At 40.7% G+C, this 144,179-nt stretch overlaps 1 protein-coding gene across 8 annotated transcripts; it reads right to left on the bottom strand.

Annotated features, from left to right (window-relative positions):
* Positions 1-22,527: 22,527 nt before the first annotated feature.
* ARHGEF7 (Rho guanine nucleotide exchange factor 7) lies at positions 22,528-138,957 on the bottom strand. Of its 8 annotated transcripts, none has more exons than XM_077173323.1 (23): positions 138,624-138,957; positions 123,640-123,726; positions 93,758-93,792; positions 92,640-92,724; positions 90,090-90,220; positions 87,474-87,675; positions 78,457-78,545; positions 72,291-72,385; positions 71,904-71,999; positions 65,746-65,868; positions 56,198-56,336; positions 55,251-55,310; positions 53,907-54,053; positions 51,971-52,057; positions 48,473-48,551; positions 46,979-47,118; positions 46,112-46,336; positions 44,995-45,088; positions 42,096-42,185; positions 38,749-38,925; positions 29,445-29,544; positions 28,764-28,818; positions 22,528-25,615 (listed from the first exon to the last, which is right to left on the bottom strand). In XM_077173323.1, the coding sequence occupies exons 6-23, from the start codon at positions 87,670-87,672 to the stop codon at positions 25,493-25,495; spliced, it is 2,118 nt and encodes a 705-aa protein (XP_077029438.1). In that variant the 5' UTR covers positions 87,673-87,675; positions 90,090-90,220; positions 92,640-92,724; positions 93,758-93,792; positions 123,640-123,726; positions 138,624-138,957; the 3' UTR covers positions 22,528-25,492. The 8 variants fall into 8 exon arrangements, 6 of the variants coding, with proteins under 6 accessions (XP_077029438.1, XP_077029442.1, XP_077029439.1 ...); XM_077173327.1 differs by lacking the exon at positions 138,624-138,957 and adding an exon at positions 123,817-123,981; XR_013180807.1 differs by lacking the exon at positions 22,528-25,615 and adding an exon at positions 30,878-31,043 and having other exon boundaries at positions 28,763-28,818; positions 37,817-38,925; positions 138,624-138,956.
* Positions 138,958-144,179: the final 5,222 nt, after the last annotated feature.

The raw sequence follows: 144,179 nt of genomic DNA, 5'->3' as shown, positions 1-144,179 counted from the left end.
TACTTCACACTAAGCATTTTCAACCATTTATCACAATGTTGATCTTTATTTTAAATATAAATCAGGCAATCATTTATGTCTTTTATGTTCTTTGTATTTATTCAAGAATATTTAACTGTAGACAAAAGGTGACTTATTCATTATTCATCCTGAACAAGGCAAGTATGGCAATTTGAAAAGCCTGACATTTGAGCTTTTTGCCAACACTAGCAAAATTATATCCTTCCCATTGTAAATCAATGAAGTAGAATCATTGTGCACAAAAGAATTAAATTGCCTTGTCACTTTAATAAGGCCACCTTATATACAACCTTCAGCCAATGCCATTGTGCAGAAAAAGGGTGCATCCTTTGCCTCAGCTGTCTCAGATCTCAGTAGGCTTTCCAATTAAATGAACATCCCCTTAGTCTTTCACTCCACTCCACTCTTTCTCTTTTTTGAGAGGCAATGTCAGAATGTCATAGGCATAACTTGCTATCAGTGGCATGCACACATCAATGTGAATTAACTTCCTCCAACTCCTGCTTTCTTTTGGCAGCCTTTTTAACTTGTTTGTCAATTCCAAAATGATGGAACTCCAAGAAAGGGGATTTTTTTTTTTGTTGATGTTTACTGAGCGTAGATAAAAGCTGCAAATAGCTATCTGCAAACCAAAAAAACCTATACAAATGTGAGGATCCTTTGCAGGCAATGTAGATAATGTAAAATGGCAAAGAAACAACATGTCCAATCAGGCAGAACACAAGTGGCATATGCCAGGAAGAGAACAACTTTGTATGTTCTCACTTCACAGACTAGGACTCTATTTTACAATCAGACCTGATTTTTCCCATCTAACACCCCTTGGACACATTTTGCCCTGAGAGTAGAAACCTTTAACCAGCCATTTCCAGGCTTTTGAACGACCACCCAGAACATCTATTTCATAAATCAACAACAGACAGCTGCCCATAATAGTCACATGCCTGCCTGCTCTTCCTTTCCATCATAGCACGCAGAGGTTGAAAGAGTAACTTCAGCCTGCATTTTTCTCAGAATCAGAGAACTGAAAACAATTGAACAAAGCCATGCACATCAACAGCATGGTGAGTGAATCTTGATATTTCAAACATACCTAAAAGTCTACAGTTTCACAATTGTTTTGGAGTCTCAATATTTTGTCCTGTTTTGATAGTTAACTGATAGGTGCATGGTAAAGAAAAAAACCATGTGAGTATAGAAACAGTGATAATATTCTTGATGTTGTTAACATTTTGGATTTAGTCAGAAAATGTTAATAACAAATGACCTTTTTCTGAAGGGTATTTTAAGGAGAACAAGCAATTTTCTGTAATGTGGTTACCATAGTGATTTGCCCTCTAAAAAGACCAGAAAAAAAAGATGTACATCTGTAATCAACCAGCTACTGCAACAACAAATGGTCTGACAAAGCAACACTTTAATTCAAGCTGGAAAGACACTTGGTTTGAAGTTAAGTATAAAAGAAATTATTTATGGATGCAAAATAGGTCCTCTAATAACTATTACAGAACATTTGTGATGATTCAGAAGGGATTTTCCTTGAAAACTACATTAGTGCACAATAGATAATTTTTTTCTTAGAAACTACTTCATCATCTGTACTGTATTGAGCCAGTCAGAAGAAAAGCTCAGCAAGCAACTGGGGATGGTAAATAGGGACCTCTGCCTCTTTCACTCTCTGTCTCTTCCTTTCCTGGAGCATACCTGGAAAATAATCAGTTTAAAGAAGTGCTACAGTTTTAAACATTTCTGCAACTAGACATACAAATTAACACCACAAACATTTTCAGCCTGCCTGTCCTGGTAATGTTGGTATATTTAAGGACAGGAACTTCAAATCACCCATTAAAGAACACATAACTTGACATTCTGAGTATTAAATTAGAGTACTAAAACTTCAACTGTCTTTCTAGTTTTCTTCACTGTTTCTTGACATTGGGCAAAAACCATGAATATGTCCCTTTCCGTGCTGAAATTCTCTGGAAGCCTTATGTGACAAGCTTGCCCTTCCTCAGAGAAGACCTAGCCATGGCAAGATGCTGCAGCCTGAAATCATGTAATGCCCAGAACAATCCCTCCTTTTGTAAACTTCAAGGCTTGGAACATGTCTTACAAACCTCAGCACCACAGTGCCAAATACCAAGTGATTTTTTTTCCTTTGTTTTAAGGCATTTTAAACTTATTGTTTAAGCTTATAATTTCCTGGGCTCTCCTTGCCCTTCTTGAAGATAGGAGGAACATTTGCTTTCCTCCAGTCCTCAAGGATCTCTCCCAGTCACCATTATCATTCAAAGATAATAGAGAGTGGTCTCTCAAAAACATCTGGCAGCTTCCCCAGCACTCATGGGTGCATCCTATCAGGCCCCATGGATTTATGCAGGTCTGGTTTGCTTAAGTATTCTCTAATCTGTTTTTTTCCTACCAAAGGAAAGTCTTTCTTGCTCCAAACTTTCCTCTGGGTTCCCACATTTCTGAAGGAGGATCTTACTATTAAAAAGTATGCACTTAGTAGTAGTGGATACTAAATAGTCAGAGACTATTCTTGAACTAGAAGGAAGCAATCCTCCAGTATCAACCAAATCTCCTGAACCCCTTTTATCTCCAGGGCCATCTCCCATAGGATTATTCTAAGCATATACCTGAAGAAGCCAAATTCTGTCCTTCTGAAGTCTGAGCTTACTGTCTGGCTTTTTGACTTGTTCCCTCTTCTGAGGATATCCCAAAGTCCACTTTTTTACTTCTTCCTGCTCAGGCAGTGTGCAGCAGATGCCCACTGCAACACCATCCACTAACCCTGATCCTGTGAGTGCCAGGCTGGCTCATCATTCTTTCCTAGGCAGGGCTCTATGCAGTCCTGCTGTCCTCTCTCACAAATGCTGTCCTCTCTCCTTGTCTTCCTAGCCTGCCCCTCTGCAGAGCCTGTATCCCTCCACTGCAGCACTCCAGGAGCATGAATTACCCCACCACATCTCTGTGCAAGTGCACACAGACCTCTAAACCTTATTTGCTCCTGAGCTGCATGCACGGTTGTACAGGCTCTTCAGAGAGGCACCCAAGTGCACTGACAGCCCAGAAAAGGTAAGAGCTTTGCCCACCATGCTGTCCTGTAGGTATTTCTTCATTTATGTGTATACACTCAGAGGTCCTTTCAAGTCCTCTTTTGCTGTTTGCAGGGTCTGTCTGTCTTGACAATATCACCCTGCACCTTTTACTTGCCAACCACCAACCACCTCACTTGAATGTGGTCATCAGCTCTCACTCCTGTTATTCCTTCATAAAGCTCTTCATACCAGGTTGGTCAGCTTGTTGGCTATGATGCATTTCCCCCCTTGGTCAGGTGAATCATCTCTCTTCTTAGACCTCAAATGGATCCCAATTTTATAAAAGCTTCTTTTGTAGGTACCAGCTACAGAACCAGAGTTTCAGAATGGCTGGGTCTGAGCTGGCCCCTGCCTTTAGGGAAACAAGGACAACCAGGTGACTCCTCATCTTTATTTCACACCTGTTGCTAGAAAAGGCCCTCTTTTATGGATTCTCTCTACACCAGGAAAGTTAAATACATGCTCTTTCTTTCCTTATTTCTGCTGATTTGATGGTTACAATCTTGAAGAGGTCTGCTTAGGCTCATTCATCGGGGTAACAAATTACATCATCCAGCTGTGATGTGACTCTACAGATAAGCATTCTGTGTAAATACTTGGCAACACCTAGTTTAGGAACATAAGAAATTGAAAACCCTCTCTGATTTCTAGTGATAATAAATATTTGTGCTTTTGGACCCACAACAAGAGTTTCTATGTTGATATCTCATCACGTCTTTAAAGCATGTGAGTTTTCTAAATATATTAAACAAAGAAAAACTGATATTCATCAGGCATGCAGGCAGTGGGAATGACACGGCCATTATCTCATTAATACAACAGCAATCACATTATTTTCTTTTCCAGCTATCATTTAATTGACTTTAAAAACAACAATTTATTTGGATAAATGTTTTAAGTCTCTATATATCATTTAATCAGCCATTATTGATCAGTTTATAATGAGAGTATATCATGCTGCCAATGGTTCCATATTAGTTTGACTTTTATCTGATACTGCTCTAAATTTCTTGGGATAATTTGATTATTTCAACATCAAAATATGTTTGATGAAAGTATATAATTGGAATGATTGCTAAAGCCTGCCTCTATTAAATGAATATTGGTTATGGATTTATGATAAACCACAAAACAAGTCCCTGGTGGTTTTTTTTTAAATTCCTGGACAAAGTATTTTAACCAAAATGATACATTTTTTATTTTTCATTGGACTTCTTCATATAAGATAGCAAACAACATGTTATAGGCATCTTCCTTTGAAAAGGAAGGTTTTAGTTTAAAAACTAAAACCTCTGTCAGGAAGGACAAAGTTAAAATCAATCAATCCAGATGAAGTAACTTCTTTAGACTCCTACTGGAGGGCCAAGAAACCCTCTCTAGAAATGCTGGGACTTAGAACATTTGCAAGATCTTACCTTGCAACCATCCCATAGTGACCCTCCATTTCTCCAGTCATTGTGAAGCAATTGTTACTACCCATGGAGCAGAGGGAGGCTGATATTAATGAGTGGAAGCCTAAGGCACAGGGGGAAAGCAGTGGTAAATATTGCCTGTGGACCTTAGTCACTGTACAATGCAGCAAAAATTATAGTGTGGAGAAGCCAAATATTGTTTCCATTGGTTTAACTTGTGTAACAAGAAGAAAGAAATACTTCAGCCACTGTTCAACCACAAGCAAACATCACAACACTCAGACTTTCCACAGCCCCACACCTCACAACCCCCAGTATTTCTAAGACCAGGAGAAGATAATATAAACAAATTCACAACCTCTTTCCCCGTTGTCCCATCCAGGAATTCTCAAAAACCTTTGCTAAAACAAATATCCATCTGGCTCCAAATTTTCATAAATAAAAACGTAAAAAATCTCTGCCTTTATGAGTACTAGAAGTCCATAAAGAAGTTATGTCTCACCACAGGGCCAAAATCACTAACACAATTCCCTCACAAATCCCAGAGAACACACTGAAATCTTTCAAAGGATCCCTTTGAAGTGGCGATCAGTACCTAATAGACAAATTACCTTTGTGAATGAATGAGGGAGACCAGAATCTTTTCAGTAGGTTTAACTGGTGTCAGGAATATTTCAGGACCTATGCAGATGGCAGTCAGTGTGACTACTGCCATTGAGATGAGCTGGGTTTTCTGAGTGGCTTCCAGCAGGGCAGAGATTTCATGCACATCCTCTAAGACATCTGCATGAGGCTGAAGATGTCTTACCTCCCTAGTACACCAGATTTGTCAAGACATGCTTATATTTTATTTAGGTAACTGGAAGAAGTTCCACTTTTCAGCAGAGTAATGGGCCCCAGAGCAAGGCTCAGCTCACATCCTAAAGCACGCATCAGATGAATGACTCTCCAGGCTCCACAGACTATAGTGGCTTGCTGTCAGGAGAGCTTAGACACCTAGCACACACACAAGGGTGCCCACATTTAGATGTCTTAATTGCAGCTGAACTGCACAGTCAGGGCAGCATCCAGCTGCCTGAGCAGCTCAGCACTGTCCAAGAGAGCACAAATCATTTTTCTCAAACCCTCCCTCAAGTGGGATAAAGTCATCATCCATCCATCATCCTTTTTCCATGGCTGAAGGGAGTGAGTTGCACTGAATCACCATCCAAGCTTATAGGACAGCATACTCAAAACAGCCTGGTTGTGCCTCAGCACACAGTTAATCCACATACCCTATCTTCATTCGGTATTCCCTGGGCCAGCAGCACAGACCTTTCTGGGGATAAAAAAAAAGCAAAAAAGAAAAAGAATTCAATATCTGTGAAAGCCCCTATAAGCTTGAAATCAAGTTATATATGGTACTAATTCAATTTTGGCAAAGTCAATAGAATTACATTTTCTTCATAGAGTAAAAGCACTCACCTGCTGTATACATAAATATGATGAAGATGCCCAGGACAAGTATTATCAAGTTGGCAAGCACTTTCACAAAGGCTGAAAAACAATTACACTCTGTCATCTACAACTCCTCAACATTATTTCTTCCTCCTCCTTTAAATAATGATGGCAGCAGCCTGCACATTACATACAGGAGTGGCATGGACAGCACACACTTAGGGGTGTGATTAATATTAGGTGTCACTGAAACAGTTTTTCTCATCCAACATGTGACACTTTTTCACAAGTTTGAGACACTTGTAGGGTACTATTGGAATAGTATGGGTGATTTAGACCCTTAACTGGGACTTCCTTCTCATTTTCCTTAAATGAAAAGTCTGGTCTCCACCTTTGACTTATAACAAGGGAATTATCTTGATTAGAAGATTAAGTGACTGATTCCTCAGATAGACCCAGAAAAAAACATATACAGAAAAATAATGATTTAGAATCTTACAAGATTTTTCCTGCAGTCCGGAAGATAATTCTACCTTTGGAACCCTCCACAAAATCATACTTTTTAGCCTTGCTCATTAAGGAAAAAAATAACAAGTTTATGCTGAAAGGTATGGTGCCTAATAAAGGAGCCCCCATATGTATCACTAGAGGTACCATTAATATTGTTACCATAACTGCCATGACATTTAAAAAAACCCAGTTTTAAAAGGCCAGAGTTGGACTGCTGAAACACTAGCAAAGTCACAAAGGCACCTTAAACATTTCCTTTACCATGAAGGAATCAAGTCCCTGAATATCTTTGTACTGGCATGTAAATAAACTTACATAAAATAGGAAGCATTTCAGTGTTCTATTTACCCAGCCAAGGCAAAGGGTCAAGGGATTTCTATCCCTGCTTTACAGACTCACTGGCATCAGGATAAGGAAGGTTTGAACCTGTGTCCCCACCACCCAGAAGATCCCTCCCAGGGTTACCACTCAGTAAGGGAGGAAAGCAGAACGGGATCCTCCCTGCACAGACCTGCACTGTGAACCCATCCTGAAGCACTGTGATTTTTTTTTATGGGTCATTTCAATCAAGCATTGCAAAATGTCATGTATTTTTCCTTCTTTTGGCCAAAACTATTCATGTGATTCAATCAGGATGTGAAACTCTGAGCAGCCACAATGAAGCAGCACTTTTTTGGCAAAGAGATTTGTATGAAAAACAATACCCTTTTTTGTGCACAACAGTTCTTTCAGCAAAGCCTCATACTGAGTCTGAGTTAAAGGTGCCCTATGCCACAAGAAACAATACCACACACCATCTTCCCTGCACTCAGCATGAACAGCTACTTCAACAGTGAGTAAATTAAAATAAATGGGGAAATGCAGAGAAGAAAATGTTGTAACACGTGAGATAAACCCGACCTCAGAAATGGGTGCTGAAGGACATGCATACACTTTTGTGTGTGTTTCACACTTGTTTCACAAAGAGAAAGGAATTATGAGGAGAAAAAAATAAAATGAGGGGCATGTTGGGTCTTGTAAGCTCATAATGCTGTGATCATAGAACAGCCTGAGTTGGAAGGGACCATAAAGATCATTTAGTTCCAATCCCACTGCTATGGGCAGGGACATTTTTTTGAAAATGAAGACATGCCTGTGCAGCTCATTTTGGTGTTCCTTGAATACCTTAAATTGTATGTCAGAAACCTTTTTCTTCAGTGGGAAATTAAAATCTGTTGAGCAAAGATGAGTTCCTCACTTGCAAGGCTCTCCAGGCTGAAGAGTTATAGGTCAGTAATTTTCCCCTTTTTGCGTTTCCCTTTATCCCATTACCCACTTTCACACAGATACTGTCTTCATTTTAATATAGTTTTTTAATAAAAATGCCTTTCCTATCTCTGGCTTTATACCTTTTGTATATTTATTCTTCATTATTATTTTTCCAAGCTTCTGACAGAATATGCTGAGTTGGACGAGACACATCAGGGTCATTGAGTCCAACTCCCAGTTCTGCACAGCACCATCCCTATGAGTCACACCCTGTGCCTGAAAGCATTGTCCAAACACTTCTCAGGCTTGGTGCTGTGACCATTCCCTGGCTCAGCCCTTTCTAGCACCCAACCACCCTCTGGGTGAAAAAGCTTTTCCTGATATCTAACCTGAACCTCCCCTGACATAATTTCAGGCCCTTCCCTAAGATCCTGTCACTGGTCACCACAGAGAAGAGATCAGTGCCTGCCCCTCTGCTTCCCTTCACAAGGAAGCTGTAGCTGCAATGAGGTCTCCCCTCAACCTCCTCCAGGCTGAACAGACCAAATGCCCTCAGCCTATACAGCTTCCCCTCAAGGCCCTTCACCATCTTTGTGGCCTACTTTGGACACTCTCCAGTAGTTCAATATCTTTTTCATATTGTAGCACCCAAAACTGCCCCCAGCACTTGAAGTGAGGCCACCCCAGCTCAGAGCAGAGCAGGACAATCCCCTCCCTTGCCCAGCTGGCCATGCTGTGCCTGATGCCCCCAGGACAGGGTTGGCCCCCCTGGCTGCCAGGGCACTGCTGACTCATGTTCAACTTGCCATGGACCAGGACCCCCAGGTCTCTCCATGGCACTGCTCTGCAGCCTCTCATTCCCCAGTCTGTACATCCAGGGTTGCCTCATCCCAAGTGCACAATCCAGCACTTTCCCTTGTTGAACTTCATACAATTGGTGATTGTCCAATCCTCTAATTTATTGAGGTCTCTCTGCAGGGCCTCCCTGCCTGCAAGGAAGGCAACAGTTCCTCTCAGTTTTTTGTCATCTGTGAACTTGCTCAGTACCCTGGAAGTCCTTGGAGGAATTCTTACACTGATCTAGTTAACTTTCTCCAGTCAGTCCAGGTAGAATTCTTATATGGAAACCAGATATTTTCAACAAGATTTTTAACAACACAGTATTTAAAGAATCATAGAATTGCATGAATACAGATTTAACTTAGATGTGCATAACCCATATAGGAAAAGGTAAGGGAAAATTGTCTATCCCACTTCTCTCTGAAGGTGCTCTTTTGCAGGTTTCTATCTCCTTCATGGAGAAAACATGCCTGCTCTACATTTTTGCAAACATCTTCAATAATTTTTCTGAGTAAACTTATTTCTGTCCCTTTACTCATAAAGATTTTGTTCTCTTCTCTAATATGTCTCCTTGTCCTGTGGCTCTGTGAGAGGAAGCTGAAACCAGCCCTCTGAAATGCAAGTACATGTCAATTTACGAACACCAGCTTACATTTTGGACAGAACTCATACACTAATCAGTTCTTAGCTGCCTCCACACAGACTGATTGCTCAATGATTAATATACATAACGTGTCCTGGACATTTTTATAATGAGCCTTTAAATATTTTTTAATTGGAATCTGGGTATTATTCCTGCAAATTTTCCTCCCACATTAGCCACACTGTTGATGAAGTTCTCTTGGTTATTTTAGTATGGACAATGTGATGGCAGTCATCAGAGGAGGATGCAGGGGCACAAGGGCATCGATAATTCGAAATAAGAGCAGAAAGACTGTGGTAGGCTTCATGGGCACAGGTCCATCTCCTTCTCCTTGAGACACGAGCACCACAAAGTTGGTCCATGAAAAGACATTAATCCCAAAATAAGAAGCAGTCTGACATCTGAACAATGTTAGTTGTGTGATAACCATCTCACCCACAAAAGGAGCAGGGTCTGTGGTTACATACACCTCTCCTGGGACTGTTTGGTGATGTATTTCATAAGCACGTTGTTCAAAAAGTACAAAATAGGAAACAAAAAAAGAAGAGAGGAAAAAAAGGCAGTGGATTTAACATTAACATTTCATTTAACTTCACTGCAAGTGGCTGCATTATCTTCATAATCACTGAAAGTGAAATCTGTAATGCATATGTAGAATAAATTAAAGTTTGAAGCAAACAAAATAAAGGTAGAATTGACTATTCATAACAACACAGTCTACAAGTCATAATACACTTCAGTGGAAGACTCTTGCTGATGCCAGTCTGAATAGTCCAGTAGAACACAAGACAGACTGAATACAATAGAAATGTTGAGATTCAATTTGTAATATATAATTATTCCACATTTTACTGTATTATATGTTTAAATTATCCACATCAGAGGTTTTAGTATTTCACGTCTGTGTTATAGAATAGAATTTTACTCCCATTCTGACAGAAAAGGAGGAAGATAATGAATGTGTACCACAGAAAAAGAATAAAGAAAAGTACAGCTCTGTGACTGACCAATTTCAATGTATTTACAAGTAGTTCAACATTTTAATCAAGAAATCTTTTTATAATATAAAGTGGAAATGGAATTGAAAAATCAGCACAACCAGGTAAAAGACTAAAACTGGGGGGAAAGCTATGTGCTGGCACATTGAAATGCTCATACAGGACACTGCCTGCAACAGGAAAGGACACACTGAACCCACATCAGAGGACACCTCCCAGATGCAGAGCTAATATTAATGGAACACAAACATTGATGGATCAAAATTTTAAAAGGGTTTTGTTACAACAGAAGCCCTTTAGAGCTGTGTTTTTGGAGGTGCCTGTGGTCCAGAACTGTAGGCACGACCTGCAACCCTGCCTCCTCATAACCACCAAGAAGAAAGGGAACGCCCATTCCCAATTAGCTCTGTCCCATTTTAAAACTTAAATTTATATTATGGAAGTAGAGGCATTGTAGTGCACCATCCCAGGGTATTTTATGCTGCAGTACACAGTGTGGCTGTGGTATAGGGGCACATACCCTGATGCTCAACATGAAGCAGCCAAGGGAGCACCACACCGTTGTTTGAGCTAGGACCAGCACCAGCTACACTGCAGCCTCACAGATGTGCCCAGCCTGTCTGTACTCCTGCTGTTTTGAATAATGTTCCTTCAGCAGCATGAGCAGTTCAAGCCCACTGGCTTCTCTGGTGAGTTTTTCATCCCTGAGGATTTTTGAGACCTAACTGGACAAAGCTTTGAGCAATCAGACCAGACCTCAGAGTTGTCCCTGCTCTGGGCAGGAGGCTGAACTAAAGACCTTTCAAGGTCTCTTCTTGCCGGTACATTCTTAATAATGTACCTAGCCCATAACAAAGCCTGTACTGCTTCAGCTGATCCTACCACCAGTGCTTAGGTGGAGATGAGGAAATTCAGGCTTGTTCCTCTCTGCTACAGTCAAATTTCTAATCCCAATATAGGTCTAGGAGCTCTGAAATGTAGTGACTATGGCAAATGTCAGCAAAGGCCCACCTCTTTTTTTTATTTTTCATAAAGCAAGCACCTGGGAACCCAACCTAACTCTGGAGCACATTTGGTATGGGTTTAATGCCTGTCTTCCTGGAGTCAAATCTTGACTAAACAGGAAAGCTAAGTTAAAAAAAAAGCATCAAAAGACCAGCTTGACTAGCTTGCTCTGTCTTTCTCTTGACCAATGGGGAAATTTTCTGAAGAACTAATAGGATTTAGATATTTAAATATCCTTGAGCTAAAACAGGAGACATAGTTTGGAAGGATGTTTTTCTTTTTCAATATGGGTTCAGGTTTTCTGCGCCTCACTACTAACACAAGATAGTGCTCCAAATCCCAGTTCCAACTAGGAATAAAACTTCCCAGTAATTCTCAATACCACTTGTTGGGCTGCAGCTATCCTTGATGATAGCTGCAGGAAAAAATTTGGATCATCATTTTTGGGAAAATGAGAGCTATGGTGATGGAAACTACCACACAATACCACAGATCTTCCAAGTCATGAGGACCAACAAAAGAATATTCTATTGAAAATGGACAGTGAACATGCAAAAGGTTGGATCCAGCCAGATGCAGTCTCTAGAAACCTGTGAAGTATCTGAAAGCTGTACTTGGTTTGATCAGAATCTAGTTATTTTTCCCTGTAGTAGTTTGTATGGTGGTGCTATGTTTAGATTTGTGATGAAAGCAGTGTTAACACAGCATTATTGCTGAGCAGGGCTTGCCCAATGTTAGGGCCTTTTCTGCCCTAACCCACCCCACCAGCAAAGGGGCTGGGGGTGCACAAGGAGCTGGGAGAGGACACAGCCAAAAGAGCTGACCCCAAGTGACCAGAGGGATATCCCACACCATACGGTGTCATGTCCAGCATGTAAAGCTGGGGTAAGAAGAAGGAAGGGGCAGGGGGACATTCGGAGAGATGGTCTGTGTCTTCTGAGGTCACCATTAGGGGTTGGGCAGCCCAGCTTTACCAGAGATGTCTGAACACCTGCCTGCTCACAGAAGTGGTGGATGAATTCCTTGTTCTGCCTTGCTGGTGTGTGCGGATTTTGCTTTGCCTGTTACACGGTCTTTATGTCAACCCACGAGTCGAGTTTTCTCAATTTTACCCCTCTGATTCTCTCCCCAGTCCCAGTGAGGAAGACGGAGTGAGCGGCTGCCTGGGGCTGGGCTGCCGGCTGGGGTTCCACCACAGGAAGGCAGACAGAGCAATGAAGAGAATGCCAGACCAACAGGAAGAGGTGCTGAGAGAAGGGATTATTTGGGAGGATTTGAAGCACGGTCCTGTTTAACCCCTCCTTTCCCTGACTGCCGCTGCGCTCCCTGGGCCCCGCGCCCGCCTGAGGGCGCGGCACGGCCGGCAGGGGGCGCCCCTCCCCCGCGCATGGACCCGCAGCGCCTTCCTGGGAAAGCCCGCCCGGAGCGCGGCCCTCCCTCAGCACGGGCAGGCTGGGCTCTGCTCTCGAGCAGGGGTAAAAATGTACATATAGGAAACACCTGTGACAAAACCAGGGCGCGTTGTTTCCTCAGCACGGGCAGGCTGGGCTCTGCTCTCCAGGACGGGTAAAAATGTACATAGAGAACAACCGTGACAAAAGCCCGCCTGGAGCCCGCCCTCAGCAGGGGCAGGCTGAGCTCTGCTCTCGGGCAGGGGTAAAAAATGTGCATATAGGAAACACCTGCGACAAAACCAGAGCGCGTTGTTTCCTCAGCCCAGCGTGCTAAGGAGACTCCGATGTAGCCCAGCAGGTGGGATTTTGCCAGACTTGCAGGAGGAAGATGTATGGGAAGGGGTCTCCTGGAGTTCAGAGTTTCTTAGGGCCTTCTGTATCTAATTTGAAGGAGGCGCTAGTACAGTCCAGCTCATGATGCTGCTTTGCTGCTCCTGACTGATGTGATTCCTCCAAGTCCCACTGCCCTCATGTCGAGCACAGAAAATCTTACATGCAGCAGCTTGTTCTCTGTTCTCTGGGGACCCAGTATGACTTCACAAAGATGTTTCTTTTTTCCACTTGTAGTCTGTGAGCTGTCCTTAATTTACATCTTCTTCATGGGATTCTTTTCCCACCACTGCTCCTATGTGCCACTGCTCCTGATCCTGGTGTAGTGAAACAAAGTAATTCCTACACTGGTGGTGAACAGCCACGCTTGGAGTCACCTCCTCACTGCAGGCATTCCCAGAGCCCCAGGTGAGCTGCCCTTCAGAGGATGCAGGTATCCAGGTAGCCAAGAGCATTATCCAGGAGCTCTAGGGAATTCATGCAGGCTCAGTGCGCCCAAGCATCAGAATAAAACACACATTTCATTGTCTACTTCAGACACAAATGGCACAACACTGAGATAAGTACAAATGAAAGAAGAGGGGCTAGCAGATCTCCAGTTTCCCCAGCTTGTATCCCTACATCATGGCTTTTGTTAGGATTGTGCTTGTTCCAAAGATAATGCAACATATATGACAAGCTTCTCTGGACCTGGTTTTCTTTTTCTACAAATCTGTCCACACTGAAAATGCATTCTATTCTATTCAAACCACACAATCTCCTCATGATGCAATGTCCCATACAGTGAACAAAGATAAATTAGACTTTGCTGAAATGTTCTGTGAACCTTAACTGTCTGTCATGTTTCAAAATCTTGTCAATTGCACCAGATTTCAGAAGCACTCAGCTTTTGCAAAAACTCTCCCTTTTTGTTTTTCTGATGAGTACAGGACTGAACTGCAACACTGCACTTCTGGATCCTGTTTAGTGCTTTACCACAGTTAAGAGCAGTGGCATGACTCATTTACAATATGTACCATTTTGTGGTGAAGTGCTATAATATTGACTGTTTAGCTTTCAGAATTATCTCTCATCCAGTGTGGTTTTTTCTGGCCCTGAAGACAGGTTGTGTATTCTTCTGGGGCCTCACATAATGGAAGTACAGCATTTGCTTTTGGCATGTTAGGCATGTAAACTCAAAGTAAATATTTTCATCCAAAGCAGTTTGCTTCCTAAGCCACAATTTATGAAGTAACAACTTGTCCCATCTATCACGATTTCAAAGCCAAATGCTCAGAGATAACTTTTTTTGAATCATTTCCAAAGCCTGGAAGGAAGGGAAACTCACAAGATTGTCAGTCATTGTATTCCAGGTATGTTTTAATACTCCAAATTTGGCAGAGGAGAGGGAAATACTAACCTGCACAATAGCATCAGCTACAGCAAATGGCTGGATTCAGTCCCTCAAATACTCAATTTCTGCAGTTTTCACCTGTACATGTATCACTTCCACAAAACAGGGGCTAAAGAAGACATCTGTCACACAGGAGGGGTTTTATTTTTTGTTTTACACAACTTTTCATTTACTTCTCAGCTTAATGTGGACAGTTATGTTGGTTTCATATCCATCTAATCAGATAAATTTAAAATATTTTTCTGTGAACAACTGTAGAACATATCCAAACAACACCCTACAATTAGTGCTTCAGGACAGCAACTAAGCAGCATCTAAGCAGCCAGTTATGAGTGTTTGGTTCATACCAGGGGCTTTCATGGAGAGATGAAAAAGAGGCAGGTTCAGAAAGAGATATGATTGGGGTTGCCTGGAGAGCAGCCCTTGCAGAGGCCTTGAGATGGATTAAAGGGTTTGTCCAGGACCACATCAGCCAGCACAAAATGCATGGACTCTGCAGTCAAGAGCCAGCAATCAAAGGGGGAGAGAGAGTTTGGTGGGAGGGACAGACCCTGAGCCATGAGCAGGAGGACAATGCACCAAAGACACAAGAGGTGCAAGTCTATGACAAGTTCATAGAGTGGGATTTATAAGTGTAGTTTTGCTCTAGTCAGTTTTGTTCGAATTGCAGATGCTTCGTCTAAGTCAGTGGATTTCCCTCAATCAATATGCCTCAACTTTTTATGTTTTTATTTCCTTTATATTTCCACAGCATTACTTCACTCTGAATAGGGGGACAGAAGCCCAGAAACAACATTCCAAATTTGTTGGGCAGCTGTTCTTAAAACAGAACTTGGCAACTAAACAAGCAAAGTGTTACTGGCTTTAGAAAGGGGATTTTAGCAGAACTGCAAACATCCACAGAACCCTATGGCTGTCCACAGGCACAGCCTCCAGCAGCTGGCAGGCTTCAGCTGTGCTGAGCAGCAGCCACTCCCACACAGGCACCCACATCCCAGCACCCCACAGAAACACAGAGAGGCCTAGCTTAGAAGGGATCCTAGGGTGTCTCAGTCTCTCCGCAAGCCTCTCAAGTCCCTGGGCCTTACCCGGGTCGGCAGAGAGTGGGGGGTGCAGCCCCACCACGGCCGACTGCGGGGAGACACTCTCTGTGCCCCGAGGGTGCTGAGGGCACTCAGGCTGGTTGCCTTCGCTGCAGCAGAGACGACCGAGACGTCGGTGGAAGAGGAAAGGGGCCGTCTCCCAGCAGGGGATATTCCAAGGTTTTATTAAGGAGTCCCGAGGGAGCTCCTATACCTCAGGGGGTTCCTGCCGAGAGCCCTGGGGGATGTTCGGAGCTCACATTTAAAGGGGGGAGGAAACTAACATAGATAAAATCCTACTGACCAATAGGTATCTCTGGGGGATGGGTGCTGGGGGGATAGACATACAAAACAGCGTATGGGGCAGGACTTGGGGGGTTGACCCTTGGCCCCTGGCTAATCACTCGACAACTTGGACCGAAACTTCTAGGTAAGGGGCTGGGATGCCAAGGTGACTGACAGAGAGCCAGGGTGGGGGTTTTGGAGATCTTATCCCGGGAAAGGGATAACACAAGTAGAGGGAAAAGGAGGGGGGGGGGGGGGGGGTACAGTCTGGGATAAACCATTTGGGAAAAATATGGGAATACAAAACAAACTACTTCAAAGTATTACAAAATATAAGAACGCACTACAACACTAGGGATCATCTACTTCCAAGCCCTTGCTATAGACAGGGACACTTTCTGCTAGACCAGGTTGCTGAGAGCCCCATCAAACCTGGCCTTGAGTATTTCCAGGGATGGGGTATCCACAGCTTCTCTGGGCAACCCATGCCAGTGTCTCATTGAGGTGTCTGACATAGCCCAGCTCCATTGTGTTATTTTCAGTTGTTTCAAGACTGACAAGTAATTACTTGGTTCATTACAAGTCTGTACACAGTAATGGTTCAGACAAACGCCACAAAATCTGGTGAAAATGGCCAGCTCCTCTGCTTTCCATACTCCCTCCAAATCTGAAGGATTTCTGAACCTCCTGATTGAGGATCAGACTTCAACCACGTTTGGCAAAGGGAATTAGTTCTTTTAATTTTCCATAAACCAACACTCATTAGACCAAAAAAACCCCGCAAATTATTCTCCCTAATTCGAAATTAAAGATTTTGCTTATTAAGGCTAATCATAGAGCACTTCCAAATGCTGCAAGCCACAGTCAAGGCAAGACTCAGAACAGTCTTAAAGCAGCATGTTTCTTCCTAGGAGCCATGTAATAGCTCACCGAGTAGTTTAATGCATTACCATGTGCACAGTAACTACCTGCACAATGCATGAATGCACAGAGTAAACTACATCTCTGCTTTCTAACCTTACTGGACAAGATTCCCAGTAGACAGAGATCCAGATCTCCCCTGTGGAGATCTTGCCTGAACACAGACAGTGAATTTACAGTCAATGATGACCTGTGACTTAGAGGCAACGGCCAAGCCTGGAAGCTGAAGGGAAGATGTGAGGAATCACACTAGCAAAAAGTGCTTCTTCATGGCAGTCTGCTGAGTTTGTTTGCAAAGCTATGAAGAGAACTTTCAGGAAAGCCATGGGTTCAGTTGGAAATAAAACAGAAAAAAAGGCACAAGGGATTCTAATGTGGTTGAGAAAAAATGAAGTGCTCAGTGCAGCCAAGATCAGTAGCTTAAAGGTTCAGGGCAGAAACTTTTCCAGCTGCTCAGGACTGCATCCCACTCTTTCCCCACAATGTGGGCTGATGCTCAGTGAGGTCACATGGTGTTTCACATAGCATCATAGTTGTCAGCACATGGACACGGGAGGCATAACATAGAAGAGAACACTAGCAGAAAAGAGCAGAATAAGGAGCTCATGTTCTGTTTGGAAATTTGGAGGGACAAAAACCCTCCAAAATTTCCACCTCCTCTGGGACAGTGCCTGTGGGTTGCACAGTGTTTTCAGTCCTGCTTCCCCATCAAAGAAAGCCTGTCACTCCAACCTCTTCCACTAGCCAGGGTTTTCAGTAATGCCAGGCAACAACTTGTCTGCCACTTCCCACTCAAGTTTTCACACTCCTGTTCTTCCCAGTGTGCACAGCACACAGAACATGCTGCCTTGCTGGAAGGGCATTTTCACTGTGGTTTTCTTGCATCACAAGTCAGCCCCATGTCACAGCTCCCTGTTTCCTTTGTCATGTGCCCCCCACAGTGCACCTTTGCACAAGGCTGCCTACTTTTCTGTGTGCAAATCCACTTTCCTGTGTGCAAACCCACTTCCATCATGCTTTTGGTTTGGAGTGCAGCTCAAAGCATGACTGTTGTTTCCACAGGGTGGTTGAACTAGCCTTCAAAAGTTTCTGCCAAGAAGAATCCTCCTGGCACACACCACATCAGGCTGTGCACATGATTCCAGCCTTACAGACACGTATCATGATTAAGGTCATGATTCCTCCTGCCATACACCAGTGCCTCTCAACTTACACAGATGCATCTGAGCTCTTTATATACAGACTTGCAGAACACAGAACTCTTCATATTAAGTATTTAATGGTGGATGTTGATAAAATCTGATGCTCTTACTGAGCAGGAAGTTATTCCAAATAGCCAGAGAATTACATGTTTTTTCTTTCAATCGAGTGCTTCCCTACTAGTGGGAAATACACTGAAATACATTGAAATGTTACATTATTTCTTGCATTGAAGAAATATTGAAGAAATTTCTTGCATTTCACTTCCTAATAGAACCCAGTTCATCTGAATTGTTTTAAAATCATGTCTAAACAGATTCCAAAATACCAGTACCCTAAATGGAAGAGGGAGATGGGGAGCAGAACGAAGCTCCTATAATTGAAGATCTGCTACATTTAGTCACACGAGCCTATGGGGCTGAATGGGACTCACCTGAACATACTGAGGGAACTGGTAGAAGTCCTCATTGAGACACTTTCCATCCTTTCACAGAGTCATAGATGGGTCAAGATTTAAAAGTACCACCAGTGGGCCATCTAGTCCAACATCCCTGCTGTTTACCTGTAAAGCCTTCAAAACTGTCTCTTGCAGCATTTTCCTGGAGAAACTGGCTGCTCATGCACAGATGGGTGCACTGCTCAAGGGGTGAGAAACTGTCTGGATGGCCAGACCCAGAGAATGGTGGTGAATGGAGTTGTGGAGCTGCTGGATGGTCACAAGTGTTCCCCAGGGCTAGCACTGGGCCGGTTGTGTTTAACATCTTCAGCAATCTGGATGAGAGGATCAAGTGCACTCTCAGTCAGTTAGCAGACAAGACCAGGTTGGGCAGGATATTGATCTGCTGGAGGGCAGAAAGGCTCCAGAGAGATCTGGACAGGTTGGTTTGATGGGTTGAGGCCAAGGGTAAGGGGTCCAACAAGGCCAAGTGTCAGGTCCTGCACTTGGGTCACAACAACCCCAGGCAGCTCTACAGAGCAGAGAGGCTGGAAAACTGCCTGGAAGAAAAGGACAGCAGGGGCTGGTCAACATCAGCTGAACATGAACCAGCAGTGCCCGGGTAGCCAAGAAGGCCAATGGCAGCCTGGCTTGCATGAGCAATAGTGTGGCCAGCAGGAGCAGGGCAGTGATTGTCCCCCTGTACTTGGTACTGGTGAAGCCACACCTCAAATTCTGTGTTCAGTTCTGGGCCCTCATTACAAGACATTGAGGCACTGGAATGTGTCCAGAGAAGGGCAATGGAGCTGGTGAAGGGTCTGGAGAATGAATCATAGGAGTGGCTGAGGAAGCTGGAACTGTTTAGCCTGTTAAAGAGGGCTCAGTGGAGACCTGAAAAGTAAAGATGGGACAGACAGTAGAACAAGCAGCCAGGTCTGGATGCAGTGGCAGAAATCCTGCTGAAAATCTGGTCATGGCAGGGCAAGAGCACTTTCTTGAAACTGTGTTTTCAAACACTTATCTTCAAGCATAGGGAAGTTACCAAGCTCCTTCAATGCACTGCTCTTTGCGCCTCCCAGCACTGTTAAAAAACCTATATCATAAATTCCCAGCAGTGATGAAACCAAGTGCAGTGGATGGAGCATGCATTGCATCATGCCAGTTTTCTCAATTCAATCTCAGAATGGAGATTTCACGTATTACATGTTGTAGCAGTAGATTTTTCTCAGTCCCTCTGAAATTCTGCCTATTGTAGACCAAGGCCAGAGATTTAAATGAGTTAGTGATCACAGAAAATTCCTTGCTTAGTTCTGCCTGACAATAAATCTGATCCTGTGTTACCTCCACACTGCATTATGCTGAAAGAGCCCTTGTGATGCTGAATGTACAGATGCTATAACAAGTCACGTGTGCCATCGGGAAGTGCTGAAAACCCCACACAAATCCCATGGGCACAGCTTGGTCAAATGCTACACGAACACTTTCAACTGTGACTGTCTACCTCTGTAGTACAGGACAAAAGGTATTTAATAGACTGTACCTACTGCAGCTTGAAATCTGCTCCAAAATATACAAAAAGCTAACTCCATTTGGTTATAAAGCATACAAAAGTAGAAATATTAACAAATTCAGAGAAAGTGAGTAGTTTCTGACATAGGAGAAGCTAACACAGTCCCCTGCTGGAAAAATATTGCAAAAACATGCTATTTCTGTATTGTTCATCTCTGTCTACTGCAAACACACAGCTATCACAGGCTGCTTGGCTAGCAATACAATAAGAATATCACTTGGCTAGCAATACAATAAGAAAAAAGTTGACTGTTTGGGGAATCGCACCAGGCCTGCATATGACAGTAGAATAGACATTAGGAAAAGGTTTGTCCTGGTTTCAACTGGGAGAGTTAATTTTTGTCTTACTAGCTGGTACAGTGCTGAGTTTTCGATTCAGCAAAATGTGCTTCCTTTCCCAGGCTGTTTAGCACTGCCATGTTATTGGAAAACCAGCAGATATGGCTGCAGGTGTGCACACCCACACAAATGGGGACAGATTCCAGACAGCGGATACCCCAAGTGGAAAAGAATACCAGAAGTGAGCTCTGCCATGCACAAAGGAGAGCCTTTGCACATTCAACAGAGAAACACAATGAGATCAGTGAGAATGTGCAGGAACTAATGGGAGCACCTGGGCAAATTTTGGACTGTGAAGACCTGCAATAAGTAATTGCTACCAAAGTTGTAACTACTCATAGTAACTTGCAGAACTGTAGCTCTCGTGTCTTCCTAAGGAGACAGTTAGGCCTGGACAGTGGCTTTAAGGCAGCCACACAAGGTAAAATATGACAAGCCTCTATCCCTTTTCTAGATGATGAAGCATGTCTTGCAGAGCAAATTCATCTCAAATTTCATATCAGCATTTCTCCAAAGTACAAACTCCCCTTTTCTGGGACCCTTCAGCATCAGCACTGTGGGACTTAGGGAGTATCTACAGATAAACACATACACATATTAACCCACACAAGCCCTGCCTATTGTAGTGAGGCCCCTCACTCCCACAATCAAGGATTACATGCTCCTTCTTTTCCCTTCTCATGACCTATCACAGTGAGTGAAGTTGTGACAGTGCGTAACAGCAAGTTCTGCACCTGAATTTCTGAGCTTGGTAGGTGTACCAGGTTCAACAGGATGTAACTGAGACATCCCTTGAACAAGCAGGACACAGCTAAACCTCAGACAAAACAGTAGTGCCTTGAGGAACACCCATTTTAGAGTGCAGCAGTGAGGGAGAAGTGCAACAAAAAGTCCTGTAAACACCCACGTTGGAGAACAAGGGGAACAAGGTGCCAGAGGTGCTGGAGAAGGCTCCCCTGCAGCCTGTGGAGAACACCACAGTGAAGCAGGTTTCCCCTGCAGCCCATGGAGGACTCCACACTGCAACAGATGCACTGAAGGAATATGCAGTCCATAGTGAGCCCTCAGTGGGGCAGGATCATTGGCAGGAACTGTAGCCAGGATGAACCCACCTTGGAGCATATCTATCCTTGAAGGACTGCCAGCTGTGGAGAAGACCAACACTGGGGCAGAGAAAAGCATGAAGGGGGAGCAGGAAAGAGGAATTGTTATAGACAGACCAAAACCCCCATTCCCACCCTCCTGCACTGCTTGGTGGGGGGAGAGGGGAAGACAGGGGCAACAGAAATGGAAGAGTCAAGCTCAGCCTAAGTGGGGTAAGGGAAAGGTGGCTTAGTTTTTTTGTTTGTGAACAATAGGAAATCAGTGGTTTTTATCTCAATGCAGAAGCTTTTCCATTTTATTCCTTCTCCCATCTCCTGCTGAGGGAGAGGTGTAAGAGTGGCTGTGTGAGGGTCTGGTAGCCGGCAATGGTCAACCCACCACAATAAAAAACATTCAAAAAGAAAAATCCCCAAAACACTTCAGGTAACAAGGAAGTGACCATTTCAAATTGTGTAAAATATTCATCTTAACAGGGATGAACCCAAAGAAAAGTTGCAATGTGAGACTTCTGAGAATAAACTGCTACAAATAAAGTCCTCTGTTCCAAGTGTATCTCCTTGCTGAACTAAGCTGGAATAAATCTATCATTTCGCACACCCAAGATGTTACTAATCCTGTCAAATGCTTTGTCCAAAGACTGAAACCATCTTTTGAAACAAATGGCTCTCTGCACTCTCCTCAACCCATCCCACCATCTGGCATAAAGCCACACTGATGATTCTGCTACCATAAAAATCACCCCACTCCTCCCATTTCAGGCACATCAACCACAAAATGTCTCTATGGCACACACATCACAAATTTCTGTCTATTCAGATAAATCATGCATGTAGACATTTTTTACTCAATTGATGCAGTTTCTAGTGTTTCCTGCTTTTTTTCCTTTCACTATTTTCTGTCTTTGATCTCCTCCATTTCTTACATTCCCTGAGCAGGTCAGGTTGCCAAACAAAGTGAACATTTCTCAATGTAAGACAGTTAAGATCCTCCTCCTCACCCCTCTAAACAACCCTTGCTTTGTTTTTATTTTTTCTCCAGGAATCAATTTACTATTATAATAGACCACAAAAAAACTCAAGATAGTATAGCAGTTACTAAATTGGAGAGGTGCTTATTTGTATGAATGGCAAAAAAAAAATAAAGCAATTTCCCTTTATCTCATAGCCCACATATTAGATGAAACATAACACTTCATAGGGTAGGGGAAAAAATTCATGGTTTAATTACAATGTAGCATAAAAGCTTTAGTAGTGGATACCAGGATATTATTGTGACATCTAAACTAGAGTTCTTCACAGACACTGTAAACAGATACTCTAAATTCCCTAAATGATTTGCATTAAAAAGGTTTATACAAAAGCAGTCAGTTATTCAATCTTTAGGATGTCATGACATGGTGAGACAAACACACATACATCAGTAAGTACAGAGAAATGTTATGCTACATTTTGGACAGTTCAGAACCGAAAGTGCTTCACATCTATAGGATAAGAAATGGCTTCATCTCCTCATCCCTAAATGATGAGAGCAAACAAACAACCCTTTAATAGGTTAAATAAACAGTGCCCCATTTATCCATGCTTATGTAAAGTTTCCAACAATTCAGAAGGTCCATGGTGACATTTACAATCTATATACACTGTAACAAATTGTCAATGAAAACAAGTTCAGGTACTTCTTGGTTCCCTAAAGTCGGAAGCTGCTCTCTGCACTACAGACAAAAGCTACCTACAATATTAGGTCAGTTTTCTGCCTCCTTTTTCTTGTGTGTGTGTGTTTGTGTAAAAATTAGTCCTCTCAATCCACCTTGAATAAAATCAGTCCCTAAGTCCTGGTCATATTTAACAACTGCTTCATCCCAGTGTTTAAGGCATGTTCATTAGATGTCAGTGTAGGGGTACTGTCAGAAATTATAATATCACAGGTACTAAGAGTCAGCAGATTTACATAGCAACACCACTCTTTACAATATAATGCAAAAGAAATTGTTATGATGGAAGTTGTTCCTGAGTTAAAATTTGCTAAATACTACTAAGCTTAATGTTTTCCTTTTATACTTCTTCCTCTGGAATGTCCTTTCACATCTGCTCAATTGAAAATTAAAAATCTCTCTGAAAATACCCTGGATGTCAAAGTGAAAATGTTAGCAAAATTCTAATTATATTGATTTTCCCACGTCTAAATTTGGCCATGATAGTATGCATTTTCAGGGGTTAGTATCACTTAGTCTTTAGCAAGGATATTTTCTAAACGTGAAGATAAATAAAATGTCAGTCCACAATTTTGTGCAAATATCAAGGGAAGATTTTGGTAACAATAAATTACAAATTTGAAGTTCTGTGAAGATATAAAACTGGTAATGTAGATATTTTTCATTTTCTCCTCCTTTCAAATTAAAGGAAAACATTTTTAAACTGCAGGAACACAAGACACCTACAAATATATTCACCTTCCTAAAAGAGACAATTTGTCTACTCAAGTTATGAAGCATCCATTCCCACAGAATTGTTTCTCAAGTATGTAATCATTGACAGAATTTCCTATTTTAAAAAAGCTGTTCTTGACTGAAAAAAGTGGGTAGCTTTAAAAGTAGATTTTTCATTAGATTCAAAATGTGCATTACAATTCTTATAACCCAAATCATCCTGGCTCCAACTCACTAAAGTTTGTACAAACATTTGCTGAAGTCTCAGCATTACATTTAGCAGGCGTTAAAAGAGCAGTAGAAAATCAGAATGACGAAAGGTGTGACTCAAGTCTGTGCTATACCTGCACTTCTGACTCAACTGAACACAAACCCCTCAGAAAGCTGCACTGTCTGGAGTGAAATCCAAAGTTTGATGAAATCCATGAAAACAATGAGCTTTAATGGGATTAGTATTTTAAGTGCTTCATCTGAAGCTCACCGTTTGCAGTGATGTATCATCCATCTCCTATCTTAAATACAAGAAGCTGCAGTGATTGCACCTATCAGACTAGGGAATTAATGTTCCTTTATGTATTTTAAAATCTGTCAGCAGTGCAAATTATGAGTTACAGTACGATTAAAAAAAATCTTCCACATTTCTTTCCATTTAAATCCCAGTAGGACAGAAATCAGCAACATGCAAAGAAAAAAGGGTGGGAAAGGAATGACTGCTTCCACAGTATGGGAACTCCAAAAATTATATAGTGGTATAGAAACAAAGCTCTGAATGAAGTTTGGCCTAGTCCATGTGTCTTTTGCACAAAGGTTAGCTAAAATTTAATTGCTGTGACCATAAAATATAAATAGCAACAATTTATTCACATAATTCTGGATTAGATTGATTTTTTCCTTTAACAAACGGTATGATCTGTTATCAGCCAGCTGTATGTTTAAGCACAACAATAGAAACTGTAGTACATAAACACCTAAAAATCACAGTCATAAAAAGCAGGCAAGTACATCAGTCTTTTGGTGGTCAAAGCACAATAGATTAGTCTGCCAAACAAGTGTATGTGAATGTCAATTGTGGGCATTAGATTTGTTAAAAATTGTTTCTACTGTCAATAAACAATTTCCTGTATTTTAATACTGTTCTTAAGGAACTGTAAACTGTTTAAAGTAACAGGTAACAGTAAAGGATTTAAATATAGTGGTAAATAGGAAAAATAGGGGTTTAAATTTGCATGTGTGGTGAGTGGGTAATTTGGAAGTAATTCATAATTATCCACAAAGAACTCTGACCTTTCTTAGGTAAGACAGTACTGCCATCATTTCTAACACTTGTGACCATTATAATAACACAAGAAAAAAACCCCAACATATCAGCCCTGATACATCAATCACATATGCATTCTAAATTACAGCTATTTACATGAAAAATATATATTTAATTAAAAAGCCACTGAAAAACATGGACTTTTAGTCACGTGCTGCACTTTCTGCAAAATGAGGTAATTTGGATGCAAACAAATTAAGTTTAGTAGAGTTCAGGATCCACAGTCTCCATGCTTAAAGTACAGATTGCTGCAGTAAATGGCTTGACTCTTTCTGTATGTTCAGAGCAAGAAATCACTAGATCCAGTTAAATCCTGTTTTATAGTGCTCTTGATGCAACACTGACTAATGTCAGAAGGCTTCCCAGCTCAGTTCTACAACTGGTCTTTCAATAGAAAGAAGAAGGGGAAAAGAAAAAGCGGTTATAAGTTGGTTTCATCCCAAGATGGATCATTCATATTCTTTAAAACTTTTCTAACAAGCTTCTCCAAGTCCTTGCGAGCTCTTTGTTCCTCTTCTAATGATTTCTTCATCTTTTTGTTATCCTGTGCAACAGAGACAGAGACATTACTGGTTGGCTCTGGGGGCTTTTAACAGATCTCACTACACATACACTGTCATTTACAAACTCTGAAGGCTTTTCCCAATAAAACTGATATTAGCTGTACAAAAGCAAAGCTTCTATTAACTTCACAACTTACACACAGTTATTTCACACAATGCAACAAAAGCTCCCAAATGGAAACTGAGCTACTTCCTATTTGTACTTAGGGGGCCTTTATACAGCAAGTGCTACTAACAGATGGCCACTAATCATGAATTCTTCTGCTCAAATCTGATCAATGAGGAGTAGAATATATTTGTTGCTAATGGAGAAGGGAAATGAGCAGTAAGCAGACTAAATATCCCCTGTAAGAACCTCCTGTGATTTTAACTGGTCTCAATCTCCAAAGAGCTTAAAACTTAATGCAAATCAACTTGCTTCATTAGGAATGTAAATAGTTGAAAGGAGTATCCTAAAACCAATACATTCTCTGAAAAGTGTTTTGTGACTAGATTTTAAACTAGACTGATGACTTCCAGCAGTCTAAGAGAAGTTTGAATTTCAAGGAACACCATCTCTCCACATGTATATTAACAAGTGAGTTCTCACTGTTTAGTGCCATCAGGCAATATTGAAATAAATGAACAACAGGACCATAAGGATGACAGGGATCAATCCATAGGAATGCTCACATTGTTTAATCCTGTACAGGTCAAGGTGATGCTGGGAATAGTAGGGAAGCAACCAGAAGGTAAAATAACATGGAAATAAGGCCCCAAGACAAGTCTAAAGGTTTAACAAACACAGGCCTTCAATCCAAGGGTCCAACTGGACTCCCTTTACGTGTCCTTTACATACATTTTAGAAAAAGAATGAGATCATAAAACCATAGAATGAGTTGAGTTGGGACTCATCAAGATCATTAAGTTCATCTCCTGACCTTGCACAGGACACCCCAACAATCACAGCATGTGCCTGAAAGCATTGTCCAAATGCTTCCTGAATTCAGACAGGCTTGGTGACCTGGGCCTGGGGAGCCTGTTCCAGTACCCAACTACCCCCTGGGTGAAAAACCTTTTCCTAATATCCAACCTGAACCTCCCCTAACTCATTTCATGCTGTTTCCTCAAGTCCTGACACTGGTCACCAGAGGAGATTGGTACCTGCTCCTCTTCTTCCCCTCAAAAGGAAGTTATAGATCACAATGAGGTCTCCCCTCAGCCTCCTCTTCTGCAGGCTGAACAGACCAAGTGACCTCAGCCCATAGGGCTTCCTGGCTTCCCCTCAAGGCCCTTCACCATCCTCATGGCCCACCTTTGGACATTCTAACAGTTCAATGTCTTTCTTTTATCATGGCACCCAAAACTGCCCCCAGCACTCGAAGTGAGGCTGCCCCAGCTCAAAGCAGAGCAGGACAATCCCCTCCCTTGCCCAGCTGGCCATGCTGTGCCTGATGCTCCCAGGACAGGGTTGGCCCCCCTGGCTGCCAGGGCACTGCTGACTCATGGTCAACTTGCCGTGGACCAGGACCCCCAGGTCTCTCCATGGCACTGCTCTGCAGCTTCTTGTTCTCTAGTCTGTACATACAATAATGGTCTGTCACCTCATTAACTGCATTCCCTCCTCAAGTCTGTTAAGAAACTTCATTATTTGGAAAGTTCATTATTTTATGTAGGAACAGATTTAAGTTAAGTCTGCCAATTCAGGACCAGCTCAAGTGTATTGCCTGTGGAACAACAGCTATGAAAAACTGATGGAAGCTGCCCTAGGAAGGATCCCACTTTGCAGTCTGGTTTCTACACCAGCCAGGACACCATGTACTCCCAGAGAGCCTTTATCCAAGCCCTTGCCAGCTCAGAGATTATTTCTGCCCCTTCTTTGGTTGGCAGCATCAGAGCAGTGGACCAACAAATGCTTTTAAGAAGAGATTCCTGAATTCCTGATATGTTAGAAAATGAAATCAGGCTTTAATATGTTTTAACTTGAAAGATGTAAGATTCTGAAGAACATCTATTTGGAAAGGCACCAGAAAAGAGAGCTGTTACATGAAGCTCAGGAGAAGGTGACTTTTTATTTAAGGTTCATGGAGCTGTGCAGAGCTTCAGTGAGGCTGCACATTTATTCTCTGTACAAAAGCAGGAGGCCAGCAGGACTATTAGTGGGCTATTATTGCTGCTTTTATTATATGAATTGTGTTTTTTTAAAGACTGCCAAATTCAGCTCTAACCTGGGATACTCATTCTTTATATGCTGAACCCAGCACAATTTAAGTATGCAACACATCAACTGTCCTATTTCAAGGAATATGCATGACATCCTTAGAAATACTAGGCACGGTTACAGATGGCAAAAAAAAAAAAAAAATCATATTTATAGCCCCAGACCTGAAGAAATTTGAACACAAATCCTATTTACATTAACACAAGAAATTTTATCCAACTTCTGGAGTCAGAGTGGTAAGCAAATTCACACCTTGCATAGTGAGGAAAATCCAATGCTTCTTCTCACCTATACATTAAGCCAAGTCTACATGCAGCACCATTAACATGGTTAAAACAAGCTATGCCCTGATAAAGTGATATTTTTATTTAATCATGGTGGATATTTAGAACAAGTGACAAAAAAGCACCCAGAGCTATTGTGAAGCCTTCATTAAAAAAAAAAAACAAACATGATAGGCACTGAAAAGGACCCTTGTCTCTAGAAATGAGCAGTTTTAAGAACTGATCCATAGAGGTGTTCAGGTTACTTTAAGACTGTATCATTTTAGAACTATAAATATCTGGTTCTATTTAGGCCTTTATTAGTGTTCTCGAGCAACTGTGATTTCTGAGTCTCTGTAATCTTACTTTGCTGGTGATACAGCACAACTGAATTTGCTTAACACTTCCACCATTTCAGAAACTGCAACATCCAAAACCAGCTTAGTAATTCACTTCAGAGAAGCAATCCTCAATGCTATTCTCAAAAGTCTGATAACAACAACAAGGAGTGCTTTTTTGCAAATGATATTTTACATTTAAAAGAAAATCTAGGCCAAAATTCAAGCTCATGACTGTCAAAGTGAACTTGCAAGCCATATTTAGTTTGATAACAAGTCTTCCATCTTTTTTTTCTCCATGTTGCTATAAATGTAGCAAGTTACCAACCTGTCTTAACTCCTGTACTTCATCCTTTAATGCATATACTGTGTCAACAAGGCTTCTAAAATGAAAAAAAGAAGATAATCTGTAACAACAGTTTTCAGAAATACACATCTAAATCTATTATTAGACAAAACTGTTTAATGAAATGCAATTAAATAAAAAACACCCCACACCTAATAGCTAATTTCAGACCTGTGTTAAAAAAAATACCTGTCTGTAATCCTTATTTATATTCAGTAAGGCAAGGACTTGTTACCAGCTTCTATGACAAGAAACACCTGTCAAGCATTTATGGACCTCTGCTGGTTTCTGTATTAAAGCTTTTTAGAACAGAACTGTAGTTTCACTTCCAACGTACACTTTACCAAGAAAGTTGAATGACATCACAGGCTAACTAGAAGGATGACACCAATTTAATACTGAAATCTGACAGCACTTGGAAAAACTATTTGTAAGTGAAGCACATCACTTCTTGGCATGGGTGGAATAGCTTGCACAGCATATACAAAGAACCAGACATTTAAATGAAGGCCAGCTGCACTGAGAGGACTGGCAGCATACTCCAAACAGCTCTATTCCAACTACAAACACACCACACACAGCCTGCTATAATGGGAGACAGGAGGAGGAGGAAGAGTGCAAAGTTTACTACTTTAATTCATCATTCATTAAACATTTTCTTACTTCTCTTCTATAACAGTCTGACCATTACTTTTAGTTTCTTCTACAATAATTTTTTCTTCTTCTGGAAGCAGGACTTGAGGAGCTGATTCTTTACGGGAACCTGTTGTAAAAATAAATTACAAAGTGAGCAACTCGCAAATATCCCTGGGGCATTTTAAAGATTATTCTTTCATTCACCACATGATACATCCCCATGACCAAGGTATACCACTTTCCATTTCTCCCTTCCCTCTACACATGAGTTACTGACACATTTTTTACTTTTGAAACCACAGCCTTACAACAACAAAAAGTTGTGTGACACCCCTACCCCACTGGTGACATAACTCCCGAGTCATGGACGGGGATGTTACACTGTTCAAGGAACAGTGCACTATTCAAGCACCAGTAAAAGCTGTGCAAATTCCCCACAGCAGAGTGAGAAAGACATAGCTGTGTTTAAATAACAGCAATTTAAGTGTAAAGGACAGATTCTGATCTCACACTGATACAAATCCAAGATATAATTCTAAACCCACTACTCTGTCAGTAAGGAGCAGAATAGTGGTATCAAATGACACAGCAACTAAAAAAAAAAGAAGTAAAAACCATTTTCCCCAACACACTGTAAGCATCCCACTTTGTGTGTGCACACATATACATGCAAATACTCTTACAGAGAACCTTTTAATCCTACAATACATTCCTACCAAATGACACACACTCTTTGTATTTAATAGGTGTTTTAAAAAGCACTTCATGGTTTGATGATAAAAACTCAAAACATTCCAACATCTTCAGAACTTTCCACATATTACAATTTATAACATCAAAATAAAACATATAGATTATAAAAATGTAGTTCTGACTAGAAAAACTACAACTCAGAAATGTGCATCCACCCATAATTCTATAAACATTATTCAATTCAGCTGCAACAGATTACAAAGGTTTGGGTTTTTTAAGAAGGTCTGTAAATAAATTGGTGTCTAAGCATTTGTTCAGAATTCAAACACTGCAGATAAAGCACTGAAGTTCTTACATTTTTTAACTAAGACATCAGTTTTAACAAACAAGGTACACCTGTCACAAACTCACTGTAGTGAACTTTCATTAACCAGGAATTTCTCAAGTCTCATACAGTTGAAACTGATAACTTGGTACTACAGAGCACTTGCCTGCCCAGAGAAATCAGTGGCTGAACAGTTGCTTTGTGCTAGCAGCACTTTTCTTTGAAGGTTCATGGTAAAATACAAAATATTAACAAATAAACAAAAATGTTGAATAAATCACAATAATTGCAAAATATTAACTTCCCAAACAGCTGCAGTCTTGAGTTCTGAACAGTGAGCTTGTAGGGATCCTATCTTAGCTGTACATGTTTAGCTATTTAAATTATTTTAGCAAACAATTACAAATGTCTTTAATGCAGAAAAAAGTTTCCTTAAGCTTACAGTAAAGATCTAATGTATCAGTATGTGATTGTCATAATTATATAGACTAAAGAGAACAGCAGATTTGAGAAAGAATCTTGTCCTCAAAAGCTGTAAGTTCTTCTTACGGAGCGAAGAAATCTTTTAAGGGTTAATACACTTCCACTTATTTTCCAGGAGGAACAACCTATAAAACAAACACATCCAAATTCTGTAGGGAGCTCAAGGACACTTCCCTGTTTGTGCTGTCAGTCTCTGTAAAAAGCTCTCTTACGTTTATTTCAGTTAATTGCTTACTGCTCTGCTTTATTAGCCTGGCAGCTACCACAGAACTGAATTAAATGTTGTATTAGGAATTAGTTGGCAGCAGCTGCTACCAGATCACTGCATTTTGGGTCTCTGTACTGATGTGGAGCACACCTTAGCACAGGCCAAGGAGACAGTGACCAAGGGGAGAGAACTGGCACAGGTTTCTCATCTGTGACTCCCATCACCCAAATGGAGCACACGTTTTTCCCTTTGTACAGAGCTGCATCCAGCTGCCAGCCTGGGCAGGGTAATGGGTCCTTGCAAAGCACAAATAGCATGGAGGAGACAGCTTGACAGCAAATGTCCCAGCTGTTCAGTTATACACACACATGCATGTGAAGCAGATGTTACAGCAGCACATCCTGATGGAAGTACAGCAGAGCACAGCACACAACACTGCACAGACACACAAAGCACTTCACCAACATTATTATACACACAAGGAGACCTCAGGCTACACAAACACACCCAATGGAACACTGCTGCTGCCAACACTGACCTTCCTGTGCCACAGGACAGTAACCACTGCGGAACACAAGTTCCACTCCTGCCTTCACCGTTCCAATACCCTTGGTCATACAAACCCTTATCTGTATGTCAGAACTCTTGCTGCTCTTATGGTTCATACTTATGCAAAAACCCCCACACTTTCTCTCCTTGATCACAGTTTGGGTTTTGTGAGCTTTGGACTGTTTTTCTTTATTGCAGATTTTTTTTCCTAAACCCCACAAGTACATGCTGAGTATCAAAGGTACAAACACACATCACATCTATCCTGCCACAAAGGATCTGGTCATCAAATGAGAACATGCACAGTAACATAGGACATGAGGTGTCAAGTTCTAAAGGCAAAAGAAAGCTATTTCTAAATCCTGCTTTTCTGCACCATTTATGCCAGCAGCTATCCTTTTTTTTAAAGGTTTTGGGTTTGGTTTTTTTTTTTTTTTTACTTTTTGCAATTACACATCTGGAAGTAACTTCAAGCAGAGTCATCACTGGCACTCAGCAATATCCCCTAAATTCCACCCTGTGCCATCATCAAGTTCTTTAGGCCTACACCCTGTGCAACCATTTCCCTCTGTAAAAGCTACAGCTTTAGGACATGAAGAGAGGGCTGTGTTACAGTACAGTGGGCACTTCTCACTGAATTAATACTGAAACAACAGTCTGGGAAGTTTGTACAGCTCAGATAATCCTGAACACCTTTGAGACACACTCCACATTTTCATGAAATAGGGTGGAAGAATCAAATTACTTTAACTTGCCATATCTGCTATTCCTCTATTCTAAGCACCCAAGTTTCACACTGTATTTTATTACACTGTATTCTATTCCAAGTCAAAAAGGCCAAATGACTATATTTAAATTGACCTCAACTGCCCAATTCACCTTGAGACAACATAACCACAAGTACTAGTCAGTTAGCTTGTAGGGGTTTTTCAAGTGGGGATTTGTTGTTGGTGTTTTTTTTGGATTAGTTTGGGTTTAGGGGTTGGTTTGTTTGATTTTTTGGTTTTTTTTAAGATGGGCACCCTGCACCCCAAGCTACACAAAACAGGGTTTTATTTGTTTTGCAGGGTTTTTTTGAAGGGGGTGGGTATTGAAGGAAGTAAGGTATATGGGAGGAGAAACTATGTTTGACAAACCCAAACAGTTATTTCAACATTAGCACGTATCAACAAATATCAAGGCAAAATAAGTTGCATAACTTCTCAATAGAGAATTCTTAAAACCAGGGTCTTGGAAGAATGTCCCCGCTGTTTAGAAGTCTGTTGAGTAATTAAAGCAAATAACTGACCACTACAATCATGAGTCAATTAAGTTTCCATAAATGAAATTCCATGATAAAAAATAAAGCTATCTATTCAATATCAATACCTCTCAGCACTAGAGTGGAGAATAAGAATTACAATGCTTTTTGACAAAACCATACTCTAAATTATAGGTTTAGCAAATTTAGCCTCCAGAGTAAAGCCAGGAACAACACAGCCCACTTGACATTCAGAGCAGGGCTACAGGCCTTAGCAATACCCCCTACATTATGTGGTAGAATACCTGAAATAGGCCCATGAGGAATGGCCCCCTGCTTTTGGTTTGCAGTGTCTGATGCCCTTTCCAGCTAAATCAATCTGTCTTAAACAAGCAAGCAGTTCTGAGCATTTCTATAAATAAGGAAAGCTGGAACCTGTTTGGGTATTTCCATGGTTGAAAGATTTCATAACAAAAGTCCAGTTTATACCTGCCTAAAACAGGTAGAGTGTCACTCCTTGCTCTGGAGTATGGTCTTAACACCAAACCAGGAAGAGACTGAATGTCACAGAGGCTCTCACTGATGTCTGTTTGCAACCATAACTCACAACCTCAGCCTTTCATTCACTCCCCTCCAAAAAGGAGCATGACATCTTACAAAATGGTTGACACAGAGCCAGCCCCCTGCCATGGGCAGAGACACCTTCTCCTAGACCAGGCTGCTCAAAGCCCCATCCAAACAGGCCTGGAGCACTCTCAGGGATGGGGCATTCACCATTTCTCTGGGCACCATGCTATTTTTATATGGCACCATCCTGGCTCCTGACAGAAGCCAGGCTTCAGAAATAGCTGTACTGGTAAACAGCCGGGTCCTTTGTTTTGAATCATTTAGCAAACAAGTACGAAGGGAGTTCAGAAGTTTTGTAGAAGGGAAGAAAGAAAAGGGGGATGAAATTCAGAAATCTTTCTGCTTTAACTGGATATTAAATCTCTGCCTATGTCCAAAGATTATGTCTGTCAGGAAACATTTAAGCAAAGAGAAAAATTGAGGTGGTTATTCACATTATCTGCTAAAGTAGCTAATTTCAGGGCATCAGTTAAAAGACAACTCTCCCCAATCAACCAAGAACGATTTCCTCCAGCTGGTGAAAGGGAGGAGAAGGCTCATAGAAGACTATGAGTGTCCTAATTTAAGGTATAGAAGTGAGAGGTGTGGGCATGGTGGTAATTTCAAGAAGTGCACAGTATTATCTGAGGCCATGAGCAAAGACTCTGTTGCATGGCTGTTAAGTATTGCTGTTTTCTTCACTTCTTCATACCTTTACTCTGATTAGGAGGGGTAAGGAAGGGAACAGGGCAGGGATAAAGGTCAAAAGTTTGAAACAGTACTTTATACAATTCTGTTTTTCACCAACTTCACAAGCTAAGAAGCTCTCAGAAATTAAATTTACTTGAGTTTCAATGACAGGAGTGTGACTTGCCACTGAAAAACAAGTGTGTGCATACACAAATGTTCAGATCCACCATTAACCACTGGCATGTACAGGCATGTACTTTTCTTAGTGAAGCAAATTTTAGACAAAAAAAATTACTTGTCATTTTAAATATTCAGTGTACCACTGCATTTGTTGTATTAAATATGTTAAAGCAGATGATCAGATGTGCCAAATTAATCTTCTCTTTCTTAATAAATTTTTCATGAGGTTCTAATACAAACAATTCTAAAAATGCTGCTCCTAGACTCTGCATGTGTTGAGATTTAAAAATTGGAAAAATCTGTGCTACAGATCTGCCAAAATCAAAAGGGTATCCTTTATTATCTTTGTAAAGAAAACACAAATCAGAAGCCAAATATCAGCTAAACTTTAGATCACTGTATAAGATACATCATTGTATCTTATATATATATTTGCAAATTCTTGGGAATATTAAAAACGATTTGGGCATGAAGTTGTTTTGTCTTTTTTTAACCAAGAGAATCACAAACAGGAATTAAACCCCACATGACTCAGATGACTGATTTAGGCAGTTTACAGCAATATGCTTAGATGAGTAAAATGGAAACAAAGTGGACCAAAATATAACTTCATATGTGTTAGTCATGTAAGAACAGAATGAATAGTTTGAGAAGACAGATACACCATCTGAAGACATGGAAGATCCCTAAGACAAGATTTGGAAAGAGCTACTCCACTAAATTGCCTGTATTTCACTAACCAATGCAAGAACTTCCAAGCCCATGGCTGCAGGACTAGAGCTGCTACAATCATAGCAAAACAAAGTTATGACCTTTTAATAGAGAGGGGTGGTTATTAAATTTATTCTGATGTAAACATTTTAGCACATATATTAGCTTACTGATTTGTTTAAATTCACTCATATGTAAGCAACTTTTAAGCAGAAACACTAAGTATAACTCTTGCTTTTAAAATAAAAATGTTGTCATATTAAATCATGAAAACACATTATATGCACCCTTAGTATATTAATAACACTTCTTTCTGGCAATAGGACCTGCAGAAGTAGATTTTAGATTGTTCCAATAATTCAGCTCATGCTTCTACTGAAAATATACCAACAAAAAAAGACCCCACAAAAAAAACCAACAACAAAAAAAACACATGCCAAAATAAAAAACAACCAACCAACCAACAAACAAACAAAACAAAACAAAAACCAAACAAAAAACCCCTAAAAGGACCAAAATAAAATCAATTTAACAGGAGAGGAAGGCAACAGAAAAACCATCTACAGATGGCAATGTCTCTGAAATTATTTTTACAAAAAAGAGGATATAGAAGAATACATACTTCCCATTACACTGAATTTCCTGTAGATGCGAACTACATTAAACAAAGATTACACACTTATGTCAAAAAAGGTCTTTCATGTCAGCATTTGATTCCTCTGGGAAGAAGGGAAGAAGAGAAAGCAGGCATAGGGAGAAGAGGATGTGTTAAGTTACAAGTTCTGATGTCCTTTCCCCCTGTGTAATAATTAAATATTAAAGTCACAGTCTAGCAAATGCAAAATTTATTTCAACTGTACATAACAGATGTCCTTTTCATATAAAACAAAACACTTAATTGATATATGCAACCACAAACAATATGCATTACTGTACAGTACAATGAAACATTCAGATATACATCCATTTTGCATTTTCCAAAGGCAGTCACCTACTAAAGATGGCTTCTCCCATTCACAAATGAAGTGCACAATATATATTACTCTTTCTATGTTTTACGTCACTATATACACATTACTGTGTTTTGGCAAGATTATGCAAAACACCCAATCAATACTGGCTGGCTTCAGCTTATGGTAAGTACTAATTTATATGGAAACACTGCATAAGCCATGAGAAGAGGGCCTGACAATGGCTTGAACCTACCTTCCAATTCAGGTTCTCCATCCTTCCAGTGTATTTGTAACTGTACACATACAATTTACAGAATTGCATAAACATAAGGTACTGTTATTACCATGACTAAAGTTCCACAAAAATAGAAACACTGAACCTTTGGACTGAATACCATCATTTCCACATTTGTCCTTTTTTTTTTGTTTGTTTCAAGCATTTTGCATTAATACTCCTGATCAGTTCACAATAGTTTACAGCCTGTAACATTGAAGATGTAGAATGGTTTTAAATGTGCTGTGATGTTAATATGAGAATACACAATATGAGAGATCCTAATTATGATAGTACCTAATGACATAAATGCTACAATAATTAATGGTGGTAAACTGTCAAAGCTTTGGTGCATAAAAAGTCAAAATCTTCGGATCTGGATAACAAAACTTTCTGTGTGATAAGGAAAGTTCAAGTGCAACAACTGTATTACAAACTCATATTTACACTATATAACATGAAACAGACATAAAAGAATTATCATTTATCCAGTGCAGAAAACATTATTCAACTAGAACACCACATCATAAGAAACAGGGCAAAAAACAATCCGTACTTGCCATATATGTTAAAAAAAAAAACAAAAAAACTGACTGAAAAGAAGAAGGGAGTGAAGTGGGTTACAAATGTGCTGTGAAATGATATGGAGCACATCTACTTATCTCATTTCTCTAAGCAAGACTCCTCCATTTGCAAAAGGTTCAACATACACAAGTTCCCGGTCATTACATTAATATATGACCAACAGGAAAATGCACCCCTGAAAACCCTCCTTGGTAAGCACTACTGCTTTTGTTAGTAACATTATAGAATGCCAACAACAGTGAAAGAGGATAAAGCAGGGGATCAAACAAGACTGAGCATAAATTGAAGACATGAAATGCCTTGAAGCATCTTCTCCACACTGACCACCTTCTGGAATCATGCACTCCTAGCAATTGCAACTTTCTGATCATGTGACCTGCAGAGAGGTACTGATTACCTTTTAAACAGTGTGATCAAGTTGCCAGGCTGCAGTTAAATTCCATCACAATTACTCTGAACTTGTTCAGAGAGTAGTATCTGAACACTGGATAGCATGATAAGGGTGTTGGCACTTGGGAACCCTGTCGAAACTGAGAACTGTTTCTGTCCTTTCATCATTTTCACCACACTTTTCCCTAATGCTTACCAAGATTTGGAAAACATGCCATTTTTGTTTTGATGCCAATTACTTTAACAACAAGTCAGAGCACACACACACAGTTCACCCCAGCAGTGCCCCAGGTGCAGGTTTGAGACCTTCAGCTGTGCACAGCATGTCACAGTTCTCTGAAAAAGCCAACATGACTGTAAGTGAAGAGCTGCTGCTGAAAACAAACCTGCTTATGAGAGAAGTTACAAGACACAATAAAATTTGTCACAGACATGCTCCAAACAGTACAACCCAAAAGCCAAGCATTCTATTATTCAGAACTTCAAGCAAGCCAATTTGATCACAGTTGTACCTAGAGTTTCAGATGTTGAACACTGGAGCCTCCATCAGGGGAATCATTTTCCTCTCGTCTTTTCAAGAAGAATGGTCAATTGAGAGTTGACAGTTGTGTATTTTAACAGGCAAGCAAACATCTAAACCCTGCTTTCTGCCACACTACTGCACACAGTAAAGTGACAGTATGACCACAGGTAACATGAGAGTACCAAAACACTGCATGTAATGAGCATGGACTGCCAGGTTTTCATGACAATTGCTGGACTGGGGTGGGGAAAGAGCAGCAAGGTCCTTCATATAAACGTTTTAAGCAATGAGCAAAAGACAGCAGTATAAAACCAGAAATTTTTATGGATTAGCAAATGCTCTTCCAAACAAACAGGCCAGATATGTGAATATCTGAATGATTTTACAGCTCTGGTACTGCTAATTTTTAAGCTGCATTTCACTTACTCTACCAGCTATGTATTTTGTTAATAATATGTAGAAAATCCAACCACTACCACTAAGGTATTTCCATATAGCTGGCACTCAGCTCTCAAACCAGTATGGCTTCAGTACAAAATATAAAAATGTGCTTATCCAAAATAAAAAGAAAATAAAGGACCTGTTACTACACTGACCAAGTTAAAAGAAAAAAAGACCATTCAGAGCTACAAATTAACATCTGTCAGTTAAAAAACCCTCAAGAAGTATCATCCTTAACAGGATATACACTTTTTAGAATGACTTATTTGTATGTGTACTGAATTGACAATAGAGCCTTCCACCAGGTATAACTGAAGTTTCAGGAGCTCCCTCAGAAGTTGTTAAAATATCACATTAAAGAGACAAGGAACAGCAAGAAAACATCTAAGAAAAGCAGGCTGTGATACAACAAGCATTTGTTAAGAAAAAGCTCAGAAGTGCATTAGTTCTGGTGAGAGATATATGAGCAACAGCTCTTACGAGATGTAGACCCCATTCTGTAACTATGGGCTGTCCATATACTGTCATAGTCAGAGTCTTCTGAGAGGTCTGAAGGCTCCAAACGAGAAAGGCTACTGCGACGACCCAAGGAGTCTAGACTTGATTGGTCATCATCAGCCAAGACGTGATTATGCATCAGGTCAGTGCCTTGCCATGCTAAGGATGTATAGGTGAAATGAAATGGTGGATGTGGATAGGCAGAGGTGGGATGAGGAGGAGAACGTAAGGAATAGCCACAACCAAACACATGAAATAAAAGCAAAAAGGTGATGGGAAGAGAAGGAAAAGAGAAAATATTGTTAAAAAGGCACCAAAGTTGGGTTTTTTCTTTTTTTTTTTTGCAAATTTGTTTGGGGTTTAGGTATAAATTACACTCAGCATATAATGTTTGAATGGTTACAATACAATTTTGAAGTGGTTTTTAAGTTTCTAGGCAGTCTCAGTTGAGAATTTTGAGTAACAAAATATTGTTTGAAGGTAGAATTTTTTGAAGAGGAAGTCAGGTTCTTTTGAAATACAGAGTCAGTTCTGGTCTGGGGAGGATTTGACTGGGCACAGAGCAGTAAACAAACACAGTAAGCCAGCATGATCCAGCACCAATGTGAAAAGCAACAGCCCCTTCCCCATCACGTATCTGTACCTCATCCTTTCCCTCCCTTGCAATGACACAGTCTTTTGTACAGCTGCTTCATGAGCCAGGTCAGGAAACAGCTTCAGATGAAAAATCTTTTGTAGGGTTAGTTTTTTCAAGCAGGTAATTTTCCCACCAGCTCACAACACAGCCAACAGAAGTGCTTGTGTCACCACTGTGAAGAGGAAAATGAAGGGGGAAAAAGAAAAGCAAAAGTTCTCATGCAGAGCAGGGCTGCTGATTACTAAATCAGCAGCAACATCTTGCACCCAAAAAATGTCAAAGCACATTTTTTTCTGTGCCCATACCCCTTGTTATTTGTTAAACCATGTGGCAAATTAACTCAGAAAAACATGGCCAAGAGCCTAACAATGACACAGCCTAGCCCATTCTGACACCTCACACACCTCTTCCTACATGCCTGAGTCCATCTCCCCAGTTCAATATTTTTAGATCTCTAGGGTCGTTGGTCAAACATAGTAAGGACAGGTTTTTTAATTTTTCAAGGCCTGGCAATATCCAAGGATTGAAGCCATCTAAGTGGCCATGTTATGAGCCACCATACACATGATATTGCAGAGGATTTTAAGTCTTCATTTGAAGCAGAAATGCAAAATAAGCTCAGTGTACAAAAAGTGCGAGAAAATCAGACTCTGCTCTTTCATTTCCATCTACCTACCCAAATTAAATCCCACTTTTTCCCACCCAAAAAACTGATAAAAAGCTGCTTTGCTACCTCTAATACCACACCTTACCAGTTTGCACTGGTGCCATAGCTCTGCTGTACTGACACTGCCAAAAGCAGCAGATTAAGGTGCAGTAGGGGAATTGCCCAGTGAATGCTGTCAGGAACAGGCAGAATATGAACTGGGAGGTAAGAATGGAGTATGTAAAAACCAGCATACTTCACAGATGACAGGCAACTCTCTCATTCTATTATTCTACACTGACTACTGCTCCAACAGAAGCAATTTCAGCTTTATCGGTTCTTCCCCCATTTCCAATTCCAGTTTACAAATGGACCTTCTGAAACCTAGTCTTAGGTGACAACACTATGCTTTCCAAACAAAGCAGCTGTGTGCCTAATCAATAAAAAATTGTTTCTTGCTGCAAATAAGAGCAAATAAAAGAGCTGACTTCTGATGTATGCAATGATACCCACAGCACTATGTATATTTCTTAAATATACATAGGAAAAATAGGCAAGCAAAAAAAATCGTATCCACTTCATATCTGCACACACACACACTACTGTGCAAGTGCAAATGTTTTCCCAACCATTTCTTGTCACATTATCCTTGGAAATAACAGAACACAGTTGAGGTGTTTAAACAGCAATCATCTCATTTGATTTTGTTTGGAACAACAGCATATCTTCAGAACTTTGAACTCATTCATTCCTTTTATCCAATTAAACAACTACTGTAATGACTGTAGGACTGTAAAAAGATTAGTATTAAAAAATAGTAGTAGTAGCTGACTTCATGATCTTGGAGATCTACAGTTCATTAAGACCCAAAAATTAAAATTAAGGCTTTTGTTGTTACTTGAGAAGTTTTTACAGTCTAATACAATTACCATATTCCCATAGTAAGTTACATAGGAATACAAAGTAGCTGTGTTTTTTTCAAGGTGGCAATAGCAAATAAACGTGTATTAGGAAAATTCAAGAACTAATTATGCAATTATGCTTTAAGACTTCAATTGTCAGCACAAAGTGCTTTTGCTGGGAAGCAAAGCAGGCCTAGAGCACTGTAGGCAGCAGTAAGAGTGATTAATGTTGCAAAATTTAAACATCTTTAGTGGACAAGAAGTTATGATGTCCAGCCTTCTAGTTCCAGCAAAACCAGCCAAGTACCTCAAATTCATTATACTGTGTTCCAAGGATCTCCAAATTAAATTTGTATTCAACAGTGCAAAAAGGAACAAAGGCAACAGCATTTTCTCCTTCCTTGTGTAAATGGAACACATGCTGGTGGACTCCCCTGCTTTGAGCAATGTTTTACTTACAATACAGAGGAACTCCACATGGCAACCTTGATTTGGATTAAATGAAGTAGGACCCCAGAGGCACGTTACAGGTTTTCAATATGCTAGGTATTGATCTGAGAAACTAAAAATGGCTTTAAGCAACACACATCTGAGAACAATTTCTCCTGAAATTATGAGACGGGATTAAAATTTGTAATTAATGCTAAAAACAACTAGTGGCAATAAAATTAAAGAAATTTTTATAGGTCTAGGTTACTTTTCCATGGACGAAGTCTTTGTTGAACAGAACACATCAAAAATACAGTCCTCCAAAATTACAATGACTTCTTCATTTCTCCTACTTACCAGCTTCTTGAAATTTATCCAAAAGCATACTGATTAGCTGTTATATTCAGTTCAGACATCTCTTATTCATTGGTAAAGCTTTAGTAAAATTTTAAACCATGACAAGTAGCTACATTTAGGTTTTTGTTGGTTTTGATTGTTTCAGAACACTGAAAAAATGATAGCCTCTAACCACGGTCCTTGGCATCCAATACATAAACACCTGACATTGATGTTAAACCAGAAACAGGTTATTATTATTTGCAGGTCCAACTTACTATTTGCAAAGGCCTGAGAATATATAGAACTCTCTTTTGAAAACTATCTTATTGATGTTTTAGCTAGAAAGTATTGAAATAGGTAGAAATGGCTAACTTACTTGAATTTAATGTCTGACGTGTTTTGGCACTTGTGCAATATGCTTCAATGACTTTAAGAATTTGAGCATCTTCTTCTAAAGCAGCTGTACCTAGAATCAATGGGAAAAACAGAATCTTAAACATGGGCATGTTTCTTAATATAGAAAGGCCTTCGTAAATCAGTACAGTTCAGCTGAGTCCAAAGTTCAGCCTAATCAACCATTTAAAATTGTTTTAATCATACCATTTTAAAAATGAAACTTCAATGAACAAAAGTAATGGTCTAAAAAGACAAATACTATTTTGAAATGCTTAGAAATAATTCAGTTCAGAGTAACCACCCACACATTCAAGAAATTTTCTGAGTATCTGATATTGTACAGAATGTGTTTTGAAGTGTGAGGACTCATTCTAATCCAGTCATTTTACTGAAAAAACCCTATATATTGAAGTCATTATATAAACACGCAATTCAATATGCATACTATTCCATTAATTTAATCAACAAAATCAAGGAACAGAATACTAATTCGCAGAAAACATCTTGAAAACTTTTTGCATTTGTGTGTGTATATGTATGTGTGTTTGTATATGTGTGTGTATATATATATATATTTAAAAAACAGATTTACCCCCCAAATAGCACGCAACTGAAAACAGAACTCAGAATTAACAGCATAACTTCAGTGCAGCATGGAGAAGGGAACATGCTGCTATCATGTATATATATATATATCTGTGAAAAGTGACTACTCTAAACTATTCAGACTTCAACAGAAATAGCACTAGTGAACAAATTTAACTATTCAAGCTTAACATGGCAACATTTTCCAAAAGGTAAAGCTCCACAGCAAATCTCATTGGGTGACTCAGTAAAAATAGTGTCAAATTGTTCACTCGCAATAGAGTGAACCTCTACCTCTACCATTATTACTTTATATTAAAGCAGAAGTCTATGTGCAATAAAAGACAATCTGTTGTTTTAAAAGCATTTTTCCTCTTTTCCCTGTGAAATAACTAGGTTTGAAGATTTCCTGCTACATGAATCTGAGGAGCCTTCAACATCAAAATGCAGTTGTATTCTCTGCCAGCCAATGCATCCTGTTGGGTTTTGTGATTTATTATCACCAGAACAAAGCCAACTTTCCAAACATTTGTTGGGACAAGCTAGCTACTGCAGAAATTATCTTGACCCAATATAATTTTCCTACAGCTTAAGAGATGCAGGAACTCTAAAGTATGGGTTATCCCTCTTTCAAGGCAGGAAAAATAATTGGATTTTGTAGTTACAATGCAGCACCATATAATTACAGTGGCAGGGCAAATAGTAGACTTCTGAAATAGCATCTTGAGGGCAGTCAGTTGAAACATCTCAGTTCTTTTGTCTGTTGAAATGCTAATTTGACACAGCAGTTCTCAAAACATAGCCCATAAATCCTTTGGATCCCTGAGAAGGGAAGTAACAAAACCCAGACCTCTCTATCAATGCTTTAAGTTTGACAGAAATAGGAAACTTTTATAGCTCCATAAAAAAAAGTTGAGAATGTTGAAGAAACACTAACAGAAGCTTCTAATTACTGATTAGGGAAGATGAATACCAAGAATATGTAAGAAACACACCAAAAAATATCTTTCAATAAAAGTTACCAAATCAGGAGTAGAACAGTGTATTTGCAAGCTACAGACTCCTTCCTTCCCCCAAGTAAAAATCCTTAACTTCTCCCATTGTGTTCTTTAACAATTGCTAAACCTGCAAGTTGACAGCTTCATCATCATCATTACAACTACTGAATCTCCATTCTCCAACATCTGAAATGATACTGTACTATAGTACTTTCATTTTTCCTAAACAAATACCTTGCTGTAAGGATAAAACATCCTGAACTACAACATCCACTTGCTCATCCATGAACAGAAAATCATTCTACTCATTACCTTACCCTTTTCCACATGAAATTCACAGAACATTCAAAAGGACTAACACCTCAAGACAAAACAAGAGCACCCTGAGGAAAAGCTTTTTCTCTCCAACTCTATATAAGCCTGTGAGAGACAACTGCCACAATAACACTCTTCCTGCACTGAACACTCATGGCACAGACTCTTAAAAAGCCCATGAGCAAGAGACAGACACAGAGAAGCAAAAGCTACAGCAAAAATCTGTCCAATAAAACACCCTGTCTTTTATTGATACAAGTAATCAGATTATTCATTCACACACATTTATCTAGGGAAGAATTACAGCAACACTGACAAGTGAAGACTGTACTTGCTTGATAACATTAACACTCCCTCCACTTCAAATTATCCCAACATCCAGATTTTGACCTCTCTCTGTACACTACTAAGTCTCTCTCGGATCAGTGTTTTTCTTCATACTTCAGGCAACCTAAATATCTGCAATTTATTTAGATACAGACATTATTTACAGGAGATAAGAGAAGACTGTTGGATCCTAGGAGTGATTGTGGAAGCAACCTCAAATCAGCAGCAATAACCAGCTTTCCAACACCCAGGACAACAGAAGCTCCTACCAAGACCAACTTAAGAACACAGCTACAAAGTATTCTGCATGAGTGGTTCAGTATGTTCACCTTGTTGCTTACAATACTAAAAGACAGGTTTACCTCACTGAACTTCACCTGGCTCTCTAGTGAACCTCCCCTTCTCCTGTAACAAACAGAAATAGGCACTTCACAAGCAGACATCCACTGCAGCAATCAGTAAAGCTCTGCAAATGCCATCACAGCAGAAGATGACTATAACAAACCATCCTCTGGACATACCTACCCCTGTCCCCTGACATGAGAGAAGAAATCAGGTGACTTGCTTACACTGTACACCTAACTCTCACAGAAATTAAACTGATGTTAATTCCAGTCTTTGTGTTATGCAGATATTTGCTCAAGTCTCTCTTACTTTTTCTCAGTGCAAACTCTTCATCCGATGGCTTCCGCTCTGGCTTGCGTTTGGGAAGCAGCTTTTTCATGGTTTTAGGGCTTTTACTGAGATCCTGTACAGGAAAAATAAAAAGTAGAGCTTCTAGACAGTATTTCAAAAATTTAACTTCTAAGATGCATGCAGGAATTATTAACAAAAACCCTTTTAACAGCACCAAAATTCAGTTTACTAATGTTTTTTGCCATGTTCAATTCGCTTGAATTGGCTGATTTCCTCTCTACCCTTCCTCCAACGATACAGAACACCAAGTATTTTATCTGTTCTATTAAGAGAAATATACCTAAAACCTGCTGCAAAGGCACTCAGCCTGTTTGGGAGCTAGAGTGAAGAGAAGAGGCAGGAATACATTGACAGGTCTTTTTCCTGAACAGTTGAAGAGATAACCCATTTCACTTGTCTGCTGGGAAGCAAGTAAAAGAGGGACCTAGCAAGGAAGCTTGGCAAGTACTACACTCTTCAAAGCCAAAATTTGTAAAAGTCTAGGTCTGTTTTTACAGAGGTCTACAGGAAAAAAAAAACCCGAAACCAACACAAAAAACAAACAAAACCCACAAACAGCAAACCCAGCAGCATTTCTGCTCAAAATGTGGTCATGGTAACTTATAGGAACAATACTAAGTTTCAGAAACAAAAGGAAGATGCTGGTCTACCCTTTACCTTAAGGATACAGTACATGTTCTGTGAAAACACAGAACAAGAAAGTAAAAAGGTGACTGAGCAGGACCTACCAAAGTTGATCAAGACAGGTTTTGGATGTTATGGTAGGCTAAACACTATAAAGATTATTGAAATTTTTATGCATTGTAGAATTTAGTGGCCTACACATGAAAGCATAAAAGAATTTCAAGTTAAATTACAAAATAAGCATATAGTACAACCAAACTGATACAGCCAAACAGAAGAATCTCTTACAGCAGCGAAGCTTCAATAGAAATCTTGCACTGCAGATCAACTCTCACTTTTTCCCTGTTGTTTACGAGATTCACAGAATTAAAGGAAAGTCACATACAAATTTACAACTTCCCACTGCAGGCCTGCCACACTGTGTTGCTCCTTGGCTGCTGCCCTCACTCACCTCTTTGTAGCAGAGAGCTGCAGAAGGGCGCAGAGGAGGGGCGGGCCGCAGGCAGCTCAGGCTCCACGGCTTGGGTGTTTTGGGAGGTTCCAGTGGCCCCCAGTTGATTGTGGTGTGTGGAGTCCCATGATGGGAGGGATGAGGGAGAGTGTGGTAGGCAGGAGTCAGTGGTATTGGCTTGCTGTCTGAATGCTTGCTGGAGGGAGTCACTGGGTGGGAAGGAAGCTGTCAAACATGATGGGAAAGGAAAGGAGGCATATTATCATAATGGAGACATAGTGTCATCAAGGACTGGTGAAATAATCCCACTTGCTATAGAATTCTTGTTTATTACAGCTGGCCTTCAAAAAATTTTACACTAAATTATTTTTTGGAAAAAAGAAGCTTAATTTTTTTTTTTATTGTCTACCACAGACGGAGCACAAACTAAAGATAGAACAGCTACAAGCAGCCCTGCTCCCACTTCTCTCACCACTAAGGGTGGAGCTAAATTTAGAATCATTCATATCCAACAATTCAAATGCAGAACCCAAAAGAAATTACTGTTTCTCCACAGCCTGTCAAGTACATCACCAATTACAACCTACTGTTCTAAGTATACTTAAAAGATGGTGATGTAGGCACTTGGTCAAAACAGAAAAAGTAATGATAATGAACTTTCTTTCACCCCAGTTAACTGTTACACTGAGTTTTAAGCATTTTATTCTTTGTTCACACAATTAAAAACAGAATTATCTTTTTACCTATTAAACTACAGTGACAAAATTCAGTTCTTGTTACTAATGGCTAAAAAAATAAAGGTTTTCCATGGTGTTATATTTGCCAGACAACCTAATTATAACTTATTTCTGCTCATTCATTTCTTACCGTGTGAGATGGCACAGAATGAGGTTTAATGGTGGGATTCCCAACAGTTGTGACTTTGGTTTGCTTCTGCAGGTGATCCACCCATTCATGCAAATCTTGTTGGTTGTTACAAGATACTAATATCCTTTCAATCATATTTCCTAGGTGATAGACACCAGAAAGACATAGGAAATGAAAAAATAACAGTTTAGTCAATCTGACATGATTAAAAAAGATACTTATTTCTTAAAACATAATGTCCTCTCAATACTAAGCAAAAATTTAAACCATATTTTCAGTACAACAGCATCCCACTTTTCCAGGTTGTAACACACACCGCCTCCATGTATTTATTCTTAGCCTAGCACAGGAGTTCTACTTTTTTCCCCTAACTCTAGTAATTAAGCACAACCTTAAATGACAAGAGTAGGAGACAGGCTCATCTACTAGCCTTATGCTTCTCCATCCTCCCCAGCAAAGCCAGCACATTGCCTAAAATGTTATTCATGAGTCTGTACACTACAACACAGGAGAAGTTATAAAATAAGAGTTCACCAATCTTCTCTGAGAAGAAGGCATAAAATTAAAGCTAAGGCAAAAGTCACTTGGGAATGTAATGTCAACCAAAGATAACTTTCAACTTCTGCACTTAACACCATTTAACCCGTTGCATTCCCCTTGAGGTCAGCTGCATAGTTATTATCACAAAAAAACATTTTTTCTCAATATAAACAATTTTTCCCCTGTGACTCATGGCATTGATATCATACTTGAGATAGTCAAAATCAGTTTCTTTAAATGCAACCTGCTTGGATGTAGAACTGATCCAGGAATTTAAGGAAGATACAAAACTCCACCATGGGGACCCTGCACTGTTCTTTAAATTGTCTCAGGACACACATGCTGAAATAAATGACTCAACAGATAGAAATTACCTATAAGCACAATGGCAACAATCATTAACATCAGAGATGCTAAAGAAGCATCTTGTTTTCTCAGAAAAAGGTGGAAAATTTCTAGAAGAAAACTCTTGCTCAAAGCTCTTCCAGAGCCTCTTGAATTCCTATTCTTTCAGTAAAGAGCGTACCTGGAACCGCTTAATCACAAAACATCTTCTCCAAGGCTACACCTCCATTTATTAAGATACAGAAATTCTAGGACGAATCCCATGCAAAGAGCTCCTTAACTGCTTAAGAGAAGCAGTAAAAAGCAGCCTTCAGGTGAGGCTCTGGGTAGCTGTGTTACAAAGTCTGAATAACCACAGGATGGCTGAGGCTGTAAGGGACCTCTGTAGTCTCCACTGCTCAAGCACAGGCACCTGGAGCTGGGTGCCTGAGATCATGGCCAGGGAACTTTCCAGTACCTCCAGGAACAGCCATCTCCCCAGGCACCCTGTGCCAGTGCTTGGTCACCCCCACAATAAAAATGTTTTTTCCTCTGTTCAGAGTGAGCATTTGATGTTTGAAACAGTATATGCTTGAATAACTAGTAAATAAAAATACTAATGGGCAATACCTGATATTTCAAATGCATTTTTATGGTTTTCACTGTCTTCTAGCTTTGTAATAGTCATTCCTGTCATAGGCAGTTTTCCCTTAAAAAGAAAAAGGATGAGAACATCGACATTAAATACAAAATACATAAAAACATTACCGATTAAAGAAAATATAAACTTTAAGCTCTGACAAAAGACATTCACAGTAAATTGACACATACACCCCCCAATGGGTTTAAAAACATTCAAAAATCCATACAAACATCTCACAATGGGAATTTTTCATATCTCCAGCTTCTGCAAATGACATCTGTGATGTCACCAAGTCTAGCTGATACCTATTCAGGCTACAAAATCCATACAAACACAATAGTGATCATTCCTCAGTCTCGGGTTCTTGAAACTGAGACCTTCAGGATCATGTTACATGACAACAGTGAGATGCAACAGTGACTCTTCTTTAGGCACATTTGTTTGCAAACTGTCTTATTAGTCCCCAGAATAAGGTCTGTAGAACAAGTAAATTTATAAAGGAGTATTTCACTAAATAAATGCATCAATTATTTACTGAAGACTTATTTCTCTAATAAAGCCACTACCAAATCCCCTCATGGAAACACTTTGAGGGGAAAAAAAAGCAGTGAACACCTTCAAATTTGTAAGTTTTCTTCAGAAGAACATACTAATTTTTCAGGAGATCCCATTTTAAACCCAGTCAAGCAGGGAAAAATAAGTCAGTTTAGGATAACTTTTTGACCCTTTAGAAACACAGATGAATAAATTGAGTATTTTTGGGAAGAAAGGCTTTACTGAAACTTCAAGAGTAGTTCTTTAAGACATCCTGTATTCTCCTGCACAGAAACACTATTCAGCAAATACTGGCAAGAGCACAAATACTATGTACTGTGGAATTTTGGCTCCAACACAGCAGAAAGAATAAAAACCAACTTTATGTTTTCCTTTTTCCTAAAGACAGCAGAATGGACAAAGGTTTCTTACAAGCTTGAAAACGAAAAAGCATTTGGTATTCTGTAGGCACAGAGCATGCTCAGGCCCAAGATAGCAAAGAGAAAGGAGGAGTTCTCTTGTGGCAACTTCCCCACTGAAGGAAACATGGTGGCCATGTGCACTATTAAATGCAGCTAAAATTTGCTCTTTTGCCTTTTTTCCCATGTTTGCTGGTTCATAAATAACACAGCGTAAAACCACAACAAGAGAGATGTGCAAGAACTGCTGACACAGGTGGGGAGGCAATATAGGGGTACACTGGAGACAGACATCCCCTGAACCACAGGGCAAGAAAAAGTACAAAGTCAGCAAAATAGAAAATGTAAGTGAACTTGTGAATCATTTGTATTTCCCTTCTCTTAACAAACAATTGTGCAGCCCTCCTAAGAAGTATGGTCCTTGCTCCTTGTGACTTCAGCTTAGCACTGCTAAAAGTTCTTCCCCTTAGCTCCTGTGGTAGATATCAGCACTATCAACCAGAAAATCTGAAGCCTGACAACAACTGGCCTATTCAGAAATGCAACAAAGTTGTCATGTAGGATGAGGCCTCCAGTGGCATAATTTCCTTGAGAAAGACTGGGAGAACTGTATCATCTTCTGCCCATATCCATTCCAGTTCTGAGATGTGAACCTCAGAAAAAAGGTCCAGGAGGCCCACATTATGCTCTCCAGACATGGGCTCTGATCAACTCTCTCAGACACAAACAGTGATGAAATAATTTCACCTTGCTGTGAACGTGCAGTCATTAAAATCTGAGACATTCTCAGTGCTGGGACTATCACACATAAGGTTGTGAGGAAATTAAGAGTTTTGCTTTCAAGAGATGGTTGGATAGTGAACACCAAGAAAGGACTGTGGCTATTCTGAGTAGAAGCTAAAGACAAATCACAGAAAATGGCTTATTTATTTATTCAACATGCTGTACATCTAGGGGATAAAGTGAGTGGGAAGAAGAAGAAATGGAAGTGATAGGAGAGGAAAAATAAAGCTTGACAGACTCTTTAATTTCATGTTGCTTGTTAACATACTAAATTTCCAGTCAGCTGCTTTGTCATCAGTACAGAAGAATCTATCCTCACCAGAAATTCTGTCTGTGCCACTTGGAACACAGAACTAACCTGCCTTTTCTACCATCTTTTTCCATCAACATTGGGATAATGAGCAGTGCCACAAACATAAACTGGACTGTCCTCTTGAACCACCTAATGTAGCAGCATTTCAGACAAATCCATCTACAATTGTGGCAGGTAAGGTACGAATCCAAACACAAATTTTGGAATTTAATTGCTCTTAATTAAAAAAAAAAAAAGCCACATTTTTGTGACTGACTGTGGCTGATCATGCAGGAACGCCCAATGACCAACCTTCAGCATTCCTTTGAAGCAGGCAAATCACTGCTCAGGAGAAAGGAATGAACTGTTCAAGTGTCTGTTTTATAGAAGCATTTCTACTAGGTGAAATCTCTGTCTCCTTTTAGAACTTGGTTGCAGTTTTTCCCTCTTATGGTATTTTACTGTGATGCCCCAAACCTGCATGGCATTACTTGAACATTTACAAGGCTTGGGAAGTCATGGATTGCATATTTGCCTCTCTCAGGAGTCTTTGCAACTATACACCCAAGATGCAAGTGTTTTTGTGAAACACAGCCTAGAACTACAGGGAGCCCAGATAAATGGCACCCCTGCACTACAGCACTTGCTCCACCTCTGGAACAGGCCTGTGGGACAACAGCCACAAGTGCTCAGCGAGGAAACTTGGGAGAAAGCTCAAAGACTCTGTCCACCAGCTGTGAGCAGAGGATTGGTGAAGTGAAACACCTGGTGCTAAGGCCCCTAGGGCCACCTTGTAGCATTTCAGGTGCTGTTACACTGGGGAGCCTGAGGCTGGGGCCAGGGACTGAAGGTCAGTCCATGTACTTGATCTTTTCCCATAGTTAGAGCATCTCAAGCATACATTTGGAACATGACTTCAACTTCATCCAGATGGAATCTAGTCTGTGAGCCCCAAAACAACTCCCACTCTGTGACTCAGTGCTCATTAAACAGAAAAGATGAATTTTGAAAGTGTGCCACCAATTCCAAGATAAAACACGAATGTGGATGCATCTGAACAAACTGATGGTAACAGCCCAATTCACACTGATGAAAGGTTAAGGGGGCTGTGCCATTTTGTCAAGTCTCAAGCAGCAGTCAAAGAGCACTAACAAACCTATGCAGCAACACTGGTTTCCCAACAGATCTAAAAAGCTACCAATACTTCCTCTCATCAGCTACTACTAACAGAGTAAAAAAAACTATGTCTCCTTGGAGATAGTCACAGCTACAAAGAAAATAAAACCCTGGGCTTCTAGGCCAGAATTTCATAAGACAGATGACCACTTATTGAAGATATTACCTTCCATCTTTATAAATGAAAAAGTTTAATAATACTTCCAAGTTTCTTATGAAATACCATTTGGAAAGAACACAACCCCCAACACACTTTTACACATGTAAATGTATTACTTTACCTGATAGATAAAGCCACTCATTCTTGGGCTGGCAGACAACATTAGCAAAATGTTAGGGAAGAGAAGAAGATACCTTTCATTCTTTTCCTTGTTAAAAGAAGAAAATGAAAAAGTAAATACACCATCACAAGTCCCCTCTTCCACATTTCTATTACTAAAAGCTATCAGCATTATAACTGGATGATTACTCCACAAATATTTGCTCAGTGCAAAGCTATTTCTCCATTGTATTTAGAAAAATTAAAAAAAAGGAAGAAAAAAGGACAGAAGTAGACAGAATTACTTATTTTCCATTTGAAAAGTGCTACTAATACATGCCTATACTTTTTCCAGCAGATTACAGCCCTGTATTTTAAAACAGGAATTTTACATTCTGGGTGAAATACTGACCTTGCTTAATATGATAACAACTGTGTGGCCAATTTCAGTAAAACCAAAATTACATACTGGATCTATTTCAGCCTATAATTTAGATGGATACTGTTACAGTCATTTCAAGACTGTGGTCTCTCAAATTAGAGATCAGATTTTTAAACAGTGGATTATTCTCAGAAGCAGAAAAAGCAAAGGAATAATTAGTATAGTCACAACAAAAGCACTCATTACTTTGTTCTGGTTTTAATTTTCTGGTTTCATGTACAAAGTTATCCATTGTGGTTTTGTTTTAGGGTATTTTTATGGAAGGAGGAATAAGTTTACTCTGAATCTACTGCTATAGACAACAAAAGGGAGAAGCATTAAAGTGTAATATTGTAATGACAACATAAGTATATCAACTGACAAAGCCACCATCCTAATTTCAAGCATCTTTGCAAAATTACAAGTCCTTAGCAGGTTTTAATGGTTTTAAGTAAATATTTGCAAATGGCTATATCATTTTTAGAAAGACAAAACCGAATCCAGTTGCTGTTGCACAAATGAAGCTGTTCTGTATCTTGCCAAAAAGCTGTGATGCTAAACAGAAACTTCTAGAAGTCCATTACATTTGACATTTTACCTCATGATGAGAGTGGGGGATGGTGATTTGTTTTGCTGGCTTCAAAAAGAGGCATGACTGCAGAAGATGCACTATCAGCTCTATTGAAATCTTATTTATTTACTGTAACACCTAACAAAATATCTGAGAGAAAAATATCAAGTGACTAACTTCTAAATATTCAGTTGCATAAACACTTTACTTTTCCTTCATATTTATGGACCTCTTTGTTCTAAGGGAGAAAATGGACTGAATGAGGTTGCAATTCAAAAGCCCTCATCAGATTCAAAGCCTCATGGATTTTTCAGGAGAACAACAAGCAATAAAAACATGTCAGTAACCTGTATAACATTGCCTTTCTCTTAGCACTTGCTTTTAAGAGTTTTTAACATTAGTTCTGGTAGGACAAGTTTTTCTTAACATTTTATTTGCTGTTTTGGTTAGGAAAAAAAAAATCACCGGACTTTGTCACTTTTAACTTTCTAATGTATCTTCTTATTCTATTTCTCAAAGAGCATTTGGTTCTCAAGCTTGTATTTCAAGATTTACTACTTGAGCAATGTGCCCATAACAGCCAAAAAAGAGTTTGTCTCAGACACCTCACAACATAAAACTTTAAAACTTTTGCTATTTAAAACACACCGTATGCACCACGATCCTGTAACATAACACATGGAAAATCTATTGTACAATTACGCCCTCTGAAAAAAGCCCTGCAAAAACCTTACAATATTTATAACTGTTGTATTTAGTCACTTTTCAGTAAATTTTACAGAAGAGACCATCCATCTTCGAGGAATCTTATTTCAGGTTTTGTAAAAACATGCCTTAAATCAACACAGAAAGATTTTAGCTTAGATTACCATCTCTGAATCACTCTTTTTATTTCCGCTGAGTAATGATTATAATGAATTTCATTCAAAATTGGAAGAGTGAGAGTAAAGATGAGAAGGACATTACCTCACTTCCAGCACACTGGATCATGACTTGGGACATGTAAATCACATTGCCAAGTGTTTTGATGTCCTCTCCCTCCCAACAACGAATAGCTTCTGTCAGGATTTGCAGTTCAAGTTCTTTCCGTTTCCGTACTTCTTGACATTGTGCCTAACAAACACAGAGAAAACAATCTCTATAAACTCTGCCAGTTTGGAATGGGTTAAGGGTAGAAATACCACTACAGTTGTATTTACTGCTGCTGTGCTTGTAATGCACAGAAGACAGCAGCTTACTTGAAGCGCTTTCATTTAGATGACTGCTACCAATATTTTTTATAAACTAGTTTTACTAAATTAAATATTACAGCTTTTCAATACATTGATTTCAATTACCATTCCAAATTCAGTAATAGCTCTGTTACTCAATTTTCTCCTTCCTTTATACTTCAAATTTTGGTATGACTAACCAAAAATGGACATGCTCAGCAGCAAAGAGTAACACAGCTATCAGAAATACACATCTACAAAACAAAGCATCTTTCAGTAAGAAGAGACATGCCACCTGTGCAAACCTGAGTGTTTATAACCTTGTGTTCCTATTTTTATTAAGAAACTCCAACCTGCTCACATTATTTGAATTTTTCTCAACAGAAAATTCTGTTGAGAAATTTTCTCAATTGTTTTCTCTTGTTTTTACAGCACTCCACAGGATGTAATTCATAAACCTGTTCTAAACACTGATAACACTAAATTTCTAATTTAAAAAATAAAAATTTTCAGGTTATCATCAGCATACATTCCTAAGAGGAAGCACAACACATTAAGTTTCTTGTAACTGAGACTGCATTAATCATTGCTTGTTGCAGTTGGGGCATAGTTTTTCATTTTTTGTAAAGACAGTAGCAGACTGCTTATCTGTTGAAATTAGGCTTCCTGTCCCAATTATTACTAGAAGTTTGGCATCTTCTGAACTTCACTAGCACTTTTCTCTTCAACCTCTCTCAAATCCAATGCCATTCCCTGAGAAGGAATGCACATAGAAAAAAAAAAAATCAAAACATGCACTCATTTATTGTAAAGAAGCCCTTCTTCAGGACACTAGTCATGCAAGCACTAGTAAAAAGGGAGATGAAGTATGATGAGAGGCAGACAAAGAGGTGCAGAATACTTTGCACAACTCTTATACCAATAGGCTACTTACTACAACTCTCCACTAAATTACCATCCTTAGCTCTGCCTACACACAGCATTGATTTCCAGGCTTTAAAAATTTATGAAAAAGCTTCACTCTTTTAAGTAATAAAGGAAGAGGTAATTAGAAAACATTCTACTTAAAATATATAATCTATTCTTTTATCACTCTTACAGAAAGATTTTTGAAGGCAGTCATGGATTTTTGAATATCTGGACGATCCGGATGATAATCCTAAAAAAAAAAGGAGAAAACATATATAAAAGGTTCAGTTCTAGCAAAAATAGTTTTAAAAACTGTTAGAGGCTTAACTAAAACCAAATAAACAATTCTGCAAAATTGAAGTTGTAGACTGATCTAGTCTCTTCATGGCCTTCCTATATTAAACACTGGTGGGTCTGGCTTGTAGTAAAACTGCAGTTACTTAGCACAATGCTAGTTATATTTAAAATAGAACCAAAGAAGTTTTACAAGACCTAGTGGATAAGAGATTTTGAAATCTCAAGAGGAAAGCATTAACAGAGTTTTGTCTAGCAGGTTAGCTTTGTCACAAAGGTGATTTCCTACAGACTACCTAGCACATTCTGCTGTCGCTGGCTGGCAAAACAATCTGTGTGACAAGACCCCCATACTTGCTATTTCTCTTTTTTTCCCATTCCAAACATATAATTTGTAAAATGCAAAGGTGAAAAGAGTAGGTCCTCAAAGCCCTTCTTGTCCTGTAAAGATCACTTTTGGACAGTGCTCACTAGAAGTCAGAGGGACTATTTTGCCAATGTGTTCAGCACACTGAGGTGAAAAGCAGCACTCCCTCTGAAAGATAAAGGGGCCTCGAGTAGAGTGCAGTGGACACATTCAATGTCAAGTCAACTGAAGATCCTGGTAAGACTATTCTAAGAATGATGATTAGCTTTTCTGGATAGTTTTACTTTAAATGTTTATCTTCTAGAGGAAGTTTTACTTCACTGACTTTTACATAAACCACTGCAGCCTGCAGTTTAGAAGGCTGACTGAAGAGCAAGCAAATGCAATTTTGGGTCCCATCATGTTTGACATGTACCTTTAAAATAATTGTTGTCAAATCATCATTAAGCTGGAACATAAATGCTGATAAGATATACCTCCATGTGCCTTTCAAGTTCTTTGAGTAACGTGGGGTATTTATCCAGACGCATAAAAGGTTTGCTGAGGCCCGTGGTCAGTACAAGGATCCCAGGGCTGTTTGCACCTTTCATCTCCATGAATTCTCCTAGTTCCTCACTGTGTACACAAGATATTTAAGCAAATTAAGATTAAATTATCAAAACAAATAAATTACATAGGATTCACAATTTAATCTTTCACCTACAATGAAGTATACCAATAAAACAGGAGGCCAAATAAAAAATTAATTCAAGTATAACTTAAGTGCTGTGACCAGTTTGTGTATTAAACAAAATACAGGAACAAAGCCATGTGCAGATTTGGGACCTAACCAGGGAAAAACACACATAGGAACAAATCTACTGTTCTAGATAACCAGTGCTCAAAGACAGTTCCTAAATGCTGCATCATTCAAGCAACAATTACAGAATAAAGCTGTATTTTATTACTCAGCTCTTTATTCTAGTAAAATGATATATGACCTTAGAGGTAGTTTACACAAGTAACACACAAGCAAGAGTCAAATGCTTCATATACAATTAAAAAATAGGTATTTTCATGGCGTCAGGCACTAATAAGAAGACAGAAATTTTCAGTAGTTTTTTTCTCTCACACTTATATGTTTAGTACTCATCTCACATCCAAAGTGTTAATGCAAAAAAAATACCAGCATTGATAAAAATGGTAGAAATAATCAGTGTAGTCTATTCTCTAATGAGCTAGGGTTTCATTAAGTGTGGACTTATACAACACACATCTTTTCACAGCAAAGCCACTGTAAGAAATCCATTCTCTCTGTGTATCATGAATTGCTACTTCCCCTCTCCAGATATTTTTTGGTTATTTGAATAATTCAGAACAGGCCCAGCCCCTCAACTTTTACAGCAACTCAGTTGAAACACCAGATCTGAGAATTTCAGCTCCCTTTGCTATCAAGGAAACAAAATAGCTACATCTTCTGCTTACAATGTAAAGATTTTAAAGGACTGTGGTGGAGGAGGACTAGCTTTTCAAGAGTTTAAATCACCAAGAACAAAATGAGCCCTCTCCATTCAGAATGGAAGATATGGCAGCATCTGGGCTGATTGCCAGGCTTCATAAAATACAAGTTGTAAAAGAACACAATTCTAAAGGCAAAAATCTATGTAAAAACTCAGAAAGTCATTTATTAAAAATGTAAAATCTTACTGCATTCAAGACACACACACTCCTTCCCATTGCAGAACAAGTGACACTGATTATTCATGTCATTTGTCCAAGTAGATGAAGACAACAGAACAAGAACACAAACATGGTGCTTAGGGGTGTGGTTTAGTGGTGGATTTGGAAGTGCTTGGTTAACATTTGGACTCTATCTTAAAAGTCTTTTTCAATCTAAATGATTCCACAGTTCTATGAGCTGTGAGCTTCCCACCCCATCCCAATGTAAGTGCTCTACCCACCATCCCACCTGAATCCTTCACCTCTCAGACACCTAAGTTCCCCCCAGTTCACAGAAAGGAATGTACTCTTCCACACAGTTTACTCCAAGTTTATTTGTCTTTGGATTAGTTAATTAGAATTTACTTACACTACACCTTACTTATGTATAGGCAGCATTGTTTCTGAATTGTCAGGTCCATCATCATTTCACACCACACTTTCAAGAGCTTTCTGTCCCCATTCTAAGGAGGCCCAGGCTCTCCTCATTGTATGCATTTGTGCCATTTCAGCTGCATTTAACTACAGAGTGCAGAAAGAGGGTGAGGGGATTTTTCAACATCTGCTGTGCATTTTAAAGATGCAAAGAGAAGAGCTGGGCACACTTGGGAAAGACCTTGCATCCCTCTTAAACAGGATATATCAGCAACTCCAGGCCTTCTAAATCAGCTTGTGACATAAACAGATTTTAGCCAAAATTAAAACACCTCAAAAAACTTCCTACAATACCTTGCATGAAGGGTTATTGTAATGCAACACAGATGAACACGAGTACTTTTTCAGCTTAAATTTAAATTTAAGTAAAGCTGGACAGCTCTGAATACCTAGAGGCTGAAGACCTACTTTGCCTAACTTTTCCTTAATCACAGCCCTTGCGTAGCATAAAATCACACCACTTCAGAACTTGACAGCTGACTGCAGTGGCACCCTAAACAAATGTTTACAGAGTTTGACTTGCACTGAGTCTTGGGTTTACCACTTCATGGTCAAGTATTCAGGGTAATTCCCTGAAACACCAGGCTTCCTGGCTACAGTGTGGTGTCAGCTCCTCTCCTCCTGACTCAGTTAAAAGAAAAGAAACTGCTTCCAGCAAGTAATAAAGGTATGACACCCAGTTTACACAGGAAGCTTTACCAAAGTTCACCAGGAAAGCCCTTTTGCCAGACAGCACTCACTGGTTTTAAATTTCAATTCCCTATGTGTATGACACTCATCATGTGCAAGTCATTACTTTTCTGTTATATTCATTCATTGCACCTGTAATCAGCCCTACCCATTTCAGCATCATAAAGTCAGGTTACACACAGTACTCGATACTTCATCTTAAAGACACTTCATACAAGGACAAAGAGGAAGTAGCTGTTTAAACTCATTCTTTGCATTTTGTTTGCTTCAGTCAGACACAGCCCCTGCTGCCACATTCTTCCAACTCTGCCCTTTTACAGTATCTACTACTCTTCCCCATTTCAGGCAGCACAATCCATAAGTGTGTTACACAGATTCTCTCACCCCTACAAAGCTGCATTTCCACAGGATGTGCCAATCTCAAATACCACAGGCTACTCAATTTAACAGTGCTCTGAACAGTCCTCATTTTTGCCCTTAGACTGCTAAGGGGCAAAACCCCCCATTCCTAGTTACTTCAGCCATCTCCATACTGTTGAGTGCATACAAATGCTTTATGGAAATAGTATTTGCTAAGCTATTCACTCAGACAATGTACGCACTTCCCCCTCCCCCCTTTTTTTAATGCTTTTACTGTAGGAGAAACTTTGGTTACTTTTTCACCCACATTCACATTTCTAATTTTCATTATCATTGTTCCATTTCTTCAACTTCACCATTATGAAAGATATGTGAAAAAACAGAGGAAAAATTACTGTAGCTTGAATTAAGAATGATTTCTTGGAAACCTGGAATAAAAAGCTGGTATTATCTTGTTTTCACTGTCTACTCTGCAATCCCTTTAAACGCACTCAGTGGTTATGCCATTCTCCGCTCAAGTGACACTTGGTGTTGATCATCACCTGTTTTACTTAATCACAATATAGAAATCTATGAAGCAAGTTTAAACTTCAGCTCACCTGAAACATACACAGTCCTGAAAAACAGGCTTAGCAATGGCATCAACAGGGAGCAGTGTTAATAGGTGTAATTAAAATTGAATGACGAAGTTTTCCTCCCAACATTCCCAAGAGGACAATGTTTTCTTTCATACACTTCTACGCTTCCCTCTGACAAGTTTTGACATGCCTGCTTGTTCAAGCTCTAGTCTGAGCACAGGCACACACTCCTTTAATACAATAGTACCCAAAATTTTGTCTGAGCAGTTCCTTCATGCAGACCACTGTAGCATTCTACTCATCTGGCATCTCTGCAGCTTTGTGGACATAAAATATCCATCAAAATGTGGATGTTATTTCAGCTCAAAGCTTAAAGTGAGTGTCTTTCATTCAGTCACAAAAGACAAATAGCATACCAGACACAATGGAAGGGTTTACTTTTACTTTCAGAAACATAGGGGGTTACAATGCTGTTGGAACATGACAACAGCTCACAACTGTTTTGTAATTAATTGCAACATGAAAAAAGCCTGTGTCAGCTGCTTTGCCAAAGACAATGGCTCTTTCATGTCACAATTTCAATTGATGCCTGCAAGTACCACAGTCTCCTAGGCAGTATGTGCTAAATTAAACTCCAGCCCACAGCTAAGAGTATGTTTTAATAAAAAGTTATCATTTAGCTGAACAGGAAAATCTTTTGAACAGTGAAATCATCAACTCAGTCACAACTGCCTAAGCAAGTAGCTTTTCAGAAAGAGGCAGATGAGACTTTAATTCACTACTCACGTCACTTTACACAATAAAATGCAGAGAAGCATACAAAAGTCCTGTGCTTCATTTATTCTGAAATCACAAGCTGAAGAGTTCTCCCCACTCCAGACTGGAGTTGGTTCACAGCTTGAGATATTTTAAAGGTCACCATGAAAACTGTCTTTAAGCCCTACTAATATATTCAAATCCTTCTCGGAACAGCTGCCTCAAAAGCTGCAAATTACACTGGAAGAGGGAAGAAAACAAAGTTCAGATGTGCCTACAAGTAACAGAAGGAAAACAAAAAAAAAGGCCATTGAACCTTGAGGAAAGCAGATCCAGGAACTAAAAATGCAAACATTTAAAATCACAACTTACACTTCTGAAGGAGGTCTCTGTTTGTAATAGATGGAGCATGAGCTATCACTGCTGAGGGGTCTGAGGACTGCACACAGGCACCGCATTTTGAGAGCGTTGTGACACAGCTCAGCTCAGCAACCCCTCTGCTGCAGCTTTTAGTTTCCTAGGGCTACACTTCCCAGCCCAGCTCCTCTCCCAGAGACTGCTGCTCAGCCTATGACATCAGCCTGCACACTTGCAGGCTCAGGGATCCACCAAAGTGGGGGAAGCACAAAGAGTTTTCTGACTCAAGCTGATCTGTATTCCACGCTCCAGTTACTCAGGGTAATTGTCATGTTCCAGCTCCACAAATTTTATCCAGACTGCTAGGTCTGTGATGCAAGTGTAGAATATGTTTGGGACATGTTATCTCAGAAAACAGAAGAATCTAGCAAAATTAATGTTTCAACAAGTAAAGATTTGTGCATAGCTTTCTTGCTGCTGAGAACTGGCTTGATATGTGCCACTTTGCAAAATAAAAAAAAAAAGGCAGGTGTGTGTTAGTCATTTTCAACTGCCTTTTCATCAAATCAAATTTTCTTCTGGTAAGATTTTTCTTCTATTTTAAAATCAATATACTGCTGTTTAAACAAAGTAAAAAAGTTGAACACCCCACTCTACCCCTCCAAAATTACATACCTGATGCTGGTTATTGGGTCTGTACTGTCCATATTTCCTCAAAAGAATTTTTTGTCCACTGATCAGTAGAGCCTGTTACACTTGTTTTTTTAAATTATGTTATCAAAACTCCAGTAAATCCCCTACTCAAGTATCATTTTTGGATATAGTCCATAGGAAGTCCCAGTCCTAGCTTCTGCCTGCTCTCTTTTTCCTTTTCGCTAGACTTTCTTGTTGCACTGAACTTTGTGGCTTGTGATCTTTTCCAGCTAGGTAGCATTTCATGTTCCTGGCACTCCTTATCCTGCTCCAATTACCCATTTCTGTACTTTGTATCCAATTGTGCATTTTAATCTGCAGGACATTCACTCTTTCACACCTTCAGTTGCTTGTTCTGTTATTTCTCTTACTGGAAGGCAAGCACATGTTTATGATCAGAGGCACACACAGGAACAGTGCTACTTTGACTGAACTCTACACCCTCAAGGCAGTACTGGTCTCACCAGCAAGCAAAATTATCTCCTAAAATAATACCAACTAGTGGAATACCTATCCTTGGATGTGAACTGGGATCTTCAAGCAAAACTAAACCTGATACAATGGAGCCAAAAAGCTGTGACTGTTGTGGAATAAAGTAAATAAAACAGGGATGGTGTACAGTGGCACTACAGCCACTCTGAGAAGGGAACATGGAAAACTCTGAGCTCTGTCAGAGCACCACCCAACTGTACCTGGCAAACTCCACCTCTTCAGCTCTAGCCAGTGGCTTAAGAGTCAATTACAAGATACAATGACAAATCTGAGGAAAAATTACTTAATCCTTCAAAGACCTTGATTCATTAAGCAGAAGGAATTTAAACGCTGGGAAAAAAGTATGCAATAGCTCCAAAATAATTCCTGAGACAAAAAGGTATCTACCAAATTTGAAGGGAGTATAAAATAGGAGAAATTATTTTGTACACAAACTTTAACACCTGGATAAAACTTATAAAGCCACAACTGGAACCAAGAAAAGAATCTGTTCCCAAACTTAAGAGAAAGATTTTGTTGTTGCTGTGATCATCAGAGGCAAATACATCTTCAGAAACACATAGCTCTGGAACCTGAACTCACATATGGGCTGCATTTGGTTTTATTCCCCTTTCTTCATGTTCGCATACACTCAGGTCTCCAGTGACTTTAATAGTCTGACTATTAATAATTTAACTTAATGAAATGAAAGGTGTTTGTGGCTTTAAAGATTTGAACATGATAAATATCTTATTCTTGAAATAACAGAATTGATCCCCTTCAGCCCAGACTGTGTATTTCCATAAACATGCACATACATGAACATATATGCACACACAAACCCTTCTTCTGCATTAACTGAATGAAAGCCCCCATGCTGCTGCTGCATATGATCAAGAAACAAATGACAAAAGATAAAGTGGAAACAGATTTGCATTCATAGTGGATGGCATTTAAAAGAAAGGGAAAAATAAGACAGTCAGATTCCAATTGAATGCCCTTTTTTTACATCTCCAACCCCACCCCAGGACTGCTACTTAGAACAGACTTCACAAGAATGCTATTCAAAGAAAGTTTTTCTCTACAAGTGTACAGTACTACTGAGCACATTAATATCATGTTTTACCTACACATAAACACAGAGACTTTACAAGGTGCCAACAACATTTTAACAGATCTCACAACACTGCTTGAAGAGCACCATTGATAGCTCAGAAAATGACATGTAAAATCCCCATTACCAAACCAGACAACTGCTTACAATTTTAATGTAAGTGATCCAATCACTCTGAAGAAAGAAAACAGTTAATGCTTTAGCCAATTTCTTTAAAGCTTTTTTAGCCAGTGACAGTAAAAAAAAAATAGTAAAAGTCATATATTTAAAAAAAAAAGTTTAAATCCGCATTTAGAGCAATTATCTTGGAGATTTTTTTTGTTGTTGGTATGGGTTCCCAGAAAAACAAGCACCCTAATAAACTGAGAAGAAAATACTAATTTTGTGATATAAGAATTTGACATTTGCTAAGGGGTTTTTGTAAAAAGGCTTTCAGAGGTACAGTAATAGTATATGTGTTCAGTTTATGAATTGCACACAGCTCATGGCAAGAAATAACCTTCTGTAGACAGTAAGGATTTATGTTCCAAATCAAACTGTTCCAGACAGTTCCCTTTTCTTCTCGAAAATGCTACTGAACAGCACAGATGCTACCAACACGATAATAAAGTCCAAGTATTCCACATACACTTATTTCTTTGCCCTATTTTTGCTAGTATTAAAACACATGGGTTTGGACCCTCTTCTAAAATTGTACTGACAAACAGCCAACTTACATTGCCTTTCCTTAAGAACCTTAAACCTTGGTATTTTACCCAGTATAAACTGCAGTGTAATTGTTTCACCATTACTACAATCATGGCTGTCCTCAAACCTCACAGCAACTTTAAAATTTAGGTTTATAGGGGACTTTTTACACATTAAAATCATTTCAGCTAAACAGACAAAGAGACAGTTCTGAGTATTTTACATTTCTTCATGCCTCCAAGCAGTTTGTTATTTCTCTCTTTTCCTCTGCTCTGAAACAATGTAATTCAGAAGTTTTCCAGCATTCTGAGAGGCAGAGATGCAGAACTGCTTAAAGCCACCTTCTGATTTCTTCATGGCAGCTGTCTCAAGCAGAATATTTAGACAGGCCACTTGCTACCTCCAGCAACGTTGAACAACAAAAATTAAGGTAATAGAATAATAAAAGGTGGGTAATCAGAAATAATAGGATGCAATTCTGTTGGCTCATGCCTAGTAACACAATAGATTTAACAGAAAACTGTCCATCTCAACTTGTCTTCCCTTGAGCTATCTCATACAAACAAACTTCCAGAACCAAATTATCCTTTATCATACTTATATTCTCTCCACCAGGATTTGATGTCAAGCTGACTTTAGAGACCTGAAGCTGAATTTTTCTTAGGACATCTTACACAAAAAGAAACATGAAAGAGAAGAAATGTTTCTCTTCTCCGTTTGCAGAAGAAATAGCTTTCCTCCCTCACATTTCTATCACCGTTTCTCCAAGTTCTGAGATAATCCTTTACAGATATCCCCAAATCTAAAGAAATGTAGATGACCATTTTGCTGTCACATGTCATCTTCCATCTATAGGTTAAATCACAGACATCTGGGAAAGAGCACAGAGACTCAAACAAACAAAATTCTAATCCCAAGAGTATTAAAAACCATTTACAGAAAATGGTACTAAGAGGGTAAATTGAAAGAAAGTAAACACACAGGGATTTCATCAGGGAGGTTTAAAAATATTTTTGTCTTGCTGAATTTTAATGACAAAAACTTACCTTCTTTCTGCCTATACTGTAATGTGAATTTGCAGCTTGGGGTTTTTCCAGCTGGGGTTGGAATATATAGTTACATGTATTATTAACAGACATGAGAGTTCAGAGTATTTGGTCACTAGAAGGTTTTTTTTCTTCATAACATTATGAGTAAAGCTCACAAACATACCACAACATGGCTGTTAAAACAAAATTTGAGTTCCTGAAAGAAGCTAGCACCACAGGAAAAAATCTATTGTGATCCTCTTGGTATTCTAAGTGTTAAGAGTAGTCAAAATATCTTTACTTTAGTCCAACACAACAAGACAAAGAGGAGAGGGGTGTGTGAAGCAAGAAGAACATATATCCTGTGAGAATTTGTACTATAGCTGACCTCCAAGAAGAAGTCAGGGCTCTGTCCTGCACCAGAAGCAAGCATAAATAGCCCCAAACTGACAGCTGCTTCAGCACAAGGTTACTTCAGAACACAAGTATATAGCAAAAGCTTGTGAAAGCTGACTATTTTAATCAAATTCTGGCCTCAGTACTTTTCCCTCAAGATGATACAGGGCATCTTCCATGCAAATTTAAGGTCTGTCCAAAAGCTGAGCAATCTACATCACGTTAACTAAGCATCCTACTTCTTACAGAAAATAGTGATTTTGTAAACCTCACACTTCTCTCTCTCATACCACTCAAAAGCAAAGCAAGGGGTATTATAAATTCTGACATATATACAGGCATCTACAGGGCTAAGTTACAATGCACCAACTGTCTAAGAAGCCTAAGTCATGTCAGTTTTGCCATAATTGCACAAACTCGTTTTTATCTCAACATTTTTAAAACAAATACAACAATCAGTAAAGATTGTTTTACACATTCAGAGTGCAGCATGCATTTCTTCAATGAAAAAATTCTCTCAAATAGTTGATAAAACACTGCCAAAAGTGACAAGCTGTCCTGACCACATGAAACAGCTTTGTTTTATGGGGCATTTAGTCTTTTATTTACAAGTATAAGGTTTTTTCCTCAAACAAGTTCTACCACAACAAACATGCCAAAAGAGATATCACAGCTTTACAATTCAAGTGTATATTTGTATTTTCTCAAGTGTGTATTTTGCATTTTTGTGTCAGACTCAGAAGACCACAAAGTTAACATACCTGTGTTCTGTGAGGACATTTACTGCTGATGGGTGGTTGGCACAGTATGTAAGGTATAAGCTTTTCATTTGTGGCATCAAATTTAGAAAGCATCCTCCAACCCTCTGCTGAGCTTCAGGCAATCTAAAACAGAGTAATAAACATAAAAATACTGTAATACCAACCAGACAGAGAAATAAATTAAAGCCAAAAAAAGCAGTGTATATTTGGTTTGGCTGGGGTAGAGTTAATTTTCTTCACAGTGGCTGGGAGGGGACCATGTTTTGGATTTGAGCAATAACATAAGGGTGACAGAAGGGATGAAACTCTTCTTTTGAAAGAGCAGCTCCCACTAGAAGGACAAAGCCTCTTCAGCAGAAGGCTGTGTGGCCAATTGTATAACCCACACTGAACTTAACCAGAAGATGGGCCACCAGCTTTCATCAGTCCTAGATTACAAACTTATTCCTGACATCTTGTCTAAACCACTGTACATGTGCAAGATGAAATGTTTCAATTTCTCCATGCACTTGCTCTCCTTCCACAAAGGCTGCATAAAATAAATATGCTGAATTTTTGCTTCTTTGCAAGACATGGCACTGGATTTTACTGTTGTTGTTAAGCTTTTTAACTACTCTCAAAACCAGTACTTTACTCTTCACATGAGCCCTCATTGAGTACTTGATGCAAATACTGCTAATAGTCAAAGAGCTTCATTCTAAGATTAGCTCCAACAATTCTTTCTGGAATAATATCTTTTTTTCCTGGAAAAAAAATTTTACACAAGTCAGTATTTTCTGTTGTTGTCCCAGACATGTACATAAAGTTCCTAAACATCAATATTAAGCATTTCCCCTTTAGAAAAAAGTGAGAGATGTTCCAGTGAACTTCAATAGGAAATAAACCATTCAGCTTTCCAGGACAACCACTCCTGCAGGCAGGGGATGTTCCCATTCTGCTCAAACACAGTCATCTTGTCCCAGTCCTTAGGTTTGCTCACAGCAGTCAAAATTCAAAGTTCCCAAGCAATTCTCCCCCGAATTCCAAAACAGTAAGTCTGTCTCCTAATCAGCTGTTCAGTCCCTCTGCACAGTGTGGGAAGACCACCCAAAATGAAGTAAAAATTGACTGTAGAGGTGTTCCAAATGTGAGTCAGAGGAAACATACTCTCTTATTTGAGAGCAACATTCATTACAGACACCCAGAAAAGGACAGCTGAATGCCCAGCTAACACATCACACCAGACACACTCAGGTCACAGTATCAACACTCCCTATATCAAAGGCTAGGACTCATATTTTAAGTCTGCATCTTTTATTTTCAAAAAGTTTGGATTCTGCAGTCAATAGAGTGGCTGCTTTTGCAGGTGTTTAGGGGAAAACCAAGCATACTGAGGGAATGCTATTCTTACAGCCTTGCCAAGCAGCATTTCCTGCCAAGCAGCTGGCCCCCTTTAATAAATCTAGCATGAGCTAATAATACATTCTTCGAGTAATAGATGCAGCCAAAGTCTCAAACTCTGAAGACATACTCAAGGCATATAACTCAGTATTAAATAGCAAGAGGCTCCAATAAACAGTTGCTAAAAATGGTTAAATTCCCATTTCATACTACAGTGATGGGGGTGGAGGGTGAATTATGGCTGTTTGCACCAAGCAGACATCTGTGTCTTCTCAGTCTGCTGTTCTTTTAGCAGAATCAAAGACTGACATTATTCTCTTTCACATGTTGCACATGCATTGCCACTTTATACAGCACATTCTTTGTTGAATTAAAATAATTAATAGACTTTGTAAGGGGGTGGTAACTCATCCCCTTAACTTTTCTAATCCATGCATTTTAGTTGCAAGTGCTCTACTATTTTCAGGGGATAAACTATCTATGTGTCTTTTACCTGCTGAAAAAATCAACAATTTAATGCCTATCACCACATCATATAAACCTTTTAGTAATTAATGTGCTCCATAAAGACCATAGTTATTTTACAGTTTACTCTGAAGTTATCATCCCAACATTATTCTCATATTTAACAATTCCATTAAAAAGGAATCACATATAAATATTTACAGATATATTTAAGTTATACCAACTTCTGTTAAAAGAAGGCCAGATACATGTTTTAATTCTATTTACAAATGTAAATGAACCATAACAAAGCCTCTGCTGTTGTACACTTGCTAGAGGAATCACCATGTGACTACATCTCACCTACCCAACATTGTCTGCTTGCTGGAGTTGCATCCAACAGCTATCAGTTCTGTTCCTGCAGACTTACAACAGGCACACAGTGCTTGGCAATTTGAAGAAAGAAATAAAAAGTAAGTGTAATTGAGCCCCAAAGGATGCAGTTTGTGAAGAAACTAAATGTTACTTCCTGAGGCTTCACAGTTAACAAAGTTATGAAATAAGGGGCCACTGCAAATTTCTGAGAGACTCCTTGCACCAACTAGGCACTACTCAACTTATTCACAATCCTTCAGTCTAATTTTCACCCTCTTCACTACCACACCTTTCACTAATTGTCTAATTGTTTTATCTCTCAGACATCAGGTACTATGCAAGTTTGTCTCAGAATATCTAAAGACACTGCAATCAAATTCCTTTAATATCAATAGCCTTATTTCTGTTGATACTCATGATAACCAAAAGTAAAAGATGATACTGGGACTTGGACTTAATTTGTATCTGCACTCCAAAACAAAACCTGAAATACTAGTGAGATTTGGATAGATTTAAATAGTCTCTCCCTCACACTCTGGCCTCTCCTCTCTGTTTTTGTTGCTTGAAGTTTTTTTAAATTCCATTCCACTTCAGAATCATCCCCAAACATGAAGTATCTGCTTGCACTTCAACACAGAACAACAGTTCCTGTGGCTGCAAGAGCAGGGACATGAGGGAAAGAGAGGACAAAGCCCAGCTATGGCTGTCACAGGGCAAGGAGGTAAGCCTGTGATACTACATAAAGGACTTCCATTTGCTACAGAGCTCATACCTAGATCATATCTATCTATCTGTGATCTATCTATGTATCTAGATCATGTCTATCCATCATATCATGTCATGTAGGCTGCTGTCACCAGCCAGGCTGTGTGTCACGTGTCCCTCCTTACTGAGAATTACAGCCATGGACTGACAACTTCTACTACCAGGTGAATGAAAGAATCTTTTTTGGAGCAGGAGATCAAATCAGGTCCACTCTCCTGCTACAAAAATACCCAAAGAGCAACACTTCCAATCGAGATCATTTGTATCAGGCCAGAGATCACCTGATGGACACTGACTTTGTTCACAGAGACTCTTCTGCTGTGTGAACTACTGCAGAACTGATCTTTGGCACAGGACCACAGACCTGGAATGAGACCTAGAGCACTGGACCCCTTTTTGTCTTCAAGAGACCAGAGCAAAGAACACTCTTGCTATGTTTCACTGTCAGAAATCTGCTCTTTCACAGCTGAAGGCTCCAACAGTATCTCTCTGCCTTGTCTGTTACAGTTCTTTTCCATCCTGAACCAAGTGCACTGGAAGCTGATCAGCCAAAAAAAACCACCTTTGAAGCCTGTCAGCTAGAAGATTCTCACTCAATGCTATTTGGATTTACTCCATACACTACTTTTGTTTGGTAAATTCAGAAGAGAAGTTACAAAGGTGGAAATAACACCAACCTGGAAAAGTCCAAAGAGGACGAACCTTTAACAATGAACCAGAAGACCTTCAAGGCTGTGGGCAGGGTGGGAGGGTGGCACAGAACTAAACCCAAACCATACCCAAACAACATTTCCCCCAAAACACACAAAGAACCCACTACAGCATCATATGCACAACCCAATGTTTAACACCAGGAGGATAAACAAGCCAAAGTGGTGCAGGCAAAAAAGAGGAAAGCACAGGAAAGTTTCTGCCACTGAAGTACATGCCAGGATTTGTTAAAGAGAAAACTCAAATGACAAACTGTCTCAAGGTGGGTGTGGAATTCAAAAAAAACATTTAACTCTCATGCCCAAGAAAAGGAATTTGTCAAGCAAGGTAGGCTGGCAGCATTACAATTGGCAGGATGACAGCACTTGGTCATTGTGACATGGCAAGTTAGAATAAAACACCACACCGGATGTTGCAATATGAAGTGCCTCAATGATGGAACTATAAGCTCTCTGCCAAAAATAAAATAAAATGATAAATCCATTTTCAGCCTGGGAGCTAGTCTTGAGTTTACAGAACAGGTTCACCAGCCAAAAAAACATGGCAAAATGACAAGGGAAAAAAAAAGAAGGCAGCAGAGCAAGCATTCTTCTACATGATGGGAATCATGATGGATTAGTGGATTAGATTCCAAACAGGAGGATGCTGTATGCTCAAGCTAATGTGCTATGATGAAAATTAAACTGAAAATACAACTCAGCATGATGAGCATATTTATGAAATGAAAATAAGACAAAATGTTTGCAATAATGCTTCAGTAACTCCAGGGCATCGCTTTCGCTGCCCACCTACCAGTACCCAGTATGTTCCTCTAGTTTATTATATAGCAACATTTCACTTAGCAGAAAGAAGAAATAAAGGACATTATGAAAAGGTGCTTTAAAGCAGTTTAAGCCAAGCAGAGTTATTAATGAAGATTTCTGAGCTTGAAGCTCCATTATGATATCACTTTAACTTACATTGCAGGTCAAAATGAAGTTTGTATTAATATTTGTTTAAAGGTATAGTACAAAGGTATATATAAAGGTATATATATACTCTTTTCCTCTCATTTTTAAGATCACCTTAAAAAAGTTTTAAAAGATTACAGCCTGTTCCACGCAAAGTATTTCATTTCCCTAACTTGTGATACAAAGAAACAAAATCATGGTAACAAGCAAAGGAGACACCAAAGAGCAGTGACAAAACACAAAAAGAAACATTTGACTATGTCGACAGATGGACACTTTCAGAGACTTAGACATTTAACTGATCAAGTCCAACTTTCCAGAATGACTATCCTTCTTTCTCACAGCATCAGACAGACCATTTCAAGAATGGTTTATTTCAAGAATACACACCATCCTCCCTTCCCCTCTCTCTGGTCTAAGTTATCTAGAGGCAGGAGATAGGGACAGAAGACAAGTGCTGGGAGGATGTGGGACCTCAAGTCAGCAACAGTAGCAGGAATATGTCACTGCCTAGGGGAAATGCAGCCTCTCCTTTGTCATGACAAGGCTGCTGCTTCACACAGAGCAGCTCAGGGAGAGGAGGGAGAGGTCAAAACAACACATACTGAAGTGATCCAAAGCTCAAAGAGGTATTTTCTTCTCCATCCAAGATATTAACTTGTTCTCACAGCTAACTGAAACTTGTTAAGCCCTCAGTAGCACTTCAAATTACTAACTTGGCAGAAACCAAGAAAACTTCTATTAGGAAGTTGTCTTAGCTCCCCATGTGGTCAGACAAAACTAGAATATAGGCAAAGAAAATGACACAACTGAGGTAATGAATGTAAATTACACTTTCAGTGGAGTTTTAGAAAATTGTCAGGACAATCCAAAGGCAGTATGGTCACCTTCTTTCTTACATGTCCAAGTTCTGAGGTAACAAACTGAAAAATACCAAGTTACCACTTCAGCCCAAATTATGGAAGGAGGACTAGTGTCTTCATGCCCTTCTTTCTGTGCTCCATGCTTCCTATATGGTGCAGGACAAGCACTGAGGGGTTTAATTTAATTCAGATTGCTCTTTCTGCCTATCCTGCACACCTCTCCCAGCACACTTGGATGACCACTTTTGCTCAGGCCAGAAGCATACCAAGTACAAGCATTCTCACACAGTGTCCTGCATCCAAGTCACTTACCTCCTTCTCCACTGTTGCACCATTACATAAGGTTCCTCCATTCTTTCTTTCTCTTACTTTTAAGAAAATATTTAAAATTCATGTCCCCAAAACCAAAACCACCACTTTCTTACTGGTATGCACTTGCATCATGAAAATCCAAAACTTCTTTTAAACTACATCAAAATTTCTACCTTTTAAATTGCAACATGTATCTGTACAAACAATCAATACATTCTCCAAACATCTATTACTGTGCTGCTCTGGCAACAACTCTTGAAGGAAAAAAAATCTATACCCAACAAAATAAGTAACAAGTACAATAATAGAAGATATTTGCATGTTAGCATTTACTCTGTCCAGTATGCATGATACTTACTTGGTGCATTCTTCTAAAGACTGTACAAGCATTTGCTGGAAAGAACTTATTTCTTCCAGGTTTCCCATTAAGTAAGAAGTATTTGTCAAGGTTAACCTGGAGCCAAAGCAAATAAAACATATTTAGGTTTGCAGCTATTGACTAACTGTGCATTAATACTAACTGTGCATTAATACTATCTATTGCATTAAAAGAAAATGCTTACTGGTTCTTAGATCAAGGACCAGACTGTTTCACTCAGCAAGCAAGCTGAATAAAAGCAATCCCTGCCTCAAGAATCACACAGTTCACAGAGGTAAATTCACACTGACATCCACATTTTGACCATGTTAACCCTCCCCAATACATGAGAGATCTCAATTTAAAACACAGGACAAACTCACATACTTTTCACTGGCTTGTAATGGTCGCAGGTAGTTTGAAAGCATTGTTTGTAGCTCCTTAGCATATTCATTTTCTGTTTCTAATATATTTTGTAGCACCTACAATAAATGACAATTGCTAATTGGTACTTTTTAAGATATATCAATACCAGTTTTAAAGCATACTAAAAACTTATCATGATAAAAACTTAAATGAGAGTTCCTACTTTAAAAATGCAAATATCAGCAAATATTGAATACTATGCATCTATGAAATTCACAGGGGAAAACCCCACACTACACCAGATGAGCCATCCTTTAGCTGTATACAAAAAAAAAGGTAAGCCTACAGGATTATCACTACAATTTTGCAAAATTTGAGTTACACAGAGCTTTCCTCCAAAACCAGGGGTAATTATTCCCCCTATGTACTTCAGAACAGTCACAGACCATCAGAGGATGGTAAAGCACAATAGAACTTGCAAGAGAAATTAACAGCATCAGTTTCTTAGTCTCAATTACAACACATTGCAACTAATATTGCTAGTGGAGTGTTCAGATCCACTAAATAACCTGCTAGAACACCTGAATATTAACAGATTTACAAAGATCAAGTAATTCCCATCTACACTTACCAATACAATTAGCACTATTACATTATTTTTAAATAGTGCTGCCTAACCTTACATTTGGGAGTACACTGCCATAAGAAAATTACAATAGACTGATGCAAAACCAGGTATTTATAAAATACAGCACACACACTTGGGGTTTGGCTGAATATAAATCAAACAAGAAGAATAACCCCAAGTATGTACAGGAAAACATTTTACTGGGCCATTTCTTGGGGGCCTGCTTTAGGACATCCTCCAATATAATCAAATCAGGTTCTACAGTGCTTTTAGAAGGCAACTTATTTTTTGCCTCCAAAAGTTATTTAGCAAGAGAATCATCAGAATTAAATGCAGTTTAGTGAACAGAGCTGAACTTCAAAAACTTACTGCTAGTCAGTGGTCACAAGCTGCAGCACAAACCTCATTTTGTTACATGCCATATTTGCCAAGCCTATAGTAATATCTCATTTCAGCATTTATAGGAACAACTGTAATTGAGTGCATTATTCACTGTTGTAGTCAATACTCTTTCTTAGGAAATAAAAAAAGCCATTCATTCCTAAATGCAAACCTGATGAAATAACTTTAAATAGTTCAGTATGTCAATGAAGAATTCACTGTTCCTTTCATTGGTGTCACTGATTCTGCTTATTCCTTGAATGCTTCTATTCATTTGGGGAGAGAGAGAGAGAAACCATTTTTGAGTCCATTCTTTTGTTGCAAGTCTGAATCTTGAACTGAAGATTAAAATGTCTCCATTCTCTGCTAAACACTATGACAGAAAAATGTCACAGGGAAAGTTATGGCTACTTGGAACTTACAGCATAAAGTACAATATGGGCACACAAATTTTTAAGAAGCTAAGAGGGTTTTTTGACCCTTTAGACCAGGGAAATAAAATATCTCTGCCAATCATAGCACTAACTAATTCCATTTCTCTTTTATATACATAAAACAAAGAAAGCAAAGAGTTCAAATGCAAATATAAAAGTACTTGGCATCCATGAGGTTCAAAACTAAGTGCAAAACCAATATTTTTCAATATGGTTTTCCCCACAAAAATCTCCCAGCCCAAAGTCATTACACTGGCAGGAAAAATTAGTAGGGAAAAGGAGACTGAAAGCCAGGGACAAAACCACAGTGTCCTGATGAAGATCCAAACAGTATTAAAAGACTCTGAAAGATAAAAATCAACAAATTTGCTAAAGATCTTGAAAGACTGCAGCACTATTCCATTTTCTCAAAGATAACTTCCATTCTGTGCTATAAACAGCTGTCTGAAAAGCTTGAAATAAAACTAGTTTCACGTTGGACACACTTCATTATTTTCCTTGTGCTAGTTTGGATTTTTCTTTGAGGATATTCTTTGCCATATGGAGAACATGGGATTAGAGGAAAAAGACTTAAGGGCAGGGGAAAGTAATAACAAGAAAGCTTAAAAACTAGAATTAGTAACCTGACAATGAGTGGAAAAAGGAAAATGAATGCCACTGTAAATAAAACTATGCTACAAAACCTGTGCAGAGTACCAGATGCACTCACACATCTTTTTATTCTAGTAACTCACAATGTTACACAATACCTGAGATATACAGTTTCAACAGTCCCCAGAACATATTAAATCTATTACCCTTTCTTTTAAACAAGTACAGTTTTCACTGCATACAAGTTTGGTTTTTTTTTTACTTTGAATACATTTTTTAAAGAATAACCTTGCTTACATAGCTCTAAAACATAATTTCTGTGATATCTTGCATTCTTCCAGCTTGACTTACCTACCTCACTGAGAAGCTGTGAGGATTATTGGACTGTGCTTTGAAGTGACAAGTAGTCATTACTGCAACTCAGTATTTTGGCACCAGAAATCCCTTACATTCCTCACATCCACATCTCTTCCACATGATCTAATAATCACCTTTCTTCCCTTTCCTGCTCTCTGAGCACTCTGGCTGCTGCAGGACCCCATGAGAGCTCCCAGACCTCGTTTCCACAGCTCCACCACAACATTTGCAGGATCCTCCCGGGTATGACAGAGCAGCATTGCAGCCTTTGCAGCCCGTCACTGATGAATGGCAGGCACACACAGCTGAGCTCAGAAAGCACCAGCTCTCCCAAGCACATGGCACACAAAATTCAACATGGTTAACAGTCTGACACACAAAACCTCAGCCTTCTCCCTACCACCCAAAAATGGATTTACCATTACCTACACGAAGATGATTGCCTTCCAAATCGGTGGGAGAAAAGGCAGAGTTCAGAGATACACTTGGGCGTGATCCTGTAGCACACTGACATTTTATCACAGTAGTATGGCACTTCACCAAAATATCACAAAGTTGAGCAAAATTGTGATCAGTATGTCATTTTCCTGGTTCACAAGAATTTGCTGAACTCCTTAAAACAGGCCCTTGAGAGGGGCATTGTAAAGCACTGCACAAGTATACCATACGAGGGCCCTCAAAAACTTACATGAACTTCAGTAGACAACTTGATCCGACTTTAAAAGTGTGACCTCAAAAGGAGTGTTTATTTTCTACTACTTCTCAAACACTTAAAAGGAAATAAGGTTATCCAAATACTCATAACTGAAGAAATTTGCCCATTTCTTCACCTGCTTTTAGAATAGCTACCTAATCTCAAAGCAACTGTAAATGGAGAGAACCTGATTTTATTCTGGATACAGAGTTACAAACTCTCAAGGGATCTGAAGCAAAAATAAAACTCAGAGTAATGCCTGCTCTGTCTTCAGGGAATAACATGCAACAATACACCCACTTCTTCAGTAATAGGCTACCAAATTACTTCTACATGGAAAATGCTTCATCACAAGTCTGGTTCATATTACATACTACTACTATAGACTTGTACCATTTCATGGAGGACAGAACCTCAGCATTCTCTACTAACCCGAATTCCTGAGCCAGGCCAAATGTACATACATAACAAATGTGTCTGCTCAGCAACACGTAGTGCAAGGAGCAACAATTAAACACACTGAGACTAGAAGCATGTGATTTGTGTCTCACGAACTCCAGACAGAGCTGTGAATCCACAGAAGTAAAGAACGTGTTTACAAGGGGGCAAAGAGAAGAGGAAAGTGGGGAAAGCAGTCTCCTCTTTACATTAAGTATTTTCCCTTAGCCTATCCCAGTCCTCCTCCCAGAAAGGGAGCCTCTCCTGTCACTTTCTGAATGGCCTTTTGATTTTGTCCTCAGTCTAAAAAATGTATCTTCAAGTGCTGCCTGCACAAAACCTTCCCCAGGGTAAACAGCAATAAATAACTGGGGTGACTATAGAGTCTCAGCACATCCACATGTGGGGACAACCAACAACCCAAAAATAGTACATAGTCCCAGAGTACCAGTCTCAACTCCATCTTAGTAGCCAAGAAAACCTTAAACACAGATTTTAACATTTACTCCTTCACTCCAGCTACATCCTTTCAGCTACCAGTTGCCAAAAGTTTTTTTAGAGATCTTCTGCTTTTTCCTCAACTTTATTATCAGTACAGACTGATGACATATAGCATAGGGAAGTCCCATGTCTGCAGCTTAGATATTAGGACAGAACAAAAACTCAACTCAGAATTTCACTTCAGTGAATGGCTTTGCTGTTTGTCTTATCTACATGCAAAACATGCAAAAATCTTACATATTTAATAGAAATTGAAAATATTCTATAGGTATTTTGCCATCAGAAGCACAAAATGTATCTCAAGAAAATCTAAATGCCAACACGTCTAATTTAGGTTTCAGACACAGCAGTACACTCTTACTTCTCTGAAACAATGGGCAAGGTACAGCACAGCCTCTCATTTTCTAAACCAGAAGAATAAAATGGTGACTTAAAAAAAAAAAAGTAGGGTCATTTGCCACACTATGGAAAAATGTGAAAATGACAATTATCCAATTCGTTGCAGACAGACTTAAGGCCACCACTCCAGCATCAGTGCTGTGATTTACAACATATTTGTATATTATTGTGAACTGGTCCTTTTCACTCCCTACAATGTCATCAACAGTTATTAAGTAATTAGCAGTCAAAACAGTTGACATCTCATTACATCAGGTTAATTGTACCAAGAAAGTTGCACCTGAGCAAGACATAAAGTAAACTAATCCTAAGAGTAGGTATATGATGGTCACTAGGGTTTGGGACCCTAGTGGCCATCATATAATTTTTTTGGGTTTTTGTTTTTTAATTAAACTACTTAAAAAGCCAGCCACAGATGTATTTCCCAAAGTATAGTACCTTGAGCCTCCACAATTAGAAAGGGTTATCCAGGGAACCATTATAAAAATCACACAAACCAAAGGTGATATTTCAAAATTGTATGGTATAACTTAGGTGCCTGAACAAATTCAACATTTACTTTCTCTTCTTTTCACTTAAGAACGCTTTCATCTCTCAAATTTGCATCGACACACTACAACAACTTAAAAAGAAAAAAAACACTATAAAGAGATACAGTGAAAACAAAAATAAATTCAATCGATCCACTATTTTGTCACTGGATATAGCACAGCAAGATCTTTACTTCCTGCAGTTTGAGGGAAGGGTGTGCCTGCATGGATACTTTCCATTGTGACCAGCAGTTATGGGATGCAGTAGCCAAAGAACTGTAGCCCTCCCTTCACCACAGAATTGCAGCTACTGACAGAGGCAGGAGCAGAGGCTGCTTCACAGCTTTCAATTAGGGACTACAGACAAAATCCCTCTGCTCTTCCAGGTGCTATTCAAGCCACAACCACACAAGACAAAACCAGAAAATGATGCTTTATGATCTTTCTTAAAAACTGACATAGAAATGAAAACCCATGACAGCTGCTGGAAGAAAAGGGAAGGAAAGGTTGTGGTTTGGTTTTACACCAGCAGGGAGCAGTGCTTAACAAAAACAGTAAGATGCTGTTTAGCTTCCCAATGTATCTCCTCGATAAATAAATGATTCTCAACATGGTTACAACACACTTAAAGACAGAGTTGGGTATGTTTCTTACATGCAACCTAGTACCTGAGTACTAGGTTAAGAATTCCTGGGGGTATGCTAAAGGCTCACTCTGCCTGTACTGCCTTGCTGTGAAATCTATGCACAGTATAAGGGAGAGGTTCCTTAGGTTAACAACAGAGTTGATTTACAAACATCAATACAAAGGAAGCAAACTGAACATTTTGAAACAGTCTCTTATTCAACAAAAAGGACAAAAGTATACTTAATTAGTTTAACACAGCAGAATTTCAGTAATTCAAGGAGATTGGGGAACATTGTCACATGTGGGGGATGGGAGAAAAAAAGGAAATTAGGAACTAGCAAAACATGAGCATAATATTACACTAATGAATATCATTCACTTACTTTAGACTGTAATTTTTGCACCGTGTTTAAGAATCTACATATGTGATATTCTATTAAACAAATAATGATCTTATTGATATGAAAATCCACCAATACCCTTATTTAGTTTTGGTATTTCCTGGCAAGACTGCCTTGTTCGCTTTTTTTTTCCAGATAAGAGCATTTAGTTAAATGACATTCTACGGTATATAACAGCTCACATGGAAGAAAAAATGATCACTCACCACATTGTAGTAACTTTTGTTAATTGCAGATGTATCAAAGCCTTTAGGTGGACTCTTCAATGTACCTGATTTGGGGGAGACTGGTTTTTCTGAAATAAAAGATATTTTGGGGTCAGTGGGGTGCAATTTCACAGCTCAACACTAGAGGTCAAACAAACTGCTTTAAAATATTTATCAAGATACAGTGAAAAGGGTGTTTCACTGAGAAACATTCATAATTGTACTTGAAATTACTGGCAAAGAATCAGTATGTTCACAATGAATGAAACTCTAGCTCATTGAAGGCAAGCAGAAAAACTGCCATTCTTTTTCCTGGAACCAGAAAGGCAGTTAATAAAATTTGCACTTCCAAATGTATTTTTTAAAAACAAGATGTTGTTATAAACTGCAATTAAAAAAAAAGGCAAAAAAAAAAATCAGTAACAGCCATTTCCAAACCATATACACACTTTCAGACAAAAGCATTATTAAGTTTCAATATTGATTTAATGAACTCTGTGAAAGCAAGTGACCAATCAAAGGCTGAACACTCCAGAAGTGAGACATTACACTCAGTCTCAAAATAAGAATCAAAACACTGTACTAGTGAAGTGACTTACCTTATGCCCAGAAAATCATCTTTTAAAACAAATTATCTCTTAAAACAAATTATCTTTTGCTATTAATGAAGGATAGAATAAAAATATTTATGCACTTGAGAACAGGGTTCTTCATAAAAATAAATCCTTCCTATAACCCATAGGGAATCTATCCCTCAGTAGTGCATGCTCTTCCTAGAAGGACAACATAAATCTGCAAATTAGATCAAAACAACAGTCCTGAGAGTTACCCAAGTGCTGGCCCAGATCAGAGAGACAGAGAAAACACACTCCCCTAAAGCCTTCCCTCCCACCACTGCCACTCCTCTAAGTCAATTACAGAGGAACAAACATGAAGTGAGAGAAAATCTAAAGCAACATGCTGCAGAAATAGCAACTAAGATTTGCAGCATCTCTTCTTGATCTCTCACACTTGACTGTGCACTCAACCAACTGAAAATGCTTGTGAGACTCTGTTTATCAGGACATTTTGGTGTTTTGGTTTGTCTATTTCTGTATGTTTTTTAAATAATCAGGCTTCTCTAATATGCAAATCTCAAATAAGCATTTGAGTAATTTGCATCCAAGCTATAAAACAGCAAATTGTCAACTGAACTGCTCCATACAAAACCACAGAAGCATCACCAAAACATACCTACTGAAGGCTCTACCTTTATTTTAAAAGCAAGTTCCTGTTTCAAACACATTTTAATAAAGATATATGAATAATTTAAGTCTAGTTTACCTGATACCTCAGGCTAAGAATAAATTATGCAAGTCTCAAACACCTCTCCAGGAGAAGCCCAGTCAGCCAAGCCAAGGACCAGCTATGGAAAATTCCCATGGACAGCAGAGCTGACCAGGGAAGCAGCATCATAAGCAGAACACTCCCTGTGGTACCTCTCCTGAGCAATTTAGGGCTTCTTCAGGCTCCCAGCTGCAGCCCATGGATGATGCCAGCTTAAGCAAGCTGACTCCAGGTGCAGATCACCCTTTCATCTCCAGTACCAGGACAGCCTGGCAGCCCAGAGGCTTTAGCTAACAGCCCACAAAGAGCAGCTCAGTCCCCATAAGCACACAAATGCAAGTATCTTTAAAGGGATTTGCTCTGTATTGCAGTGGAACTCCCCTCAAAGAAGCTAATCTAAAAATAAAATAAAGTCTTAAAACTGCCAAACATGTGCAAAGAAAAAAAAAACACATTCTCCTTAGCACATTCAGGGATGACAGTAAAACCCTTTGGGTTAATATCCCCTGCCTAGCCAGGCCACATCAGATCTAAGCTGACACACAGCACAAAAACTGTTAGAGCCAGCAGTTCTCCAGCTGGGAACACTGGTGCTCTCAGCCACCAGCCCTGCAATGCATATGTGCTCTGCTATACAGCCAAGTAATTCCAAATGACAGGACTCCCCCCACCCCTTCAGAACCAAGCTGGAAACTCAAGCAGATTTGCCATCAAACACTCAGTGTGAAAGGACCTAAAATCACCTCATATGTATGGCTACTCATTTATGTATTCATCTATAATGCTTCTCTGTATGGGACAATTAAAACTCTTTTCTTTGTACTGAATGATGAAAATGATGTCATTCCCACAAACTTGGTAATTTGCTTTTACACTCTGTGGAAGCTCTTGAACTTATCCTACAATTTATAGTGACTTTCACGTTCACTAAATACCTCAAGGTTTATTATCATGTGCCAAAAAACATGAAAGGAGAAACCAGAGTTATTTAAGGATAAAAGTAAATACTTGTCACAGAATTTATCATAATACAGATGTCTTGAAAGAAGGAACAAGAGTTATTTAAGGATAAAGGTAAATACTTGTCATTGAATTTATCATAATACAGATGGCTGATCATTGTTAAGCTGGCTGATCATGGAATTCTGGTTCTTTGTTATTTAAAGGGTGCAAAAATACCTCTCCACTTAAGCTGCTGAAGAAAGTGGGAGGTTTTTTTGCTGAAACATATAGAGTCATTTATATTGCCAGCTGTTCAGCTGATTCAGTTATCCATCAGAGGCACTCACATGTCCAAATTCAGATTTAAAGACAGGACAGAAAAAAAGAATCACACATTCATATAATTTTGCCTGAACAGTTATAATCAACATTTAGTTTTTAAAATGTAAAGGCCATTTCTATTGCAGAAACACAGAATCAGACACAGCAAATTAGTCCATCTGTCTATCATGTCTGGTATTCTGCCTCCAAGCAGTGCCTTGCTTCATAATGAGGAATAAGAAACAGTCTTGCTGCAATTAGCTTATTGCACAATGCATTACAGAGAAGAAAATCCTCATCTTGAACATAAGAAATCACTTTCTTTGTTTATGCTAAGTTAAGTGTCGTTTATTATCCTTGGTAATAGAACATTAGAGTATTTTGCAAACAGAGCATATTTCATTAAACATTTCAAGGAGGAACCACCCCTATTCAGCACACTACATCTTTATGAAGGCCATGGGTTTTTGAAACATCAGCAAAAGCCTGGCACCTTGCCCACTCCACAGAGGCTCTATTTCTCAAAACTCTGGAAGAGAGTGACCTGAGCCAGACACCAGCTTTTCCCACACAGATTTTTGCATCTCCCTACTTTTCTCCAGGCACAATGTGCATCCCTTATATTAACACTGAAAGCACAGTGAAAATGGCTCAGCATATGATCAAATCCAAAGCTGGCAGGCATCTGCTCAAGTATAGGAAGAGATGGTATCCTGCTGGTGACTGAAACCAAGAGCTAAGTTCCCACTGTCCATCTCTCTTGTGATCAAAGCATCACATTCAAATGCCCTCAGCCACACTTGATAATGCATTGTCTAGTGGCAAACCAGATGGACTTCACTGAACAGATCATCCATGGGTGAGAGAATGAGGGTAGCACAGGCTTTTAACATTACTTTTCCAGGAAATAATTATCCTCAGTGGAACCAACTGCTTTTATAACCTTCCCCTAAGTGGTATAAGATGCCACAAACTCCCTAAAATGAAGTTATTTTATTCTTTACAAATGTCTATTTATTTGCTGTAAAAAGGAAATTTACCCAATCCTTCCCAATACTCTGTTTCTTTCTATTTTAACTTCTATGCCTTCACATTACCTGACATTCCCACATTCTCTCTCTTCTGTCATGTCTTCAGTTTATGCCATATTCATTTTCATGCAACACTCTACTTTGTGCTACTCCACAGAGACTTTATTCCCTTCAGAACTTACTTTACTAAAGCACTTTGACCCTACTGCTACAGAACACCCCTGAGTGTTTCTGCGATCCCTGCGCCATGGGGCGTGATCTAGATAAAAAGATCCAGTTTGGGATATTTCATCCCACATTAGGGGAGGAAAGGTGTGTCAACAAGAACACCAAAAGCTGTGTGGTCCCTATCAGCGAAGTGCTACAAGCAAGCTCCATCTTCCTAGACTGATCAGTTCAAGTCCAGCATCAGGAGGGCAGACCTAAACCCATTCCCAGTTCTCAGGAGGGCTCAGGCACTGCTGCAGGGCTCCACTCTGCAATACAGACAACACCAACACCTCTGCCCCAACAGCATTCACTGGTGCCAACCTCTATGTTATTGATGTCTGTAGAGTTACACTTGACAAGAGAATACAATACTCCTCTGAATGTACATGGTTGGGGAGAGAAAAACCAATATTCGTTGTGGGGTTTTAGCTATTTTTCCCTTTGCTTTTTTTTCTCCCAAGCCAAAAGTGTAATTTCTCCTTCCCTCACACACCACAGGATGGAAGCAGCTGGCACTCTACTCCTCCACTATATTCTGACCTTTTCCCCACACTGATTTTGTTTTTTTTAACATCCAACTAAAAGAAACACTATCACTGTAATTTGCACCGGGCCTGATACCAATAACTGTCAAGAAAGCGTAACAGAGGCTAGAGCAGTAATGATACATTAATTTCTGCAAAGAATTAGAATAAACTTTGTGACATATCAAATGTAGTTTGTCCAAAGCTGTATTCCCTTCTGAGTAATCTCATGCCATTTAAAGGGATTGTGCTTGGACACAACTCAGTAATGGACCATGTGTTTTGTTGTTTTTTTTTAAATCTGATTAATATCTGACAGTAGCTAAGCAAGTGCATCCCATTCTGGCTAACCACCCTTCTTTTCATTGCAAGGGAGCCCTCAAAACTAGGTCTCCAAATCTCTAAGTACCATGTGAGACAGAAGCAGCACTGTCAGAGACAGGGCTCCACCTACACCTTCACCTCTTCCTGTTCCATTTTACGTAAGCAAAAACAACCTCAATAAGGCCACACTGTCAAATATCTTAAGAAGTTTACACATTATTTTCTACCCTCTGTCACATGTAATAGTAGAGCAGGATAAAACCAAAATCCTTTCATTTCAAAGTACTTCCTGACTAGAGATCAAAGAACATTTAAAAACATAAGATGTTAGAGGGTTTGAAAATGGAAATGAAAACACAGGGAGGAGGGAGAGAGAAATGAACCTTTTTTTCTCAAGTTCACAGTGAAGGCATGTACCTGAATAGAAAACAGTTTTTGCTTTTTTTACATATTTGATCATAACTATCTAAACTTTAAACAAATCCTCTTTTTCTCCCTAGGTCAGGGAGGGGGACAGAATAAATACACACTCAAAAGCAAAACAAAAACAGTTTTCTATCTCAACCACATTTATTTTCCCCCAAAATACTCATTGTCTAGCCTAAGAAAATGAAATGCTGTGCTTTGTTCAACAACCTCAGTATGTGTCCCACAACCATTTGTAGCTCACCTCATTAGCATTGTGTGCTAGCTCTAATCACCCAGGCACAGCTAAACAAACAAGTTACAGCCATGGCACAACCACTGTGAGATACCTAATCATGTGATATTCTCTGCTGGTGTCATTTATGTAATGCAGATTACTTTTCTTCTAAACACTTGAAGAAATCAATGTGGGTAAAGGCAGTTCCATTGCCACACATCTATTTCTTCCCTTCCTTGAATATATAACTTCAGAGCCACTGTAAAAGCTAAGATTACATATCTACAGGTTTTTTACACTAGAGGATTTTAATTTAGAACAAAAATCCATTTATCTAAACATCTACTGCCTATGAAGTTTGTGAGAATTAAAACATAAACACACATGCATAAAAAACTTCACTAATTTCTTCTTTTACTCAATTTGCAGAAGTCAGGTTATATCAGATTGAGGGGATTTAATTTAGTGAAACCCAGGAACTTATTTAGTTATGTCCTGGGAGCTCTCCATAGAATGCATCATCCTATACAGAATTTCTAAGTATTTGCAGTATTTTCAGCTACATTTCAGAGAAGAAAGAAGCCTAGAGTTATACTACCAATGCCAGACCATTTTACAGAGTATGTTGAAAACAAATGAGATGTCCAGGATGAACATTTTTTTCAGAGAGACCTTAATCAAGTGCATGTATTTCAAAAACCCTATCTGGATCTTTTTTAAAAATCAATCTATTGTAACACTGATAGAAAACACATTTTGAATTTGAGCTAGCAAGGCTGCAAGTTCTAACCACTTTTAAAATACATAAGGCAAAAAAAGAGTACTTCTGTATTTCAACCTCATGCTTGAGGCATAAAGGCACTTAAAATACTCCTGAACTGGGGAAATCCTGAAGTGAGGTGTATATAGAGTTGCTAGGAAATAAAGAAAAGTGGCCAGTGTAAGATTATCAACTCAAGAAATGCCAACTCTCCTAATGAAGACAAACTAAGAAGAGCAGGGACACAGCAAGGCACGAGAAATTACATTTAACTTAGATGAAGCTTCTCATGAACACCTACCTATTCAAACAACTTCAGAGCTTTGTAACAAACAGCATTACATCCTTGTTTCCACAAGGACAGCAGAACAAAAAAAGTCCAGCAGCAGGACAGTGACAATGCATTTGGATACAGAAGGGAGAACTCCAGAAAAGCCCTCTCTCTAGGATCTTCAACAATATCCATAAAGCAAAACTTAGTTGAGAATAAAAATGCTCATAACACGTTTTATGGAAACAAGCAATAAAAGAAAAAGTGCAGCAAAATTACAATGGACTTGAAGTAAGAAGAAATCAGTAAACTTAAAAGTATGGATTAAAAAAGAAGTCCCACTAGTAACAACATAAGCAGAATAGGCTCTCGAGAATGATAATTCCTTTAAAAGTTAGTGGCATGTCAAAAAAAAAACAGAAAAAGTGGATGCAAACTGAAATGGAGCAAATATCACAAATATATACACTGACCACAATCACACAAAAAGAAGCAAAAGTAAGCAGGAGAAGTCAGGTCACCATTTAAAATACAACTAACATGATCATGAGGGTAGTAGCAACAACACATTTCCCAGCATGCATACATACATGAAAGGGTAAAGCTAATCTGCAACTCCACAGTTACTAACACACTAAAGCTCCTGGTATGTCATGCTTCCTTCCACCACCCCCCATCCTCCTCATAAAAAAAAAAACAACTCCAGACAACTCAAACATATACCTACAAATGCATTAAAGCAGGTTAAAATTACTATTTTGATAAATTACACAGTACCTCTTGTGCTGAACTGATAGTAAGAGAACTAGCTATATCCACATCTGAAACCAGAAAGGACAAGTGAAGTTCCATAAAGTACTGGAAAGAGCCAAACACAGTAATTTTAAAATGGAGGAGGAAAACAGAGAAAGCTAGTGAGCTACAGCTCAGTCATTTCAACTTTGTAATACTCAATGAACTAAGCTTCCTGAGCAGAGAAAAGCTTGGGCACTAATAGAAGAAACTTCCATAGAAGAAATTTAACATATGAGACAGCAGTCCAAGAATGCAAAAAGTCTTGCAGAAGCCACAAGGGATAAACTTTTGTGGCAGAGAGAATACACCTATAAAGTGGAAGGAAAAAGACTTGGGAGAATTTTCTTCTGAGGGCAAGAAGTGAAAGTAAAAACCATGCCAGCCCCAAGGATCACACAGGGCTGCAAGGAGTCACAAGCATCAGACTGCACTTGGCATTACAGCTTGTCCCTCCCTACTTACTTCACCCAAGTGCAGCATTCTTAAAACAAGAACCACTTAATTCTGGTTACTGGCAACTTCTGGTTCTTGCATGTTCACTGTTAAAGCATTTCTATTCTAGAGCTTAATTGCTTACCTAGGTTCCAGGAGTTGGAAGAGGTCAAAACTGATGAAATTCAAACAAAATCTCTGCAGAAATGATTTAAATTAATAACAATGAGACAAGAGGGTCATCATGGCTGATGCAAAAACACTACAAACCAAAAACAGGCTTCAAGAATTGCTTCTCAGCATAAGTTGCATCTGAGGGATCTCTAAAGAACGTTAAAGCCAAGTCTTACATTGTGACTATGTCTGGGAGAAGCTGGTTGAGAAGGCCAATGAAGCTGCAGATCTAAGACTAGCATTTTGCAGCAACAGACTGGAGATATTAAATCAAGGAAGAAAACCAGAGGATACAACCAAAGGAGAAAAGGTAAGTTTTAAAATGGACTTTTGCTCCCAGAACCTCACTGCAATCAGGCATCTGAATAGCTGCCTCATAATGGCGGGGGGGAATTAAAAAAAAGCCATGCCCAAGACTTTAGCACAGCCCCAGAAGATGAGTGTTTTCACTGGAGCTGTAACAAAGGAAACAGTGGTAAAGCCTCCCAGAGACCCTGGGTAATTTTATCCTACCAGGCTTATCCCTAATCTCTGAAAATAAGCCAAGACATGGGGTAAAAAAAGGAAATAAAGGAGACAGAGAAATTATGTCACCCACAGCAATATCCTAGCGGATTAAAAAGGAATGTTACTTCTGATATTCAGATGACATTTACAGAAGGTACTTTGATTGTATAAAATAAAACTTCAGTGGAAAGATGAAGCCTGTATGAAGAAGAGCTAAAGGCACATGAACAAGAAAGAAAAAGAAAAATCACAAATACATTAGCTTTCAAAAGAAGATTTTGATAGAATTGGGTTTCCCTCCTGCAGTTGTTTACTTCTAAGTAATGGGATGTGCTGAGTAAATTTTTGTTAGGTTTGGAGGTTTTTCTTGTTCTTTTTTTTTTTTTGGTTTTTTGTAGGAAATCTCTCACTATTTAAACCAAAAGCACCAATTCAAAGTCTGTCAGCATCTGAGTCAAAATCCCATATTCTAGGAATTTAGACCAAGGAAGTGAGAGCAGCCCAAACATGACAGACAAGCAAACAGAATGGGGACCTTTCTGCACACTTACTGCTGATTCAGAAGCCACTCTATACAGTGAGCTGGAGTGGGGAAGTGCAAGTTCCCAAGCATTAATCATTGCTGCAAATGACCTTCAGTAAATAAAATCAAGCTTAAACAAAAAGCATTAGAAGTTTTAATGAATCAACCAACCAACCATCAACCTCTACCCAAAGCAAGAATTTCTGCAAATATGCTCTCCCCTTCAAAACTCACCATTTGATTTAATTTCTCGTACGTAGTTACTTGGAAACCATCCTGTTTTTCCATTCAAAGTTCCTTCCCACCAGCCTCCTTCTTCCACTCTTGTTACATGAATAATATCACCTTTTGAAAAAGAAAGTTCATCTTCATTTGTCTGTTGAAAATTAAATTTGGCTCTCACCACCAACTGATGGTTGCCGTTATCTGTCATGTCCTAGGAAGAGAAAACAAAGAATAAAATGATCATTAGAGACTTAAACAATATTTCCATGTGCAAAACAGAAATGTCTATAAAACGGAAGTAGCCTTTGCTCCACACACAACAGTCCCCACACATTTTTACTCAAAAGCCTTTATAAGGTGCAATCTAGCATTTCCAGTATTTCTGTAATTTTTAATCTACATATTTTTATCAGTCATGGGAGTATACATTTTACTTATTACAGCCCCTCCAAATCAGAAAGGGTTAACAGCTAAAATGAGAGTAATTATTGCTCTCACAAAGAAAAAAGAAACCATACATTTTTCTATAACTAGCATAAATTGAAACTCCTTTGACAACTACAAAGAAACAAAGGTCTTACATTAGAGAGCATTTTCCTAAAATTCTCTCTGCTGCAAGGAGGGAGAAACTGAGTTGGGTTTAATTTAATTTTAGATATATCAAGAGTTTGCAGCACAAAACCTTTTCCTTTTCTTTTTTCCTGTAACAGATCAAGTTAGTGGATTCCACAGCTGAAGGTACAAGTCTCCACAGCCTGCCAAAGAAGGAGTGTTCTTTCACAAAACCTATGAAAGAGTTACACAACTTACCTTGACTAAGTACTCCCAAATAATTTTTCTGAAGGCTAGCAAAGCTGGAAGCCTGCAGCAGTCAGACTTGCAGCTGTCCATATACACTATGTATGTGTGTATGCTCATCCCCTACCATGGGTGCAAAGGCAGATTATCACTCTGTCCTAACATCTCAATGTTCTTTGAACTAACTAATTAGTCTTTCAGATTAATGATTTTCAAATTTAGCATTTTGTCCATGGATGTCAATTTTGGGTATCTGCACCATTCAAGCATTTCATGAGAGTTTGGGCAAACCTTTATGCTGAAAAAGTGCGATACTTGGACAACTTTAAAAACATTGCACTGGAACTGAGAGAACTACAAATCATGTTTGCCTCTATGATAACCAAGAATCAATACCTGTAGAGCTAAAAACACAGCTTAGTGAGAAAATGACTGTGTAAGCAGTCCTAGTCAGCTATCCAGGTACAAGAATTTCCCCTACATGTTGCCTATATAGCTGAGGTGATGAAAAGACTGCATGTTGCCACTAGGATCTTACATGTCAGCTTAATTCATAACCCCAGCAATCATGTTATTGTATCACAACTCAAGATGACTTTCATCAGAGTTAGCAGCTGAGAAACTACAGGAAAATGAGGGCAAACACAACTTTGAAAATGTGCAGAAAGTCCCAAGACAGTGCAGGTCCCAGTGTTTGACAATTAGATTGGCACATTTTCAAGTGCCTCTGCCTTAGTCCTCTGCTGGTACATTTTGTGCTTTCATTCTCTCGGCTCAACAAGAGAGAATGTTTTGGTTTAGTAAATGGTAAAAAGCCACTAAATAAGCAGAAACACGGCACAGTGAGGTCAACTACAAATCCTATGCTCTGCCAGGATGGCTTTCCAGCAGAGGAAATGAGTACAAACTTGGTGGGAACAGTTCCAAACAGATTATCTACACCAACAAAACCAAACTAGGAATTTCCTGGGTTTGGCCACTAGCTTTTTTTCCCTCCTTCTTGCACCTCTCTCCTCTAACTTTGCACAGAGCAACTCAGATCACCCAAGTGATAGAAACACTGAAAACTCTGATCACTTCAGTGATCCAGCTAACAGCCAGTCCCACCAACTGCTACATCTGCAAACTGAGTGGGCTGTGAACAGCAGAACAGGAGCTTGAATTAGTGGCCTTGGGCAAAAAACTTCCACAGGCTCCGCTACCTGATAAAATACATTACACACCTAATAAAGCCACAGATAACGCAGCTTTCATTAGGGACCTGAACCCTCCTTGCAAACCTTCAGTGACTAAAAGTACATTTTATCACAATTTCCATGAGGTATGCAACCCTGAATTCAGCTGGACTATAAAACAATGGCCCACACAACTCAGTTACCCAAAGGCAAGTTGAAGGATCAACCTTGAAATATAACAGAAAACAGGAACAACTACCATTACTGCCAAAACTAGAAGTATCACCTTCACAGAGGTTTGAAAAACATTCAATCATCACTTCTAAACTCTGAGAGAAAATGAGATTTTTGCCTTTGGAAAAGCAAGTCCTTACACTGAGAAGAAAAACACAAATCCACAAAGATACTGTCTATGCAGACAACATGGAGCACTAAAGGAGGAAAAAATAGTTTGAAGTTCACAAAAAGCTGCATGTATTTTGAAACATCATAGCCTGCAAAACAAACTCACAGGCTAAAAATACAGAACTGAAAGAAACAGTTACTTTGCTACACTATAATTTACTTAAAAAGCTCATTAAAGAAGAAATGGGGAAAAGAAAGGGGGAAAAAAATACCACACCACAGCATATTACATTCACACAGAACTTACCAAACTCCGATACTGTCCCTGAAAGAGTTTTGAAGTTCTACTGTGTGAAGACTGGGATCCCAAAGAATCAAAGGATTTTATCCGATGAGATGAGGGACGTGCACATACAGAGTCACTGCCCAGCCCTATGTCTGTAGGAGGGTGGGGAAAAAAATTAAATTTTAGAATTTTAACAATCTGCATCTAGAACTTCTGCTTATCTCTGTAAAATTCACATGCTTAAAGCAGATTTGATGTATCTGCAGTTACTCAGTAATTCAAGATTCAAAAAATGATAGCAATAAATAACCTAAAATCCTGAGACATCAACAATTTCTTCCCCACACAGACAAGAAAACAACTTGGCCTGTTTAGAGAGAGGAGGGTTAGGGTTGTATTTCTCTATTCCTACTCACTACCAGTCTATTTAAAGGTAATTAGCCAGCATCATTTTAGCTAGTAGCCAAGAATTTTGACTGCATAAAACTTGCTTGAAGTCAAGCCAGCCACATCTGTTTCTTAGCTCTTCTCACAGCCCCCCATCTCCTTCTCAATTAAAACATTCCTTCCACCGTCTTTTTTCCTACATTCCTTTGCCTCATCCCATTTTTTTTTTTTATTTTTTTTGCCAACTAAGCTATGTTTTCTTCTTTGGAGGGAGGACTAGGAATAGAAAAAAGGAAAATGCTGCTTCTCAAGTAAACAACACCCTCCCAAAACATTTCCCCTCTTCCATTTGTCTCCCCTCTGAGAAGCACACCCATGTGATAAGTTCACCTAAAAGGGTTGTGTGCCATCAGGGGCTGCTGGGGTCCCTTGTGGGCTGGGAGGCACTGAAGGAGCAGCAGAACAGGGCTCATCACACCATCCCAGCCAGGAGTGGGGCAGCTGGGGGCACCAGGGCAGCCCCAGCCCTGGACACTGGGCTAACACATCCCTGGGATGAGATGCTACCGGCCAACAAGGGTGGCACAGCCAGCCAGGGGCTGCATCAAAAGCAGCTCCCAAGAGCCAGGTTCAGGGCTGGCTGCAGCCTCCTTCCTTGATGCCCCCACTCCAGAGACTGATACTTCAGTGGAGTGAAAACCCACACAAGTCCTTCATCTGCAATCATGCCCCTTCCTCACATTCCTCATATTGTACGAAGGCCTATCTCTGAAGAATCTGTGTATGCCTGAAATTCTTGCAGATCCACATGGGAATCTGAAATCCATCTTCCAATACCAGAGCAGAGAGAAACAGTCTAAAATGCCTGCTACACAATTACCCAGTTAATGAAAATGTTTAGAAGAACAAGAAGGTTTATGCTTGCTCCTAGGAACACCACATGTGATTTGATTTTTGGTTTCCATACCCCCACCCCATGCCCCCACCGTGAAAGGGACTAGCCCAGGTCCCTTCTAACCAGCTGCAGTTGTGGCTCTGACATAGGCCTTAATCCACAGACATCTGGACAAAAGAGCCACACTTTTTCTTCACTTTTACAGCAAAGGCAGCAATGGCCAGTTACAGCAGATTTAAAGATGCACTGCACTGCTTTGCATTTGCACTTACACTTGAGATGAGAGGCAGTATCTCCAACTGGTGTAAACAGCCTCAAAGAAGTCAAGGGTATTACTCCAAACCTATTCATTAAAACTAAGACCTGTTTGCAAAACTTAATTTTAAGGGGTGCTTTCTAATGAAAGGAAAAAAAATAACCCACCAAACCACAAAGTCTCCCATGAAACAGATGAGAGATTATAAATGTGACAAGATACTTATCTCATTAGTATTAAATCAAGCAACATTATGCATCACTGACTTTTCTATCACCTTTTCTTCCTTGCACAAAAACTGACACATATCTGATTTTAGACTCAATTTTGGACTGTCTCTCATACTCTGACCTGATGACCAGTACTGAAACTTGCTGCTGATGGTGGAACAGGAAGAAACCAAAAGGGCCAATGTCAACATTTCCTGACTGTCCCAGGGTCCAGCTGGCATAATTTAGCACAGCCTCACCCTACAATGATAGATGGACACCTCTCACCTGTCTGTTACTTCTACAGCTCTCTCTCTTCCCACCAAAGAACTTAAGGTGGGTGGTTCATTACTTCTAGCTGCTAAATGAATGAAATATGTGACTTAGGGGATCAAAGACATTGGATATCCTTTTGTTATTGGCAAGAAAGGATAGCACTGGGAAGTGTAGGCTGGGGAGGGCAAAAATGTTGCCAAGCTGTTCAACTAGGAGAATGACAGAACGGAGCAAAAGTCAACTTTAGTAGTTCAAACTTGGGAGGGAAAAAAAACCTAAAAAACAGGCCTTTCTGAAAAATACAATTTTTCTAAATTGCTTTCCAGCTTAAAGGCTTAGCCTTAGCTCTACCACAAAGCTTCCTTCTGCAGAAGACATGACTAGAGAACCCAGAGACACTGCAAATTTTTAAAAGCATGAAGTTCAACAAAAGCTTGTTTAAAATGCTGCATATGTTCACTTTATCATGGGTACAACACAGATACAAATATACACTGATGCAAGTGAAAGTAGCAGTAAGCCAGCACAAGACAGAACAGTCTACTTACCTGCAGTCACCTTATTTAAAGCCACAAGAGAGCTAAGAACTTTGCTGAAATTCTGTCCCTGATACAGGTCATTTGCATCAAAAGTCTGAAAAAGAACCAAAAACCAAGTAGTTAAGTAGTTAAGAAACAAGCCTTTAAGCTTGTACATACAAACCACAACTGTAGAAGCTATTGCATGATGAAAGTATTGAAAGTATCAGTCTTTTAGTGGTTGTTATGAACCAGTAAAACTGGGGGGGGGGGGGTGTTCTCCTTAAGAAAAATTTAACCCCCAACAAACTATGACACTTTTAAATGGAAAGATAATATAGCAACAGCTGCATTTCAATAAAAACTGAAGAACTGACAAAGTAAATATATCAAGTATCATTTAAGTTACAAGAATGCTGAATAAAACAAGTATCAGAAGTAGTTTTCCTAAGATATTTTGGCCAAAAAAGTTACTACGTACTATTACTCTTGGCATACTCTTCTTTTTCTGTGGCAGTGCACAGGCATTGTACCTGATTTTTCATAATGTACTTTGAAAATAATTACTACAACCTACATGCCATCTCTTTACAAGACACAGAGGAAAACAGCATTCCTGAACATTAATGAATTTTAAAAGAATTAAATTGCTGGACAGGTTAGATCAAGGATGAGGTTTGGGAAGAGGACAGATGAAAGGAGAGGTTCATTTTATTTTTATTTTTTAACTGCAGTAAGGCAATCCAAACCTTGAATTATCTTGCAGAAAACACTCCAGCAACTTTCAAGCACTGGGTGATGACATGAAACATCTGGATTTTTTTGGGGAAAAGAGGACATTTTTTCAAAAAAGGCAAAAACCCCACAAACCCATATTTGCCTGAGGTAATGGAAACACTCATCCAAAGTCTCATGAAAATAGCTCTTGCAATAGATTCTGCATAGGTTGAAAGAACTCACAGTACTCCTTTGTACAAGACTAGAAAGCTGACAATAAAAGACAGCTGCTGCAGTTCTTCCAACTGATTTAGGAAACAAAGATATTTAGTTTTCTGCAATGAAGCAGTTTTTATCTAAAAAGTCAACAAAAACCAGTTCACTTTTCTGACAACAGACCCATCCCACAGACACTATCAGAAAGTCCTTACCCAGAAAACAGCCTTCACAGACAGGAGAGGAAAAACTCATAATCCCAGGGGAGAAGCGAGAAAGGAACAAAGAAAGGCCAGTTTAACCCAAGAGAAGCAAAAGTGTTAACAAAAGCTATGAAAGTAACCACAGAAGGGGCTGCCAGACCAGTTCTGACTGGTGATGCAACATCACAGAAAAGGTAGAACAGATTTAGGAAACATTTAATGACTGTGTTAGTCAGTTAAAAAAGAAAAAAAAAACAACACAACTCCCAGTGCATCCACATTATTTGAGGTATCTACCATGCTCATTTCTCCCCCCTCAGACTGAGGATCATCTCTGGTCCCAGAAAGCAGCAGTTCTAGCTGGGCTGTACAGGTGCCAACATCCCTCAAGCTTGAGTAGCACTTACACAGCTCAGAAAAGCAATGCCACACAACACACACAGCATCAAGCAGTCAGAGCCACACAACAGTATACTCTGAGCAGTTATTGCTCACATAAATAAAGTCAAATAACTACTTCAACAAGTTTCACTGGACTACAGATAATTTTAAAATACTTCTCTTAGTTATTTGAAGCTGTAAGGAGTAAGGAGAGGCACCAGGGAATTGCCTAGAAGTGAATTTTGTAAGGCTTTTCCTCAAACACAAGGAATATTAAAAGACTATGTACACAAAAAAGGCATTAAGGAGAAAAAATAATCTGGTTTAACAAACAGACATGATAGGTTTTATTAATAGCAGAATTTATAAAGTCAGGCTGGAGATCAGCTTAACCACTGCTCAATTTGGGGAAAAAATTAAGCTGCTATGGAACAAGAAAGTATTAAGAGTGTGAAATTTCCATCATTGCTACACACTTATTGTAGTAGTTTTTAAACAAACTTGAAGTGTGAACAGAATCACAAAAGCCTAGCCCTGATCCTAAAAAAATTAAATACACAAGACAGGTGCTCATGCAGAAACCAGAACTGGATCAGAAAGGACAACAAGGGAGAAAGAGAATGACTAAGAAAGGGAACATTTCAAAAAAGGTTACAAATTATAGCTTAAACTCACAAAACCTTAAAACAATCCATTTTAATCTCACCTTCATTCTGGATTCTGGTAGAGCCAAGAGCTCTCCACAGTCAGGCTAAGTTGAGAACAAAAGGTTGAGAGGAAGCCCCGTTTCCTGCTACACTCAGACTATAGGGGGTACCAAGAACAATTTGATTGGATCATCCCCACATGTAGAGTGCCATAAAAAACCTGTATCCAGGACATGCATCCAGCCTGCTCACAGGAAGCAGCACAATGGGAGGATGCAAGAAACATTTGCTTCCTTGTGATTTTACATGAAGCAGTTCTGACAGGAAGCCACCCTCAGCAGATCATGGCCAGTACGTTCAGCAGCAGCCTACAATAAAGGGGGAGGAGGACATGACACCCTCCAGAGGGGTCTTCTCCTAACACAGCAAATGTTCAAGAAATAACTAACCTAGAGAGGTAAAAGGAGAGGGAAATAACATAAGTGTTCTAAAATTTTAAGGCTAATTCTTGATTATAAACCCCTTATCTCAAAAAAAAAAAAAACCAACCTAAAAAAAAAACCAAACCAAAACCCAAGGAAATACACAGCCCATAACAAAACAAAACTAAAAAATCCACCAAAATCCACAAAAAACCCCCAAAACAATCCAAAAGACCCCACCAAAATAAAACACCAAACAAAAAAAAAAGAGAAAACCCTGCTAACCACTTACACCCATCTCCCATCTTACTGGAGGTTTGCTCATTTGACAATATATCTGAAAATTTTGACAGAGCAAGAAAATCAAGTAGTCAGAGAAAACATTGTACTCCAGGTTTTCAAGGGAAGTCTGATTTGCATGTGGCCTGTAATCTTTATTCTGGTAATTATGGACAAATCAGCTGTAGAACTGACTCTTACAACTTATCTTGATGTTAAAAAGAATAACTTCTCATTCAGTGACACTGGATAGCAAACTCCCCTCCATCATACAGCATTCCCAATTCTTCAATTGCAAAAATCAAAGCTGGATTTTGAGATCCAAATATCAAGCCAAATTATTTTTATAACACAATATATTACCAAATAATAAGGTCTGCATACTAAATTACTTCTATAATACTGGCATAACCCACTTTTCTAATCACAGCAGAAGCACAACATGAATTCAAAGCTGCACATCCCTACAGCTCTGTAAACCTAAAACTACAAACACTTAGAAAGGTATTACTTTGCAAATATTAAGATTTGTCTTTTGAATAGTATGCAACAGCTATATATAGACATTAAACAAAGGTTTATGGAAAAAAATATTTCCAATATGTCCTCAACTTCCAGGCAAACAAAATTTATAACTCTGTAGACTCTACCTGTGACGAAATTCACCCTCTTGTTCATTCAATCCTTACTTTCCACCAAGAGTCAGATTAAACATTAGGAAGGAATACCAAAATAAAACCATCATAAATCAGATCAGATGAGGACCAAGCTAAGCCAAATCTTTTGAACAAAGTATTTAACTACACCTTTGTTATTAAATACCACAGAACTGCCCACATGCACATAAGCATTAGGATGAGAGGAGGAGAATGGGGTGATGCTCAGAGCGATGGTGTTTGCCTTCCCAAGTCACCACTAGGAGTGATGCAGCCTGGCTTTCCTGGAGCTGGCTGAACATCCATCTGCCTGCTCATGGGAAGGAATGGATTCACTCCTTGCTCTGCTTTGCTGGCATACACAGCTTCAGCTGTACCCATGACACTGCCTTCACCTCACCTGGGGAGTTTCCTCTCACCTGTACCCTTCTCTGCCCCACCCCACCAGGGCAGAGTGAGAGTGTGGCTGCACCACAACACGCTCCCAGTGGATACCATGTTCTGAAGGCAGAGCAGATCAGGCCAGCAGTGACCTACAAACAGCACTATCAATAACACCCTAGAGCACTCTGGCACGTCTGGTCACTGACTGGCAGGGCCTGCTACTTGCCTACCCCCACCCACAGATCCTGGCTTCCCTTTCCACACACCACACTAATTCCAAACACACAAGCCTGGCTTCCCACAACTATACAAGCATTTTCTGCCCCCAGATTCCAACTGGCTCCATACTTTATTGATAACAATTCTGTGACCTCTTCCAGGTCATTAATGAAATGTTACATAATGTGGTTAAGTGGCAACAGCAGCAAAACCCCTACAGCAAGATATACACTGGATGGTCATTCTCAATTTGGAATTTTAATGAAGTTTATTAATAAAGTCAGATTTCAAACTCTTCATCACAGCCATTTTCACTTTTCCATCACTGACATTTCTTCAACACCAAACAAAATGCCTTAGAGATTCATTCCATCCACATACTGGCTGTTCAACTACCACATTTACCCTCTGATTTTAAACAAGATTAAACTCTGCATGGATATACTTGAACTCCATAACATTAAAAATTACCTGAATGTATTATTAGGATCATTTTAAGTCATCTAAACCACTAACCCCCAGTGGATGGAGACTTCTGTTCAATGTTTCTGTCTAATAGCAATAAGGAAATAAAACTAACATAACAATGCTTATCCCTCATGTCCCTGCAACAACCAGTACCTACTGAAAGAAAAAAACACTACAAGAGAGCTTGATGAAAGAAAAAGGAAATGAGAAAATAAAGTTGAAAATATATCTGAGAGCAGACTACAGCAAGCAGTAAGCCTGCAGCAAGATCCTTTTCTTCAAATCAGTCAGTATTAAGGCCTCATGTAACCTTCTTACTATTTTATTTCACCCTTCTAGAACTTAAAGTCAGAACCCAGTTAGGAGGCACCTCCAGTTAGGAGGAAGTATTTTTAAAATAAAAGGTACTTCACCTGATTAAGCAAAGTCGATAACTGGAGACAGAAAAAAAAAATTGGGGGTGGTTCAGCCAAGCTTTCTTCTGACACACACTTTCTTCAAATATGTCTTCTACAAACCTTAACTTGCTTGTATCCTTTAACCAGCAGAGCATCAGTAAAGTTGCATCTAACAGTCATAGCAAGAAAAGTTCATATTCTGGTTAAGAGTAAAATAGAGTAAAATAGAAAGGTTTTTCTTTGCTAGACTACTGCCTTGAATATACCCAGGTACAGTATTCCCAGTGAGCATTAACACTTAAATGACCTGACAAAAACAGGTGACAGCTTTCTTTACAGTCCTGCATCACCAGCTGCAGCAGCTGAGGAGCAGCCCAGGCATGTGGAGCACAGACAGGGCAGCTGCTGCTCACCTCCCCAGCCAGCCCCAAAAGAAGCTGGAAGCCCTGGGCTGTGTGTACTAAAGCAGCAGGACACTTTCCAGCTCAGTTTTGCAGCCTCAGGCCCCCAAAAGCTGAGGAAAGAGAACGTTGGCTCACTCAGCCGGAGGAAATGAGAGGAAATGAGCAGAGTGGCCTGACAAAGCGCAGTGTGACACCACAACGTGTCACTGCACCTGCTCCTGCTGCACTCACTGCAGTGCTCTTGGCCAGGGCAGCATGAATAAAGAAGTGGTAGGGAAAAAAAGCAAGTCATGTTAAGAAACAGGTAATTGCAAAAAGCACTGGGAATCCCAACACCTTTCTTTGTTGGGCCACAATCCTTGGAGCAGCTGAAAAGAGGATGCCACGGAGGCCATCCACAGTTCACCTTCCAGTGATGACCTCTAATAAACCCAAGCTGAATAAAAGATCCTGTAGGTAAGCCCAGAAGCAAATCACAGATTTGTTCATTTATTCTCACATTAGGTCAGCGCTAAGCAGTGCTGCAGCTATTATGCAGCAGCTGCTGCTCGAGCTGTGCATTATCATCTGAAAGCTGCAGCAGTAAAAGGAGAGATAAGAAAAGCAGGGAACTATGACAACTGAGAGGAAAGGAAGGGGTGAGGGGAGAAGAGATGATTACAAATGTTCTGGAAATCTCTATGAAGCATACTGTTGCCCAAATGTAGCACTGTACAGCACAAAAGAAAGCTAACAAAAAAATAAGTTCTCTTTCAAAAATTAAGAGTAAGCTAAAAGGAAAGGTTTGAAAATAACTGGAAGAACAGACCTGCAGTACATGATTTCTGTGCCATTTGGTAGCATTTCACAAGAGAAACATCAGTGGTAAAGAATAAATAAAACTTAAGAAATGGTCTGGAATAAGTTTTGCTGCTCATACAAACCTGTTCCTCAAAAGTAAAAACCTAACTGTATTAAAACACCACATCAACTAGAAAGCTTTAATTCCTGCACCTAGTAATGCTTTAATTCCTGCAGCTAGTAATGCTTTTAAGACATATCCACAAAAACAAGCAAAACCAGCTGTAAAAATGTATGTGGAAGTTTGTAGTGTCTGTGTGCACATCTCTGTGTGCATGCATCCAGATACACACTTAAAACACAAATCCAAAGAGGACAAAGGTTAAAAAACCTGTTTTAGAATTCTAAAGCTTTCCAGCTCCAAGAATTTTTGCCCAAACCCAGACACATCAAAGCACTAAGGATTCTACAGAGCATTAATTTCAAATACTAAACAACATTTTACCTAAGAAAGTGCTTCAAAGTCAACGTCTCACATACACAACCTATTTTTCATCAACACAAGCAAAAATATCATTTCAAAAAAAGAAACACAAAGAAATGCTGTTTCCTTTTGGAGATGAACTGTACACTTTCTTAAGCTTTCAAAATCTGTTTTTAGAATGTAACACTGCAAGTTAGTATCCTCAAATGAATTCTTTTGTAAGATGTCATAGAATTTTGTATTTTTGAGCATAAACACCAACTACTTTGCTAGTAGTAGCAAAACAAGATGTAATTTAAAAAGCATAAATAGAAAGCTTAGCACTGCCTACACTTCTGTAAGTAAGAAAACATAAAAACAAGCCTATTCCAAATTTCTACCTGTACAGCAAAACAAAAACTACATTTATTACATCTTCATCCTAAAACACTTTCAAATTGCTTTGTAGGTTTTGGTTTATAGATGATATCACCAAGTGATAATCTCAGCTGACAGAGAAAGACATTCAGTAGCACACAGTATTAATACACAATTGAGTAACATGGCTTAAGGAAGCTCACACTTCTAGAACTACAGGCAAAACTAAAAGTTCTTGGAATTAAATTACCAAAGAAAATTTGATCGGGACACTGAAGCTGAGACATCTCAGTTCTTGCCAATGTAACAGGTTACACCTACATGCTTGGCTGAAACAGCAATTGCATAAGCACCTTCTAGTGCCAATGAAGAGAGGCACCTCAACAGGAAAATTGGCCAGAAACATACCCTGAGAAATTCAGGTTATTCAGCCAGCAAAACCCATCTCTTGGTATTCACAGACAACCATGTACGCTAGTCTCCTAAAAAATCAGGAAACACAGATGTGGAAATGCAGGCCAAAATGCAAAGGGAATACTGTGTCCCAGTAAGAAGACACACAGCATTGAGAAAAAAAAAAAAAAACAAGTATACATTTGGAAATACAGACAGCTCTGCTATCAAGCAAAGTAAGCAGTCAGTGATAAAAATGGTGAAACTTAATTTTCACTAGTAACTGCACAAGGCAGACACTGCCAGTACAACTTATAAACATAAGATATTAAATAGATATTTTCTTGAGAAAATCACATGAGCAAGGTAAAGGATTTTCCCAAATGAAATAGACTGTAGAGAAGGAAAGCAGCTTCTAGGTCTTACTACTCTTCCTCCAACCCTATCCATCACAAAGAACAAAGCTAACAGCTACTCCAGGACTGTGATGCTGATTCTGAGAGCAGACACATCTATTTCATGAAACCAGTGCCTTCTTGTATGAATAATCCATTAAAGATCAATGTCACATAAGAAAGCCTATGAAGTCAGGTTTTAGGGCTGCCTGCAAGCCAGATGCTGGTACTCTATTTCAGTACATTTGTAAATAATTTGAAATTGCAAAAAACCAGAAGATCTGGCAGATTTTGGTCTTCCAAGTCCATGTGATGTCTGTAACACTATAAACTGATCACCTTCCCAAGACTACAATCCCTCTTGGACATGAACAACTGCAAGTAAGGGGAGTAGCTGATCCCTTGAGTGGCTGCACTGCTTTTTAAATCATAGTATTAGGTTATGATTTTGGGAAGCTACTCCTCGATTCCACAGCTCCTGCAACTTCAGACTCTGTTGGGCAATCATCCTTTCACCACCCTCATTCAACATTATCATGCCCTGTAGTACTAGTGCTAGCTCACAGATCAGTGTCCCACCTTCTCCTCCATAATACATGAATGTCCAACTTTCAAGTAAAGTTACTGCAACAGAATCTGTAAACTGTTCCCATTTGAGAGGAGAAACATACATTATGGCATCATCATTTTTATACATCTGCAATTTCTTCCTGACTTTTCTTTTATTTTCCTCAATAATAAGTTAAAAAGAAACAAGCTATGAAAAAGTCTTAATGAAAGAACAATCTAAAAATGGTCTCTGGCACAAACTCCTGACCAAGGCTTCATGCTAACTAAAAGTATCAGAAGCACTGAAAAGGAAAACTGACCTGAAATAGATCAGTCAGTCACAGTGGAAATCAAAATCACACAAGAGCAACAAGGACAGTGATTAAGACGACCAAAACAGGATGCCCAAAGGGCCTGGCCAGGGTCTGGAAGTAGTTAATGAACATAAGCACTCAGAATGAAATCATCTCCTTCCCAATGGCTGAACTGAGTAGTGACACAATAAATATTTTAAGGCTCAGATTAAAGCAGTTCCTAGGAAAGAGGAAGTTGATATATTCAGGAAATTTTCAACTAGGTTTCAAATGTTACGAAGGGAGAGTCTACTTCTGGCATACTTGAATTGTAGATTTATTTTCTAAAATAAAAAAAGTACACATCAGCTAAACTGTGAACATCTCCATACTCTTACCTAAAAACACAGGAAGGATGGCTTGCCATAACTGATTTCAGATGCCTTCTGTCTAGATGCATGTTCTGCCAACATTTCTCAACTAATTTCTGAAGTATCAGCTTAGTTTCAAATGTATGGAGAGATGAAGAGAGGCCTATACAATGAAGCAAAAAAGCTTAATTTATATAATGAAAAATTTTGAGAGGAAAAAAAAACCCTAGGAAAGCCTATTATTTCCAAAATAGGGATTGTTACCTGCAATCCAAATCTCCATTTGCAAGTCCAAGTACCACAGGCACACAGTAGGATTGCTGAGGCAGACTTGACTCAGAACAGCAGTGTTCAGAGACAGGGTTTTTACAGGCATGCCCAGAGCAAGAGCTGGAGGTGGGTGAAAGGAGGCATCTTATTGCAAAAGATTTTCTACTACATGAGGTTATCATCTCCCTCCTAAAATAGTCTGCTGGCTGTTTTACTACACTACCACGTGCTTCAACCACAATTTAAATGCCATCACATGCTCACATTTCATCTGGAACAAATGTGTGCAGCCAAGTGATCAGATGATGCAGGGATTCAGCATCAATGGAGAATGAACTACGGACGGAGCACGAGCCAGAAGCACAGACCCACTGACCTCAAGTGTGCTTATTTCCCCCACTGCTTATCAGCTGGGGAGTCTTTTTGCTGTCTGCACACATACTTTTTTAAAATAAACATATTAACAAAAGAAACAGGAAAATCCTTAACATTAAGTATGTACTAGTAGCCAAAGAAAAAAGACTGAGGGGGAATTGATATTCTGATAACAGTCAGAATTTGACTAAGTGTGATTAAACACAGGTAAAAAAAAAGTGGGAGAGGGGAATAAAGATAACAAAGAAATGCAAGAATTAAAGGAAAAAAAAAGAAAAAAACATGTTACACCCTTCTGGTAAGAAGGGATTTAATCAAAAATCTCAATTGCTTCGTTAATACACTGTGGAAAGTGCCAAAAATTAAGAAAAAAGGCTTACTCAATTTTCATATAGCTTGTTGAAACTTTCATTTAATTTAGAATCACAAAATGGAAAAGAAGTAATTCTCAAGCAGTTAGCAGAAATGAACAAGCCCCAAAACCAACACTTCAGGTTTCAACTACAGTAAATTAATTTCAATACTTCCCTTTTAAAAACTGATTGAAGAACACAGAGCTGTAGGCAAATCCCTGAACTACAGCTCCTCCCCAGCATATCCTTTTCCCTCCCTAGGTTACCATTATGACTCCAGCCAGAACAAATTATCTTTAAAAAGGGGCCGAGGGCTGGATCTCTCCCTCTCTCACAGGTACCTGCAACAATGTGATCCAGCATCCTTCACCATTTACTAACACCCATTTTGAAGGAGCAGGCACAGGACTTTATCCAGGGAGCAGAGACAAGCCTCACCACCATCTGCTGCAGTGACCAGCCCCTCCTGCTGTGGCAGGGCTGGTGGAGCTGCCTGGGCACCCCTGGGGCCCAGTGTCTTTGGCCAAGGAAGAGAGGAAACTGAAACTGAAGCCAATTTATGCAACAGCCTGTAAGGTGAGGGCATCCAGCAGCTGCCAGGCCAGCAGACAAGTCATCTCTGAAGGACCTGGCAGACACCTCAGGGAGAGACATGCAGCACATGTCTAGGTAAAACCATTCCTGCTCTGGATCTGCAAGCCCACAGATCAGTGCAAGATTTCAGGAGCAAAATCTCCCAGACCTTCTCTCACACCACTTCAGATGCTTTTCACTCAGGGGGGGGCATTAAAGTGAACTCACAGAAAACTAATCCAGCAAGTAGAAAGCTTGCTGCAAATGTCATGAGATAAACCAGTCCAGCATCAGACAAGACCAGCACCTGAGCAAATGCATGGGAGAGAAATATCCCATATATCCCATCTGCCAGGGAAAAAAAAAAAACCAAAAAAAAAACCCACAAAAAAAACCAAAAAAAAAAAAAAAACCACCACAACCAAACCCAAACACTTAGCTACAGTCCAGCCACAGCAAATCATCCAGCATCATTCAGTAGTAAGTTTCTGTAAGAAATTCAAAAAGAAATTCAAACTTCATATTTATGGGAATATTTATAAGAATTTCCATATTCCAAACTAATAAAAGTTGCCCTCTAGCAGGTTACAAGCAACCACAAAAATTCAATCCACACCAATTCTACTTATTCATAGTAATGTCAGGGAATTCAATTGGAAAGAAATAAAGATAACTTCCTTTAAGAAATTAGCTATTGCAAGAATTTGATAGCTCTGATTCATCAGGTGATACACTATATGATGGGCTTGGGTAGCCAAGCTGACAAGGGCAGCTAGAGGTGACACTGTGAGCAGTCAGGCCCAACAGTTTATCCTAATTCCTTCTTAACAGCCTCATCTCCACAGTCCAGGGTTCTCCCAGCCTCGTCACCTCCCCCACTGCAGATGCCTTAACTTCAATGCCCTTTCCAAAACACAACCACTCCCACTCCAACCTTCATAGAACAGAGTCCCCACTCCAGCCTCTCACTGGCAACACACACTGCCTCACCAGTGCTGCCTGGGCCCTGACCCAGAAAGCACATCCTGGGTTTCCCATAGCCATCCACTGAACACAGCAAGCCTCAGCCACCATCAGATCAATGGCAACCATGCAGAGACATCCTCATGCTATCACCTGAATGACCACCTGAATGCAGGCACTCAATGCTGAGGAGTCCAGGCCCATGGTGGTTGATGCCCTGCATGGTCAGGAATGTGTCTGTCCACAGGCACTAGAGCTTGGAATCTGTTGCAATACTCAGGTATGCTACCTTGTCCTTTTCCAAGTTCCACCAGTTCAGGGACTGGCAAAGATGACTTTGGTGTGAGCCCTTTTGGTAATTTAAGTGCTGCTCCTCGACAGCAAGGATTTCCAGCAGAGGGCATGCACTCCTCCAAACAGCAGCTAGCGATGCCATCTGTGGAACCAGGACAAGCACTGAAGAAAAATCAGTGACAGCCTATTCAGGCCCAAAAGCTGCATCTCAGATTTGCCAATAAGGAAGAACAGAGAAAGGCAAATATGATATGGTAATACTTCATCGAGGTTTTTTCCAACCATCTGTCTCAGGGACTATCTGCATCTAAAGGTCTTAAATGGATTTTTTAGATTTCTATAGTCACTTCATAAATGATGCAATTTCAACATCTACAAAAACCACAGAAATCATTTGCACAACTTAGTTACAAGGTGAAGAATCACTTCCTTTCATTTGTTATGACCTTGCCAATTGCTTGGGTTTTTTTGAGTAACCCTTAGCTCCTCTGCAAAGAGAAATAGAAAATAACCTTTCCACTTTCTCCATGCTGCCTGTTACTGAGAACCTATTGATCTCACATATTCATCTCTTCTGTTGACAGAAGACTCAATTTATCTGCACCTCACATGGACTCTATTCCTTCATTTTCTTGTAACAAGTTCTGTTAAGTCTTGAAATGGCAGACTATTCCATTTCCTTTAAATACAGCATTTCTCCCAGGCACTGCTGTAAATATAATTCATCTTGATGCTAGAATTCACAGAACAGTGAGTGACCAAGCACAGCATCTTTGTGATTTGCCAGGACTCCATGACACCTGTCAGTAAAAGAACTCAGACACTAAATTGAAATTTTAACTACAGGGAGCAACATAATACTTGGCACAGCCTCAGCAGCAGAGGAATGGAAGGCAGAAAACATGAACCAAGCATTTAAGGATCAAGGAAGGAAAGAAGGGAAGAGGTCCAGAGATCTATAGACCAGTAAAGCAAATGCCTAAGCTTGGTAAATTATTAAAAGATGTAACAGAAAAAAGAAAACAGAATTGGTGAGGTTGGCATAAATAGGGAAATAGAAAAGAATTAACATTGCCTTGGTAGAGGGAAGGAGCCTTTCCAAAATGCTTCTATGCATCTTAAAGCAATTAGCCAAACATAGGGCAATTCAGATAATACATCATATCTGAATATCCTTTGAAAAGATAACACAACAAGGACTGGTTTTATTTTAAACAAGGTCATTTGAGCTAGGAAACTCCTCTTGAAGATTCAGAAACTCAACAGAAGAAACAAGTAACAGTATACCATCAACTGGGTTTCACCATGAAGGGAGTACCAAAAGTGACCAATAGTGATCTAACTTGGGAGCCACATTACTCAACACAATGTACCTGCAATTTCACACAAGGCAAGGAGAGAGAACTTTAATGAGCATATGAAATTATTTGAATAAATCAAAACTTGAACTCACAGAACAGCCACCATACAAAGTCATAAACAGCCAAACATTAAAGTGAGGGACAAAATCCAGTGCCAACAAATGCAAAATCTACCCCAAGGCAAAATAATAGGGAAAAAAAACCCCCAAGCTCCATCATTATACCTGTACAGAAATGAGTTCTCAATTAGCTATTCACACTGACAGGTAAAAGATGACACTAAGGCAGCAACCTCAGGTCATTAATTAGCCAAATCATGGAGTCCAAGAAAAACAATACTGGAAAGTTAGAGGCAACAAACTGACTTTTTTACTATTTCTGTAGCCTAAATGCAGCTGTGGTCCACTGTGATACTACAAAACAAAAAAGGGTACAGAGATGCAAACTGTTTAAACCAATTAAATTAATATAATGGTATCCACATGAGGAAAAAGTGAACAAAATGTGTTCATCTTGGAAAGAGATAGGATGTAGTGCAGTGCCCTAATGCCATATGAACTCACATATAGCACGGAGAACATCTCCAACACAAAAACAAAGGCGCCCACTGCCACCAGCTGAAGAAACAAAAGGAAATTATTATAAAATAATAACAGACATAGGATTTACTGCCATAGGATGCTGTGAAGGTAAAGAGAGCTCAAAGTAGCATTAGAAAGCTATTTAAATAAGCTACAGAAGGAGTTCCACTGAGCTGTTAAATATATAGAGATACATCCATGCCTCCACAAGAAGCTCCTCAGCTATGGACTGTCAGAAGCTGGAAAGATTTAACAGCAGGCATCATGCTCTATTTTTACCAGCTTGTCTGGGATTTTTACCATTTCTTCCAGGCAACTACTACAGACTTGCATCTCACAAGATAAGGTAAGCTAGCCTTTGATGTGAACTTGCATAGTTATCTTTAGGTCATTAAGGGCAGTAAGACTATTTCTACATTTTTAATGTCCAAAACCAAGCTAGGTAAAAAGTTTTTTATGCTAGTGTAGTTATGACAAAAAATCTTCTGTAAAACAGTGCTTGAGTAACAGTAATTAGCATTTATTTCCCAAATTCTCAAAACCATGCATCAAATTTTGTTTCACAATTATTACAGGATTTAAAAGTTGAGCCAAGCAATTAAATTGTCTAATTAATATTAGAAGACATAGAAATATTCTGAAAGCAGTTACCCCTGAGAAGACTGAGAGAACACTGTAGCTAGCTCAGCCTAACTGCACCCTGTTACTCCAATGGCCAGTGCTGCCTCCACAGGTGTGCCCCCCACACCTCTCCAGTGTGGGATCTGGTCACAGATCACAGAATCATGGGGTGAGTCACAGAAAGTGGCAGGGCTGTGTCTAAGACTGTGGACTATTGGGATTACCTGATTTCACACTAGCAGTCCATAGCCACAGCAAAAGAGGTGCAGCAAACCTTGCTCACCCCCAAGAGGGGCAAACACTGTAATGCTAATACCACTAAATGCACCCCCTAAACACCAACATAAGTTTGTACCACTTCAAAATTAGCTAGCAATCATGTCTAACCTTAAATAACAGCAAGGAGATTAGCAAGAAGAAACAGCTCCAAATATCACTACAGCAATATGTTAAAGTTATGGCACAGAAGTAGCATTTTGTTAAAAAATTTCATGTGATACATTAACACATGAGAGTTTTATCCCCACTTAATCTTTGCTATTTAAATACCACAAAAAAGTTAGCCTTAGTCTAGAAGAAATAAGTCATGGATTATTATACTGACCCATCTTCACACTTGATACTGTGCAGTTGAAGTTTATACTAATGGGACTTCTGTGGGAGGCTCACAATTTTCAAATATGCAAAGTCAAGTTTGCTGAGTTAACAATGAGGCTTCAAGTACAACTGAAACCCTTACAGGGAAGCATTTAAAACTGAAACTATAATTTACATAATACTTTCAGATCAAAGAATACCAACCAAAGCTCATGGATCTACACCATCCTCAGAAACACAATTCATCACTGTAAAGCCATAAACAGCTGTAACACTGGCATTTAGCACAAGTCTCAGAAAAAGCCAAACTACATAAACCATTTTTAGATCATTATTTCCATTACACTCCCCAAAAAGCCCATGTACAATTCCTAGTGAGATCACTAATGTGACTAATATCAGTCTCAAGATGTCAGCCTCTTAGCTGTGACACCAAAGCAGAGATCCAGTTATTTCCAGAGTCATGCAGCACTGGAAATCTAACTTCTACAAGACATGCAGACTGCAAAATATTCTGATTTATTAACACAGAATATGCCAATGCAATGAAGTAGAAAAACAAAAAGTTGCTTATTAAAAGCAGTAACTAGGGTTGTGATGACAAAGATCCAGTCTCAGAGGAGCACCCTCAAAGGTGCTGTGTGTGGCAAAAGGAAGCATCACATCCTGTGTGATAACAGAGTACAATGTGCCATTCTAGAAACAGGTTAAAAGGTAAACAAATCTTTCCAATTGGATGCTCCAGAAGCATTAAGAAATGCAAAGACATGATTCCAACAAAGTGGAACTGCTTAAAAATCTTCAGCAGTTATCTCAAAATGGTACTGCCAGCAACTTATCTTTATGGATGACATCCTCAAGAAAGTGACTTGTGTTCCAAAAAACAAAACAAACACCAAAAAAAATCTTCTTATGTGGGTGAGAAACTCTTTCAAATACACTGCAAGAAACAATGCAAAGCAAACAAAGCACAAGTTAGGACAAAATTGAAGTTTTCCAAGAGATCACAACTCCTAGTGATCAGTAGCAAGAGAACACTCTTTTTAACCTCTAATTAGTAACAGTAGCTCTGGAAATAAACATACACTTTTAAAAAATCTGACACAAAGTATCCATTAAAAGTAATTCTCATTTGTTAAGCACTGACTGAATATGCTTGTTCTGTACTATCAATCTGCCAGGCAGAATTTGCTTTGCCAAGCCTTGGCCAGGCTTCTGGAAGAGCTGCCTTATTTTGCACTGATTGGACTGTTGCTCAATACAACACACCTGATACAACAATACACATACACTGTACAGGTACAGTACATACTCCTAATATTTGTGCCCTGCAACATCATTAGTTTTAGTGTACCCCAACAATAAATATCCCATCCACCCATGAAGAGTGTGCTCAAAGCTTGCAGCACTGGTTTCCACACTGCCTTTTACAAGGACTTCCTTTCAGACAGGCATTCAAACCATAATCCCAAACTTGATGCCACCTTTTAAAATGGAGTTGAGCCACAATGCAATACTTGGATTTTACCAAAGCAATTCAAGTCCTGCTTCATGGCAATTCATCCCCCTAAACTCCATGATTCTAGTGCTTTCTGAACAATTTAATTTCCAAGTACTAGAAGCCACTGGGTCTTCCAACATAAGAGTATCTCCTTCCCAGTACCACCTTCCACCCCAACTAATGGCCAAGGTATTCTATCAAAAACTCTTCCAGCCATGAGAGCAGGTGAGCAGCCATGCTTTCTCCAAGTTGCTTGAGTGCAAGTTCTCTGAATGTCAAACAAGCCACAGCTCACTGCCTGTGGGAAGGCTGCATCTGCTTGCATAAATTCCCTCAGACTTTTTAAAAGGCAGGAAAACAAAGGAGAAGAGAGTTTCATGCTGTGATTTCACATCCTTCATTAACTCACAAGAAGGGCACCCAAGGCTTCCTCTTCTGGACCACAAAGCCTCCCTATTCTACAGAAGAAAAAAAAATGCACAAAGATGAAAAAGTGTCTGTAATATTAAAACCAGAATTATTTCAAACAAACCTCAGTATATCTCACTTCAAGCACCATCACAGTTACCTGAGGGTAGACACTGCCATGAAAATATAATTATTTCCCTTGGGTCATTTATCTAGTGAAACTATTAGTATTCAGTAGGTAGTGAGGACACTCCTTGATGAGACCTGCCTTAACTACTACCAAGAACAGACTAAACTTGAGAGCAATTACAGCAATTAGATAGAACTCCATCCAGCTTCAGCACTTTCAGTAGTGAAGTAAAACAAGTAAGACCCTATCTGAAGGGCTGAGCATGGCAGTGCATTCCCCCAGTTCAAGTCAGTTAAAGTCTCTCACGGGCACAAGTAGAGGTCTGACAAGCTTTACCTCCAAGAGAAAGCAACTGCCCAATTCAAACCGTGTAAAACAAAAGCCACATCCAGAAATGAGGAGGGGGAGCTTGCCAGACAAAGAATGACACTGCCAGTAATAAGTTTTACCTAAATTTAGGACAGTATTTTTCAGCTGTCTGGGTCAATGCCATCTTCTTTTGCATCCCTAAAGACTTGATCCCACCCACCACAGGTTATCCTCTGGAGAGGCTTCTGTTGTTGACCATAAGAGGAAGCCTCTCCATAACTAACTTTAGGTGGGATCCATGGGACAGAGCTGAAGCCACGGGGAGGAAAGGATAGTGTTACAGACACCTGCAGCCTCTGCTAAAGCCACTTGCTTTAACTACACACTCAGCTACAAAGTTGCACTCTCCCTTTCCCACTAGTTTTTGAGCCCATCACACCCCCCTTTGCTGTAACAAACTGAATTGGCTAAAAACTAAATCAATCCAGTTTTTTTCCTGGAATAGTTCTCAGCGATTCAAGCACCTGACCGGCACCACAGAGTCTACAGTAAGCAGTTGCAACAGACAGAAAAATACTTGTCTCTTTGGCCAGAAACAGCACTGACCTTGGAAACATCAGAAATCAGGGTTAGACAGCTGATGCTAAGCTAGGAATGACAGGAATGAGGAAACAGAGGCAAGTCACCTAGGAAAACACTGCAGAAAGGAAGATTAGAACTCAAAACACAAGTGGAAAAACAGAGCCAACAAGAAAGAGAATGGGAGAGGAGAAACAAACAGTTACTAAGAACTTGGTGTAGAAGCCAAGTCATATCATCTCTCTGCTATCAACACTTAGAAAACACAGCAGTTGAGAACATGCCCAGCTCAACACAAAGCAGAAACCTGAGCTTAGCACCACTGGCAGATAAGCTGACAGCTCAGGTGCAGAGGCTGAGATGGAGACACAGAGACACACATCTCCCACACATCACCAAGCTGCCACAGAGAACTTTCTTTCTCCCTACTTTTTTTGAAGTCTAGGATCACCTAAAGATGATCTACATATTCACTGCACAATAATCTATCCTCACGTTTTGTGCCAGCCCCAGCTCCTACTTGACCTCCACAAGGTCAATTTGGTAGGAAAGCAAGCAGGTTAGCAGGGTTATTTCTACCAGCTGACTTCCTGCACCATCTCACCTTGGAGCCTGCCAAGCATCCATGCCAGACAATGGATGGGCAAGAAATAGGTAAGTGATGGCATGTGTCACTGCTGCTCTACTGCCACAAGGGTTTATCTACCCTAGGAGCACAGCCTGGCTTCAGCCTGCTCTGCACTCCCAGCTCCAGCTGAGGCCCAGAGGAGCTGTGTCAAACCAGAGACACCCAAGGCTGCAGCTCAAGCACCATGAAACAAGGGTAATACCACTCTTTCAGAAACCAAACAACAACAACAACAAAATACTGTGGAAAGCACTACATTCCTACAGCACCTACTAATTCTGCCTCCAAACTCATACTTAAATCCAAGTCTGAGACTATCCAATGGATAAAGGAAGAGCAATGAACAGCTTTCCAGCTGGAACCAGGCAAGGTTCCTAGAAAAAACTGAGCAATTACCTGTTTAGCAAAATGCACATACAGAGGGGCCCAATAACACTTAAGAAATTGCTATGCCAAACCCAAAAAGCAACATCCACATCAGAAATGGAATTGAGGGTAGTGTGGTGTGCAAAAGTTAAGCCTACAGTTGTTCCAGTCTTGCAATGCTTTTACAATACAAAGATAAGTATTCCACTTACCTATTTTAAACTAGACCAATACAAAAGCTGATTTATTTACACCTGTGCAAAACAACACCAAATTACAGTGTTTTGTGTGTCAATTGAAAACAAAAAAGTGCAGCATTCTAAGTTACAACAGTCTCTCACTTCTGTCCCAAAGTGTACTTTCCCAAGACCTGAGATTTTTTTGAGTGCTCTAAAGGCACATAAATGTTGTCTACATTTGCTGACAACAGCTATAAATAAAATGACACTAATTCCCTTAGTTTTGAATGCTATAGTGACATTTGAAATACCTCTACCAAGAAATATTAACCAAAAAAAATTAAGAGATAAGCCATCTTAATAAGCAAGTACAGGCAGGAAACAACTAGCTGACTGGCATCCTCAAAACTGCTGAGCCCTCCAAGCCAACTAATTAACTTAGGCCATAAATAATACGTAGATGTGGTCAATTTAACTATCAGCAGTTTACAATATCAAAGTCAGGTAATTACTACAACTTTGTATTTTAACAATGAAGAATTCTCTTTCAGTTTTACTGCCAAGTAGAGAAAATAACTTTAGCTGCATTTATCCATGAAATTTATCTTTTGCAAAATGTTCATGTGACACCAGGATGAAGAACTAGCCTAAGGCAAAGGGTGTGAAAATGCATTTTCTTGTAATTTACTTTATGCTGCTCACAAGCCCACAGGGTGGATGGATTTAAATGGCCTATTCAAATAATGATTAGATTAGTATAGATTTACATCCTGTTCCATGTTTGTAATTCAAACACTTTCCTAAACCTTTGGCATCAATCTTTAGAGAAAAAAAAAGTGAACAATTACCCTATCTCCACACACTTAAATGCTTTAATATACATGATTTAAATGCTTTATCAACAAAGGCTATGATGAACTATATCATGATTTCTGCAGAGGCTTGCTTTTAGACAAAACACGGTAGTTGCCTAAAGTGCACATTTTGAGGGCACTCTATGACGCTAATAAACATATAGAACATGCAAAAAAAAATAAAAGGCATTTCAATGTGTTTTGAACAGAAAGCCAGTTAATTTAACAAGTAGGAATCTTTGGGCCTGATGATTTAAAATCAAATGCTTCCAGGCACTTTCTGCTAAGAGACTTAAGAATTCAGAACTGTCTTTTTCTTACCTCATTTCTATTCATTAATTAAGTGAACACGTGGGGGGGGTGATAAATTCCACTCCCTCTCCCACTCTCTTTGCTTTGTACTGACTGAATGAACCTCAAAACACTTGAAGAATAGGCTGCTCCAGTTAAAAAGTATGTAAAGGTCTATTTATTTGAGATTGGGTTGCTGCTGTCAAAAGAGGACATCCCAGACTCCTCCCTTCTCCACTGAGTCCTCTGTGCCAACCACTCAACTGATCCAGTTCTGAGGGTCAGTCACAACTGGAAGAAAAGTCTAATACACATATTGGCAGGGAAGCAATGAACAATTTACTGGGAATCTGTCAGATCATCTAAAAACAAAGCAAAATGTATTTCTACCCCAATTTCTTTAGAAATAATCATGAAACACAATGTAAACTCATCTAGATGATGTAAAAATAATACACAGACAATACACACTTGCTGACACACTTGTGCCCTTCTCTGCCATGCTCAGTCACTGCCAGGCAGGTGGGCAGCAAGAAAACATATCCAGAGTACCCATTCTTGAAATTTTTCAAAGGGGAACTTAAAGAAGGGGGGAGGGGGAGGAAACAAGAGATAATTTAATTAAAGCTAGAGCAGTGGTTCAGTTTTCAGCAGTACTTGCCTAGGAGAACTGCTTTTGCTGGCATTTCCAGCCAACACTCTCCTAAAAACATCATGCAAAACAACCTAGGGATTGCTGTGAAGCAAGAGTGGACATCACATGGAGAAGACTTGATCAGGCAGGAATTCTGCAAGTTATTTAACAAGTATATATCTGGCAAAAATTATTAAGCACATTATCACCATATTCTCACTAAATATCACTAGTCCTCTCTCTGATAAGTCTTCTATCCTCCTCAAGAAAAACATGTCAGGGTAGGGGATAGAAAATAAGAGTGGAGAGCATGGGAATTTTTTTTTTAATCTAGATATTAAAAAATCACTCAGCACTAGCAGGAGAGGATGTGTGAAGATGCCCTTACATCAGCTAGTAATAGCATGTATTTGTTTTTGGGTTCCCTCACCTCTAGTTTTTCCTTTATCATTTCACAGCCTAAGGCAGCTGCACCACTACCTTTTATAGGGCTGCTGAAGGAAGCAGCATTGAAGATTTGTATCAAAGGAGCTTGGCTCAGTATTTAATGTTTTATTTGTAAACTGGACTCAAAGGCAACTGCTACTTAACAGTTTCTAAACACTCCATTCAAAGAAGTGTGGCCAACAACAGTCAAAAAACTGGAAGAAGTCTATTACTTCAGCTGAAGTTTGGGAAAAAAGAATTAATCAGGGTTTCATCTGCTAAACATGAACCTCTAGCCCAGGGCTGAAGAAGGCAAAGGGTACCCCAAGAATGCTTCACCCTCTCCCTGTTGGTCCCAAAAGTAAAGACACAACACAGGCTCCCAGCAAAAGCTGCCAGCAGGGCAGAGCCACCTCAGGACAGCGCTCAAGCAGACAGCCCTGCACAAGAAGGAAAACCCCTCTTCTTTCCAAGGCCCCAGTGCTCAGGCCCGTGCATTTACACTTGGCCCACAAGATGGCACTGACAGAAACACTTTGCTCCCTCTTTTTCCCTCTGTGCCTGCCTGTCCCTGTCACCAGGCTGACCGCTGGCCCTGGACTGGCTCAGAGGAGGACTGCCACCTACTGAAAACACCACATCATTTTCCCACACAGCTCAATCTCCCTCCTCACCTGCCCCCAGGTTACCCAGCCAGCTGGATCCTGCTGGCTTCATCCCAGAGGAAGAGGCACACAGCTGAAGGCAGCTTTTATTCAGTAAAAAGTGTCCAAGGTTTTCAGTACTACAATTTCCCCCATGACCTAGAATTTTTCAGTATTTCCTGAAAAACAGAAAGACCTGGGAAAAGCTAGAAGTGTTAAAAAACCATGCTGCTCTTCACACAAACTCCAGCTCTCAGTAATACTGACAGGACCAGCCCAATATCTGATGAAACATCTAAACACAGTTAACTAGAGAGAAATAGAGGGCTCAAGCTGAAACATGCAAGTGCTAGAGCCATTTGTGTATTCAGCTGAGCACAATAAGATAACTCCCCTTAAGGAAATGGAGAAATCACCATATTCTAATATTTCTTTTCCTTTTAATTAGAGCAATGTGCTTTTCCCCTCTCCTCAACACCATCTTTCAAAATCAAGCCTGTGAAAACTACTCTCCACTGCAGAATGCATATCACCTTTCCCACACATGCCAGGATATTTACATGCAAGCCAAAGTCAGGAACAGTTGCAAAGCTGGAAGCACTTAAGAAATCAGAGCAACTCACAAAAGACCTAGATTTGTTACTCCACAATTTACAGATAACTGAAATGATTTATGTCAACTCTTAAGTTCAAAGAAAAATCAAAATATTCTGGAGAAATGACAGCAAACAAAAGCAGCAGCCTGCTTTGCCAGGACAGACTCTCTTCTGCACAGTCCTCATCTGAGGTAAGGTTCAAAGCAACTGCTCTGCCAGAATTCCTCCCTTGCCAAAATGATGCAATACAGTCATTGTCACAAGAGGAGAAAGTTTTCCAGGTTCCTGAAGAGACTGAGCACTGTTATCTCACGTACTGCAGGATGCACTTCAGCTCTGAGGACTTTCTTAGTCCGAATGGATACATTAAGAAAACATTTTATGGCATTAAGGTCTGCAGGTACCCAAGTTTTCTTCACACAATACACCACCAACTATAACCTATTTTGTATGGGGTTTTTGTTTTCCTCAGTCACACACATGATTGGGAAATAACCTGACAGCTAATGACAATGTAGCTGTGTTCAGTATACACAATTGTACTTGTACAGTTCAAGATTTATCTACTTTTCTATTTTCAGTATGCTTGCCAGCTAAAAAATCTCTTCAAAACTATTCAAGAGAAAAAGTGTATTTGTAGGGAGGGAGTCTGAGACCTCCCAAGTCCAACCTCACAAGGCACTCATAAAAACCACAACTGCAACTAACAAGACCATAGCCATCCTCTGGGAAGTAAAAAGGCAGGCAGGTCCTGACAGGAACAAGACCTGACTTCTGAAATGCCCTTCTCTGCTGAGCACAGCAGGTGCCACACTGTCCCAATGCCATCTCCTACTGTCCCCGCTGTTCCCTTGCTGAGAGGGGCAGAGCAGCTCACCTGCTCTCCTCCCAAGAGCTGCCTTCACACCCGGCATCCCCACCACCTCTGCACTGCTTGCTCCCTGCTCAGGGCTAATCAGAAGACCCTCCCTTCCCACAGCTCCCACCTTCAGAAAACCAGCAGATGAGCCCCTCCTCACTGTGCTTCTCAACAAAGGAGGGCACAACAGGGCTAAAGGAATCAGAGAGCAAGAACTCCTCTGACACATCAGGAGAACAGCCTATAAATCACAAAGCACACTCTTCTCCCTTTTTAAGCCTTAAAGGCTCTGAAGTTGTGCTCAAAACCCTCCAACTCTCTCTACCCACCCTTTTCTCCCAACTTTCCTAGTTACCACACCTTCCCTCAGATGATTAACTCTTCTATCAAAGAAGCAACCAAATCCTCTTGTGAAAACAGTCTGCTATATTTGAGCATAACACTGAAGTCTTCTGTGCTTTTTCTATTAATAGTGCAATACATTTTAATTGCTAGATGAAGGTTCATTTTATTCTCAAGATCCAAAGAAACACCACAAATGAAGCAGTTACACAGAAGCCTCTCCCAAAGCACAGAGCAACTCATTTGCAAAATTGCTCTAAACAGATCTATCCCAGTGCTGTGGTTTGACCTGGCAGGAAGCTAAACACCACTGAGCCATTCACTCACTCATCCCACAGCCCACCCCCCAACAAATGGGATAGGGGTCAGAATTGGAAAGAAAGGTTAAATTCATAGGTTGAGATAAAAGCAGTTTAATATGGCAGAAAAGGAAGAGAAAATAACAATGATAAGGGGATATAGAAAAAATGTGATGCACAAGCGCCTGTTGACCAGGGCCCAGCCAGTGGTCAGGAGCAGCAGGTGGACACCCCCCCAGTCACCTCCTCCCAGTTTGAGTGCTGAGCATGACACCACACGGTGTGGGATGGGATCAGCTGTCCTGGCTGGGTCCCCTTCCAACCTCCTATCCACCAATCTCCTCCCTGGCAGGACAGCACAAAAATCTAAACAGTCCTTGCTTTAGTGTAAGCACTGCTCAGAAACAACAAAACAGTGAGTTACTAATGTTATTCTCATTCTAAATCCAAAATTCAGCATTATACCAGCTTCTAGGAATAAAATTAACTCAATCCCAGCCTAATCTAGGAGGACTAGTTAATATTTACTATGTCACTACAACTTGCCTTGTGCATGCTGACCACCAAGACATGTCTGAAACATTTTGGGTGTATTCTGACACATTAGACTCTCCTTCACATTTGCTTCATGCAGCAAAGAAAGGAATGTGCACCCATGATAGATCCATTGTGCCAGTCTCTATATGCACACTGTCTTATATGTTTGTGTTCAAAGTACCACAAATAGGGCAATACAAAAGAACTGGCAGGAATTAAAATATTCATGGTCTAATTCAAAATTTTTAAATTATTTTTTTACCTTGAAAGTACTGAATATAGACCTCAAGCAGCAAAAAAAATAAACCAAACAAACGAACAAAAAAAACCCCAACAACATACTAGCACATTAAAAAAAATACTAGCACTATTTGTTACATCATTCATTACAAAGACACTCTTGTAATCCACTTTTGTTACTTGATAGCTTTCTTCTAAGTCTTTTCAAATTATCGTGTATCAGGTGCTTTTGAGCCTGTACCCCAATAAGGAGGTTCATTCTTCTCTTTAATGAAAGCCACTGGACACACTTTATTCAGGAGGTGATAGCACAATATCATGCTACTGCTGATGCAACAAGCTCACACCAGGCAGAATCACAAGAAGTAAATTCTCACAGAAAGAGCAGGAAGGTTTAAGTGAAAAGGGAATCACGTAAGGATTTGAAAAGCTACCATGCACATTTGTGTTTCAGACTGTGTTTTACTAAATAAAACTGTAACAGTTTCTGATACTACCATTCCTCCCTGTCCAATGCCATATGTTCCTGCCTCTGTGTCACCTTCTCAGCTAGCATGACATTATGCACAAATGGTATACAAGATAAGGAATTGGGTTAATATCAGAAAAAAAAATACTATTTTTCCACCATTCTATCTGTAAGACATCCTTAAAGTAGTATTCAAAGACTTCTCTTCCATAGGAATACAAAGAATTGATAAACACACAAAACACAGTCTCAGTGTTTAGGCCTGCCACTCTGTCCATCATAAAAATTCTCTGTATCACAAGAAGCCATGCTTATGAAAATAATGTAAACAAGTCAAGCAACAGCATCTCCCTGTCTTAAAAACACATATTTACACATGAGAAAAAAGATAGAAATTAAGGGTGTGAGAGAGAGAGAGAGAGAGAAGTAGTCACACGTCAGAGGTCTGTACATACAAGACAAGTTGCAGAGACACACGGCACTTGGCTGTAAGCAATATCTAAAATATATTCAGAATAGTTTAGTGAACAAGTAGAAATCAGAGTGGGAGTTGGGGGGAAGGAATACAGTAGACGCATCTTAATTAAAAGATACAACTTTTACCCTTTGAAAAATATACCAATAAAATCTCAGCCTCAAAATAAAACCCCACAATGTGCAGTCCATAAGCAAAGAATGGTAACTTTAAAACATTGAAATTCTGGAAAATGTTTATGACATTTAAGAATCATGAAGGCATTTGGCAGCGCACCTTCTGGGTTAGAAAGGCATTATGTTGGAATAAACCCAGGAGCAAATCTAAGGAATATTGTTCCTGACAAAATAAAGATCATATTCTGAACAAGGGCTGAAAGGATAGGTAGATGATTTAATTTCTGTATCATCATCCTAAGACTGGCATGAAGGTCTTCAGTACTAGAAACCTATTTATTCCTAATTCACTGACAAGTGAATGTCAGCCAAGTCCATCCACATTAGCAGCACAGCTCTACACCTTCCTTATACAAATAAGTCTTTGAGAGTCAACTGGCAGAATACCTTTCCAAGTCCACACTGGCAGCAGGACTGTAGCCATAATGATCTAAAGAAGTGGGCAAGGCTCAGGGAAAGAAGCATCACCTAACAGATGAACTGCTGTGTTAGGTGTGGGTGTGAGGGAAGAAGACAGACAGGTTCCCTTGCTCCCCTAAGATTACCTGCTCTGACAGAGTGACAGTGGCACCCCTCACAAACTTTTCCCCAAGGCTGGAGCTCCATTATAGCCATTCACAGGCATTTGTATATCTTGATTAAATCTTGAGTGCTATGAATTTTATTTTACAAATTTGCATGCAGTGTTCTGAACCTTAAGGGCAAATCCCTCTTGTTCAAGAGATTTTATAATATATAAGCACAGGATCTCAGACTGTGTAAGACTGCCAGGCTTGCTTCATTTCTTCTTTGGTTAGTTTATTATAGAAATAAATTCCTGGGCTTGGCATTGCTGCCTCTGTAATAAAATGACCATCCTTGAATCCTAGAGGCAAGCAGGTAGAGAAAGGGTTCTCAGATCCATGGCTTGCCTTTTTCCATTAAGCAGTTGCTATCTCACCCGTCAGTATAAAAGTCAGAAACACAAAATATTTTTGAGCTCAAGAAACCTGTTAACATTCAGATAAGCAAGCATTAATCTTTTATTTTATGAAAGCCAGAAAAAAACCCCTGCAAGATGCTACTTATGGAATTTGATCACACAGACTGTGGCATTGTTCACAGGATATGTCAAACATTCTGCCCTTTAAAAGGCAGATACTAACATGGTTTTCCATTAACCTAGTTTTGTTTATTATTCTACATTCAACTGCTCCCTCAACAAACTTCACTGCCGTTGAACTATACAGTGATTTCTCCAGGGCCAATGCAAGCTGTCAAACAGCTCTGGTCATAGAATAAGAAAAGACAGCATTATATTCAGGAAGCTCAAGCTCCTTTGAAAGAAAACTAAACTAGAGTAACATGACACAGGTACAAGATAATCACAATGGCAAAACTTGCTAGGGCTCAGGTAGAAATAAGCCATCACTTTTTCATTTTTCTCTCCTCTGCAAGATTTCTGTGAAAGATACACCTGCAGTGAATTCCTTCTTAACTATACATATCCACACACATTCTTCTAGAACTGAGCCCCTCAGGTATAACAAGTATCTAGGACCCTGTTTGGAAAAGCAGGTCATGCTCCTCAGAAGGGAGTACAGTTAAATGTCTTCCCACCCAAAGAGAAAACTGGGTGAGAAAACAGCCTTTAAAGCAAAAATAGCAAGAACAGTAGCTAGCAAATATCCTATTTGCCTAAGGAAAAGGCGCACAGTAAGATGTGAACTGACAACACAGGTGGCTATTCTACAGTCCCCTCCATCTATACAGACATTCAGCAACAGCACTGAAGGCTCAAAGTAGAATAAACTACTCAACACTACAATTATTCTAAGGATGCACCAATGGCTTTCAGAAGGGAAAAAATATGGAAATTCAGTCCCTGGTGGAGGTCTTAGGAACATTTTTTCCATTAATGGGTCTCAGTTCCTTGTACCCGCATACAAGAAAACTGTTAAAAATAATTTTTAAAACCCAATACTTGCAGCACATTCTTTATTTCTGGTTATTTCTGGAATTATGCTTTGCTGTACAAAGATTGCTGCAAGCTCCAAATTAAGTATTCTCTTTTCTATGGAAAACTTAAATATCAAAAAATACTGGGGGGTGTGGGAAGGGAGCCATTTGTTTCCTCTGAGGAACAGCAATCCTCCTCATTAGAATTTGAAATACCCTTTCTGAATGTTTTATTATCTTTTTAACAACCCAACCTTACTGGGAAGCAAGAGGAAGAAAACAAGAACAACTTTTAGACACCAGCACTTTTCCAAACCAACAGATTTTCTCATCTCTGTCTCTTATTTTACATGTAGGAAAGCAACCAAAGTTATCATGTCCTCTAAAAAAGGGATGCGCAGATGGAAGCATCTCTAAGAAGCCATCTACTGCTGTGCAGCTTTCCATTAACCCCAGCAGTTTATCAAATTCTCAATCATGCTGTAACAAAGTCCCCTAAACTGGAGACCTACAGAGCTCCAGCAAGGCAAGGAGCTCTGACATGGCTTCTTAAAAAACACACCACCACTGCTTCCAAGATGAGCTCAGATCTGGGAGCAAAAAGTGCTTGTGCAATGCTGATCTTAGGCTAACCAAACCACTACCACGCTTTCAGCAGGCTCACAAAATTACACACAGAGAAATCATCTGATCCAACTACATATAATTCACATTCAATGTAAGGCTCAAGCACAACCTGTATAAGTCACAAAAATCTCCACATTGTGGAATACTTATTAGGAAAAGTACCACAATAGTGCACAGAATAATGTCACATCTCCCCACACCACCCTAGAGCTTCCTCTGATACCCATATTGTCCAAATGTTTCTATTATTTAAGATACCAGATACACATCTAACCCTTTATCAAGTATTTGTACTCACCACTAACTCCTTGTTAGCTCATCTGCCCTCTCTGATAATATCCCCTAAAGCGGTTCCAGAGATGCTCCTCACACTCTGTGCTCACTGCAATCTCTACACCCTGACTGAGGCTCAGGAAGCATTACTCAGACCCTGCACAGGGGAGCTGTGGCATCTCCCCAGTTCCCACGGTGAGGAAGGCTCAGATTCTCCAGGGCTGACTCACACCTTGTTAACAGAGGGAGGGGAAAGAGCCCAGGAGTAGCGGATGGCCAGGAGGCCCCTGCCAGCTACTCCCTAGTTGAATCCAGGTTGCCATTGCTCTCATCTTTGGCCACAGTTAGGGGGTTGGAAAAATTAATGAGAAAACAACGGGGAACAGACAACATACAAACCATAAATACACACACAAGAGCTCCATAAGCCCAAGCATTTGTGCCCCTTCTTGCCAGCTTCTGAACTCTCTGGTAGCTTGGGAGTAATTCCTGTTCCAACATGCTGAGCTGGAAGCCACTGCTGCCAGTTACCTCCACGTAAGAAAGGTGTTTCCGGCACTCTTGCTGAGAAGCCCCTGAGGCCAGGTTAACAATTTGACTATTCCCAAAGATACTCAGGCTCTCAGAACAAAAGCAAAATTATTTTTTCTTTCAATCATTTTTGTTCATTTTCTCAGCACCCCAAGGAAAGGAGCTGACAAAAGCTTTTTGCAACTAGAGACCAAACTGCAACACTGTAACTATTCCCAGCCTGTCACAATTGCAATAGCTTCAAGCTTTGTGAGAGACCTGATAAAGGAAATTAGTAAAGGGGAGAGGACGATATTAATGCCATTTCCCCCCTCTTTAACATTTACAATACTCAATTTATTTCTGCATTGAGATCAGAAGTACCTCCTCCCCCAGTCCTCCCCACTTTATGAATATCTACCACCTGAAGTTTGAATCTGCTCACACCCTTGAATGCTCAGAACATGAAAAGCTCAATGTGGCCCTAGAAAATACAAATGGGAGTGACAGCTGCTCCAAAGCAAAAAGAATGCTTGACATAATGCACTGTTAACCCCAGAATCTGGTTTCTAAGTATTTCAGAACTTAATTTGGTTCTTCTCCCAAGAAATCCTAAGGGATTTTCTACGTATTGGGCAGGGAGAAGGGAATGAAGGTAAAAATGTAAGGGCTTACTCACAAGAGGAGTATTAAAAGCAGTCTTAATTTCCATCTTTATCCATGAGGGAACCTAAGATAAAGGGCAAGTCCTGCAAGTATCATTTATTTCACTAATGATACTTTACTGTTTAGAGGCCTCAGGAAAGCAATCAGAATCTTTTTTTAATGACATTCAGTTACTGCCTGGCAAAATCACAGGCAAGACCAGAGGTACCATAAGACCCTGCAAATTAATTAAGACAACACTACATTAATTTAAGTCCAGAAGCACCAGAAACCAATTTTTCCACCCAAAAAAAAATGTCTCCAAGAACTGAAATGACAATACCTCTCACTTCCCAATGCAGAGAAGCTGAAACCTGTTTTTAATCTCATCAGTTCCTTCCCACACACCAACATAAAGTAAACTCGACAGCAGTATGTACTTGCTATAGCTAAATATACCAGCAATATTCGAGAACCTAATTTGCAACCCTGGGAACACACGTTCGGAAAAGATGGCAGTTTGCAGGGCTTTTATGTAACACAAATTTAAATAGAAGAAACAGCACCTGCCATTTTCTTCAATTAGCATTTCGCTCGGTTGTAGGCAACTTAATTTCTCTAAGCCGACCACTGCGCTTCCAAAGCGATTCCATGAATAAAGCGGACACAATGTATACGTACCGAGAATTCACTCGCACGGAACAGCAGTGGTTTTAGGCGCCCCGGGGCCAGGCAAACCCCGTCCCCGGCACTCGTGGCTGCAGTGACACAGGGACGGGGCGCGCCCTGCCCGAGCAGCGGCGCGGCCCTTCCACACGCGGCCCTTCCTTTCCTTTCCTTTCCACGGGCGGCCCGGCCCTTCCCTTCCCTTCCACGAGCGTTCCTTCCACGCGGTCCCTGCCGGGGCGCGGCCGCCACCGCGCCGCATCGGGCAGCGCCCCGGCAGCCCCGGCTTCCCCGCAGCCCCCCGGGCCCGCAGCCAGGGGAGGGGCGGCCGCCACCATCTTGTCAGCCGCGTCCCCAGGCACAAAGGCAGGGCGAGAAACCCCCCGTCCCCGGGACCGAGCCGGGCGCCCCCAGCCCCGACTCACCTCCAGGCGCAGGGAAGCACCGCAGCCCCGCAGGAACTCGCGGATGTTGCTCAGGCACTCGCCCTCCGTCCGCGGCTCCGGGTACACCTGCAAGAGAAGAGGCGGGCGGCTCAGCGCGGGGAGGAGATGGGACCGCGCCGCACCGGAGCGGCGTCCCCCACCCGCCGCTCCCCTCACCTCCCGCTCCCTCCGCAGGCAGCGGCGCCGATCGCTCCCACTGGAGGCTTTGAACCGGGAAGTAAACACGGAGCACAGGAAATGGCGTGCGAGGGCGGGGGGCGGCGGGCAGGAGCGCGGGCAGGGGTGCCCCGGCCAGGCGCGGTCGCGGGCGGCTCTGCCCCGGCGGGGCGGGCGGAGGGAGGGAGGGATGAGGGAGGCGCGGCCCCGCTCGGCCCTGCCCCGCTCGGCCCGGCCCGGCCCGGCCCTGCCCAGCCCAGCCCCGCCCCGCCCCGCCCCGCCCCGCCCGCGGGCTAGAGCGGCCGCGGGCCTCGCCGCACCATGCTCCTGAATTTTTCAAATTTCTCCTGCACAGACCCCCGTGCCGTGACGGGTTTGGCTGCAGGGCGAGCGGCCCAGCGGGCAGCCGGGGACAGCCCCTGCTCGGGACAGGCAGTGACCGCGCCCGGGGTACAAGGCGCACGCCGCGGGTGGCCGGTGTCGCCCGCGGGGCTCGGCGGTGCCCTCGTTGTGGCTCCGGTCCACCCTTGGGTATCGGTTTTCTAACGAGGAAATACATCAGAAATGCTCCGAAGACCTCCGCGGAAAATACCAGCGCCCGGAGTTAATAATCTACCAATTCCAGGGTCTGATGTTAACGTCCTTTATCTGTGGTTTATTTAACAGCCCCTTCCCACCCCAGAGGAAAAACAACTTCACATAGAGGAAAACCTTGACTGAATCTAAGACAGTTTTTGGCAAGGCAGCCGTCTGCTCTCTGCAGCCGCACTCACGGTGCCTTCAGCTCACACTCTGTAGACCCCAAAAGCAAAGTGTAGCCCTTCCACGGAAAAGCAGCCTGCCCCAAGAGCTTCAGGGACGTGGCTTAACTTACCACAGCTGGACTAAATTCTGTGTGCACATAAGCGTCGTTTCACAATACATTCATTGATTTCTGTGAAGTAGTTTAGCAAACAGATCATTGCCCAAACCGGACACCTTGCTCTGTCAGAAGGGGAAAACCTAGCACAGAAGTGCACTGGCAAGCCGCTGGAACCCGAGGTGTTGCAACACACAGTGTCACACGGCCTTTGATCATGCGTTACACTCGGAGGAGGTTTTGTTACATGCATGTGTGTCAAGGTTACATAAACTCACAGCATAATCCACCTGCATAGCACTGGGAACTCACATAAGGTTGACTCCAAACATTCTGTCAAGCTGAAACCAAGGTAGTGCCTTCCCACAAAGATACCTCTGACCCACAGAGGTACTTTTTGATACAGAATTATTACCACAGAGGTAATTTTTGATGCCACAAAAATTAACAAATGTGACAGCATGACAGGGTGAACCTGGCACAAAGAAATTTAAAACACAAGTCACTATCATTTTCTAAACAAAATTCAGATGAGTCTTATATGAAAGCCACTAGTCTGTAATACAAGGAATTTGGTAAGGATATGAGTTGAAGAATCTTCCTTTCCTCAAGGAAAGAGCACATACACACACCCTCCAAACTCCTCAAATTGTTTGGTACTATGATAAATCACTGTGATTAATAATAACCCTTTACTACACTAAAACATAAAGGGAATCCTAAAGAAGCCCTACGGAAGGACTACAGCCCAAAAGATAAATTCAGTAAGTTCAAAGGACACAAGAGGTGAGAGAGCCCTCCTGAAAACACCACAACCTTCATGTCTCTTGCTTGAAACACTTTTTGATTGCTCTATTAATTTATTTCTTAATTCTAGTAAGAAATCTAAAGCTATCATGCCAACATCCCTTGATAAAATAATTCCCTTGCTGGGAATTTTTTCATGTTGATGCTTCTAGTATGCTCTCTCCTGTATGTTCTTAATATCCACACAACAATGATATCATTACAATTTATAACTGTTTTACCTTAAACTATTTGCATACTAACTGAGGTTTATCTCCTTTTACATGTGCTACTTCATTGCCTCTTTTTTGTACCCACCATTTTCTTTTTCATCTACTTTGTTCATCAAGGCCTCTTTTCATTCTGAGAAACCTTAACATTACTTCTGCTCTTCAAACACGAATACTGGCTCCCAAGAAATCACAGTAAATCCAGGTTTCTCTTAAAAGAAGCAAATGTCTTGTCTCGTAATCCACATTAACTCAAAATGTCCCAAAGTCTCCAACACATTAAACTCAGTAATTCCAAGAAACCCAGACATGTACTACCACCTCATAAGAGGCCACACATAATTCATAAAAGACTGAGCAATAACTGGAAAAAAGACGCCAAAAAAAAAGGAGGGGGTTAGGGGGAAGAAAGGGGAGAGGGTAAGGAGAGACATGATTAGAGAAAGGCAAAAATTTTCAACTGAAGATTAAAGAAACAACAAGCCAAGAAAACTCAAACCCTGTAAATTGTTCCCTATCTGGTCTGAAAGCTTAAAAAACATGCCAAATACACCACTGAGACCTTAGCCCCACCAGCACTCTAATGCATGTTTTCAGTTAAAAATCATCTTCCTCAAAACAATAAAATAAGTTACAGTAAACCTTTAGAAATGTCATTTCTTCCTTCAAAACAAGGGAAAAGACTTTGGAATGATAAAAGAAGCAGGGTACATAGCAGGGTACATTTTCTCAGCTCTGTGGCTGCAAGCATTTTTATACAACAGAAGACAGAAGCATATGGGTAAAGAATTTAAAAATATCTTAGCATTTGCATTCTTCTAGAAATGTAAAGTATTAATGATCCCATAAAATGAAGCAAACCAATTATTTACCTGGAAAATCTTAATGTGATTTTGGTAACCTTCTCCTACAGACAGCTGAGAAACACAGTAAGGGACCTGAAGAACAAAACCAGCCCTGTGACAGAATGTTGAAGTGCAGTTATGTGGGCCAGGCCCATGATAAAATCACACATATGGTACATGATATCCTTTATAGTTACAGGAAGCTCAGGAGCATGACCTCTCACACAGATCACATTTATAGCCCCACAGACTATTCAAAATGTACCAGAACATCATGCAAGCAGACCACATGCAGGTAAGTCCTAGTCCACCTGACAGACAGATAATCAGTACAGAGACAAAGGATAAATGAAAGTGGGGTCATACTCCCAAATTGCTTAGCTTAATAAAAAGTAGGTTGCATGTACATAAAGCCAGTGAAATAAAGAGGTTATGTATTTTCCTCTCCAGTATTTGCTTCATCCTTTTCCTATCATAGACCAACACCATTAGTTCATTAATGGGGGTTGTCTACTTCTTATATGTATACACAGCTTTTTGTACAAAGAGACCTCAGTGTCCAACTGGAACCTCTGTGTGCTCTAGTAATACAAATAAAAAAGGTTAATAGTAATTAGAAAAGACAGGGATTCCAGAGGGGCATGACAGATTCTTAATTAGGGACCAGGGTGCCACAGTGGAATCCAAAGAGATGAGAGGAAGGTAATATGCAGAGCAGCCACTGTTTAAACCACTTCTTTGTGGTTCAGGGACAGGTTCTGATTAAGATTTAATCTCTTGGGGAGCAGTGCTAGAAACCACAGCTAGTTCAATGAGGACACTTATGTGATGCACTGTAGCTATCAAGGAGCAGAGTACATTTCCCACTGTCCAGAAAAGATGGGGAACAATGTGCAATGCAAATAGATGGTACCTAGCTAAACGTTACATCCCTTTAGACCAGTTTAAATCTATGGTTTTAATCAACATAACAAGTGAATAAGAAAGGGCAATGCAGAGAGGCTGCATCAGGAAAAGGTATGACAGGGGTAGTCTTAGAAAAAATGAAAAAAGCTACTATAAATTCATTTGGACAGGGAAATTATATGAAGAAAATAAGCAAGGAATGTGTATAATAATGAATAAATAATTTTTTTTAAAACCCAAGCAAACCCACAGTTCTTTGACTGCAATCTCAAGTAAACATGAGATATTAATAAAAAGTAGGAGACATCTTCAGCTATAGGTATTGGAAATCAGCTGTTTACTTGCATTCACTGCTGAACAACTTGACAAACTGGGTCACAGAATGAGAAGTGTACAAGGCCTTTATATAGAAACTGGAATCTACTAGGTAGAGTGAGTAAGAACACAGTTCCTACCTGCAAGTTACATCAATCATTTATCTAGCATAACATATAAAAAGTGCAACATGGTTTACTATGTAAGAAGACAATCTCAGAAACTAGAAAGCAGAAATGAATAGAAAATGTAACCTAGCTGCAAACTAGTAGCCAAGTTCAGCAGACACTTAGAAACATTCTGTTCAGGTGTATGGCTGCTTGAGCCTGAAGTTCAAAGACTGAGAATAGAGAAACTCTCTTAAATAGAGAAATCCTTTTCATCCTGCCTGGACCCTTTTATATCAGATTCCCCTAGCAGCACAGAACAGTTGTCTCTCCATGTTTCAGAGCACCTTGTACACACAGAGCATTACCACAATCTAATCAGTAAAAATACCATAATTGCACAATGCAGCAAAGCTAACAAAAGGCTCCTATTGATCACATTCAGTCCCACAGCAGCTGTGTTTCCCTTGCTTCCAACCCCTTTGACTGGTCAAGGGCAACTGATCTTCCAAATGGGGCAAACACCTCCTGCACAAGCACTACAGGCTGGGATTTGTTGCCAAGGTTTGTGTTCAGGGACAAAAATGAGATTAAAAGCATCATGAGGAGGAAGCCTGGCCATTCTCACACCAGCCTGGTGGTGAAGCTGCAGGAGATTGTGCAACACCTCCTGCCGGTTCCTTCCCTCCCAGCTGCTGCCTCCTGCCTGCACCTGCACCCATGCCCAGCAGGGCCCATCCCTTCGGGCATTCGGGTTTCCTGCTCTGTCCCAGACCACTGGCCCTCACAAATTGCCAATGTGAGGCACAAATTTGTGAGGCACAAATTCCCTGGGGATTGTGGGGATGGAAAAGAAAGAGTGGCTACACAGTTACACAGGAAGACATCCTCTGCTTCTGGAGGAAGCATCCACTGCTGGGGACCAATGGCAGGTGCAGCACTTCCTCCACAGTCAGTGAGCAGTTGGGCTGACAGGACTGCAGATGGGAGTCCCTGCTCCTCACAGGACGGCAGGAGGCACAGCTGCACTCCTAAAGATCGCATCTTCCACATCTCCAAGTGAGGAGCACTCTGCACTTGAGCCAAATCACTTAAAGAACTGTACATCCTACTGATGGCACATTAGCAGGATGCTATAACTGAACTAAAAACATAGATCAGGATTTTCAATGAAGTGCAGCTCTGTTTTAAAATCAGGTTGACAGAGCACCAGACCTTAGATACAGTTTCTGCAGTACTGTAGCTCTTTAGCACTGACTTTTCCCACCCTGTAAAACCTGCAACCCACAAACTTTTCAATAATAACCTGCACAGCAGTCAGCACGGACTACACACCTGTATTTTGGCTTGAGGGAACCCCCCATGCTCTGAAAGCACAGCAGCAGGCAGTCAGACAGACAGACAGACACATAGATAGTAAGAGCTGGATCCAGCAAAAGACTGAAGCTCCTACAGGTCATGCACTAAAATTTTTTTATGTGCTGAAATTTTACATTTCTATACATCACCTAGACCCTGCATACAATACAAAGAGGAAGGAAGGTGCCTTATGATATGCCCTAAAATTCTTATTTGCTGAAAAGGATACCCAGACACCAAGTTAATCAAGAGACAGCAGAAGGTAAAAGCAGGAATCTATTTAGTGTCCCAAATTCCAGTCATCTCCTAGACTTACAAGAGTCCTTTGAGTGTCATTTGGAAGAACTCTCTGAAAAGTGGTTACTGTCCATTTTTTATTAACAATAGAGCATAAAGGTTCCCAAACCTCTTGCCCTTGGACACCACTATTGGTGACAGCCACAGAAGAAGCTCTTAGATCTCATTACCTCACTCCAAAGCCATCAGCATGACTAACCCCACATCTGACACTCCTCTGCTTTACATCCTACCATCCCCACACCAGTCCCTGTATTCCATCTTTCCATCTCTCCCCCTTCAGACCACACACACCACCACTCTCTAAATCAGCAAATGCAATCCCACATTTAGCCACACAAACATAACCCACCACCTCTTCTTTACTGCCCAACAGGCCACACCAACTCATCAGCCACCACTCTGTGCTCCCTCAACCTCCACTTTGCTATCTGAAGCCAGAAGCACTTTTAGTTGGCCGAAGACTCCTCCAGCTCTTCTGATTTTTTCCTCTGCACACGTTCAGAAATGCTCCTCTGCCTGACTGGCCATCATTAACACTGACCTACGTTCAAACACACAAATCTTCTGCTTTAGCTGCTTCAGTTCTTTAGGGTAATAGCCCTCAAAATATAAGTTCAGCTAAGTTTGCAAATGAAATGTGTAGTTTGGTTAAAATGGCAGCCAGGTCTTGTGACAGCCTTTATAAATGGGACCTTATGCAAAAATTAGAGCTGCTTTTTTCCATTAATCTGCCCTCCAAAAATGACTCTGTAAAACTGATTCAGCTGTTTGAGTTCATCTTTTCAGATATGTACCTGAATTAAACAATATTCAGGAAAACAGCACTTTTTTTTCTTGCAGTGGAAGTACAGTACTTTTGCCACTTCCCTTAGACCCTGATTAAATTCCCATCAATGTACATAGACTCAAGTTGCATCAGGGAAGGCTCAGGTTGGACACTAGGAGGCTTTTCTTCACAGAAAGGGTGATTAAACATTGGAATGGGCTGCCCAGGGGGGTGGTGGAGTCACCTTCCCTAGAGGTGTTTAAGGAAAGACTGGATGGGGTACTTAGTGCCAAGGTTGACTTAACAAGGTGGTGTTTACTCAAAGACTCAATGATCTCAGAGGTCTTTTCCAACATGAGTGATTCTGTGATTTTGTGAAAGTCTATAAACTGACTTCCATGAAGCAGGTTTTAACCCAGCCCTAAGATACAAACACTGTAGTCTAAGGGCAGGCACCATGGCAGTCTGTATGGTACTTTTGTTTTCTCAAGTTTCCATCTAATTTTTGTATTTCAGACAGAAAACATAGGTTGGCACAGCATTAAGAAAATCAGAATGCCATGCACATAAAACTTACAAGCTGTCTTTGCTATTAGGAACCCTGAAAGCCTCCCTGCTGTGGCCTGAGCTAGGCAGCAGTCCTACAAGAGCACATGCACGGGAGTGTGCCTGAAGGATGTGATACATACACATAACAGAGTCTGGCTGCAGCTGCAGCAGTAAACTGCTTTCCCTGCCTTCCTAAAAGCTAAGAACTAATATTCCTAATTCTTGTAGTTTTGCTTATCTTCTTGCTATTTCAAAGAAAAAGAGAAAATCAACTAGCATGCAACTGACCCCAATCCCAAGCAGCATCATCAGCCTCAGGCTGCAGAGCTCCAGGGGTGCCAGCATTAAATGTCCATGGGAAGATGTGTATTTCCCTGAGGTCAGTGCATGAAAAAAGCCTGATGAAGTGCAGCTCCAGGTGTGGGCTTGGCAGGAGCTGAGCCAAAGAGATTCCCCTGTGAAGGAAGCCTGGTGGGGAAGGGTTTTGCACCCCTTGTCACGTAAAGCCTGCAGTGTTTGCTGTGGAGCATCGCTGTTCTGATGCAGCACAAGCTCAGGCTTCAGGAGTCCAATCACTCAGGGTTTGTTTACACTGGGAGAGCTCTGCTGCTAGATATGCTGGCAAAGCTCCTCAGTGTGGATGTAACATATGCCAGAGAGGGAATTCCTCTGCCAGTCTAACAGTACCACTTCCCCCGGTGACATTAACAAAGCCAACAAAACCACTTCTCTGACAGCACAGCTGCATCAGTGGGGGGTATATGGTTTTTACTGCTTTCCCCCTCCCCCCACCCCATGAAAATATTCCATAGGACTACCAAAGCCCTACAGAAGGGATGGATTCTCTTCTGGGCAAGCTGCCAACATCATCCAATAGCACTCACTGCAGAGCAGGAAAATGGAGACCCGTATTAAATGCACTTAGACCCAAGCAGTGTTTCATTGGCCAAGAAGGGACAGGGGCCTCTGCCCACGGGGTGTCAGTGATCCGTGATGAGGAGTGGCACCAAGGAAACTTCCTGCAGATGAAGCTGGCCACCCCTGCTCAACTCCCCACCACAATTACAGTGCTGAGGCACTGAAACAGGTTGCCCAGGTAAGTCATGGGTGCCTCATCCCTGGAAGTGTTCAAGGCCAAGCTGGATGGGGTTTTCAGCAACCTGGTCCAGTGGAAGTTGTCCCATGGCAGGGGTGTTGGAACTAAATGATCTTTAAGGTCCCTTCCAACTCAAACCATTCTGTGGTTCTGTGACTCTGGTGGTGGGTAATGGCAGCAACCACATCATACTGAGATGTGGAGAGAAAATGGCTTTGCCCTAGGCAGCAAAGTGAGGGAGAGAGCAGAAGTGTCACCCTGGCTGAGGATCAGGGAGTAAAGCTCAGCCAGCCAAAGTGCAAGACACTGCATCCATGCTGCCAGCTCACAGTATTTTTGCAAGCCCTGTCATGCTTCAAATGTTTTAAAGTTACAGCTCTTCAAATCACAGCCACCGAATAATAATTAATTTAAATTTTTATTTAAGGAAGATGTATATTGAATTTCCCTCAGTGATTCATAGCCAGATTTTAATAATATATATGCATACTATATTTAATATATATAAATATATACAGTGTGTATGTATAAATACACTTACATACATACCTGGTCTGCAAACTTCAATTTTAAAGCCAGACTTCCAGTTTTCTAAGGCTGGAATTACAGTCATAAACATTTTCAGCTGAACAATGTGGTGCCATCAGCCACTAGCACGCAGTGTAACCAGAGGGGAGCATGCTGGTGGCATCTCCACAGTGCTTCCTTTTCTCCACACACACACATTTGGAGGATAGCCTGGGTAGCAGTAGGGCACCTGAGAGCTAACGTTTTCGTTGTCCATATTATGTACAGGCATAGAAAGAATGCATATAAAAACTGTGGAAAAGACATTAGTGAGAGTAAGACCAGCAGACCTACATTATTTTTCCACGTTTTGTCACAAAAAACAATTTAATCACCAACAGTTTCCTTAATTGCCCCCTCTTCTTATTGAACTCAGTCCAGATCTTTATGCACTGACAGGATCTGATTTTCAAGGAAAAAAGCAATGCACAGAGACAAGTCCTCTGCTTCCTCAATGAGCACAGGCAGACCATATTTCATTGGATAATATCCCAGTTGCCAGAATTCCAGAGCCAGTGCATAGACAGGAAAAGCAAGGGCATTCTCCTTCAAAGCATTCCTGCATCCCTGCTCTCACAAGGCAGTAGGAGTAGCACAGTCAATGACAAGTCTGTAACAGTACCAAAGAATCCTACAAAGCTCACAGTATCACTGATGAGAACAGCATGTATTCAGGAAAAAGGCACCCTAATGACTTTGTTTGGGATAACTTTTCCTCAGGCTCTCAGCTCATCCCTGCAGTGCTTCCCCCCTGGAGCAGCAGCAGTGCTCATACACGGGCCAGCGTTCCCCGAGCACGCAGCCACGGCAGGCACACCTGTCCACCATGGATTATTCTTGCCAGAAGCACAATAATCTCCCTGGGAGGACTGTTGCTGAAGGAAGGGAGCATATGCACACTGAAATGCAGATTTTGCTTCCTGTCCTGTGATGACCTGCTGCTGCTGCTGCACACAGCAACCACAATACCTTCCCAACAGATTTCAGTGAGCAAAGGTAGAACAGCCTTTGGGGTCAGCCAGGCAGACCCAAACAGCCTCACCAAGGCTTCAGGGTGACAATATCCTGCCAGAAGAACTTCCAAAATGTTGGTTGCTCAGGGCCAAATAGCATCTGGAAATTTCCACCTTCTGGTGGGATGTTCTCAAGCTCTGTCTGGGCTCCACATTCAGCCCCTAGCCAGCGTTACACCCTTTGCAAATATACTGGGCTACAAAAACCATCACTTGTTATTAACTCTGGGTCCAAAACACTTTTCCTTTCTTCTTCCTTCTCAACACGTGAAATATCATGTTCAACACATGACATATCATGTTCAGGTCACACCTTGTCACAGCAGGAGAGAAGTATACTTAGGCCTGATATTTACGTGTGAAATGAGAGATAAGTGAGCATAAATATCCCTCTGCCTACGGGCACAAACTCATCATGGGGACAAGGCTGGTGACATGGCTGCCACACGTGGTGGCCCAAACCCTCAGTGCTTGTGCTCATACACAACAGTTCATTTGCCTTGTGAATCACAAAGGGTTAATTTATTCCTAAATTACAATTCAGAATGCCTTATTTAGCCAAAGACCTCTCCCATTAAAAAGAGAATCGTACAGATGTATGAGGTATTTGTACAAAGACCTTAATCTTTGCTGCCATCAGCTCTGGTACTACCCCAATTAATAACCAAATTAATGTCAACGCCGGTACCCACTCCTCCTCAGGGAATGGGGATGGCGTTTCCTTTCGGCCATGCACCAAGTCCCATCCAGCAGGAGGCAGAGCCGTGTGTTTTCCCGGGGCCAGCCCGTCTCCCACCTCAGCGCGGCGGGCGCAGCCGGAGGGAGCGGCTGTGTGTTGGCTCGGCCTCCCCCGTGCAGCAGAGCAGCTCCTGCCTCGCTCACTCCTACGCTCGGCGCACCCTGGCCATGCTCCATTGGACGGAGGGGGCCCAGCCGCCCATCCCGCTCGCTCCATGCCCCGGCTCCGAGCCCCGAACCAGCCGCGGCCGTGCCCTCCAGGAGCCCCGGCGGAGGGGGGGCACCACGGGGTGTCGAATGGCTGCTGCATCACATTGCCCGATGCGCCTTCTGCGTTTTCCCCAAAAAAAGAACAAAGCTGTCCTCAAAACGGCGCTTTCTGTCGAACAGCTGACCAAAAATAAAAAGCACAAACAAAACTTAATGGAGCGCGAAGCCTCATAAGACAAGGAAAATTCCCGCTCCAATTCTGATCTCTGTTTACAGCGTTGAAAGTGGGTCAAACTGGTCTGCGATGGAGGAATCTGTTTGGAAAATGATCTCTGAGAGGAAAAGCATCTAAGCGGCAGACAACTGCACTGCAATGCTTCCACGGGGATCCCTTCCCTGCCATCAAAGTAATTCAGTTTTAGCACACAAGGCTGAAACCCTCTAACTTGAAATTATGGCTTTTTTATTCAAATTACTTAAATTCAGCAATTCCCTATCTTTTGGAGCAAATCAACTAACCACGTTTCAGCATAGATCTCCATGCTTTAAAAAACTAAGACATAGCTGGTTTTGGACAGGGTGGGGGAAGCTGTTGTCGGTTTTGTTGATTTTGCATTGTTTTTTTTTTAATAATTGCCCTCACTTTTATTCATTTCCTGTGTTCAGGACAAGGTTATTGTGCAGTACCATCACACTGCCTTACCCAACTATTTTGTTTTACCCTGTCATGGTCTCTTTCAAAATGCAAAGGAATGATTATGACATAAAATGTGAGCCCAAAAATAAGGAACAGTCTGTAACAACATTACTTTTCAAGGTATTTTCATTCTGACTTAGAGAAATCTAGTCAATTTAATATCTGTCCTTTCCTGTTCAAGATAGAATATGATTGTAATGTAAACAAATTCAGCCAAAACTTCCTGGCAAGAAGCTCTGTAGGTTGCTCTGTGCAATGCTGGTATACAAATACACAGCAATCTAAAGAAAGAATATACTAACCAGCCTTGAAACCCACCAATTTGTTTTATTGACTTATGAAAATTCTGTTCTTTGACCTTCAAGTGCTTGATTCCTTTTATGGTCGCACAGTCTTTATTTATTAAAAATCTCCTGCTAATTACTCTCAGGGTACCCAGAGGCTTTAAAAAACACAAAATGCCAAAACATGTATTACTACATTCCTGCATATATTGAATCCTCTTTCTAATCTGTTTTTGAAAGAAAGAAATACATTTATAACATTTTCTCGAAAACATCTTTAAAAGCACTCCAAGCTGATAAACATTCCTTCATATTTATATTTTGTAATTTTTTAAATGTTCTCTTTGGCTTTAGTTACTATTTTGTATTTAGAGAAAAATGAGCTCTGTAAGTCTTCAAAGTGTCTGCTAATGTCAGATATTTATAGAAAGTTATGATCTCAAATGATTTTAAGAACTGAATCAATCTACATCTGTGGGACATCCTTATATCTTTTAAACTTCAAAAATGTCCAGTTTAAACTAGAGACTTTGAGGGCAAATAAGGAATAAAAAGGTTCATATTTTAAATGCACTCAGTATAAAAGAAGTAACAAAAAGTAGTAGCCAAAAAGACTTGGAAAAAAATACCATGGCACAGTAAAGGATGTAAATTTTATATCCGTTTACCAACAAACAAAGAGAGAGAATAAAGTAACACGGAAACAGCTCAGACATAACATAGATGAGAACATGAAAGAGGTATGGAGTATAAATTCTGAGTCTACAGAAAAAGAATATTGACAAAGTTAGAAAAATGAGTTTGAGAGACATCTAGGAATTAGAAAGTGCTTTGTGAGTGACCCGTGGAAATAAGAGCAGTTACCCTTACAAAACCAAAGATCCCCCTAAAAAAAAATTAAAAGGGCTATTTCTCCCCAGACTTACAACTAAGAAAGAGCCACAGGATTCACCCAGGGTCAGCGGGGACTCCTGTCCCAGCACCCTGCTGGATGCAGGGCGAGCTGGGGGGTGGGAGGCTGGGAGGTGCCAGCGTTCCTGGTGCCCTGCTGCCATCCCAGCCCGCTGCAAACCCCGCGCTGCTGCACCATGATTCCACTGACAGCTCCTCACACCCAGGCTGGTGTCCTAGCTGGCTGTGGGGAGCTGTGAGCCTCTGCCAACCCTCCTCTGCATGTGGGTGCTGTGAAGGGACCCCCGCCTGAACATGAGGGGTGTTTGCTCCTCTGAGATGAAAAGAGAGCCTTTCATTCAATAACCGAGCTGTCCCAAACTGTACTGTAACAGAGAAGCACATTAAGTTGGGAAACACTCTTTTAACACTTATTTCTGTTATGCTCTTTTGTTTATTTTGTTTTTTGGTAGAGCCTCTTTCCCAGATTGAATGCAGGACCCCATTTTACTAGGCTTGACATCTACACAAAGGGGAAAGACCTTTCCTGCCCTAAAGTTCAGAACCCAAAGCCCAAGAGGTGCTCAGGGAGCGTGCCTGGAGCAGCAGTGTGGGAAAGGCTGCCAAAACCCTCCTTGGGCTTGGTGCCACCAGGCAAAAGAGCCTGGGGACAGGGAGGCACGGGCGGAGCCTGTCAGAGCCAGTGGACAGTGAGGCGGAGGAGCCCCCACTTACCCCCATCCCCACGTCACACGTGTCACCCCGGATAGCAGAACAGGACATTTACCCGATGGCAGAACAGGACAATTACTTGCTCTGGAGCCCCACTTCGCAGCCCAGTGCACTGGACAGCAGTTTGCACCTCACCTACCACCTCCACAAAGCTGCAGCCCCTTGGGAGCAGCGACATCCTCTTCAGCTCTACTGCCTGAACAGCCACTTAGGGGGAAATGGTGGTGGGGAAAGCTGGCAGCAGCAGTGGCAGGGGCTTCAGCTGTCTCAGCTAGCCCCGTGGCCACCATGGTGGTCCCTGAGTTACCCACACTCACACAGCCACGGACACACTGTGCCCGCTCTCATCACTTCCATTGCCTCCCAATAGCACTGCGGGCTCCTGTGAGGTTTCCACATCCCCACACCACCTCCCAACGTACCTGCAAATTCGGGAGGCAGGAATGATCTACTACATCTGCAGAATGGGACTCCAGAGCCAGGACCTCCACGCTACAGTACAACACAAAACAGTAACAACCCCGGTGGGTGGCAAACTGAAGAACCAAGGGGGACAGCCCAGCCCCACTGTCCTGCTGAGCTCAAGGCACTGGTTACAACTTTGTGGGTCTGAGCACTGCTTGAAGTAGAGCCAAAAAAGGTAACAAAAGCCCACTGTCAGCAGGCTCCAACGAATGGAGCGCTCTGCCAACTGCAAAAGGTGAAAAATACGGTGTTATTTACAAGCAAGAATTCATCCCATCGTGATAGCAGATGACCTTCATCAATCTTCTCTTTACTACCTTAGATTGGCACACGAGGAAAGTTTTTTGCCAATACGTGGATCTCTGCGTGCACTACGTTATTGAACATCAGGTGAGACAACGGAACTGTCCCAAGTTTTGAGGCACAACCAAACCCCTCTCCCTCTGGCTGAGTTACGACAGGAATTACGTACGTTCACAGAACACATAAAAGTTACCTGATAGACTACATTTTCTTCAAACACAACGCAAACTAGAGCTGTAACGCGTTTTCTCAGACTCCCCCCCAAAAAAGGATGAGATTATTTTCCACAGGCTACCGAACAGTAAAGGACCCAAATAACGCTAAAAAAGCCTTCAAGAAAACTAAGCATCAAACGCTAAAATGTCCTTCAGAGGCTGAAAGGGATGAGCTGAATCACCTCCCCAGCGAGGTGAGGCACCGGCTGTTCCAGCAGTTGCGTAGATAAGTTTGCAGCCGGCTCGTGGCACGCAAGGAAGGGTCCATAGTGCACCCCCCAAAATGAATGCATCTCCCGTGCACAGCCAGGACTCCGCTTTGGCGAGCGGAGCGTTTGTCCAACACTTGCACAACAGTGGCCCCTCAGGGGGGAAGCCCCTCCAGCCCGGCTGCCGCTCCCCGCTCTCCCCCGGCCCCCGAGGGGAACCGGCCCCGCTCCGCCCCCCGCTCCCCCCGCCGCCTCCCCGGGCCCGGGGTCCCCCCCGTCCGGCGCGGGGGGCGGCGCGGGCGGGGCCGGGGGCGGCGGGCCCGGCCGCACAAAGGGCGGCGGGGCGGGGGCCGCCGGGCACTTACTTTGTCTATGGTGCCCGGGAGCAGGCGGTCGAGCAGGCGGCACAGCACCACGCCGTCCTTCAGGGAGGACTGAAGGAAGCCCTCGGGGTCGGAGATGGTCTTTTTGGGCGACTCCAGCACGCCCAGGGCGATCAGCCACGTAACGGTCTGCTCCGCCGAATTCATGGCGATGGCGGCGGCGGGCGGGGGTCGCGGCGCCCCGCGCCTCGCGTGGGTTTTGTGTCTCCCCCGGCGGGGGCTTCAGGCGGAGGCCGGCGGCGCCGCCCCCATGTGAATGCAGATGACGACGCCCCGGCCCCGCCGCTACAGACACATGCAGCTGCAGTGCCGCCTCCTCCCCGCCCCCCCGCCGCCGCCGCCGCCGCCGCCGCCGCCGCGGCCGCCGCCGCCCCATGACATCACTGGCAGCGGCGGCGGGCGGGGGCCGCGCGCCCGCGGAGACCCGCGCACCGCTCCGCGCCCGCTGCGCGCTCCCAGGGGCGGCCGGCGCGCGCCCCCTGGCGGGCGGTCCGCGCCTCCGCGGGCGCGCAGCGGGGCGGGAGCGGGAGTCGGAGCCGCCGGCCGCGGGGAAAAGTTGAGGGATACCCCGGCCCCTGGTTTCCTCCTCGGTCGGCGCCGTCGCGCAGAGAACGAACCCCTACAAAGCCTTCGGCGCCAGGCTCGGGCAGACCGGTTTCGGACCATCTACCTCTGGGAGCACCGGCAGCGGGTTCCGGCCCGACCGGCCGCACTCATGCGATCTCTGCCTTTGCCCGCCGTTCCCTTGCGCACGGAAACCCGTTCGGGAACCTCGGCCCAGCGGGCGGGTCGCGGGCTCGCCCCGGTGCGCGCCATCCCCGCCGTGCGCCTGCCGGGATGCTCCATCCCCGGAGCGCCTCCCGCCAGCTTCCATCCCGATGGGCTGCGGCACCGCTTGGGAAGCCAGCGCCAATACTCAGAAGTACTGTGAAGGCTAACCTGAAACAGAGCCTTCCTGTGCCTTTTATTCTGACAAAAACCATTCCTCGAGGCTTTGCTTGGACAGGGCACTATGAGCAATCAGTATTTTTTTGTTAGGAGCTGGCTGGTGTGGGCTCCCAGGGTCCCTCTGTTGCCATCAGCCTCCCTTGATGCAGCACACACGCCAGGAGAGGCGATACCACCACAGTCCCTCCTTTCCCTTCTCACCCCATCTGACCCCCTCGAGGGGCAAAACGCCTCCAAGGCAGAGGTAGAGGAAATAATGCCAACCCAAACTCATCCTTGCTGTTCTGCTTCCAGCCTGGTGCACTGCATCCACCACCATCACAGTCCCTAAGCAGCAGCTTTGGTACGTTCTTCTGACCCAGAATCTCCTCCCAAATCACTGGCCAGCCCAGAAAGACAGAAGTGCATTTCAATTTGATACAAGATAATCTAATTTCAACACTCAATCTCCTCCTAACTCATAATAGGTGCAGATTTTCTTAAATTCTGACACTTCAAGTAGATACCTCTTCCAAAATTTGTTTTTCCTTTTGCTCTTTGTTTTTTGGTCGAGGTGAGAGCAGTAGACTGTCCTCTGCCAGTATTAATGCCCACCTGGGCTCAAGCAGGATGAGAGAAACAAGTACAATGCATACAGCAATGGTCAGAAGGCATTTATTACCTCAGCAACCCCAAAAAGGGTTCCCCAGTAGCTTCCCAAGCAAGGTGAGCAGCAAGTGGGGCCATCCCTGGCGCTGGCCCACAGTTGAAAACAATGGGCATGAGTTTATGAAGCTTTTCATGTGAGAGATGTGATGGGTACATGAACAAGGTGAAAACACATGGCTGATTACAGCAGAGAGCACGATGTGGGAAAACCCATCCAAAGGCAATGGAAGTAACAACATATTACAACACAGAACAGTGATCTTAACAAAGCAGAAAGGGTTTCATTATAAGCAATATCTGGGTTGTCACTGACTGACATCCATGACCTATCTCCTCACCGTTCTTCTGCTCTTAACTGTACACCCTTCCATATTTATTTTCAGCAACAGCTTCTGATCCAATGATTTGCCAGCTATGAAGAACACAAACATGGCAATTCTTTGCCATTGGAAAGATTGGATGGATTGCCTGGAGACTTCTAACAGAAGCTTGACACAGGTCAGAAAATCATTTCCAGATCTTTAAAGGAAAAAAATTAAAGTGCCCAAAAGATTTAGGAGCATGCCACTCCCTTCTTGGCTTCCTTTCTTGTCAGACTTTCCCCTACAAGGTATTTACTGCAAAGCACCTGAACTCTCTGCACAGCTCCCTTGTTTCATTCTTTCCTTCTGCATGTCCCAGTACTGTCCATTTATACTACAACCTTGTAGGACAGACAGATATTTTGCATCTGCACTATCTGGCAAGTGGAGCCCATGCCATGGTGGGAGTTTTGAAGTAACACATACAATGAAACATACAATTATTGCAAGTCTGCACTCCTTCTTCATTTCACAATTAAAGATGTTCTAATTCTCTTATGTCTTGACTCTGGTCCCACTGCTGCTTCTAAATCATAAACTCATGACATCTTTATTCAAGCATCCATTTTGATAGTATTTAAATAATCTAAATTCTTTCTGAAGTTGTCATAGAGGGATGATTTTAACCACTTTGTTCTGCAAAACATTTTAAATTTATGCAAAGCTGAAAAAGTAATTTTGGTACTGGTTCTCATAAACAAAGGATATATATGAAGCATGCAGGTAGGTTCAGGTAACCTCCAGGCCTTAAATCTCTTCACACAAGCAAAAAGATTCTTATATTTGGTGGGGGGGGAGGGAGGTGTCTCAGTTTGATAAAATCTGGACCTCTTTTGAACAAGAAAGAAATAAATGTTCTCTGAAATACATCGGGCAGCTTTAGCAGAGGTCTAGTAGATTTAACAGCACATAATTTTGTATAAATAAAGATTAAGCACTTGACAATTTATTTGGTCTTTTCCAAGCTTTTGTCATATTCTTATGAGAAGTTACTAAGGAAACCAGGTAGGCGTGAGGTAGAAGGTAAATTTCTGTCATGGATTAGCGAGTGGTTGAAAGACAAAACATCAGGAATAAATTGCCAGTTTGCAATTTGACCAAAAAGTTATCAGCAGAGATACTACCTCTATTCTGTGGTATGAGTTAACTGAAAGTCTCCAAAAGATGACTATACTTCTATGGATTTTATTTATTCTTTTAGCCTGAGCAATTGGTTTTGGAGGAGGGAGAACAGGAGAGGAAGGAAAGAGCAGGTAAAGAAAGCTACTCTTTCATTTTGGCCTTCCATTTGCCATTTTCCATTTTCAGCTGTTAATGCCTTGTCTACCTGCCCCTGGGCAGCAATGAGGTGCTTTGGCCAGGTGCACAAATCTCTGTTTTCCCTGTGCCAGGCCAAGGTCAGGATTTCAGTGTGGAGGTAACTGATTAATTATCAGTCCAGCCTGAACAGAAATTGCCTTGACAATCTGTAATTAGCTATATAGGGGTCATACTGGATCAATTGCTGTGCTGGGGTTCCCATGCTATACGTAATTATCTCTGTAGTTTTAGCCTAGGGAGGTTTACATCTCTCTGTAGTAAAAGCCTCACCCCAACAAAGCACACTTCTGTGTTAAACTCAGAGATGTATTTCCATGCCATTTAAACCTACCTTTCAAAAGAATCTTGAGGCTTATAGAGGAGCTAGTCTTTTGCAGTTCCTGAAAACAGCTACCACGAGTTCAACGTCACCAGCTCTCTGCTGTTGATTGACTACCTGTCAGCTGAAGGGGTCAGTTGAAGCCCATACACCAAAGATTGTGTTGGTGAATTTGGGATGGCAGATCAATGAGCTGTGTGGTATTGGCACAAGCCTCAATGAATTAAAAAAAACCAAAAAACCAAAAAAAACCAAAAAACAACAACAACAAAAACACAATAGAGAGCAAATTATTTCATAATCTTCCAAGTTGCAAAGTATTTTATTAGGCAGATGAAAAGGTTTTTTTGTCCTGAATAAATAAGTACCATACAGAGAGCAGCTAAAGAGCTGATGCAGAAACACAAATCCAGGACTCTGAGAGCAGATGTTTGACCAAGGGTGACAGCAGCATGATGCTCAGGACTGCCCTGCTCAGCTCCAGGACAGCACCATGCGTGCCCAGGCAGGCTTGGGCCTCTCAAACAGGCATCACAGAATGCAGTGTGTTGAATATACCAGTGTCCAAGCTATCCCCAAAAACAAAAACAAAAACAAAACAAAACAAAACAAAAAAACAAACAAAAACAAAACAAAAACAAAAAAACCCCCCAAAAAACAAAAAACACAACAACAACAACAACAACAAAAAAAGAACAAAAAAAAAAAAAAAAGAAAAAAGATGCTTTAAAACCACTTTCTCTCATGGACGCTGCAAGTACCTGTTGCAGACTTTGAGGGAAAACAGGGATGCTTATCATCATGAGAGCTTTTAGCTGGGGGAGAGATGCCCTGGAGATCATGTCCCTTATTTATTTCCCCTGATTACAGATCTCAAGTCTCTCAAGAACATAATGCACTTGCCCTACTGCCTCCTGTGCAAGTGCCTTTAGGGCCTACCCAAAAGCAGAAATACTGTCACCATGTCTTTACTTTAAATCAACACAGCCTATTGACACTATGCTCTGATTGAGCTCCGAGTCCAACCTGCTGCCAAGTCTTTGGCTATCTTAATCCTATGCAGTCAAATTTTTTGTTAGCATTTGCTTGATTTGATGAGGCAATCCTACGTTACAAGATTTATCACAGTCACTCGTGCTTTTGTGGCTTTTACCCTGGCTATGATCTTTAGGTGGAAATATACAGAGTCCTCTGGCAAGTCTGCAGTAGCCAAAATGTAGCTCTGCTTTTGCACTCCTGAGAGCATCAATTCAAGAGCTGCCTTTGTCTTCTAAGTGCAGTTCAGGATAATGGCATTGATCCACTACATTCTTTATACTTTCAGAAACCAGTAAGTGTCTCTGCTTTCGGCAGAGATGAATATAAAATGAAGGTCCTTGCCATGAAGGGCTTAGTCTAAATCACAGATGATGGAAGATGAAGGATAGACCTGAAAAAGGAAGAAATGAAGCAGGACAATAGGCAGCCGCACAGTCACACTTAGGCTGTCTCCACAGGAAGAAACTTGTTTTAATTGCCATTTCAAAAGCTTTATTCACATTCAATAAGGTCTGAGAAAAAAATGAAGGACAAGAATTAAGCAGCGAGAAATCAAAATTACTAAAAGGAATGAAAATGTTTTGAATTTAAACAAACAAAAAAAGGAGCTGAGATTCTTTGATGTTTTTAAGCAAATGCATAATGAATGAACAGTATTTTCCAAATTCTGCCCCATATTTTGTTAGCATGGGTTGGAATATGTGCTTTTTTAACACTGCAGGCTGGACAGAAGCAAATCGGTGGTTCCCCTGTGGAAGGACTTGGGGGAGGGGAGTTGGCAGTGAGCTCCACCATTTCAGGCCAGACGCAGAGAAAGCTGTGTCCTGCAAGCTGAAATATCAGATGCAGATTCCCAGCTGGTGGAAGTTGACACAGCTCCCTTAAAGTTGATGAATCTATGAC

This window comes from Agelaius phoeniceus, chromosome 2, assembly GCF_051311805.1.
Source record: "Agelaius phoeniceus isolate bAgePho1 chromosome 2, bAgePho1.hap1, whole genome shotgun sequence".
NCBI classification, from domain to species: Eukaryota; Metazoa; Chordata; class Aves; order Passeriformes; family Icteridae; genus Agelaius; species Agelaius phoeniceus.
Note: the sequence above shows the minus strand (reverse complement) of the source record. Positions and strands in the feature narration are given on the sequence as shown.

What these genes read in the sequence shown, in the direction of transcription:
- ARHGEF7 (XM_077173325.1), bottom strand. Translation starts at nt 138,788, where the DNA reads ATGAATTCGGCGGAGCAGACCGTTACGTGGCTGATCGCCCTGGGCGTG. An exon ending in TCCCGGGCACCATAGACAAA is followed by an intron (nt 123,727 to 138,623) that starts GTAAGTGCCCGG and finishes CTTCTCTTGCAG; the next exon opens with GTGTACCCGGAGCCGCGGAC. An exon ending in CCATTACAAGCCAGTGAAAA is followed by an intron (nt 72,000 to 72,290) that starts GTATGTGAGTTT and finishes CTTTGGCTCCAG; the next exon opens with GTTAACCTTGACAAATACTT.